Raw genomic sequence first — 144,179 nt, 5'->3', positions numbered from 1 at the left:
GTTTGTTTGCTATTAATGGCCTTGTTTGGGGCAGTAACTACTCGCCCCACACGCTAATTGGCTCGTTGGAGAAGCTCGTTACGTCTCGCTGCTTCAGAGGGAAAAATGGCCTCTTATGACTTGTTTTTCTGTGAGTAATTGACTCGTTTGGATGAGCCGTATGGATGAGTCGGCTGGATGACTACAACAACTCTCCTCCTGTACAAAGAGTCATTGGTTCGATCCCAAGGCACCCCCAGTCCACCCAGCTGTAAATGGTACCTGACGTTACAGTTGAGGAAGTGAAGGTGGTTGAGTACAGTGCCGGTCAGGTTGCCTCCTCTGCTGAACACTGTAGCTTTTTCTTCCTCTCCCTCCTCCTCCATCACCTCCTCCTCTTGGTTTTCCTTTCCTTATTTTTCTTCTTTCTCCTCCTCGTCCTCTTCTTCTTATCCCTCCCTTTCTTCCTCCTCTTCCCCCTCTTCTTCTCCCTCCTCCTCTTCCCCGCTCTACGTTTTCCATTTCCTGTCTGTAACACTGTCAGGGCTGCCAATGTTTCCGACTGTCCACGTTGCCTCTGGTCCTGATAAACATGCACTGTTATAGCTACGTGGGAGGTTGGTATGACTGACTGGATGACATAGACAAGGCTACCAACGTTTCCGGTCTCTCACGCCCTGATGATGACCTGCACAGTCGTATGTAATGTTCTGTTAAGGTTGGTATGTCTGACTGGATGATGATGATACAGTGAAACCTCTATATAACGGACTATTATGGAGAAGAAAGTCCGTTATATCGAGGGTCCGTTAAATGTGAAACCTCCATTTAACGGATTATGCATAGAAGTCCGTTATATGGAGGTTCCTTTGTAGATAGCCAATGTTTCCGACTTCACACACACACACACACACACACACACACTTCCGGTAAGATTGATAGGACTGTGCACACATCATAAGACAAAACCTGTCAATGGCTTCCGACTTTCCTCCCCCCCTCATCCTCCATGCCTCCTCCACATCAGTCTCGAGTTTTCTATACGTTCTTGCATGACTTTAACCACAGCTGCCACCATTTCTTAACCCGATCCTCGGTAGCATTGGCAATTGTTGACATCATCACCAGGAATGCCAACATACTTCTCACGTTCCTTCCTTCGTTCACTTTGCAGTAAAAATCAACATTCAGGGTAATTGGCTTTTTGGGGAAACGATTGGCAGCACTTGAAGGCATACCAGGGGTGCCAACACTTAGGATTTCATGGCCGGGTTTAGATGTTGGGGGATGGTTAGGTTGGTAGCACTGTCTTTAACTCCGCCCCTCCTCAGTGTTGCCAACATTGTTAATATCCGTAGTTGAGGTTGGTGAAATTACGTGTAACTGTGTCAGTGTTGCCAACAGTGTGTGTGTGTGTGTGTGTGTGTGGTGAATCTTCTCTTCCTCTTCCTGCCTCCTTTCCTCCCTCCTCCATGCTTTCTTGTTTCTTCCTCCTCTTTCTTCCTTCCTTCCCTCATTTCTTTCTCTTCTTTCCTCTTTCCTCCTTCCTTCTCCCCTCACCATCGCCTCCTACCCCCCTCGTCACGGGCAGGATTTAGTGCCATAAATTCATATAAAGATTTATTGAGACAAACATGGCCGCTATTTTACCCGAGACTTATTAAACAGCCGCTGAGTCTCACAAGTTCCCGCCATCTTGTTTTACCTAACTTAGGGATTTTTGATCTGGTTAGGGAATTTAGGTTGGATAAGGGATTTTATATTGACCTTAAGGTAATTTTAGGGCTCTCTCTCTCTCTCTCTCTCTCTCTCTCTCTCTCTCTCTCTCTCTCTCTCTCTCTCTCTCCAGTTTCTGCAGGAGATAAAAGTTTAATATTTTTTCCTCCTCTTGACAGTGACGTGGAGGAGAGAGAGAGAAAGGATACACACACACACACACACACACACACACACACACACACACACACACACACACACACACACAGTATATATTCATGTTATGTAAAGTGGCGTAATTGTGTTGCATGTTATCAAGGCTCACCTGTTATATAACTGACCAGGTGAACACTTAATGAGCTCACTGATGCAGGTAATGAAGGTGATTTGATTTATTGTGTGTGTGTGTGTGTTTGTGTGTGTGTTTTGCAGTTGGTTAGATTAGGTTAGGGAGATAGGGAGGTCATGGTTATTAATCACTGTTGAGAGAGGGAGGGAGAGAGGGAGGAGAGAGAGAGGGAGGGAGGGGGGAGGGAGAGGGAGGGAGGAAGAAGAGGGGGAGGGTTGGAGAGGGGAGTGAGAGAGGGGAGGGGTTGGAGGGAGGGAGAGGGAGGGAGGGAGAGAGGGGGGAGGGAGAGGGGTTGGGTAGGGAGAGAGGGGAGGCTAGAAGGTGTGACAGGTGAAAGCTGTTAAGTCCTTCTTGACTGTAATATACTGACCTGATACACCGCCTCGTGTTATGACCTAACCTCTCTCTCTCTCTCTCTCTCTCTCTTCCTTCCTTCCCTCCCTCGATCTGATTGGCACATCATCACGGTTGGCAAATCCCTTTATGTTTGCTGGCCTCTGATTGGGTAAGCGGCATCTAATCTAGCCTCTGATTAGCTAAGCTTTACTTAATAACATTTGATACTGTAATGGGCGCCGTGTTGCCTTACTTGATTACTACGAGTCACTTATGTAATAATCTAAGTAATTTGTAAGTTATTTTTGAAGTGGTGTCATAAGTGTGAGGATGGTAGTGGTGGTGGTGGTGGTAGGAGCAGTATAACTGAAGACTTTCTAAGACAAACTTGAAGCTTCACCAACAACATAAACTAGTGGCCCAGATATTAAGGTGAGTTAACCAATTAAAAGATAAGATTCGGATTAAAAATAAAAGGATCTTAAGAAATAATAAAATTCCTTTTAAAATTCAGTATAAAAGTGAACCTGACTAGAGAGAGTGTAGCGTGACCAACCACACTTACAATGTGGCGGAAATGTTTATAAAATTGTGTGAATGTTGGTATTGTGGACCTACAAACATTACTGTGGGTCTGTGAACATTACTGTGGGTCTGTGAACATTACTGTGGGTCTGTGAACATTACTGTGGGTCTGTGAACATTACTGTGGGTCTGTGAACATTACTGTGGGTCTGTGAACATTACTGTGGGTCTAACATTACTGTGGGTCTGTGAACATTACTGTGGGTCTGTGAACATTACTGTGGGTCTGTGAACATTACTGTGAGTATGTGAACATTACTGTGGGTCTGTGAACATTACTGTGGGTCTGTGAACATTACTGTGGGTCTGTGAACATTACTGTGGGTCTGTGAACATTACTGTGGGTCTGTGAACATTACTGGAGTCTGTGAACATTACTGGGTCTGTGAACATTACTGTGAGTATGTGAACATTACTGCGGAGTCTGTGAACATTACGCGGGTCTGTAGACATTACTGTGAGTCTGTGAACATTACTGTGAGTCTGTGAACATTACTGTGAGTCTGAACATTACTGTGGGTCTGTGAACATTACTGTGGGTCTGAACATTTGTCTGTCATAATACTTTTTTAATACTTTGGGCATTAAAAACTTTGTTGTGTTTGTGTTAATAAAAGTATTAAATATACCATACAGGGGAGCTGTCAGGATTTTGCTCTCGTGATATTAACCATTTGTAATGCCTAATTTACATATAGATGAACATATATATACTCTGGTGGGGCATCCGTGCACACACACACACACACACCACACACACACACACACACACACACACACACACACACACCACACACACACACACACACACACACACACACACACACACACACACACACACACACACACACACACACACACACACACACACACACACACACACACACACACACACACACACACACACACACACACACACACACACACACACACACACACACACACACACACACACACACACACACACACACACACACACACACACACACACACACACACACACACACACACACACACACACACACACACACACACACACACACACACACACACACACACACACACACACACACACACACACACACACACACACACACACACACACACACACACACACACACACACACACACACACACACACACACACACACACAGTTAACAAGAGCAGTAAAAGTTTGTTGTGTGGAAAATCTCTCGTCACGCTCCGTTTTGTTCTTGTTTAAACTTTTTGTTAAAAGTTTAATGTCACGTGGCACCTGAGAGTGTCACGTGGCACTAAACGTCTGCAAACTGTACCTGTACCTATATAGGTACAGGTACACACAACTACTGCCTCTCACTGGGTACAGGTACACACAACTACTGCCTCTCACTCATACACACAATACTGCCTCTCTGGGTACAGGTACACACAACTACTGCCTCTCACTGGGTGCAGGTACACAACTACTGCCTCTAATACACACAACTACTGCCTCTCACTGGACGTACACAACACTGCCCCCAGCCGGTACATACACCTCTCACTGGGTGTTACTCTGCCTCACTGGGTACAGGTACACACAACTACTGCCTCTAATACACACAACTACTGCCTCTCACTGGGTACAGGTACACACAATTACTGCCTCTCACTGGGTTCGTACATAACTTTGCACTGTAATGGTGCCTTTTAAGTTAATTAAGTCTCCCCTCATTTCTCTCCCGAGTCTTATCGTTTTCTGTTATTGCTGCCACTGTCTAAATTATTCCATTTATTTTTTTTTTTTCTTCTTTTAGTTAATTTTCTTTCATTTTAATGATGATGAAGCAGTTAGTTTATGTTGGGTATTAGGATAATTAAGTTTCCCCCTTGTAAGAATTCTCATTTTCTGTTCTGACTTCCTCTGATTTTTATATTATTATTTTTTGTTGTTTCTTTTGCCTTTTTATTCTTCTTTGTTTAAATGAGGTTTTATTTTTTATTTGCCTTTCATTTATTCTTTTTATTCTTCGTCTGTCTTATTACTTTTTTCCCACACACACACACACACACACACACACACACACACACACACACACACACACACACACGCGCTTGCCTCCATCACCTCCCACTCTCCCAGACTAACTTCCGAGTTGCGTTGTCGTGACTGGTTAGATAAATCCGGGTTGTGGTAATGCTTATGTTATTGCCTTGTATTTCTTTGCCTTTTAGCTGATTGGCCGTTTATTTAGCTGATTGGCCGATACTTTAACTGATTGGTCATTACTTTTATCTGAGAGGCCGTACCTTTAGCTGATTGGCCGTACCTTTAGCTGATTGGCCGTTCCTTTAGCTGATTGTCCGTTCCTTTAGCTGATTTCATTTGGGAGTTATTTAAGCTGTTGAGTGAGTTTAGTTCATCAACCCCGTGTTAAAATGTTGGTGTTTTTTAGTGGAGGAGATGAGAGTATTACACCCTCACACCTCACATTACACCCTCACACCTCACATTACACCCTCACACCTCACATTACACCCTCACACCTCACATTACACCCTCACACCTCACACTCTACCCCTCACACCTCACATCACCACGAGAGGTCTGGGGAAGCATCACTCATTATTGTCTCAATAATTCGGAGTTGTTTAATTTCGTAACTTATCATAAGTGAGCCATTTAAGATAATTACTTAAACTCGCTCACTCAGGTCAGGTCAGGTCAGGTCAGCTTCTCGGAGTACTAGGAACGCTCACTCTGCCGCTCACCTGAGAACGCACGCAGGTTAATTGACACAGACTAATTAACAGGTATTGTCGGCTGATGGGGCCATTTAATTGATTATGAAGCTGCGTTAGTGAGGAGGAGGTAGGAGAAGGGGAGGTGGAGAAGGAAGGGGAGGTGGAGGAGGAAGGGGAGGTGGAGGAGGAAGGGGAGGTGGAGGAGGAAAAGAGGTATGCCTTGGAGTGCACCTTGTATGACCAGGTGACAGGTGACATCTATAGTATGACAGGTGACAGCTGTGACACGTATGACAGCTGGCAGATATAACAGGTGTAACAGGTATGACCAGGTGACACGTATAACAGGTATAACCAGGTGACACGTATGACAGGTATGACCAGGCGACACGTATGACAGGTATGACCAGGAGACACGTATGACAGGTATGACCAGGTGACAGGTGACATCTATAGTATGACAGGTGACAGCTGTGACACGTATGACAGCTGGGTGTGACAGGTAAGGTGTATAATTAAGATAATTTATGAGTCAACTTATACACAAACATGCATACTGATTCACATACACATTTCAGACACAAACATACAATTATTATGTCAGGAGAGGCAGTGAGTGTGTCAGGAGAGGCAGTGAGTGTGTCAGGAGAGGCAGTGAGTGTGTCAGGAGAGGCAGTGAGTGTGTCAGGAGAGGCAGTGAGTGTGTCAGGAGAGGAAACACACTGGTAGTCTCGCCCATTAAAGCTGCAACACTGGTACTCACTCCGGCCAGTGTCCAGCAGCTGTCCCCATGTCTCTCTCTCATCCCCTGACACTGTCCCCATGTCTCTCTCTCATCCCCTGACACTGTCCCCATGTCTCTCTCTCATCCCCTGACACTGTCCCCATGTCTCTCTCTCATCCCCTGACACTGTCCCCATGTCTCTCTCTCATCCCCCTGACCTGTCCCCATGTCTCTCTCATCCCCTGACCTGTCCCCATGTCTCTCTCTCTCATCCCCTGACACTGTCCCCATGTCTCTCTCTCATCCCCTGACACTGTCCCCATGTCTCTCTCTCATCCCTGACACTGTCCCCATGTCTCTCTCTCATCCCCTGACACTGTCCCCATGTCCTAACAGTTGTGTAAGTCACATCACCTCATACAGTCATGCCCTAATACCCTCACCTCATACACCCACACCCTCACTACCTCATACACCCACACCCTCATACCTCATACACCCCACACCCCCCTCCCCTTACCTCATACACCCCACCCCTCATACCTCATACACCCCACACGCCTCCTCATACAGTCATGCCCCTAATACCCCTACACCTCCTTACCCTCATACCTCATACACCCACCCTTACTCCTCACAGTCATGCCCTAATACTACACCTCACCCACACACACCCTCCATACCTCCTTACACACCCATACTCCTCATACAGTCATGCCTAATACCCCTACACCTCATACACCCACACCCTCATACCTCCTTACCCCACACCCTTACTCCTCATACAGTCATGCCCTAATACCCCTACACCTCATACCCACACCCTCATACCTCATACACCCACACCCTTACTCCTCAAACAGTCATGCCCTAATACCCCTACACACCTCATACACCCCACACCCTCATACCTCATACACCCCACCCTACTCCTCATACAGTCATGCCCCTAATACCCTACACACCCAACCCTCATACCTCCATACACCCACACCCTTACTCCTCAAACAGTCATGCCCTAATACCCCTACACCTCATACACACACCCTCCTACCTCATACACCCACCTACTCCTCATCAGTCATGCCCTAATACCCCTACACCTCATACACACACACCCTCATACCTCATACACCCACACCCTTACTCCTCATACAGTCATGCCCTAATACCCCTACACCTCATACACTCACACCTCATAACCTCACACCTCATACCTCATGCCTCATACCCTCACACTTGCAGTCTGACCAACACCAGTACTGATGAACCCCAGTCAATTGTTTGGTTAGGTTAGGATCAATTAGGCCAGGAGCCTATTACTGGGGCCTATTAGGACTGGAGCACATTAATACAGGGGCCCATTAGCAAACTGACCTGCTCTGTGTGTGTGTGTGTGTGTGTGTGTGTGTGTGTGTGTGTGTGAGTGTTGTCAGCACACTTACACAGCGAAACAGCCAGACTATATGCAAATGTTACCACTGTGAACAGCACTCTGATACCCATAAGACCACAGCTGTCAGATAAAACAGCAGATCTCACCACCCGACAGCTGACAGATGGTGATGATGTGTCCGGAAGGTTTGGTGAGCTCTGAGAGATAAATATAGAGCTCAAAGACATAATGAGGAATAGAGCTCTTACATTAGTACAAGTCTTTCAATAGAGCTCCAATAAATGTAAGGAACACAGCTCTTAAATGACAAATGGCTCTATGTACTGTAGCTCTTAGGGAGATATTAAGACTAGAGCTCTCAGTGTTTAGAGGTACTAGGAGATAGAGCTGTGAGTAAGGCCACAACAGAGAGGTCAGGAGACTGGAGATAGAGCCGTCAGCTGTCAGCCACTCCACACAGTCCAGGTGTAGAGACGGGGAGACATAATTACTGTGAGGTACGGTGATGGCCCACTACTACCACTACTGCCACTACTACTACTACTACTACTACTACTACTACTACTACTACTACTACTACTACTACTAAATAATAATGGTTGCCCCTCGTGTAACGAGGATGGCCGGCCCAGGGGCCACCTTGGCGTGAATTTGTTTAAGGTGTAGAAGCTGTCGCCAACACAACAACCACACCCTTGGTTAACTCAGTGTCAAGGAATAGTCCGAGAAGACCGGACAACTCGCCAACTGCACTGACTAACCATTACCCTGGAATACGATCCGCTAATCAATTAACATCCAGGTTCCCAATTACTGCTGGGTAGACAGAGGCAAATAGCGGAAAGAAACTTGCCCATAGTTTCACCCTGCCCGGGGATCGAACCCGGGTTCACTCACTTGCGAGGCGAGCATGCTGACCATTACAACACACACACACACACACACACACACACACACACAGACACACACACACACATCACTAGGCCGGGACACCGTGGTATGTGATGGTGGGAGGGGCGATTCAATGGCTCAATGGTGATGGACATGATGGTAGGGAGGGAAGTGTTCCTCCCTCCCTCCACCGAGTTATTGGCTCACCTGTTGCTACCTGGGACGACACAGAGAGAGGGAACCAAGGTAGAATCTCTCTCTCTCTCTCTCTCTCTCTCTCTCTCTCTCTCTCTCTCTCTCTCTCTCTCGTCTCTAAAAAATCCTATTTCAGTACAGCATTATTAAGAGGAAGAGTTGGAATTTGCATAATGTAATTCACACAACGCGCGCACACACACACACACACACACACACATGAAGTAATAATCATGAGTAAATACAAAGGAGAAGAGAATAGGGGAAATAAATGATTGGAGAGACTGTGAGAAAGAGGGGAAGAAATAGAAGATAGAGAGAAGGGAGAAGGAACGAGAAATGGATGAAGAAGTTGAGTGAGAGAGAGAGAATAAAATAGAGAGAGACAACGAAGAGAGAGAAGGAGAAAAAAAAGAGAGAGAAAGAGATAAAGTGTTCTCACTGGCGCCGAGAGAAGGTTGTGAGATAGTAGCGTGTGTTACAGACGACCTCTCCCTCACACAATAATGAACTTTATTATTGGTGAGGAAATAAAAGTGATGAAATGGTGTGTAAAGTCAGTCTCTCTCTCTCTCTCTCTCTCTCTCTCTCTTGTGATGAAATGGTGTGATTAATAATAATATTAAGAAACAGACAGAGAGAGATAGAGAGATACTCACATCACCTGTTAGGATGAAAATAAAAGGGGGAAATAGAGCCCCCCAAAATACATTAATACCGTGTCGTGTTCGGGTGTGTGTTGACGCGGGTTTACGAGGCCACTAAGATCCACAACAACGTTTTTTGGTGAGTTTTTATTGGCTGGCTGTGGACGGGGAAGGTCAGACCGTGGTGGTAACGTGTGATCGATATTTGTTGTGATTCCTTTAGGTTTTTGTGACGTCACGCGAGGTAGACGGATAAGGTTGAATATTTATGTTGCCTTTTTGTTGAGGGCGTCTCTCTCTCTCTCTCTCTCTCTCTCTCTCTCTCTCTCTCTCTCTCTCTCTCTCTCTCTCTCTCTCTCTCGTTACTTGTAAATGAAAAAAGTTTATTTGACTGTAATAAGTACCAAAAAATCCCCAAATACATTATTGAAGTAAATTGTAAAAAAAATAGTCAATGTATTTTTTGCTCTACAATTAATTAGTTTTTTCTACAATTAATTACAACACTACAACTTTATTCGGATGTAGTTGATTTAAATTTTGACTGAGAGTAAAATAAACTTTGTGGTGAATTCGATTTAAATATTTTGCTTAATTAAGTGGTTTTACGTGTGTGTGTGTGTGTGTGTGTGCATGTATGTGTGTAAGTGTGTGTGTGTGTGTGTGTGTACATAAAAAGCCTACACTAACTCCTCTCCGGCGCTGGCAGTGAGGTGAGTGAACAACCCGCAGTCAAACACCTAACTACACTTCAGTTGACAAAGTTATGTAAATGACGCGACAAATTTTGATATTTTTCTTTGTCACATCTAAGTGCTCGTTAGCCTCAACCACCGGTGGTCTGATTCTCGCCAAACTTGAGGTGCGGAAGGCGGTCCTGTCTGAGCAAGAAGTGTGAAGCTTTTTATCCAGCGTCAGAGTATGCAAATTAGGCATCCATTTGCATATTTTTAACCTTCATCTTCGTCCACTGTCATAATATGTATATTTATACTGTTAGTCTGAGCTTATTGAGAAACCTGTCTCTTAGGGAGGACTCTCTCTGTGCATGGTAAGGGGGTGACCTCTGACAGCCCCCCGGTGTGCATGGTAGAGGCTGACCTCAGGTTCCATCACACTTCACCTGAGACGACCCAAGTTTTAATGTTCATTAACCTGACTTAACAAAATTACCTCGAGTTATGATCTTCACTTCCTTAGTCTTCTTCTTTCTTCTGGCATTTTTCTATACTACTCTCTCTCTCTCTCTCTCTCTCTCTCTCTCTCTCTCTCTCTCTCTCTCTCTCTCTCTCTCTCTCTCTCTCTGAAACCATCAAGTAAGAACTAAGGAAAGCCACTCTCCTCCCCTTTTCCCCCACCCCTCTTCACCCTCCCTCTCCCTCTCTCACATCTCCCTCCTCTCCTCACTCTTCTCCTCTTCCCCTACTTCCCCTCTCCCACACCTCCTCTCCCCCTCCTCCCCGCTCCTCCCCTCCCCCTCCCACATCCTCCTGCTCTCTTTCAATATGTAAATTCGTCGTTTACAGTTTAATTCAAGTTTCTACGGATCATATCAGTAAAAAGTAACCAACCCGACCTTTCCCGACCTTACCCGACCATCACCCGACCTTACCCGACCATCACCCGACCTTCCCCGTGGGCTGCCACAGTTAACCTAGTCTTCCCTTGTAAAGAAAACGGGATGAGAAAATAATAATGATATATATAAGAATAATTACTGTACTGAAGACGATGGAGTTAGGTTAGGTTAGGGTATTTATTTATTTATTTTGAAAGGGATTGTGTGGGGGAGAGGGGTGAGGAGGAGGGGTGTGTGTGGGGGGTGAGGAGGAGGGGTGTGTGTGTGAGAAGTCGTGGGGGGGTGAGGAGGAGGGGTGTGTGTGGGGGGTGAAAGGGGGTGTGTGTGTGTGGGGGTGAGGAGGGTGTGTGGGGGTGAGGAGGAGGGTGTGTGTGGGGGTGAGGAGGGGGTGTGTCTGGGGGTGAGGAGAGTGTGTGTGGGGGGTGAGGGGAGGGAGGGGTGTGGGGGGGGTGAGGAGGAGGGGTGTGTGGGGGGTGAGGAGGAGGGTGTGTGTGGGGGGGGTGTGGGGTGAGGGAGGGGGTGTGTTTGGGGGTGTGGGGGTGGGAGGAGGTGTGTGTGTGGGGTGGGGAGGGGGACTGTGTGGGGGTGGGGAGGGGAGGGGTGTGTGGGGGTGAGGAGGGGGTGTGTCTGGGGGGTGAGGAGGGGTGTGTGTGAGGGGGTGAGGGAGGAGGGGGGTGTGTGTGGGGGGGTGAGGAGGAGGGGTGTGTGGGGGGGGGTTGTGTCCGGGAGAGAAGCAATTATGTAGATTAATGTATAATATCTTGCACGGCGGACTCCATTCTTTTAACCTTCCCCTTCCTCACCCTCCTTCCCCCTCTCTCACCCTCCCTACCTCTCCATCACCCTCCTTCCCTCCCTCCCACCCTTCTTCCCCTTCCTCACCCTCCTTCCCCTCTCTCACCCTCCCTACCTCTCCACTCCACCCCTCTTCCCTCACCCCCTCTATCCCCCCCTCCCTCTTACCCTGGCGTGTGTCTTAAGTAATAATAAAATATAATTATAACGTTGAAAACATTAAAATTACGCAAAAGTAAAATAAATACAAAACCTAAAAGTTGTTGAGAATTTAAACTTTGTAATTAATGGAAAATATAATAAACTTTTTTAGTCTAGAGATTTTTAGAGAGAGAGATAGTGAGAGAGTGAGAGATAGATAGTGAGAGAGAGATAGTGAGAGAGTGAGAGAGAGATAGTGAGAGAGTGAGAGATAGATAGTGAGAGAGAGATAGTGAGAGAGTGAGAGATAGATAGTGAGATAGATAGTGAGAGAGAGATAGTGAGAGAGTGAGAGATAGATAGTGAGAGAGAGATAGTGAGAGAGTGAGAGATAGATAGTGAGAGATAGATAGTGAGAGAGAGATAGAGAGAAAGAGAGAGTATTAATTTATTTTGTAATTTAATAATCTTAAAATAATTCATGTACTTAACGTTATTCTAAAGTCAAATAATCTTTTTAAAATTCTTAATTATATGGTCAGATTATATTACTGTACTGTCTATGGCTATAATTTATATGTTTTTTAAGTTGAATTATTATATTATGTGTGATAATTATTTGCAGAAGTTATCATATTACAGTACTGCCATGTTATCTGTTAGTATAATTATTTTCAGGGAAGTAGTCTTTTAAATATGATAATTGGCAGGAATTATAGAGTATACAATAATTTCAATAAAATCTTTAAATTTGTTTCATCAATTATTATTGTAAAAAAATTATACGTAGGAATTTTTAATGCAGCGTTTATCATATGCAAATTAGTTGGTTTACAGCGTGGAGATGATTCAGCTGTTCTCGCCACTAATTTTATCTCGACTTAAATAACCTAATTTTAATATATTTTTCATGTAAATTTTTGGGGCATAAATTTTGATGTAGAACTTTAGAATCTGTGTATGTCTGTGTGTAAGGTTGTGTGTATGTCTGTGTATGTCTGTGTGTAAGGTTGTGTGTATGTCTGTGTATGTCTGTGTGTAAGGTTGTGTGTATGTCTGTGTATGTCTGTGTGTAAGGTTGTGTGTTTGTACTTGTGTATGTCTGTGTATGTCTGTGTGTAAGGTTGTGTGTATGTCTGTGTATGTCTGTGTGTAAGGTTGTGTGTTTGTACTTGTGTATGTCTGTGTATGAGGTGTGTTAGCATGATTGTGTTTTTGTTTGTAGGAAGAACAACATAAGCGTGGGAAAAATAACATAAGCGTGGGAAAAACAACAAGCGTGGGAAAACAACATAAGCGTGGGAAAAACATCATAAGCGTGGGAAAAACAACATAAGCGTGGGAAAAACATCATAAGCGTGGGAAAAACATCATAAGCGTGGGAAAAACAACATAAGCGTCGGAAAAACAACATAAGCGTGGGAAAAATTAAAGTAATTTGTTTGTGGAGGCTAAAGCAGAGAATATGTGTGGGAAAAAATAGAGAGCAATATGTACAGGGGTGGGGTGAGGTGGGTGAGGTTAGGTGGGGGTGGGGAGGGGTGAGGTTAGGTGAGGTGGGGAGGGATGAGGTGGGGTGGGGAGGGGTGAGGTTAGGTGGGGTGGGGTTAGGTGGGGGTGGGGTGGGGAGGGTGAGGTGGGTTGGGGAGGGGTGAGGTTAGGGTGGGTGGGGTTAGGTGGGGGTGGGGTGGGGAGGTGGGGTGGGGAGGGGTGAGGTTAGGCGGGGTTGGGTGATGAGGGGTGAGGTTAGGTGGGGGTGGGGTGGGGTTAGGCGAGGCTGGACGGGGTGCCCCAAAAAGGTTTTGTCCCCCCCTTACTTGTTGAGGAAAATTGAATAATGGAATTTTGTTGGTGTGACGAGTGAACGTTAGGCTGAGAGAGAGAGAGAGATAAAAAGAGGAAAAGGAGAGAGGGAGTGTTAGGATATAAAAGAGAGAGAGAGAGAGAGCAAAGAGAAAAATGCCGAACCTCTCTCTCTCTCTCTCTCTCTCTCTCTCGTGACTTAAGACAGACGAGGACTATTGTTGAGAAATGTTTATGGTGTTGATTGAAGATGACGGTTGTGAGTTATAGCGACTCTATTATTGTCTTCTCTTGTTTGGGGCGCCCAATATTTATATCCTTCTTTTTGTTGTTGTTCTTGTTCTTCCTCTTGTTCTTGTTCCACTTGTTGTTGTTGTTGTTGTTGTTTTGTTGTTGTTGTTCTTCTTCCTGTTGTTGTTCTTGTTCTTCCTCTTGTTCTTCTTCCTCTTGTTGTTGTTGTTGTTATTATCACGCAAACTACTCAGTGAAGTAATTAACAATATTGGATGAAACAAAAAGGGTCATCAAATAATAATGACTCTTAATTACAATGTAATTCACCTCGTAATTGACCTATTTCCATTAGCTTTTAAATACCTGTTTATATCATACTTTTGTTAGTAACTAATTAACCTGTTATCACCTGTTTGCCTTAAGTCATGTTTCAATATATAAGTTAATGATGTGTAGAAGTATGTGTGTTTGTAATAACGTGTGAGTTTGTACGTAATACTATGTGTGTTTGTAATTATTCAGGTCTTTACGCTTAATTAAGGTTAATGAAGGATAATTACTATACAGGTGAGTAAATGAGACAAAGGTACGAACATTAACTAGGAAAATTATTAGTTAATTATCAGCAGGTAGTCTTAGGGTTATTAGTGGTGGCCTATAGTGAGTGTGTTGAAGTGTACAGTGTGGGTGGTGGGTGTGTGGGTGGTGGGTGTGGGTGGTGGGTGGTGGTGGGTGGTGGGGGTGTGTGGGGGTGTGGGTGGTGGGGTGGTGGGTGTGTGGGGTGTGGGTGGTGGGTGTGTGGATGGTTGGTGTGTGGGTTGCAGGTGTGTGGATAGTGGGTGTGTGTGTGGTGAGTGTGTTGTTTGTCAAGGTATATAAGTATTCTTGTATGTATAATGCACATGTGTATACTGCGTGTGTATGTATGATCTCACACACACACACACACACACACATACACACACACACTTATACTTGTGTGAAATATATTTATTAAACTGTTGCCGCCGCTGACTGACTTATAACCTTCAACAGTTAACAACAGTCAACCTGCATAATCAACGCTTGAATCAAATGGGGGAAAAAATCCTACAACACACTAAAAAATCCGTCGTGTACCGGAGGCATTATTGACGTGGTGATGGCGTTCGTCCTGGGAATAACACAACCCTAATGTAAACACAAACATGGCGGAAGCCTTTTAAAAACATGTATTCAGTCTCTTATTGGAGGTTTTTTTATACGCATTCCCGGTGTTTTTTGTGTGAGTAATTTTGTTGTTTGTTAATATTGTTCGTGTTATTGTAAGTTTTAATGAGATAAATTGAGACTTACTTTATCAATGGATATTTTTATTGGTATATTCTGGTGATGTTATTAGAGACAATTTGTTGTGTTTACTAAAAATACTCGAACATTTGATGATAAATTTTCAGTTTTTAGCGTAAATTAAAAATAAATATCTTACCTTCATGAAATGTTTTTAAGATTATTTATTATTATAATTATTGTTGTTATTATTATTATTATTATTATTATTATTATTATTATTATTATTATTATTATTATTATTATTATTACTATTATTATTATTGTTTTATATTATTATCACAACCTTACAATAAAATACATAACACTGATAGAATACTCGTTTATGCTGTTACCTTTCTATTTACGTTATGCTCCTCAAATTTGTCAAATAAAACCGGTTTACGATAGTTTAATATGACAGTTCGTTGTAAGATATGATAGGGCGTTTATTCGCGGTATGTTTCTGTTGTTATTTATGCGTTAAATATGTTACTTGTGAGTGCTGTGAGTGAATGCTCTCTATTTACGTTTGTGATCCGGCAGCGTCGCGTGACAGTCTTCGAGAGGTACGATAGTTTGGGCAGTTTACTCTTGTTTCTTGTTTGTCCGTGTGTGTGTGTGTGTGGTTTAATGGTAGTGTTTATTGCTTGTGTTGATATTTTTTGTAATGTGTTGCCCGGGGTGCAGCATATGTTGTTTTTCTTAATCTTGAACTTGTGCGTTGTGAGTATGTTGTGTGGTGTTTTTTACCAGTCTTGTGTTACCATGAGTCCGTGTTATGTAATTGTGGGTTATGATGTGTTGCTAGTCAGTGTTGTGTTGCCATAACTCAGCATTATTATTGCCATAAGTAGGAATTCTGTTGCCATATCTAGAAATTGTGTTGCCGTGAGTCAGTGTTGTGTTGTCTTGAGTCAGTATTGTGTTGCCGTGAGTCAGTATTGTGTTGCCGTGAGTCAGTGTTGTGTTGCCGTGAGTCAGTGTTGTGTTGCCGTGAGTCAGTGTTGTGTTGCCGTGAGTCAGTGTTGCAGTATAAGTCTTAATGTAGGTCAGTGCGGCAGTAGATGTGTCTCTAGCAGGTGATGTTGACCCAAAATAACAACAAACACGCAACACTCACCTTGTCTCGACACCTGACTGACTGACTCCCAACCTCACCCCCTGCATAGAAAATAAATTAGCAACTTTTATTGTTTTTACACTAAACTTCTCTCAATACACTAAATATATAAGCTACTATTCGTAATTTAGTTAGAAAGTTTGTATGAGATCGCGAAGATGTTATTAAAAAATCAATGGTTATATGATTTATTATGAAGCCTGAGTCGGTGTGAATGGTATCGAACGCGGCGGTGTTTTGTTGACACGTTACCATGACAACGCAGATAAGTGACTGGAATCCCCTTATTATGTAAGATGGCGAAAGTGAAGAAATCTCATATTATTTTTTATTATTAGTATTGATATTAGTATTACTATTATCTTATTAATGCTTAATTTTTATTATCACTCTTAACCCTTTTACTGCGGTCGCCACTTTTAATATTTTTATTTGACTAAAATCAGACTATTTCATTGAGCTCAGAGAAAGGATTAATGATCTCTCGGTTATTGTCGTGTAAAGAGACTAAATAAAGAATAATATAAAATATAGAGAGAAGAAATGGAAGGAAAAGAACAATTAAAGAACATAACAGCACTATCCTACGTCACCAAGGGGGTAGGGGCAGGAGAGGGGGTAGGGGAGGTGAGGGCGGTATGGGGAGGTGAGGTGAGGGTATAATTACTTGGAAAAATGACATCTCAAAAATTTTAATTACTTTTCTAAGGTTAATTACTCGCCGCCAATGGTTTTCCAAGGTCACTTTTTGGTGTTTGTGTTATTCTGGATATACTGAAGTAATTAGAGGGGAGGGCAGTAGAAGGGAAAGGGATGGAAGAGGAGGGTACGGAAGAGGTTGGGAAGGGAGTGGAAGGGGGGGAAGGGAAGAGAGGAGAGGGTAGGGGAGGGAGAGGGAGTAGAGGAGAGGGTAGGGGAGGGAGAGGGAGTAGAGGAGAGGGTAGGGGAGGGAGAGGGAGTAGAGGAGAGGGTAGGGGAGGGAGAGGGAGTAGAGGAGAGGGTAGGGTGGGGGGAGGAGAGGGAGTGAGGGAGAGGGTAGGATAGGAAGGTAAATAATAAAGGTACAAAATTTATTACTACAATTATAAAAGGTTGGAATCATTACCCGGTAAGTGGTGTGTGGTAGTGGTCGAGGTGCCATTACCTTCCATGTTACCTGGCCAGCGAGGTCACCTGTGGAGGCCGGCGAGGTCACCTGTGGAGGCCAGTGAAGGAACGTAAGGTTGTCTGCAGGTTAACCTGACCGCTGGAAGATCTCTCTCCAACACACCCACACACTTTAGCATACAAACTACGCACTTTATTGCTCCCAATAATGTGACTTTACTGCCTCCTATTATTTCATCCATAATTAAACTCAGCTCAATCAAAACATTTTCTCAATATTTGTTCTGACTTTTGTATTAAACTTTCTCTCTTCTCTTAATTATTAAACTTTATTATCTTTATTATTAAACTTATTGTATATTTTCTTATCAATATTTTATTATATAGTAAATAATATATATATATATATATATATATATATATATATATATATATATATATATATATATATATATATATATATATATATATATATAAGTTAGGTAATAAATTTGTAGATACGAAAGTTTTATTTTATTTTCCTGTGCTATAAAAGGTAATTTATTTCTCTCTTTATTGCGTAAATAAAATAATCTCGCCATTGCATTAAAATAAAAGTTTCTTTATTACAGTTAAAATATTTTTATTCAATCCTAAAACCATTTCAAAATATTACGACCTTTTTTTAATGGTGTATTTTATTACGGTATTTTATTAAACAAGTTGAAAATAAAAACCATCTCTTGACATACACACACACACACACACACACACACACACACACACACACACACAACACACACACACACACACACACACACACACACACACACTACCATCTCTCCATCACGTCTCTCCCATTCCTCACGCACTGAATTTTTAGGAGAAAGTCAACATGTGCATACTGAGTGCCACACACACACACACGTTCACGTAGACACATACATACATATGTACATTCACAGACACACACATACACACTGTGGCTTAGTTTATATTACTATAAGTTATAGTTGAGGGAAATAATGTTAATAGAGGAACGCCACAGAAAAGTTATCACATAAGAGAAAAAAATTGGATTTGTCATGAGGTAATAGTGTGTGGTGCCTGTAGTGTGGTGCCTGTAGTGTGGTGCCTGTAGTGTGGTGCCTGTAGTGAGGACCTACCGTGTGGTGCCTGTAGTGTGGTGCCTGTAGTGTGGTGCCTGTAGTGTGGTGCCTGTAGTGGTGCCTGTAGTGTGGTGCCCAGTGTGGTGCCTGTAGTGTGGTGCCCAGCGTGTGGTGCCTGTAGTGTGGTGCCTGTAGTGTGGTGCCTGTAGTGTGGTGCCCGTAGTGTGGTGCCTGTAGTGGTGCCCAGCGTGTGGTGCCTGGTGTGGTGCCTAGCGTGTGGTGCCTGTGTAGTGTGGTGCCCAGCGTGGTGCCTGTAGTGGTGCCCAGCGTGTGGTGCCTGTAGTGTGGTGCCTGTAGTGTGGTGCCTGTAGTGTGGTGCCTGTAGTGTGGTGCCTGTAGTGTGGTGCCTAGCGTGTGGTGCCCAGTGTGGTGCCCAGGTGTGGTGCCTGTAGTGTGGTGCCCAGCGGTGGTGCCTGTAGTGTGGTGCCCAGTGTGGTGCCTGTAGTGTGGTGCCCAGTGTGGTGCCCCACCTGTGTGGTGTGCCCAGTGTGGTGCCCACCGTGTGGTGCCCACCGTGTGGTGCCTGTAGTGGTGCCTAGCGTGTGGTGCCTGTAGTGGTGCCCAGCGTGTGGTGCCTGTAGTGTGTGCCCATGTGTGGTGCCCTGTAGTGTGGTGCCCAGCGTGTGGTGCCTGTAGTGTGGTGCCTAGCGTTGCCTGTAGTGTGTGCCTGTAGTGTGGTGCCCAGCGTGTGGTGCCCAGCGTGTGGTGCCCACCGTGGTGCCTGTGTGTGTGCCTGCGTGTGGTGCCTGTAGTGTGGTGCCCAGCGTGGTGCTTGTAGGTGCCCAGCGTGTGGTGCTTGTAGTGTGGTGTCTGTAGTGTGGTGCCCAGCGTGTGGTGCCTGTAGTGTGTGGCGCCCAGCGTGTGGTGTTTGTAGTGTGGTGCCCAGCGTGTGGTGCTTGTAGTGTGGTGCCCAGCGTGTGGTGCTTGTAGTGGTGTCTGTAGTGTGGCGGCCTAGCGTGGTGCCCAGTTCAGTGTGGTGCCTGTAGTGTGGTGCCCAGTGTGGTGCCTGTAGTGTGGTGCCTAGCGTGTGGTGCCTGTAGTGTGGTGCCTAGTGTGTTTATGAAGAATTAATGAGTATTGTTCCACCTGACTGGAAGTTGTAGTGTAGTGGTAGTTAGCTGTGGGAGTGTTAGTGTGATCAGCTGTTGTTCTTCACACACACTCACACACACACACACACACACACACACACACACACACACACACACTCACACACACACACACACACACACACACACACACACACACACACACACACACTCACACACACACACACACACACACACACACACACACACACTCACCACACACACACACACACACACACACACACACACACACACACACACACACACTCACACACACACACACACACACATACACAACACACACTCACACACACACACACACACACACACACACACACACACACACTCACTCACTCACACACACATTCCCTCACACACCCTCACTCTCGACAATGAACTCGACGTAGAAAGCAAATTTGCATCTGAACATTTAGCGCCGTAACAACTACTACTACCAACTCTCAGGAGCCATTTTGTCCCAGATTACATATTCCCAGCGAGTCGTAAGATGAATTTTTTACCCTTAACTGGAGATGTAAGGCTCTTCCTCTTTCCTCCCTTCTTTCCCTCCCTCCCTCCCCTTCCTCCCTATCTTCCTTTCCTCCCCCTCTGCAGATATTCCTCCCTTCCCTCCCTCCCTCAGACACGACACAAAGGTAATTCTCAGAAGGTCTTGGAGGGCACATTTGAGCTGTGATATAATGGTGGTGTTTCAGTCAATACCAACTTGCAGGAAGGATGTCTATCTATCTATCTATCTATCTATCTATCTGTCTATCTATATATATGTCTATCTATCTATCTATCTATCTAAGTAGAAGGAAAATAAGCCGATGTAATTTGGGTACTGTGGACACAATTGCTTCAGGTAAACTGTGAATAGATTGTACTCTCTCTCTCTCTCTCTCTCTCTCTCTCACGAAACGCCTTAGTAAGCTCCACTGACCCGGATCATCACACGATTGTAACCATGAGATAATATTTGTCTTGCTGCTGTAGTGTGCGTGTGTGTGTGTGTGTCTGTCGTGTACACAAATTAGAGTTCGTGATGTGGTTGTCCTTTCTTCGTAACATAACTGGTGCGTCACTAAAGGATTGGGGGGAATGGGGCAAGGGGGTACTACTACTACTACTACTACTACTACTACTACTTTTATTATTTTTATAACCAACGTTACCTCTGACGTGCGTGGCCAAAGACTGTATTATTGGATCTTACGTGACATTGTGAGGGGTGAGGGAGAAGGGGGAGGTAAAAGGCTGATTGGAGGGTAGTCGAAGGGAGAGAGAGAGGGGTAAGGGGAAGGCAGGAGAGTTATGAGGGAGGGTAGGACGGGAAAGGAAGTGATGGTGGCGCCACATGACCACTGGCGGCAGACACAGACACTGCGTCACCATCTGTCTGTATCTTTGTCGTCCGCTGTTATCGTCTGTGACTGTAGTTTGTATGTATGTATGTATGTTCTTTGGGGGAGGGGGTCACTTTAAATGCCCTCCCCCTGCCCACACACACACACAGAAAGACCATCACACTGACGCCAGAGTCCAGGGGATCGACCCAGGTGCTGTCAGGTTGCGTGTTGAGTCCACTGTCTCATGTCTCCACTCACGCCAGGGGGGGAGGGGTGGTGGTGGTGGTGGTGGTGGTGGTGGTGGTGGTGGTGGTGGTGGTGGTAGTAGTTAAAGAGTGGGGTTGGTGAAGGAAAAGATGGAGTAAGAGGAAGAATAAAAAGATAAGGAGGAGGAAGGAGAAGTGGGAAATGAGGAAGATTAAGAAGAGGGAAGGAGGGTAAGGAGAGGAAGAATAAGGAAGAGGAAGGAGTAGGAGGAAGGGACGGAAATAAACGTAGGGGAATCGACCCGGGGCGGTGTGTGTGTGTGTGTTTAAACTGGCTGCATGACGTACACAGTTGGACTACCCTCCTACACACACACACACACTTGTTCATTCCCCAGATTCTGTCGCAGTTATTCTCAGTCTTCAAGACATTCTCTGAGTGTTTGTTTTCTTAAGACAAAGTTTGATCGACTGTCAGTGGTAAGTAAGAGGTCTCTCTCTCTCTCTCTCTCTCTTTGGAACTACCATAGCGTGAGGGAGTAATCCACTATCCATCATCTCACATAATCTCTCTGAGGGAGGAAGGGGGTGAGATGAGAGAGAGGGAGGGTGAGGGAGAGGGAATTGAGAGGGATAGTGGGAGGAAGGGAAGAAGGGTCGCGTGTTCTCAAATCTCATGATAATTTTCTTAATGTCACCCCAGACTTCAATGTTCACTTTCTCAATTACGTAAATCGTTTTTTTTTTCTGTATATAAGTTGGAATTAAAAAACAATTATTTAGGGTAGAGTATCAGCTCAATATGGTCGCAATTTTGCCTACCATCTCTTGTGATTGGTTAAGTGAATCGATTATTAATGCGTTGTTACGTCACCAATTAAGAGAAAATTTTAACATAAGAACTTTTAATAATCCATCTTTGTATCGAAACTTGAGTGTGGTATGTGGTAATAACTTAAAAACAAAGATGGCTGACAAATATCTCCGAACCCACACTTAAATCCGAAAATTTACTGGAAAAATTCGTATATAAATAAAAATATCTATTCTCAGAACCCTTTGAGGATGTCGGCCAAGACTGTGCATTACTGGAGGAACACTGTTGACAACCTTTTAGAAAACTGTTGTGTGGTGGTAACGTAAAAAAACATGGCTGACAAATAGCTCCGAGACTCAACTTAGGACAGAAAACTGGATAAATTTGGATTAAACGAAATATATTTACCGTAAGAAGCTTCTGAGAATCTAAACTCTGGCTGTATATTACTGGAACACTGTTGACAACCTTTTAGAAGATTGTTGTGGGGAGTTAGAGTAAAAAACAGGGAGTTGAGAGCTGCTGTGAAGGACGCTGGCTTTACTGCATATTAAGTGAAGAAGTTTATGCTGTGCATCGTCAACTTAATATCCAACATGTCGCCTGAAGTGTGTAGAGACTTGAGCTTGATGCTATGTGTGTTTATTATGTGAGACGATAAATATTGCGACATATTGTGATAGATAATATTTTGTGGAAGTTGTGTTGCGTGTGTTCACCCACCACTAACCTAACCTAACCTAGCTTAACTTAGCCTAATCTAACCTAACCTAACCTAACCTAACCTAACCTAACCTAACCTAACCTAACCTAACCTAGCTTAATTTAGCCTAACTACTAACTAAACCTAACTTCTAACCTAACATCTAACTTAATCTAACCAAACCTAACTTAAAAACAAAATACCACGACTTTTGCTAAATTATAAAGTCATTGTTGTCTCCAAATGTTAGGTCAGGAGAATTAAATGTTTAAACAAAGGTTAATGTTGCTGAGTGTGTGTGTGTGTTGTATGGGGGGGAGGGGGGATAATGTTTGTGTGGTAATGACTGAGTTTGTTGTGTTTGGCTGGGACAAGGGCTTATTGTTACTGCTGTGTGTGTGTACGGTGCTGTTAATAGTGGGGAAGTATATTTCTCTCCCTCCTTCTGTTTTCCTCTCTCTCCCTCAACCCCCTCCCCCCCCCCTCCCCCCAACACACTCCGACTTTGTGGCGCTGAGACCCGTGTTAGTGGCGCTGATATTAAAGGTTTAGAATAGTACAGTTATTCAACACTGGCTGGCTCTCGGGTCAACCAGCTCTGTCATTCTCAATAGGACTTTGTAAATGTTAACTTCTTGTGGTGTTTTTTGAGTTGAGTTGTGTAGGTGTTTGTTCTCTCTCGCTGTGGGTTAGTCAGAAACGGGAGTGAATGATATAGGTACACACAGACAGACTCTACACACATACATTAATACATGAACATAAATCTTCAAAACAAAAAATAATGTTGAATAAAAATCAGTGTTGTGTGTTTTGATGTAAGGAAAAGTGTTGATGTACTGTGTAGGGTAATGTAGTGTGTGTGTGTGTGAGGTTAGATGAGGATATGTTAGGTTAATTTAGGTTAGGTTAGGTTGGATTCGGTAATGTTAGGTAGGATTAATTTGGTAGTATTAATCCATAGTGAGGAAAGATTAATATAGTCGTGTTATATTTACCCAAATTACCTCACACCCAAGATTAGTTAAAAAGACAGATTAAATAATTAAGAAATAAATCAAAACACAGGTATTGAAAACGCCATTCACTTAACTAATCCTTAAGGTAAATTAATTAAGAAAATATTAATTAGACTTGCTAATTAATTGTTATGTTGATAATTATGTAGATATACGAGTATATTGCTTTATAATGTAGATGTATGAAGTAGATAAATTATGTTAAGAGTGTGATATAAAATGACTTTGTAGTTTGTTAAAGAACATGCGGAAGAAAAAAAAATAATTAAAACTAGATCACACATACACACACACACACGCACACACACACACACACACACACACACACACACACACACACACACACACACACACACACACACACACACACTCACACACACACACACACACACACACACACACACACACACACACACACACACACACACACACACACACACACACACGCCTGTTATGTTAAGTATTAAGTTAGTTTAAGAGTTAATATTAGAAAACAAAGTTGATGTTTAATACATGAGTGTGAAATTAACTAACTGGCAACCTCTCTTCTTATAAGCCCTTCTTCCGTGTAGAGAACATTTTATTTCTTTTCTGGGTGTGTTAATAAGTGGAGGTCTTATGAGAGAAGTTTGTTATTGGTGAGGTCTCTCTCTCTCTCTCTCTCTCTCTCTCTCTCTCTCTCTCTCTCTCTCTCTCTCTCTCTCTCTCTCTCTCTCTCTCTCTCTCTCTCTCCATCTCCATCTCTCTCTCTCTCGTTCACTCCTTCACATATCCACTAAATCACCTTCTCTCACTCTCACCAATAACTCTCTCTCTCTCTCTCTCTCACTCTCTTACCACTACTTACACACACTCTCTCTCTCTCTCTCTCTCTCTCTCTCTCTCTCTCTCTCTCTCTCTCTCTCTCTCTCTCTCCTCTCTCTCACATATCACTCAATCTCACCTTCTCTCACTCTCACACCACTAACTCTCTCTCACTCTCACACCACTAACTCTCTCGCTCACTCTCTCACACCACTAACTCTCACTCTCTCTCTCACTCCCAGGGTTGTGTGACAACATCCAGTTATGTGAGCAGTTGTGTTACAATCTCCATGATGGGACCTTTGAGTGTACCTGCCAGCAAGGTTACTCCCTCGAGCCTGACGGATACAGCTGTACCAGTAAGTATCTGTCCACTGTACCGGGACCTGGAGGGGTCTCACTGTACCGGGACCTGGAGGGGTCTCACTGTACTGTACCGGGACCTGGAGGGGTCTCACTGTACCGGGACCTAGAGATACGGCTGTATCGGCACCTAGAGGGTCTGGCTGTACCGGGACCTGGAGGTCTCACTGTACCGGGACCTGGAGGGGTCTTACTGTACCACTTCCAGGACCTAGGGGTCTCACAATACCGGGACCTAAGAGGGGTCTCACTGTGTACCAAAGGTAAGGGGAGTCTCACTGTACCGGGACCTGGGGGTCTCACTGTACCGGGACCTAGAGTCTGACTGTATCGGCACCTAGAGGGGTCTGACTATACCGGGACCTGGAGGGGTCTCCTGTACTGGGACTGGAGGAGTCTCACTGTACCGGGACCTGTGGTGAGTGCTCACTGTACCGGGACCTAGAGGAGTCTCACTACTGGGACCTGGTGGGGTCCTGCATGCCAGGACCTGGTGGGATCTCACTGTACCGGGACCTGGTGGGATCTCACTGTACCGGGACTTGGTGGGGTCTCACTGTGCCGGGACCTGGTGGGGTCTCATTGTACCGGGACCTGGAGGGGTCTCACCGTACCGGGACCTAGGGGGTCTCACTTGCCCAAGGACCTGGAGGGGGGGTCTTGCTGTACCGGGACCTAGAGTCTCCTGTACCAGGACCTGAGTGGGGTCTCACTGCACCAGGACCTGGAGGGGTCTCACTGTACAGGGACATAGAGAGGTTTCACTGGCCACCCGGGACCTGGATGGGTTTCACTGTACCCGGGACCTAGAGGGGGTCTGACTGTACCGGGACCTGGTGGGGTCTCACTGTACCGGGCTTGGTGGGGATCTCACTGTACCAGGGACCTGGTTGGGTCTCACTGTACCGGGACCTGGAGGGTCTCACTGTACCGGGACCTGGAGGTCTCATATACCGGGACATAGGGGGTTTCTTGGGACCTGGAGAGTCTCCACTGTACCGGGACCTGGAGGGGTCTCACGCATGCCGGGACCTAGAGGAGATCTCACTGTGCCGGGACCTAGAGGGGTCTCATTGTACAGGGACCCTAGAGTCTCTCACTGTACCGGAGTTAGAGGGGTCTGACTGTACCTGGAGTACATTAGTATTAGTACCTGTCCACTGTACCGGGGTTAGAGGGGTCTGTCTGTACCGGGGTTAGAGGGGTCTGTGTACCGGGGTTAGAGGGGTCTGACTGTACCTGGAGTACATTAGTATTAGTACCTGTCCACTGTACCGGCGTTAGAGGGACCTTATTTTTTACCTTCACACAAAAATTTATTCAATCACAACCCAGCTGAGAGAGAGAGAGAGAGAGAGAGAGAGAGAGAGAGAGAGAGAGAGAGAGAGAGAGTATGTGGATCAGGCAGGTTAATAATAATCAAGGTTAAATAAATCATAAGTATCATGGTGGCCAAAGGTAATAAATGATATAAATTAATTCTTACTTATTAAACAATAAATTATAAAAATTAATTTCGACTTAATATACCATACAGTTAATATACCTTTAAAACGTTAATAATATAGACGTTTAAATTATTACAGGCAGGCGTCTTGTTCATGAGGAAACAGTTAATTTGTGTCCGTGTTAATGTTACCGAGGAGTTTGATGTGGAGGGTTGAAGGGGGGGTGGCGGGGTGAGTGGCAGGGGAGGGTGGGGGTGAGTGGCAGGGAGGGTGGCAGGGGTGAGTGGCAGGGAGGGTGGCAGGGTGGGTGGCTGGGTGTTTTTTTTTTTTTAGAGAAAGGAGGGTGAAGAAGATGAGAGGTGGGAGAAGGAAGTTATAGTTCAGAAATTGAAGAAGTTTAGGAGGAGGTAAGAGAGGGCGGGCTGACCGCCTAGCTAAGCTAATAGTGTGTTGGGGTTGTGTCATGGGTTATTTATTGTCTGTCGGTACAGGGACTAGACATCCATCCATGGGTGTTTTAAAGGGCCTTATTTCATATTCCCGCCGACCCTACTGGCGGATGTTGGTCTAGGAAGGTTGTCATTGCCTGGCCGTGTATGGTTGTATGGTTGTTGTCGTTATCTGGTGGGAGTCTTTGAAGGAGTTCTTGCTCTGATCGTTCTATCTTTTGCCAGACTCTGTTGGCCAGGGTGTGCAGCTGCTGGTTGATGGGTTTCATTCTCAGGTCTCTATGTATGGCGGGGTGGGTGGCCGGGAGGGTGGCGGGGTGGGTGGCCGGAAGGGTAGCGGGGCGGGTGGCAGGGAGGGTGGCGGGGTGGGTGGCAGGGAAATTCACGAGTTGAGGGTCTGACTCAGTTGACGACACACTAATTACATATGCATAGTGGGCGTGGGAAAAATGGGCGGCGGTGCGTAAACTGTTTTGTTGTTGCCGCTGTTAATTAAGAGATAGTTTTAACGAGTCTCTCTCTCTCTCTCTCTCTCTCTCTCTCTCTCTCTCTCTCTCCATGACAATTTCTAATACATTTTACTGTTTAATTAACGTCTATCATCCTAATGAGGTAACTGTCATGGTTACTATCATTTACCTGTCTCTGAGGGTTGGCGACCACAGCCCTCCACCACTGACCTGTCTTCACCAATCCTCCCAGATGTTGGGGACCACAACTTTTTATTTTATTCTCAAGCTCAATCTCTACCTTGCTTTGACTTTCCTGCCCTCAGTAATACCCATTATCATCTCTACCATTATCCCCTACGCCAAATTTGACCTATTAATATCTACCATTATCCCTTTGCCCTTCATTTTACCCATTAATATCGCTATGATTGGTGCCCAAGTCCCCAGGGAGCTCTATGATTGGTTTACAACTCCCAATAAGCGCTGTGATTGGTGCACAAGGCCCCAGGGATTAAGAGTGACAGGAGGGGCTGTCAATCTTTTCACTCACCAAATTGGCTAATCCACCCTCGTGATGTGCGGCCAATCTGTGGCTGTCAGTGAGTCCTGGTGTAAAGGTGTTCATTTAATACCTGTGTGTGTGTGTGTGTACATAGTTGACCAATATGTATCTAGGGTACTGTACATATTTTACCTACATATAGTGTTCATTCGGTTGTTATTGTTATTTGGTGTGTAATATCGTGTACTCCACCGGTCATGTACACCACGTTTGGAGTACATGTACACGCTTGAAACAGAAGCTGGCGACCTCTGTAATGTGAAGGTCCTCGCGTCAACACAACCCGCCATTACCTGGGCACACACACACACGAACATATACCATGTGTCTTGTGCAGTACATATACAACCCACTTCCGCTTTTTAGTACAACATCTCAATACATGTACAACAGCCATGATGCAGCCCTTGATAGTCTGGAAGAGAGAGAGAGAGAGTATAAACTAGGCATGTCAATGAACGCTGGCCAACATGACTTAACTAAAGGGAATAGCCTACACTGCCCCGGGGTCGAGTGTGACCTACCTCACCCTCGACCACACACACTACCTCACCCTCGACCACACACACACACTACCTCACCTTCGACCACACACACACACACCCTCGACCCACACACACACACACACACTACCTCACCCTCACACCACACACACACACTACCTCACCTCAGCTACACACACACACACTACCTCACCTACCACACTCACCCTCTCTCCTCCTCTCATCACCCCCCGCCTCTCTCCCTCCCTCCCTACCTCCCTCCTCTCTCCCCTCCCTCTCATCCCCCACTCCTCTCTCCTCCCTCTCCCCCCACTCCTCTCTCCCTCCCTCTCATCACCCCCCTCCTCTCTCACTCCCTCTCATCACTCTCCCACTCCCCCTCTCATCACCCCCACTCCTCTCTCCCTCCCTCTCCTCTCCTTGTCCCCTCCTCTCCTCCTATTCTCCCTATCTCTCTATCCCTCCCTCCGCCATCATACATTCCCACAGGCTATAATCACCATAAATCATGATACTCGTCCGATAAACACACACACACACACACACACACACACACACACACACACACACACACACACACACACACACACACTACACTAACGACACAAAACTGCACAAAAGTTTACCCCACTACTCTAATGCTCTCCCTCAGTCAAAGTGGGACCCCAGCCTCCAGGTACACGAGTCTCAGTCAGGTGCAGTGAGGTACCCCACCCCCCAGCCCTTTAACCCCACCCCCGGCCCCCCACTACCCCCACCATCCCTCGCCCTCCTGTATTCAGTTCATTCCTACCAAGACGCAACTCTCACTGTCTGACTGCACCACCACACCACACTACCACACCACTATCCCAACACCACATCACCAAGGAGTGTAGGGGTGAGGGGAAGGAGGAAGGGCGTCATCAGGTCTGGCTGAAACTAACAATGGGACACCAAGATTGAATATGTGAATAACTCCAGTCACAATGCTGGCCCTCTCTCTCTCTCTGTGTTGTACAGTATCTTTAGTGATTGAAGATGCATAGTGGCACCTCAGGAGGTGTAGTGGCACCTCCAGAGGGGTAGTGGCACCTCAGGGGTAGTGGCACCTCAGGGGGTGGCACCTCAGGGGACCTAGTGGCACCTCAGGTAGTGGCACCTCAGGGGGAGTAGTGGCACCTCGGGGGGGTAGTGGCATCTCGGGGTAGTGGCACCTCAGAGGGTGTGGCAGAGAATGGTGGCACCTCAGGGAGTAGTGGCACCTCAGAGGGAGTGAGTGGCACCTCAGGGGGTAGTGGCTCAGAGGGTAGTGGTGCCTCAGAGGTGATGTGGCACCTCAGAGGGGTAGTGGCACCTCAGAGGGAGTAGTGGCACCTCAGAGGGTAGTGGCACCTCAGGGGTAGTGGCACCTCAGAGGGTAGTGGCACCTCAGAGGAGGGTAGTGGCACCTCAGAGGGTAGTGGCACCTCATGGGGTAGTGGCACCTCAGGGGGTAGTGGCACCTCAGAGGAATACAGTGGCACCTCAGGGGGTAGTGGCACCTCAGCAGGTTCTCTAGGGATCATTAAATGGATGTTTGTTTGTGTGTTCACATCGTATTTCACCTGCGTCAGTCTCTCTATGTATGCTATGTCTAACTGACTGACTGACTGACTCGAGTGTTTAAGTGTTATGTATTATAATATTTATAACTAATAACTACAAGAATAAGAAAAAATATAATACCGTTTGTAATAATACCAATAATAATAATAATAGATGTTGATGATGATGATGGTAACATTTCACCCTCCACAGGGCTGAACTACACCAAGCTCGACTCGTCAATATTGTATGAAAAAGAGGCGTCCTTCGTGGCTGTACTGGACGACAACGACTACCAATCGGATTCTGCCGGGTCGTATCAGCTTGGCGAATCCGAGGTCGGTGGTCCACACGCTGCCAGGTACCAATCTGGCCCCAATCAAGTGTATAACCAAGAGATTGACTATAACCAGTTGATTGACAGAGCTGATATATTAAACTATGACAAGTGAGTCTCTCTCTCTCTCTCTCTCTCTCTCTAACTACTAATTAAGAAAATAAAATATAACACACCATTGAAATATTTCTTTACAACGCGTTAAATACATAACTAATAACAAACAAACATTTAACTACCACGACAATAGCTTTACCTAACCCTATATTGATCTCCACAGATACAAGACGGAGCGAGAGACCCTGCTGGAGAACCTAGGAGCTGAGGAGGAGACCGGCCCGGAGACCTTCTTGGAGATAGACTCAAGAGATCCATTCCACCCCCACACTTCTCCTGGGCCCAACCTGGAGCAGAAGGTCCCGTCTGAAGTACCTAACCTGCAGGCCACTGAGAGTCTCACCTCCCTGGTAGGTCTCTGTCTCACCTTCTCTCTGGTAAGGTAATAACAGTTATAATAATAATAACAATGGTAATAACACTAATAATAATAATAATTATTATTATTATTATTATTATTATAATTATTATTATCATTATTATTATTATTATTAATATTATTATTATTATTATTGTTGTTATTACTAATATTATAACGGGACAGATGACGTCATCAGCAGGACAGGTCGTGACACACTGTAATAATGATGTCTCATCCCCTTTCTTAATTTTACAGCGCAAGTAATATAAATTCTCGTGACGTTGTTGTTACAGTGCCAACTGGAGTGTGGCTCTGGGAGGTGCCAAGTAGACGTCCAGGCTGGAGTGCCACGATGTATGTGCCCTCTGGGGCGAGCTGGAAGGTACTGCCACCCAGGTAGGTCATAGGGGTCACTCACTCACAGAAGACTGTGTTATAATACTTGATGCTGTTCCCTGATATAAAGAAAACAAAATTATATACTCGTATACAGTAGTTTCTGCTATTTTCTTAAACTTTTCAAGGCAAAATAATTTTTTTAATTGTAATTTGATGAAGGAGGTCATTAATTATGGTGAGTGCTTGTAACCTGACCTGAACTACAGAGCAAGGATCACACACACACACACAATAACCAACACCACCATCTGTCACCCTCACAAGTCACACATCCCAACAGTGCCTTCTCCTCCTCCCCTCACAGCTGATAAATATTGCTGGTGACTTTCATTTCGTTGTTCGTAGGTCATCTGTTAGCCTTCAGTTGGGAGGTGGGGAAGCCTTTAATGGTAAGGTGGGGAAGACTTGAGTTGGGAGATGGGGAAGCCTTAGGACCCACCCACACCTGTCCTCTCCCACAGGTTCACAGATAGAGACGGCCCGTTTCCATGGGTCGTCCTGGGTCGGGTTTGCACCGCTCCGAGAGGCATACAGGGATGTACAGCTGACACTAGAGTTCAAGCCAGAGACTGCTGACGGCGTTCTGCTGGTGTCAGGAGAGAATGATGACCTGACGGGTGACTTCATGGCCGCTGTGCTCGTTGGCAGCTATGTGGAGTTCAGGTAAAGTGTTCCTTCACCCTACCTGCTGTACCTTGGCCTATGGTGGTAGTAGCGGTAGTAGTAGTTGTTGTAGCAGTATAGTAGTAGTAGTTGTTGTAGTAATCGTAGTAGTAGTTGTTGTAGTACAGCAGTAGTAGTCGTAGTATTGATACACTGTATTAGAAGAATAGCAGTAGTAGTAATAATTATATCCCCACTAACTACCTAAATTCATATATCAGTTTTTCGAGATGTTAACGAGAATTTACAAGCTAAAGAATAAGGTAAATTTAATAGGGAGATAGAGCAAAAAAAAAATCGGTAATGTTGGGAATGTGTATTTTTGGAAGTTTTTATTTTTTCTTTATATTTCGAATTCACTATAAAAGGATGCAATTTTGATCAAACAAAGTGGGCCAAGCTTTGAAATAGAGGGAAATTGTGGGGTAAGCCACTGACAAAAATAAACTATACCTAACCTAACCTAATTATTACAGGAAAGTCAATATTTAATAACAGGTGCTAGGGTTAAAGAGTGTACAGTAGTTAGGAAACTTTTCAATAGAAGAAAAGTTTTCAGTTTATCAAGGACATCCCAAAAATGGTGGAGGAAATAAATATTTGCCAACCCCCCAAAGTAATCAAGTATTTAATCTAACGACTCAAGTGTCAGTACAATATTCATTTTTAACCTAGCCTAACCTAACCAGAGAAACCAGAAGGACCTGACCTAACCTCTATAGCCCCTTGGATCTCCGTGTGTAAACTCAACCTAACCCAACAGGACAGAACAAAAAATAAAATAACAAAAATAGAGGAACCTAAAGAACCAAGCCTGAAAATGAAATTCAGAAAAACCCGAAAAATATACAAGTTTCCGACAAAAATGGTAAACTGTATAGTAAAGTAATTATATTTTTTATGCTCTGTCTTCTCATATATACATGAACACTGTATAGAGTTCTGAACCTTAACTCATTTCTCCCTCAGCGATCACACAGCCTCTATATGACACCACTAACACTCTATGTCTAATGTTTATAAAGGTGGGATTATCTCTTGATATTTATTGTAACTCTTCTCTCCAGATGGGACTGTGGGTCAGGGGCCGGGTCAGTCAGGTCACCAGAAGAGGTTCATATGGGCGAGTGGAACCGTCTGACTGTCTACCGTCACCGCTGGGACGTGTGGCTTCAGCTCAATGATGGTCACCACATCCAGGGTCGCTCAGAGGTCAGTAGCGGGGTGGGATCTCGTGAAGATTAAGAATCCTCGATTATTTCAACTGATACAGATAGTTAAACACCCTGATGGTGAAGTGGCTGGACCTTTAGTCATTTCAAATTGAGGCTTTCTTACTTTTTTATTTGTTTTTATTTTATTGATTTTATTTTTTTTTGTAATTACCTGTATTCATTTTAACACACCCTCGAATTTTTTCACGCGATGTTTGATTTCTGATGTATTTTTATCAGATCTGACCTTCGTTTCCATGGGAAATGCATCTGTTTTTTTTTTTAAAGAAGCAAGTCATCCTTGATCAAAAATGGATATTTTCTATCAAAAACGAAGGTGAGATCTGAACAAAATACGTCCAGATACTGTACAGTACAATACATCAGAAGCCAAGTTTCTAGACCCCTAGCTTTCACTAAATTAACCTACCTTAACCTAACCTCGCCTAACCCCAGCAGGGTAGAAAACGCGGGTGGAGATTTATTGATCTAATTTCTTAGGCGTTCCTCACCTGTGCGATTTTTCTGAAAGAAAAACGTTTCCAAGAGGCTTCAAGGGTTGAGGAATGTATATATGAGGCAAAAATTGAATAAAAGTAAGTGCTTCTGTTTGATTTGAATATGTGCTTAACCGAATAATAACCAATTTTTTTAAAATTTGGGACCTAACAAATATAGTCAGCCATGAGGACAATGTAGGTAGGGTGGGAGGGCATGGGGTACAGGCAGTCCCCCACCAGGAGTTACAGGTGGAACCTTGAAACTGGTTAAGTTGTGAACTCTTGGAATAACCCGCCAGAGTGTGTTGTGACGGCACCAAGTGTGAGCTCATTTAAGGACAGACTCGACCAACATTAACACACGTTCTGGTGCATTTTAGAGCCTGTACATGTCCAGTACTTGCCATCAGTGTGTAACATAGACATGACTAACCATCCAAGTGGCTAACAGGCCTATCAGTGGTGAAGAGGATTTGGTATAGTATAATGTACACAATGGAGACATAGAGTACATTAATGAGGAACTATATGGGTAGGAGGGCCAGGGAAGGTAAACATTAAGTCACTTTGATCAAGGAGAGCCTCTTGCCCACACATGTACTGGATATTTTACACAACAGATGTTTATATTAATGTTCTTTATGTAGTGAGTTTAATGTGTGCTAACAAAATCATTGATATTCTTGTTGATATCTACATCACATACAGTATTTATTTATCTGTATTCTTTATATATTTTATTGATTTATTCTAATTCGTTAAGTCATCCCGACTCCTCATGAGGTCCTTGCTTAAATCAACTGAACTTTTTACCATCAATTGTATACCTACACTGTCTATGTATGGGGTTTGTATACCTACACTGTCTATGTATGGGGTTTGTATACCTACACTGTCTATGTATGGGGTTTGTATACCTACACTGTCTATGTATGGGGTTTGTATACCTACACTGTCTATGTATGGGGTTTGTACACCTACACTGTCTATGTATGGGGTTTGTACACCTCCACTGTCTATGTACTTTTTTGTATGTCTACACTGTCTATGTATCCTACCAAACATGGCAGGTTTTCTCTGGTACCTTACTCCAACTTTGTACTGTACTGTACTAACACTGGATAATGAAGGTCATAACAGAACAGACCAACCACCTGAATGGCAAGTAAACTGACAAGTGGTGAAAATTATAAATTGCAAATTAAAAATACTGATTAGTTTTATTCTCTATTTGTGTTTTTAATCATTACATACTTTCAGGGTTTGTTCTCCCGCATCACCTTCCGTGAGCCACTCTACGTGGGCGGCTCCAACAACCTGACGTCCCTCGCTCCAAGACTCGGGGTAACCACCGGCCTTCAAGGGTGTGTGAGGCGACTTCAGGTCAATGACCACGTCTACCGTTTTCGAAAAAGTGATCCTCTTAGGGAACCAAACTTGCCGTCAGACTACGCCGCCCTGGATGGCTGGGGCCTAAGTGAGTTGTGAGGTTGAATAAAGAAATGACAAACATTTTGATAAATTATTCACAGACAAAACTGTACACTGTGAAGTGCTTCACCAACTTAAACACAGTTTTATACAGTCATGGTTGATTAAATTGAAGTAATTTAGTGATAATTTTTATTGTATTATTTAAGTAAGATCTGTGGGCTGTTAGAATATATTATTTTCTGTGTGATTTTCCATTAACTGCCTATTAGACAGTCCTGGTAAACTGTTGAAATTAAGTTATGATGGTTATTGTCTTATCTTGACTGTATGTAAGCTGCAATAAAAGTGCCTTTTAAGGTCATTTTAAAAAGTATTCTTAACTAACATACAGTGTAACTAAATTATAAGCTGATATTTACTTGTATTTTAAGTTAATAGAGTTGACAGAGTTCATCCAAGCTGTTAGCGACTTTCCAGGTCATGAGCAAGTGTGCATTATCACTTTATTAACAGACTTCAGTACTTCTCCTTTAGTGTCCCTCAGCATATTTCTTCATCTCACCTCACAGTATACAAAAAAATATTATCACATATCCTATGTAAAAATTGAAGAAATATAATGAGTGAGAGATTTATCAGGGAGTTACAAGCTGCTTCTGTTGCACTTGACAATTCTTCAAGACATACAAATGAGTAAATTGGTTTCCATTTCTTTATACTTTGCTTCTATAAGCCATCTTCCACTGCACTGTACTGTATGGTGACAATTATGATTCTCCCTCACACTGTTCCTCCCCCCCTCAAGCTGCCTCACACTGTTACTCCCTCCCTCAAGCTGCCTCAAACTGTTACTCCCTCCCTCAAGCTGCCTCACACTGTTACTCCCTCCCTCAAGCTGCCTCACACTGTTACTCCCTCAAGCTGCCTCACACTGTTACTCCCTCCCTCAAGCTGCCTCACACTGTTACTCCCACCCCCAAACTGCCTCAAACTGTTCCTCCCTCAAGCTGCCTCACTGTTCCTCCGTCAAGCTGCCTCACCACATATGTCCTGCTGTAATGTTCTCACATAACACTGTCCTATATTTTCCTCCTCTCATGTTTTAAAGTCTTATAAGAATTTCACACCAAGTAAGCTCGTAAATACGTATACAGTATAATGTAGGTAATCAAGGTTTATATTAAGGACACTTTCACTAAACATTCTTTACCATATTGCTTTTAAGAACATAACTGATCCTTCTGTTATTATTATAGTTTATTATTTAATGCATAACTGAATCCTTCCTTACCAATCAGCTGAGTGTATTGGTGATGCATGTAGTGAGGTAGAGTGTCAGCATGGAGGGAAGTGTGTGGCCTCTACCCAAGACACCAAGAACCTCTCAGCGGTGACTACAACCCCAACTCCTCCCCCGTTCTTTGCCCCGCCACCACCTGTCCCCGTCTGCCTCTGTCCATTAGGCTATGCTGGAGACTTCTGTGAAAAGCAACTCAACCTTGAGGTAAGTTATTGGTGAAAATTTTGCTAATAATTTTTTAAAACATGGAAACAAAAAATTAAACTTGTGAAACTTGAGGATCTTGGAATATATTTTAGTTAAGTTAGTTGTGGTTGTAAATGGGAATAGATATGATAGGGTTTACTTGTTTTGATTTTTTTTTTTTTTTCATTTTATCATCAGGTTCCTTCCTTTAATGGGTCGTCACACCTTATGTTCCCTGCACTGGGAGGTTCTGTGTTGTCATGGCTGGAGCTGGAGTTGGTGTTCCGTGCAGCGTCAACTGATGGAGTCCTCCTGTACGAGAGCCACCGGTCTGATGGCACGGGGGACTTCATAGCCCTCACGCTGTCCCAGGCTCATGTCCTCTTTACCATTGATCTTGGTTCTGGTATTTTGACTCTCAGGTAAGTGAGAACCAGACAAACTTTTTAATCTTATTACCTCAAGACTGTGTGAAAATTGGCATCGTTTTGAGTTTATAAGTACTGTTGTCCACTTAATGTTTAACTTATCTCAATCTCATCAAAATGTCTCATTCAGGTCAGTGTACCCAATCCGTCCCGGTATCTGGCACTCGGCACGAGTGTCACGAACAGGTCGCTGGGCATGGCTGTATGTGGACGACCAACCTGTAGTGAGTGGACTGACTCCTGGTGGCTTCACCATGTTGTCTCTCTCTCATCCACTCTACCTCGGAGGTATCCCGCCCACATCCACCTCACAGCCCATCCTGCCAGCATCACAGTCATTTACTGGCTGTATACAGAAGGTCAGATCATTATGTTTGGTGATATTATTTGTTCAAGTTCTATTTTATTTTGACTGTTATAACCCAAAGTCATTCAGCATCATATAAGAATCAGAGTACAGTACAGTACCATACAGTATTACATAAAATTAGATATGCAACAACTCTCAAAAAAAGCAAATGTTCAGCTCTTTGATTACTGCACACCCAAAGGAGGCAACAGTTATAGACCATCAGTACCAGAGCCAAGTACTGTACAGTATTTCACTAACATGTTGTTGTGTCCGTCACAGTTAGCGCTCAATGGTCGACCAATTCACCTGGTCTCCGGGGCCGTCTCAGGAAGCAACGTAGATTCCTGCAGTCACCCGTGCTCTCAGCGTCCCTGTGACAATGGAGGCATCTGTGAGCCTCACGGACCAACGTACACCTGCCGCTGTCCTCTTGGCTTCAAGGACGAGCATTGCAGGAGTCGAGTAGTGACGCAAGCTGCAACTCCAAGCTTCAGTGGGCGGTCATTCCTCAAGTATGCTGACACAGAGATCATGAAACGGTGAGTACCAGTATGAAATCCTAGGACGATCTATGATTCACTTTTACTGTCTTATGCAACTGTCACTTCACAAAGACTATAATAACTTTAGGTATTTTTGAAAGAGGAAATTGTAAACTGTTCCTGACAATGTCTGTGTACTGTACATACTATTGTTGTGAGATTGTTATACGGTATTTGTACTTTAGTTTTTGTCCATCAATGCACAGTCTAACAAATTTTTATTTTATCCATTACTTGTGCTTCAGTGTCTCCAGATGAATTTATTCCTTTTTAAACAATGTAAACTTTACTCTCATCCTTTTTCAACACATATTTCTATCATTCTCTTTATTTTCATTCATTGAGGAAAGCTAAAGCAAATACTGTCTTTTTCAGAGTGTCTGGTGATAAGCTACACCTGTGGCTGCGGTTCCGAGCCTTGACCCCAGATGGCCTCCTGGTGTGGGCCGGGGAGGAGGACGATGGTGGCGACAACAGGGACATCCTCGGGCCACCTCTGGGAGACTCGCTCAGCCTGGAGTTACAAAATGGACGCCTCATACTCCGCTACAACTTGGGGTCAGGGTTTGCCCAGTTGATTTATAACAGTAGTGGTCGTCTGGATGATGGCCAGTGGCACACAGTCAGGATCTACAGGTCAGTACAGGTTGTGTGTGATCTATAAAGGATGATGGTAGAGAGACACAGACAGAACGATAAACAGATAGATACAGATAGACACACACACACACACACACACACACATACAGAGGAGAGACAGACAGAGAGGAGAGAGAGATATTGATTGAGATCTTTTGCAAATGGTGAAGAGTATTATCAGTGTTTGGTTTGGAGGATAGAGGAGCTTAAGTTTGGAGGAATGAAGAAGAGGGAAGGCTTGCAGGGCAGGAGTCAGAATGTTTGGAGAATAAAGGGAGAGAAAGTTTGGAGGGTAAGGGAGAGAATTTAAATGTGTAAAGAGTCTGAAACAATATGACGCAACAGACGAAGAATTTTGACTAACCTACCAAGACAGGAGTAGTGGTATTCATTTTGAGTTTCATCAGACCTCTCTGTTAAGATACTATTTGGAGTGAGTGCACACCTATATTTACAACATCAATAATTCACTAAACATTAATATGAAGGTTTAGAAGTTTATTCAGTATAGCAAGAAAATTATATTAATTTACCATTACTATATAACTTACACAGCACCATGATATAAGAGTAAATAATCTTGTCTCACAGGTACGAGAGGGAAGGACGCTTGTCTGTGGATGATGGAGAGGAGAGTGTGGTTGTGTCGCCTGGGGACTTGGTGCAGCTAAACGTTGACACCTCCCTATATATTGGTAAGCTTAATGTAGTGTTGTGGTAAGAGGATGTTCGTTTCATCAACTAAAATTATTTACATTATTATAATATGTTATTATGCTCCTAAAATTGAAGAGAATGTTATGTAATGCTGTTCCACTTTGCATTTATATCACACTGTATGCATGTGTGTGTGAGTGTTGGGGGAGGACAGGCAGGAGTGAAGGAATCATATAATCATTGTTTAGAATTGTTGTTAGCCTCAAGCACATGTCACTTAAACTGTGTATCTCTTATAGATAATTAGTTGTGATGAGTTGTATCTGTCTCATCACTTTAGTGTACAGCATCTTATGAACAACATGAATTCAGTATAGTACAGCATAAGCTAACGTATACCTCTTGCCAACATGTAAAGGGTTGGAGTCCTGTTTGGTCCAGACACACGTGAGAAGGGTGTTATCCAGTGTGACCCTCACTACCAAACATCACAGCCTTTCCGGATTCCAGTTTCCTCTTGTACTAACACTAGATAGACCAACCACCCGAACGGCTAGTAAGCTGATGATGATGAAATGATAATAATTACTCGTATTATCTTCCCCAGGTGGGCGGGAAACTTTCCATGGACCTCATAATGAGTACAGGTCCCCTGGACTGACTGGCTGTGTGGCTGACCTGACCCTGGCAACAGACTACCATGTTGACCTCATAACTCAGGCAACAGCAGGGCAGAACATCGACTACTGCTGACCGGACAGTGGGTAGGACGGATGGGAGGAAGGGTAGAGAAAGATGAAAGACAAAGCGGATTATTGAAGAAATGATTTTATGATGAGATAAAGGAAGAAATTAAAGAGAACATTTTACCAATGAAAACCATTTCCTCTTATTGTATATGTCAAGAGTTAGAGCAAAGGAATGTATTTAGTTCTGAGATGTTGCTGATGTAGGTTTCAAGGCCATTGTGTGTTAAGTTACATCTTTAGATAATATGTTACCACTAGCTGAATATATCACAAGACGCAGGTTATATTAAGCTAGAAAAATCACTGTAAACTACAAAGATTATTAAATGAGAAAAAATAAGGATTAATTACTTGAGTCAGAGGTGATAGATGCAAGTCACCACCATTTAGTTTTAATGATATGGATTAAAGTGCCGTAGAAATTTAGTTGTTTACAGAGATTTCACGTAAATATTGAATGAGATGCATGAGTGTTGATGAAACTTAACCACCACCTCAGTAGTTAAGAATACCTTATATAGAGTGAATGCAAAATATCACCTTTATTCCTTATCCCACCTAAGGTTCATAATCACTCATCACATTCAAGACAAAAAAAAAAAGATAATCTGTTGTACAGATTTGTTGAGAATGATTAGGCAGTGTGCTGACCTGAAGCATCTTAGAAGTGATTCATTCCTTTCATTATGTAGTGTGTGTGTGTGTGTGTGTGTGCATGTGTGTGCGTACGTGAAGGAGGGTGGCCGTACCTGTATGTTCTGCACACGTCAACATTGTGTTTACTTTGGTTATATGTAGAATCACCATCATAAAGGATAAGTGATGACTATGTGACCAAGTTGTCCATTATGAATACCACACTCATGTAAGCTTTTTTCATATGTAGCTCCACACAGTCACAGTGAAGATGTATAGTGTGTGTGAGGCTATGTATAAATGTATGTATGTATATGTCTGTAAAACTCATAATATACAGATAACTCTAAATTAGGGTGATGTTGTTCACTATTATGCTGATATTCAAGGTGTTTCTTTAACAATGGAGATGGCCTAATTTAAATCTCTCAGGGGTTTCGACTTGAACTGGTCATCAGTCACATCAACAGATAACTGAGCCAGCTCACATTGTTCCTCCAACAAAAACTTAATTTCTTTGGCAATAGAAAGAACCAGTGACTCGACCTTAGTTATTATATAAAACATATCTGTAAACAGTGATATCTCCATTAGCCAGAACAATTGGTGTACGGCACTCCCGGGAACGAGAGATTTCCAGGTAATGAGACGACTCTCTCAAAGCCGGAAAAAATCCCTCATCACTGGAATTTTCCCAAATTTTCTGGGTAACGGAAAAATATTCTCGAAAGTTCCAGAAATTGTGCGTTACATTGTCTCTCGAACCCAGAAACATATCCCCCATCCCCTGAATTTTCCAGTTACCGGGAAAATTTTCTCAGAATTTTCCAGAAAATGTGCCCTTTGGAAAGTCGTTCCCAAAGCCGGATTATCCATAATATTCTGGCTTTGGGAACAATTTTCCAAGAAAATTTCAGTTTCGGCTATCAGAGAGTTCCGGGTTTGAGGGATTCCAGCTAACGGAGATATTACTATTAATTTTCATCGTGCCGAGTTGCTGCAGTTAAGACTTTTTGGTTAATGACTTGCAGTATACTACATAAGTTAGGTGTCATCATGTCCCCCAGTTGGTCGTCTCTCTTAACTTTGTAGCGAAAACCCTGGTCTCCATTGAGCTGCTTGTGAGTATAAAATCATAATTGAGTTTGTTCATTTTTTTTATATGTCTGCCATGACTGTGTGTATGGCTGTCATGGCTGTGTATATATACCTGCCATGGCTGTGTATATACAGTATACCTACCATGGCTGTGTGTATGGCTGTCATGGCTGTGTATATATACCTGCCATGGCTGTGTATACCTACCATGGCTTTGTGTATGGCTATGTATATATACCTACCATGGCTTTGTGTATGGCTATGTATATATACCTACCATGGCTGTGTGTATGGTTGCCATGGCAGTGTGTATGACTGATTATGTACATGCAGTGCTTGACTCCACCAGTTGAAGAAGAAATAGTCCATGCCATTTGTTGTATAAGTGATAATGTTTCAGTGAAAGCTATAAACCTACATATAATTTCAAGTATTATTCATGTTACCTAAATCATTACAAATGTTTTTATTTGTGTACATAATGAATTTATAGCACCTTTCATAATGGCTTAACTGAATGTAAGTGTTCATTTTGGGATATGTATTTCAGTTTGTGTTCCATCTGTTCATTATAGTTTTGCCAGAATATTGTGAATCAGCTGAACAGTCATTATCGTGTGTTCATTTTTTGTACCACAGTGATGACAGATATGAGTAGCCTCCTCCAAGTTGCTGAAACCCATAGCTTAAACGGTCGATGCTGTACTCAGTGATGTATATTTGGTCTTGTCGTATGTGTATGTCGTATACCTGTACTAATATTGATGACGGTAAGTTCAACTGTTGTCCTTGAAAACTACGATAAACTAAGATACGGAGAGTTAAAGTTTAAGCTATTCTGTTTTGAGTAACAGTGACTGATTGTGAGGTAACTTATAACACTGAAACTAATAATTATAATTTCCCACAACTTTAAAACTACTAGAGTTAAATAACCAATGATGGTTATGGCATTAATAGCAGTTGATAATAATACTCATCCTTCACAAAGACAGCATTAGTGACAGCATTATTTAAGATATAAATTAATTCTTGTAAGATGTAAGTTGGGGCTCAAGCAGCTCCTACAATATTTGTTACCAAGACCCAAGATGTGTGACAGGACTCGGCAGCAGTAATACTGTACGTGGCTTGGAGGAGGTGTACCACGGCCCTGAGTGTGGATACAACACTATGGTTTTATCATTAGAATTAAGGAAACAATTTGCCTTTGATTTGATAAAAGTGTGTGTACTATTATCATATGGTTATACAAGTTACTAATTTCATAACTATGTAAGCTTTACTTCAAAACCTTAACAGAAATTGGCAGTCAGTACACACTGTAATATGATCCTATAGGCATATTCTACATATCATTTTGTAATGTAATAATAGTAAGTTAATCAAGAAGATAGTGCCTACATATTTGTGTTACTTAAGTCATTCTCAGAATGAGCGTTCTTAGTATCATCTAGTCAATGTATGTTCATGTAAACCAGTCAAGAGCTTACACACCACCGACCAGAGGATGGGAGGGTATGATACTAGCATTATGATCCTGGGCAACTAAAGCATTACTACAGATAACATTGTTCCATTGGATGTGTATAGAGTGTTACCAAGTTATGGTCCTAATGTACTAGATAGTTTTTCAAATTCATATTCATTCATGAGCTAAATGTAATGGTACCTGTGTAAATATAATTTACAGTATCCAGTAGTCCTCAGTCGATATGGTATAAATTCCTACCTTAATCCTTTTACAGATAAGATGAGTCCATGTTGCTATTATATATATTCCAGTTTACATTCTCCAAAACCAATTATATACATATACTATATCAGAATTATACATATTCTATGAGTTTTCTCATGCCAGTATTGACCCCCAAAAAAGAATAAAGTTTTTATGAATACTATATATATATTTCAAAATGTATATACATGTCTATTACCAGAGACCCAGTACAGTACAGTACTTTGATGCTTTATGACTCAGTACTGCCACTTATAAATGTGTCACTATTAATTTATTAATATTATGGTCAGTTTCTGGCATCAGTAAATTTTAGCCATTAAAAAATACTTTCTCAGATAATGATAAAATTTGTGTCGTCGTCAACGCTGCATAATCAAGATTGGGGTCAGCTGCAACTTGGATCATCCGGGTATCAGTGAAGTACCAGATACATACCGGGGCAGATGGATTATCATACCCTTTCTATTTTGGATAACATGCAAGAACAAAGGTCACAGCCTAACACTAGTAATTTGAGCCTGCTGTGTGGTACTGTTGTAATCAATTGAATATTCATCATCAGAGGAGGAGTCATAAATGTATTGGGTTCAGATGCCCATTTGCTGATATCAAAGACACTTCTGTTAGCATGTGAATATTTAGGTACAGGTGTGGGGTCCCTTGTATGGTGTTACCCCATTCCAGAAAGACCCAAACACTGTGAAGGTAACTGAACAGTGAATAAAATAATGTACATTAAAGTTAACTGGAAGAGTAACTTAACCTTTGATATAAAGCAAAATAAATCCTCATTACATTTAGGTAAAGTTCTGGATCTGAAAACCTCATACTGTGGAAAAACTAAATCAGTCTCCAATTTGATTTAACCTAACATTTTCACCTGCAGTTTTCAAAGATTATGATAACTGTGTAGGAAAAATTGTTTAAAATAATTTCTGGGACTAAACTGTAACATTATGGTGTCTGTACAGTATGGTAAGTAATGTAATCCATATTTAAGTATTATCCACATTTTAAAAGAAATAAGTAATTTTGTAAGATCTGTAGGTCCCCAGAACACCTTATTAATTTGCCACACTGCAGGTAAGAATGTGTAATGTGGCATATTAATAAGTCTCAAGAGATGTGAAGTGGTTGCACACTATTGTTATATTACATTGATTATATTCACAGAATTTATCATGTATATCAAGAACTTTACTAAAACTCATTATAATTAAATGGTTTTGAACTGTTGCCACCACAGGGTCAAGATTCCAGCACTTGGTGTGACCTCTAGGACTCAGAAGCATCAACACAGTTCATGTACAGCAACTAAGGAGTAAATCTTGTGCCATTTTACACTTGTGTTTTTTTTTTTATACCTTGAAACTTTGTGAATACTGTACCTAGATGGTCCGACCCTCATGAGGCTCTTCACTGGTGTGTTCTCCCCACTTGGAGTACTGTACCATCTTCCTGTTTGGTCCATGGAATATACTTAAGACTGCCAGCTGATGGAGAATGTCCAAAAAGAGGGCATTTAATATACCAAGAGATGTTAGAACACCTTCAACTGCCTACAGAAGTTTATACTATAGACAGGCAAGTGGTGATTTAATGTAAGTTTATAAGCACCTCAAAGGACATTCTACAGTAAGGTAGCAGGCAACTGTCAAACAGGGAGATACTACTGCATGGGAAGATATTGGAAGCATAATGTGTTGTCCACTGGGAGACAGTGCTGCCATATGGCATCACAAAAATTGTGACCAAGTCCCAGGTTTCTGATGTGACTGACTTTCTGCCTCATTTACACACTGTAGTGGACGTCTCCCCTACAACTGCTTACAACTGCGTAGCCACAGCCACCACCTGTTACCGCATTCCGACGCGCTGGCGTCTCCTAGCAACCAAGCGAGAGCTGAAACCAGATGTTACCGTTGCTTAGCAACGAAACTAGTCACCGGCAACTTTCTGGGTTTTCCCAACATGATTCATAGAGGACTGGCGGCTGCTGCTGGGTATATAAGCTCTGTCTCTCCATTGAGATTCATTCTGCCCATCTTCCTGAACAAGCAACACCTCCTCCAGCAAGCTCCACGCTGTTAACATTTATTTCAACCAGGAGGCCAGCAACAGGCAACATCTTCTCTAACGAAGCTCCTGCACATCTACCTCCTTCAACACGCTACTCACCGAACGTCTTCTACTGAGCAGCTCCCCACCACACGGCATCTCCAGCACCAGACTGTCTATCATATAACTTAAATATTATACAAGAAAACCACATTAGAGTTTCCTTCCATCCTGAGTGCTAGACAACATTGATATCTCGATACCCCTACAATGGTGACTCCCGGAGATTAGCACTCACACAGGATGGAGGAGACACTGATCACGCTCCCAGTCTTCAAGCAGACACCGGCTCCTCTTCCTGCCCCACGCACCACATCCTGACGACCCCAGGACACCCGTCATGCCTCAGACGCCGACCCCGGCCCAGCAATAACCCCTGACGCGGCCTCTCTTCCTGAATCCCGACCCACACACCCCTCTTTTCTCCCTCAGGTACTCCCTGCTAATGTCCTGCACCCTGCTGCTGTCGTGGACCCAGCTGCTGTCACGAGCCCTAATCCGCTTCTGCTGACGCAGCCCCTGCTCCTGACCCAGGCCCACACACACCCCAGCAGGCGCATCTGACGACCCTGTACCTGTCATGAGGGAAGCACACCAATCATCGCCTCCACACACCCTTTTTCTCCCTTCTCCCACAGATAGTGTGTATCTAGACAGTTGTATTTCAGCGATCGGCTCATCACGCCATCGCCGTTGTCTCACATGAGGCATGCACCGCCCGGTCTGCCTCACATGTGCTAAGCAACTCTACAAACAACAAGTCTCCTACACCGCCTGGAGGGAAGAGGGAGTATTGTAGTGGACGTCTCCCCTACAACTGCCTACAACTGCGTAGCCACAGCCACCAGCTGCTACCGTCTTCCCTAGCAACCAAGCGTATCCGCATTCCAATGCCGCCGTATCCTAGCAACCGAGCCAAAAGACCGGCGACTTCTCGGGTTTTCCCAACATGACTCATGGCGGCTGCTGGGTATATAAGCTCTGTCTCTCCATTGAGATTCATTCTGACCATTCTTCTTGAATTAGCAACACCCCCTCCTCCGCCGCTGCCTGGCTGCCTTAGCTCCTCCTCGCCTGCCTGGCGGTCCTCGCTCCTGCCAGCGAGCATGGCGACCCACCAGCTGTCCTTCTCTGAGCTTCCTCACCAACCAACTCTCATTCTGGCCCATCTTCCTGAACACGCAACACCTCCTCCCAGCAAGCTCCTAGCTGTCCAGCATTCATTCAACCAGGAGGCCAGCAACAGGCAACATCTTCTCTAACGAAGCTCCTGCATATCTACCTCCTTCAACACGCTACTCACCGAACGTCTTCTACTGAGCAGCTCCCCACCACACGGCATCTCCAGCACCAGACTGTCTATCATATAACTTATATATTATACAAGAAAACCACATTAGAGTTTCCTTCCATCCTGAGTGCTAGACAACATTAATATCTCGATACCCCTACAACACAATTGCATGGCCCCAATTGTGTCTCTTACTTTGACAACATATACATATTTTTATCTCGCTCTTGAGCTGTTTTATTTGTTCCTTTTTTCCATATACCGTATTTATTGTCTAATTTATTTTTCTTTGTTTTTTTTCCCCACCCAGGACCTGATGTGGGTCAGTGACTTGTACACTACTCAGGTAATTAAGGAAATCATAATGTCCTTAGACTGGTACAGTACATATGATACTTTTAGTACAATATTATATATTATATATTTCTTTTATACATTCACATAATGTTTCATTAAACCTTTTTTCTTTAACAGTAATATCCCATTACATCTAGGTTGGCATATTTTTTATGTATTGTATTTAGGAAATTAGTATTAATTATTTGCATATGCAAAACATGAATATACGTAACAATACAGTGTATGGTTATAAAAATATCGATAATGTCATTATCCTCAAGAATCAGCTCGTCCTGCTAGCTAGATAGTACAGCATTACCTATACAAGTATACATACTGTATATACATGCTGAATCATTTGTAAACTTGTATGACAATTTTACTGCACACACAGTATATATATATATATATATATATATATATATATATATATATATATATATATATATATATATATATATATATATATATATATTTCATGTAAATCCACAATGAAAACGTGGATAAGATAAATCTTGATAAAATCACGCGGGAAAATGGAAACAACGGAGCACCTTAGCTCCGTGTGATTTTATCAAGATATATATATATATATATATATATATATATATATATATATATATATATATATAATCTGAAAAGAAGAAAACACGAAGTTCCCAAGCGCTTTCGTGTCACCCCGCCTGGTCCCCGAGATATGCTAGGGACTGTCAGTTGGTTGAAAATGTTCAAAGGAGGGCCACCAGACTGGTGCCTGCACTTCGGCATCTCAGCTTCCCTGAGAGATAAGAGCGCCTGAACTTGCCTAGCTTATACTACAGACGAGCAAGGGGTGACCTAGTTGAGGTGTATAAGCATCTCGGGGCACTACTCAGTTGAGTGTCCTTACTTGGAGCTGGCAGACGCTCGCCCCACAAGGGGTCACAGCTCAAGATTGAAGAAGCCGCAAGTCCAGAAAACCGTGAGGGCAAACTTTTTCGGAGTGAGGGTTGTAAACTCTTGGAATAATCTACCAGAGAGTGTTGTGACGGCACCGAGTGTGAGCTCTTTCAAGACAAGACTTGACCAACACTGGAGCAGGTTCAGGTACATTCAGGAGCCGGTGCATGCCCAGTACTTGCCAACAGTGCGTGACAGAGACGTGACCAATCGCCCGGACGGCTAACGGGCCGATCAGGGAAGAGGATAAAAGTAAAAGTAAAAAAATTCACATCTTCAGGGGTGAGTACAAACTAAAGAGAGAAATACAAATCAAGGTGTATATATACAGAGGAGGGTGAGACCAGGTCCACAATGGTCAGGTATTAGGTAATGACCCTACTAATCTTTAAAAAGCACCTAATACCTGACCATTGTGGACCTGGTCTCACCCATCTCTGTATATATACACCTTGATTTGTATTTCTCTCTCTAGTCTGTACTCATCCCTGAAGATGTGAATTACACGAAAGCGCTTGAGAACTTAGTGTTTTCTTCTTTCCTTGTGGTTATCATCATATACCTAGATCACGCGCACCTACAGTGATTTACTTGCATATATATAAATATATGGACGTCATGGACACCCAACGATATGGTAAGTTTTGATTTTCTCCGTAAATGTACTATGCTTCCCTCAGCTTCTTGAACTTCCCGGATGTTCTGATAACATCTCCCCCCATCTCATCAATAGGATTTCCTTTCTCCAAGCACGACAAACATTAAAATATAACACCAAATTCTTTGTTCAGGCGAATATTTGGAAACAAATATTTTCGGAATCACATAGTTTGGATACCCACACCTGTTTCACCTAATGATGAAACATATTCATATACAGTACAGTAGTTGTATCGACTGATGATAAGATAACGATAACCTCACTGGGGAAACAATGGAAATGTATGATGTAACACTCTATGACCATTTTATTCAGATTTTTTCTGTTATATTTAACTGAAGTTATGCACTACATTAATTTAAATTGAAAATTAAATTCAAGCGTTATGGCCGTGTGGTCATGGAAGTTATGGAATAAAATGTTCCGCCATTTAGGAATAATTGATTAATTGAGACAAGTAAAAAAAATACCAGAGAGGTGTAATGTGTAAAATGAAAAATTGGAGTAATATCTACAGTATACTGTATATAAAACACACACACAAGACTTGAACCCTAATCCTAAAGAAGGTTTAGTGACAAAAGAGAATCGAGAAGTGTAAATAGCATTAGAGGCCACTAGGGAGTAATGTTATCTATACTCCACTTGTAGTGTTTGTTTACAGTGGTGAAGCTGAGTGAGGATGTGACAGCTGAGGGATGGTGTCTTATTATTGGCCAAAATGGATAAACTAACGATAATATCCGGGGCTCTGTTCCTTGCAGCAGACATTTTCGCTGTGGTGAGCCTCGCCATGCCTGACTGGATCGTGTCTGACATAGGAGGTGAGGAGATCTTGGTAGTCTATTGTGTCGTGTTATTTGAACTTATTTTATTTCATTTATTATGAATTTATCACGTGTACGGTAAAGACTAGTCCTGCATTTTGATTTTCAAAGTTATTTCTAGATGTCTAAATTATTTCAGTTATCCTGACACAACAATATTTTCAGTTTACAAGACCCATTACAGTACAGTACATGCTCTTGAAGGTTATTCTAGCAAATAAGTTTAGCTTATATATATATATATATATATATATATATATATATATATATATATATATATATATATATATATATATATATATATATTTTGTATACTGTCATACATCCGCATTTCTGCTCTTTTTTTTATGTTAGGGTATTTGGTACCGGGTACATCAAGACCAAATTTGACCAACACTGGCATCGGTACAGATACATTCTGGAGCCAGTACAGTACTTGCCCACGGTGCATAACAGAGATGTGACCTCCTGCCCAAGCGGTTAACACGCCGACCAGTGGTGAAGACGATGAAGTAAAGTCAGATAATTATTCCCATCATATCTGAACTTTTACTTTTACCCTCTTCACCACTGATCGGCTTTTTTAGCCGCTTGGGCGGTCTGTCACGTCTCTGTTATGCACTTTTGGCAAGTACTGGGTATGCACTGGCTCCTGAATGTATCTGAACCTGCTCCAGTGCTTGTCAAGTCTGGTATTGAAAACCATTAAGTTCACCAAGATGTTGAACTGAATAAGACAATTTGGCAAATATAGTATAATGAAAACTCAAAGTCCTTGACCGAGCAATGAGACATTATTTTTGTAGAGGAATTTTATGCTCTTGCACTAGCAAACTGTTTCTTGTGGAAATGGTTTGTTTGTTTTTGAGTCATGGCCTATTTCTCCACCTTTAGTATTAATACCCCATAAAGATTAATGTCATATGAATATGAGGAGAAATTTGTAATTAAAAAATGTATAACATGGTACTGTATTCTAAAGGTTAGATTAAGTTTTTAGGCTAGGTTAGGCTTGGTCAGGCTAGATTGGGTTGGGTTAGGGTTGGTTAAGTTGGGTTTGGCCAAGCTAGGTTAGGTTAGACTACATTTTGTCACTGCTGCAATTTGCCGAGACCAGTAAAAAGATTCACTTTTACCCTAAAAATGGATATAATGTAAAATACTGTACTATAGTTTACTTGTTTTAACCACAGATTTTCCCTAGTTTTGAAAGCCCAGTCTAATTTATGAGGTATTAATACTGAAGTAGGAGAAATGGACCGTAACTAGCACAAACAGTTATCACCCCAATGAAACCTAAGCTTCAGGAGATCATCATCATCTTATTTCTTTGCCATTTTTTGACTGAGGTTTCGATATTATATTAGTTACGTACAACCATCTCATTCGGGGATTTTGACATTTACAATCTATAGATTTAATAATTCTATGACTCTTTTCTTCAAAACATTTACCTTGTAAATGTCAAATAACGGAGATATTGGATGTGTTTTATTCTCTTGTTACTATCATACGGGAACACCTGTTACCTGCTCACACTGTTTACAACCAACCCACTATCCGAGCATACTCACGTCCACAGAAAACATAAAATTACACCATGACGCTTCAACAAAGTTGCTTTTATTGGTACCAGATATTAAAGTAAGTACTTTCTCTTTAATATGGCAGAGGGTTAGCCCCCCGTCTAGGAAGTTAGGTAAGGTTAGGTAGGTTTCTTTGGTTGGTTAGGTCAGGTTATATTAGGTTCATTATTATTCACTTGCGATGCAAGTGTAGAGAATGAAAGTTAATCAAAATGATGAGATGTATCTATTGCATGTGTTACAAATCCCAGATTCTATGGTTGTACGAAACTAAAGGTTTACCACTGTGCAGTACTTGTTATGGCTTACTATTTAAAATGTAAATCTGGTGGAGAATTAAGGGAAAAACAAAGTGGGCTACTGAAATTTTTTTTTTATTCTCCTAAGAAATGGTCACAGTCACATCAACAATACAGTACAGAGCCTGTGGAGCTAACTAAAGCAAACCTAAATTGAGATATGAAATAGAATTTGGATTCTGCTGCAACCCCTAATTTTTAAGGGCATATACAATACAGTATATAAATTAGAAAAATAGGGACCTTTCTTGTGTTTACAAACTTTTTCATGTGGGAACCGTAACATCAATAAAAAATAAATAATGACATGTTTTGTGAATCATGGAAGATAAATAAAGTACATAGAAATAATGTATGTTTTGAAGATTATAGGTAATGGTCAGAATGTTTTAGTGATGTGATTATTATTGCAGGTGACACCCGCCTTGGGCTACTGTGGACATGTGAGACCCTCTACAACAGGTCTCAGGTAAAGTAGTGCACCAAATATGTATCAAATGGATATTTTTGAAGGTTATAGGCTTAAAAGAAAAATTCCAGTAATGAGATGAAAAAAAAAATGGTAGGTAGGTTGGATTTCCCTCACCAGAGTCACCACCACCATTATGGGTCCAGATAGGTTGACATTCATGTATTTTCCTGTGTTAATATAGTTATCTTATTTTACATGACCTGAGGATAGATCATTAAAACAAAGTTCTTTTTGGAAAGATAAAGATGTGTTTGAAATATAAAATTAGCAGTAAAGTATTAGGATCAGCTGCAATTTTTAGATACTGTACTGTAGAGTATAAATGTGGAGGGGAGAAGAGCTAGGACCAGGTCAACAATGACATGGGGAGAGGTTGTAAGAAGTGACATTAGAGTTAAGAACCTGATGAGAGAAGCTGCAAGATACTACAGTGTAAAAACCTGTTTTCTGGCTGCCCTCCATTTCAGAGCAGGTGTACTGTTTATTGCTTTAATATGAAACAATACTGTATACTCATATATTGCTAACTAGAATAACTGGGGTTTGATAATTTCTGAATCGTCTCTTCACGGCAGGTATGCTATGCTCCGTCTTTGGGAGGAGCATGGCTGGTGACACTTGGTTGTGTATTACTGGGCTGTGTGTGTGTCACAGCCACCATTGTACTCCTAGCACTCTCACATTGTCGCCTCAGTGTGCACGTCATGACATACGCCCGCTGGGTTGGCTTTACAGCTAGTAAGTACTACCCTACTTTTGTTAATTAATTATTTTTGGGGACGAGTTAATGCTCAAAAACTTTTGTGTTATCCACAATATCTTGTGTCATTATTGCCATCATGGGTTTTGTGCACATATCTGTATTATTATTTTTTCTTCTGGTACTGTATTGTAAAGGTAATTACAGTACTTGTTTGTTCATTGTGTGGATGTCATAAGCCACAGTGGCAATGTTAGTGATAGATGGGAATGAACCTCCCCCCCCCCCTCACTCTTTGTACCCCGCCATTAGTATTTGTCCTAATTTTCTAGTACTGTACTGTACTGTACTTTACATAAGCTGCACAAATACACTTCTTTTACTTATTGATATACTGTACTACACCGTACTTTTTTCTCCATTTATTGTATATTGAAGCACAAGTTTGTCCAAATTTTTTAAAATTAGATTAGATCAACAGTTTCATGTTTTCTGTGGTATAAAATAATTTCTTTAATGTTTTGTATTTGGTATTTATGAAGCAATGTATTCTCAGTGGTGCTGTTCTGCCTGGCTGCAGTTGTGTTTCCAATGGGCTTTTACGTAGAGGAGATTGGTGGTGAACCATATCAGCTGCCAAATAGCTTCCAGGTATGTCAAGCTTAGTAACTGGTAGACAGTATTCAAATTAATGGGAAAGGTTAAATTACACAGTAGTGAATGGCTATACTGTACATCATAAAATGTAGGTTTAATGAGGTATCCAGCACAATGGGGATAAAGGAGACAGAACTAGACCTGACTTGATCTAACGATATGTCATAAATTGGCTTGTACGTACACCAGCACTATGACTGTTTTGTTTCTTCCTTTGTTCTTGCACTGCAGTAATGTACATTTTATCCATGTCTCTCAGTTGTATCAAATATTTATAAAATTGGGAGATTTCACTAGTGATGTCAATGGTATAGCAAGAACATGACTGTAAGGTGCTGCTTAGCAGGGCATGTTCAACTTATAGGTTTATTTCATTATCTACAAGTTTAGCATTACCTGTGATATCTCATTGGCTGTTTCAGCAAAACTGTGTTGAAGACATTTTCAGTTTTCTGGAAGACACCTCTAGTTTTTCTGGTGAATTAATTGTAGATAATGTAGTAAATAAAAGTAATACTTAGATAACATTTCTTTATAGAAATGCAAAACAAAATGTCTCCCGGCTGGTACCCATAAGACCATTTGCTTAGTGCTCATACAATCTCACTTGGGCTATTCTTGCTCATCATAGTTACTCTGTCTTAACACAGATTCTAAAAGCCAAGCTACAATGTATTCAAAACAAGATTGTTAGGTTTATTATTCACATTAATGTAAGAGATCACATTAGTCACAAAATCCTGCAGTCACTGGACTTCCTAAATATAACAAGTAGAGTGAAGCAGTTGAGGCTGAATCACACTTTTAGGATTTTCAACAGACTGTGCCCAAAGTACAGAATCAGAGATATGAACCTGTAGGGTAGGGCGCTTGAGGAAATGAACACAGTTTTATGGTACCCAGTATCTGCTGTCAAGCAAAAAGCACTTTCTTCTTTACACATATGTCTTGCAAACACATTTATTAGTTTAATTTTTGGGGGCTGGACAATGGAGTGGAGTCTTTAGAATGAGTGACCGAAAATTTCCGCTCTCTCTCTCCTAATGCTCTTGAGTGCATGTGTGTTTTGGTTGGAGAGTGAAGTGTTAGAGCGACTGTTCAGGTATTTGGATATCTGTTGTGTGCTATATAAGTTACAGATGATTTAGTAACTAACCATATTTTGTTTTTCCAGGTCGGATACTCGTACATATTCTTCGTCCTGGCACTGTGGATGACAGTAGTGTCGGAGCTGTTTGCTGGAAAGGTTTGCCTGCCTCATTTTTAACTTGTGTAAAAAAAATTAACTGTAATCTTGTCTTTTTACTGAAGCTCTTGTATATTGTAGCTAGGATCTAACACCTTCATATGTATAATAAAGAACTCTAATTGCTTTTGTAATTTATAGAAGATTATGTAGAAATTATATTTTTTTATGCACCTGCTAATGATTATCACAGGCACCTTGGGTACTTCACCAGTGTTACACAATTTAGAGTTAAGTAGATATAGCTGTACTTAGACAATTACAGCACTGTACATGAGTATTTTTTAAGGTAGCTAAGTTATAAATTCAGTGACAAAACTGTATTGCTTATTGTAATTTATTCTTCCCATGACTTTGTTAAAGAATATTTATCTCAATAATTTCTCTACGATTATTGTCTGGAAGAACTTAAATTCAGTGTTTTTCTCGTACAGTACAGTATTTTTACTTCCTTCCCTCGCTCTTTAATATCAGGTGTGAGAAGTTTATGGTCTTGGATGGGTTTCTGTCTCTTATGCTACCCTGGGCCACTAATGAGATTTGCATGAATACAAAGAGAAAATTGAGGGAATAGGAGGCTTTAGTCACATATTGAGAGAAAATCATGTGAAAACAGTCATATACAGGGTATACTATTTATAAAGGTATCGGAGTGCTGGCATTTTGGACCTTCTTCCTCAACCCATATGTAACCAAGTTTTTGATTGGCTGGTTTTTGGTTCATTTACCCAATTGGCTGTCAGGTTTTGTTTAGTGATTTAAAATGTTTAGGACTGTCGATATCAAATCCAAGGCCTGAGTATTAGGCGAGTCAAGTGGTATTAAAATTTTGAGAAAAAGGGGGGGGGGGAATAACAGAGGAGAGTGATGCGAGACAGATATAGAAAATAACAAGCTTACCTACACAAACTTACAGTATGTAAAGCAAGTGCTGTGCTGTACAGTATTTAGCCTCCACTGTTTGTGCTTGTCAGTTATCTAGTGTCATGAATATTTTTGATGGTCATAGTATCTTAATTTTTTCTGCCATTTTCAAGGCTGGTTTTTAAAAATGCTGTACTTGAAGTTAAGGCTTGACGTTGGATGTGGTGAAGATATGTTTTAAATAGTTTTAATCTTTTTTTTGTCTGTCACAACTGTTCTACATATTAACTTGGTATATGTAGCTATTTGCTAGTACAGTACTGTATTTCAAGTACTATAGACTGTTTGAGTACCAGACTTAACTTAGTATCTGTAGCTATTTGCTAGTAAAGTATAGTACAGTATTACTAGTAAGGACTATGTAGATATGTATCAGATATAACGTAGTATCTGTAGCTATTTGCTAGTAAAGTACAGTACAGTATTACTATTAAGGACATAAAAGTAGTACTGGGCTGATGTCTCATGCAATGTACTGTACTGGTCTTGATATGCTGTTTGTGCTTAATATTATTGTGTTACATTGAGGCAAATCTGAGGGAAGAGTTGGTAGTGCAATTTTATATGTGGCTACAATTCATTTTTTAGTTTCTTTGCAATGGAGCCTTGATACCTATAGAGTTCGCATGTCTTATTAATACAGTGCTGGTAATGATGGTAGTAGAAGTGAAAAGTCATATATGGAAAACTTACAGATGGACAACAAACCTATACAAGTACATGTACTGTATACATTTATATAAAAGGTTATTTTCAGTGGACACGTTCACTTGGGAATGTATTATTGTTTTTAATAGAAGAGACATTTCTCTTAGACATGTAGTGAAGACATTTGTGATAAAGATTCAGTGGCATCATAACAGGGCTCAGGTTCTAGGAGGTTTAGGAGTTAAATGATTTTCTAAATGGTGACGTGAGAAAGTTTTTAACCAGATCACTAAACTTAAACTTGAAATATTAGCAACCAATAGGGAATCCACATTGTGCTTAGATTCTGACATACCTACATGTATTCTGTTGTTAGTTACATGGAAACTTGTGAGGAATTAGACACAGATAAGAGTGCGGTACTGTACCCAAAACCCTTAGTGCCTGGAGGAGTACCCAAGGTGTTCCTGTTGACTGTCTTATCATTTTTATAATCTCCACTTTGATTCTGTATTTATGTAAGTACAGGAACTTTTTTCATCCTCATTTGTGTGTATGGCAAATATTTACAAAAGATTAATGATTAGAAATTATCTGTTGTAGCAGATTGTAAATTTTATTATTGTTTACACTGTTTAAGGTCTAATAAGTATGTAAATAATTAGTTCTACTTTACAGTTTCATTAAAAGTTAAGTGTATAAGGATATTATAATGTACAGTACTATGTTATCTTTTAGTTGACAAAAAATATACCTTGAGTATTGCATATTTTACTAGGATGTGCAAAGATTTTTTTTAATTCCAGTGTACTGAGGTTAATGTGTAAATAACACCACTGTTTTGAGATGTTGCATCACTCATAACACAGTATTTATTGTGCATTATTTATAATTTTGTGTTTCCATTAAATTAGTGAAAGTAGTTATGATCCCTCACGTGATATTGTTTGGTGGCTTTAATGAATGGTATTATACCCCCTGATGTTTTACTAACTTATGTGTATTCATGTAATGTTGGTGGTTCAGCGGTAACGCATGTATCTCTCACTAATATATCAAGGGTTTGAATCCTGCTTGGCCCGGACACACGTGAGAAGGGTGTCATCCAGTGTGACCCTCACTACCAAATATCACAGGTTTCCCAGCCTCTGGTTTCCTCCTTTACTAACACTGGATAGACCAACCGCCCAAATGGCTAGTAAGCTTATCAATGTTAATAATGCTAATAACAGCTTCTCAAAAGACTGTTGTTATTTCTGTGTATTTATTAAAAGAAATAAAATTTGAGCAATGTATTCATCATCATGGAAGATCCTCTCTACCATCTGTAAAATGTATAGATGTCAAACAGTTGTGACTGCTGGTCATTAAAGGGTTATTGGATTTTTATAATGTAGAAATGTTACATTTTAATTTTAATCTTTTTATACAGTACAGTACGTACATAGTATGTAGTGTAATGAAACATGCACGAGATACTTTTACAAGAGTAGTGAATGTCTTGGAAAAGTGATGTTTTGAGTCTAAATTCTTCAAGCCATCGACATGAACTATGTTTATTGATCTCACTTACACAATAATAATGTGCTGTTGTTACATCCCATTATGTTAAGGATGATGGCGGAGTTACGGTATATTGATTATAGTTGAGTAAGAACCAAGTTTAATGCTGAAAGTAAAAGATTTAGGTGTATTAATGTATCATGTAGTTAGGTTAGGTAATTAGGTTAAATTAGGCTGGGTTTGGTGTTGAGTCTGGTAAAGTAAAGTTAATGTGGATCATCATTACAGGTGTCTTTAAAAAAAAAAAAAAATTAAGGCTAAATGTACCTACAACACCTCTACCATTACTGAGAGGAGAGACAGAGTTATGTCTTGTATGACAGGATCTCTCTCAGTTTAACTACATCCCTTATGAATAGAGGGTATGGAAGCTCTGATGAACTTTTTGTCTGAAGGCCAAGAGGTGTGAATATGCAGTGGTTTCTTGGGATAGCTGGATGATCTCTGCATGATTGGACAATGTGGCACCTGGGAACTTGTGGTGCTCTTTGCCCTGGTTCCTGAGGTAAAGGGTACAGGTCACTATTGCTTGAAGTAATGACAGTACCTCCTTCCTGATTGTACAGTACTAGCTGGCTTGAGCATACAGTACACTGGTTATGAATGAAAGATTGATTCTGACATTCTATATATAATTAGCCTAGATTGATCGGGTGACTCAGATCCCTCCCTCGTACCTAGGGAGGTTGACGATCTGGGAACTGAAGCTTTGTATATTCTGAGCCTTGTTTTATAGCCAGCTTGGGTTATAGAACACATGTACTATGGTGGGGTGGCATAGACTCACAGCCCACATCCTTTGGGCATTTGGATTATTGGAGGTATTCTCTAATTATAAGAGCTGCAGTTATACTGGGAAAGATCCTATAGTTAAGTCCATAAACTTATTACATTAGTACAAGATTTGTCTGATGCATGCTCGTTATAAAATGTGATTTCAGAATCACTTCTTTATATTTGAAGAGGACAGTATCTCTATGATCATCCTTTCATGTTTTCTTTAAATTTGTTGTCGTATGTAGATCTCTTGTATAAACTTTATAAATTGCAATTCAGTGCACTTTCAACATTTTGGCAATTGTGTTATGCACACAGTACTCTACTCATGAGCACAAGTGATACAGAATTAATTCACTTAGGAAGACATTTTCTTGATGAGTTTTGTTGTACGATATTTGCACACTAACCCATTCCTTACAGCTTGTACCGTACTAATGGTTCTATTTAACATTTACTGCTACTGCCATTTTTAGATATGCTTTTTGAGACATGTGGTATGGAGGGGTTTGGTGGTTTGTATATGGGCACAGTGATGTAGAGTACTGTACTGTACTGTACTGTACTGGTAATAACCTGAAGGTAATATGATGCCTGAAATCCAAGTTTTAATTAAATTTGTCATACCAAAGGTAATGATTATTTACATATATGTTTCATTGATACTAGGGATTTTGTGTAATGAGAGGAGATATATGTTGATGTATTTGTTCCTGGAAATGTTCAAAGTTTAAAGATGCACAATCAAGGTGCTGTATGTACTATACAGTATTGTATTTTTATTTTGACCAGCAAAAACAACTGCTTAAAGGTACTCAATAGGTAAATATTATTCTATTGTACTTCATTGCTACTATTATTTTATCTTAATTAGTTATTTATTTTCAAATGCAGGATATAGTTATGCATTTCTTTCTGCTTCATTAGTGACATCTGTACTCATGCTCAATAATTAATTAGTCTCAGACCAAATAGAGTATAATTTTATATGGTATGGACATGAACGTTTGTATTGGAAAAAAGTTTTCCCCGCTACAGAAATTGATAAGTACAGTGGGGTATGCTATAACGAACGGATCCTACTACGAATATTCCTATAACGAACGGTTTTACCTATAAAATTGAGAATGCTATAACGAACGAAACTCCTACAATGAACATTATTTAATTTTTTTTTTTCTAATTTATTGTTTTTTTATTACAAATATTAATGATATTCTTTATTTCAGGGGTTTAGATGCATATTTATGCACTTTTTTACAATTTTTACAATTTAGATTATATTTTTCAGTGTTAAGTGGTTGTATTTGGGGGCCTGGAATGGATTAATCCTATAACGAACGAATGCTATAACGAACAAGGTTCTAGAACCAATTAGATTCGTTATAGCATACCCCATTGTAACTTGGTTATAATAATATATATATATATATATATATATATATATATATATATATATATATATATATATATATATATATATATATATATATATATATATATATATATATATATATATATATATATATATATATATATATATATATATATATATATATATATATATATATATATATATATATATATATATATATATATATTACACAGAATACTACAGTATATATTGGTAATGTAACCCTCACTTTCCCATTAACTTCACTACAAAAATACAAGAATTGAACTGCTACACAAAATGATCCCACCTACACCTCCTAACACAACTGTCCACAAAAACAACAATCTAGTAACCTCCTCCATCTAAAGGCCATAACCAAACAGCATAATGAACATCCACATCTCGGAAACAATGCTCCCTGGGGAGATAAAGTTCAATACACCAGAATTTTGTTTTGTTCAACATCCTTCCCTAAAATAAACACACAATGCAGTAATACCTCGCCAGCTGTGGTTTTTATTTAATATATCCAAAGTTTATATTTTGTTCACTGTTTTGCCGAGTGTGGTACTGTATCCAGTTTTAAATATCCGTAGTTTCGACAAGGATTTTAGTCCAGCACGGCTGGAATGTTTACAAGATCAGGTCTGTCAATTGGTTGTCTTGTTCACTTCGGAGTACAGTACAGTATATATTTTTTCCTCAATTTATTATCACTTACCACGCCGAGATCCTTTCCTTCTTTAAATAAATTAGCTTTTTTTTTTTTTTTATATTTTGTGTTATAAGCCATATGGGTTTACACTGTCCTGGCAATATTCATCACTGTACTGTACTTGATTTTAACATTGAGCTGTACATTATTGAAGTTTAGGTATGTATATTGCTCAGGGATCACTTTCCTAAACCCGATATTTCCCATTGACCCGTCATTTACCAACAGCGGGAGAATTCTAGCATGTAATACCCACAGTTGGCGAGGAATTACTGTACCCAACTCATTCAGAATCCATACTGTTCACAATGCAACGTTGACCCGCCGCACACCTCACCTCGTCGTCCTGCGTGACATTTACCCGACACAAACAATCTTTCATCATAAATATATCTGGGAGTGACCAGAAGCAGAGTGATTTAGCCTTTCAAGTACATAATGCTGGTGTTTATGTACAGTACTTATACTTAGCCCTTTACAGTACATATCATTACAAAGTGTAGTTACATAATTTGTATGATTGAGTATATTTTGCTCTTATCTGATTCATTATTTGTAAAAAAAATATATGTATATATATTTATATATACAGACAGGAGAAAAAATTGTGATATTAAGTTAGACTTCATATTTCTTCCATTCCACTAACTCGGAGATTTGTTTGTCGAAGTTCTTTAAATAAACCTGTGATTCCAGTAGGTGGTAAAAATAAGTTGGCACAAAGTGGTTGAAATATATGGCTAATGATCCATATTAAGGCACATTTGAGTTTTTATTGAAAAAAGTTGCATTATATTAATGATTTTTGAGCCACATGTTCTGAGTTCCTGTTTGAAGATGTCGTCTTTTGTTGACGAAAGAAAAGGTGAAGGCGGCATTTCTTACGCCATTCCCACAATTTTGTAGGGTGGTAACTCCATGAGGTTTAATGTGATTTTTTAATTCTTCTAGTCCTTATTGTAAAGGCCTCATAAGATCTTAACTTCAGGATTTGGTGTTTTTTTGTATTTATGGAAATGTTCAGTTCCTAAACCTATGAATTTCTGAGGATCATTTGCACTACATGGCTCTTTCAGTGGGTCATGAAACTATAAGGTGGTATTCTGTCACCTTCCCTGTTTTTGCTGGACAACTGCAGAGTCTGATAAACTATTTCCTTACACCTGTCTAGAGTGTGCACAATGTGCATGACATATCCCTATTGCAAGAAAGTCAATATGGCAACATTTTGTGATTGAGGAGGTCGTGGGATGGATTCAGCCCTCCATTTTCTCATCTGCAAGTGTTCATCAAATAATTTCCTGAATGGAACATTGTCATTAGATGAACTTGGTGAAGAGAAAGAGAATCACAAGTTTATTTTTAGGGTTTCTTTGACATTGATTACTCTCATGTACAGTATACTAAAGGGATAAATATATTAATGGTTTCTAATCCCGGATATTTTTGTATTATTTTCATCCTTTGTATTCTTAAGAATGTTAAATTGTTCATTAATGGGGCTTTTTGATAAACCTCCATAAAGACACAGGAAGTATATGAGTTATCAAAAAGGAGGAGAGAAAAATGCAAAATATGTTTGGTTGTGTGGATGTAATAAATATGATATGAAGAGTGATTTTAAGTTATGATAAAAGTATGTAGCCTGGATCATATACAGTGTATCATGTTTTTATATAAAAAATGTATACTGTACGGAGAGAAGATTATCTGGAGACTAATGTGTGAACTCATTTAAGATCAGATTTAACTAATGCTGTTGAAGGTACAGACACATTTTAGAGTCAGTACTTCAGTGTACAACAAATGTGTGACCAATCGCCCTAGCAGCTAACAGGTCGATCAGTGACATTGAGAGTAAATTAAAGTATAATATAGAGGTTATGTGTGGACATGTATCTGTATTGACTGTGTTTCAGTTGGAATCCTGGCCAAGGATAGATGTGAAAACGCTGTTATCCAGTGTGACGCTACCAAGCATGGCAGGTATCCTCCGGGTACTGTAGTTACCTACTGCACTAACACTGGACAATAAAGTTCAAAACAAAGAACAGGCCAACTGCCCAAACTGCTAGTAAGCTGATGAGTGTGAAATGGTAAATTATATGTAATGATCTCCTAGTTGTCTTGGGTGCTGTTTTTATTTAGCTATCAAATAACTTACTGAACTTTATGATTTTCAGGGTAGGTTAGGTTAGGCCATTTCATGCTCCTTGTTTCCTCCATCATGCTGTTGTGATATATGAGCCTTGGCTAGCTCTTGTCATGTATACTAGGTAACAGCTAATTCTGAAGGACATCATCACATGATGGCTAGTGCCAATGAGAGCTGAATGTTCCAACTTGGCCACCATACTCTCCTCATTAGTTATGATGAGATCCAGTGGTATGGGTGTTTGTTTACCTCTTTAATGAGTTGGATCGTTAGCATGTTGGAATAGGAAATTGTTTCAAGAGTTCCTCCCCCCAAAAAAGGAGAAGAGTTGAATCTGTCTTGAGAATCGCTAATACCCATGATTATACTGTCACCTTGTACTATGTGCTGTTAAGGTTTAGTTTTCCTTTCAATGGCAGAAAACTGCTACCACCACACATTTTCTTGTGGTGCAGTAATTTAAAATTGTACTTTATCATTTCACCACAAATCAGCAGTTTCTGTACAGTACTTTATTATGACTTTTAGTGTTTAGTAGTGTCAGTATAGGAAGAAACTTAAGTTCCCAGAGAAAACTTGCCGTGTTTGTTGGTAAATTGAATAAAATTGAAATTTGACTGAAAAATATTATCTGTAATTATCTTCATTAAATTCCAAACATTAATTTAGTATTCAACAAACCTTTCTATAATTAATTGGTTTTAATGTACTGTACAGGTTTACTAATCTAATTTTGAACAACATTGACTGAGGTGTGAAACAAAGATTCTTATTTACATAATGTTCTCTGATATTTTCAAAAATTTTTATTACTGTACAATACAAGATGAAAAATGCAACCAAGTATTGTAACTGTGAGAGAGAGAAGGGAGAGAGTGTGTGATTAAGACAGTTCATCTCATCTTGACTGTCACTTACGCATTATCTTACCAGGCATACCGTACTACATGATCATCCTTGCCAACAAGAAAAACAAGACAAAGAAGTAGACAAATGAAACAAGAAGATCAATAGAGAGAAGAAAGCAAATCTATTGTCATGGTGTGGTAATACTGTACTGTCATAGTGTGGTAATACTGTCATGGTGTGGTAATACTGTACTATCATAGTGTGGTAATACTGTCATGGTGTGGTAATACTGTACTATCATAGTGTGGTAATACTGTCATGGTGTGGTAATACTGTACTGTCATAGTGTGGTAATACTGTCATGGTGTGGTAATACTGTACTGTTATAGTGTGGTAATACTGTCAAAGTGTGGTAATACTGTACTGTCATAGTGTGGTAATACTGTCATGGTGTGGTAATACTGTACTGTCATAGTGTGGTAATACTGTCATGGTGTGGTAATACTGTACTGTCATAGTGTGGTAATACTGTCATGGTGTGGTAATATACTGTCATAGTGTGGTAATACTGTCATGTGGTGTGGTGTGGTAATACTGTCAAAGTGTGGTAATACTGTACTGTCATAGTGCATGGTGTGGTAATACTGTACTGTCATAGTGTGGTAATACTGTCATGGTGTGGTAATACTGTACTGTCATAGTGTGGTAATACTGTCAGTGTGGTAATACTGTACTGTCATAGTGTGGTAATACTGTCATGGTGTGGTAATACTGTACTGTCATGGTGTGGTAATACTGTCATGGTGTGGTAATACTGTCATGTGTGGTAATACTGTCATGGTGTGGTAATACTGTACTGTCATAGTGTGGTAATACTGTCATGGTGTGGTAATACTGTACTGTCAAAGTGTGGTAATACTGTCATGGTGTGGTAATACTGTACTGTCATAGTGTGGTAATACTGTCATGGTGTGGTAATACTGTACTGTCATAGTGTGGTAATACTGTCATGGTGTGGTAATACTGTACTGTCATAGTGTGGTAATACTGTCATGGTGTGGTAATACTGTACTGTCATAGTGTGGTAATAATTTACTGTCATAGTGTGGTAAGTACTCTATAGTATTATTGAGACACACTGTACTGTAGTTTGTGTAATATTCACTGTAGATGTAGATATTAAAACTTCGGTAGAGTACTAAGAAAAGACTAACACTTAAATTATGAGTGAGTGGGTTTGAGTGAGGGTTTGAGTGAGTGTTTATTAGTGAGTTAAGTGTTTATTAAGTCTTGTTGAACATTTAAGTGATAGTGTAGCTGCTGCAATTAGTGTTAACTTTATGTAAGTGGCTAGTGATGATGGTCACTGTAGGGAATAGTTTCTTCATTTATATAATTTGGGAAATATTCCATGTCTATTATGTGCTCGCGTCGTATATTACTGTTACAAGATGCTAGGAAAGAGCGGCCATTTCTTGGAAGTCGTAGGATATTTCACCTGTTGTGTTGTAAAAGTTTCTTAAAAGCGATTTCTCGGAATGCCTGAAGAATCAATAACATGTTGCAGTGGCTGAGTTAAAATGAATTTCCAAGAGGATGACAAAAATGACGTCACGCTGAGTTACGCTGAGGCACCTTGGCTGCACACTTTCATTCATCACCAGTTAGAGAGTAAATTTAAAGGTGCTGTACAGCAGGACTTTAATTTTACCTCTAAACTGGTGCTAAGTGAACGTGTCTATAGCGCGTTTTTTCCCAGCTGAGAAAAGATGCCCTGCCCCCTCCTCAAGAGTTACAGCCGATTGGCTGTTGCAAACCTGTCCGATTTTGCCCTGAGTAATGATGTATTTCTAAATAAGTTTTTCATAATGACCTTTTCTGACGAGAAAGATATTTAACTAAATTATATAAAGATATATGCCTTCATTATTTCAAACATAAGCACGTAGGAAGTTTATCAGAAGTATTATATGTGAATTAACTGATAATCTCGGGAGTAAATTCATGCTTTCAGATGATGCATTTAATATATACTTATTTTTACCCACAATAAGGCATACCAAGACAAATTACATTTCAGTAATACTACATTATGCAAAAACAACATTTTAAGAGATCAGAATCACATTGAAATATTACATGACCGTCAGCAGAGGCTGTAACTCTTGAGGAGGGGGCGGGGCATTTTTTCTCAGCTGAAAAAACGCACGATAGTTAAGTCTCGATGTAATTACTCTTGAGGAGGGGGTGGGGCATTTTTTCTCAGCTGAAAAAACGCACGATAGTTAAGTCTCGATGTAATTACTCTTGAGGACGGGGCGGGGCATTTTTTCTCAGCTGAAAAAACGCATGATAGTTAAGTCTCGATGTAATTATCCTGTTGTTATTTTCTGTTATAATAATTTTTACCTTTCTTACATCTTTAAATACGTAGTATACCAGGAATATTATACGAGTGACCATTTGTGAATGTCGGGTCCTGTGGTGGGAAATTTGGGGAAAATAAAAACGACAATGTAATATACTTCAATATACACTTTATTTGTAAAGTATAATAAATGTCATAGTATACTTTCATACACATAATATATAATAATAAATATCCAACAATAGAGATACAGTAGTTTATAGTACATGCATCTCTGAATAAATAAGTTACAAACAAATGAAAAAAGAAAACATTGCTAGTTCTAATATCATCTAGCGATTTTAATCTACGTCTTCGGCAGCCAGGAAGCGAAGATTTCTCTCTGGTGTAAATCATCAGAGAGGTTTGGGCATTTATTTTTCTCTTTCCTCTATATAAATAATACTTCAATGTTCTTAAAGGTTATGTACTGTATAAGTTTACTTACCATAGAGAGAGAGAGAGAGAGATTTTATAAGTTGTGATAAATTTAAGAAGTTTAATGAACGATGTTCATTTGCTTTAGTTTAGCATTAAGTATAAAGGGTTCAAGTTGCTGTTTATATTGAGAGAGAAATAAAGATATAAGATAAAGGTAACAAATAACTCATCATTGAACTACGAGGTAACTTATGACTTCGCCACCAGAAATAATGCTGTTTGTTATTTATTACGGTTGGTTAGGTCTCCATCATCACCCCCAGTGCACCCAGACTAGTTCCCGCCTCGTTTTAAGGTCAACTGAATTATTGTAGAGTAATTTTGTTTACTTTTGAAATAGGTTTCATAGTAAGTAGAAATGGATATGATTTTTATCACAAATTTGCCTCTTTAACCAAAGTAACTCCTAAATTTAAATTTGTATGTACAGGTATTACCATTTTACCATTAAGTCAGGAGTGAACGATGACTTTTTTATGATTTATCCAAAAAATTTGTGTTGCACCTGTACAGGGAATCGTGGTGGTGGAGGGTGTGGGCGGTGGGCGTTGAAGGACACTGGTGGACCCCCTGCCAGGTTGGTCTTGGCGTTAGCGTGGATGGCAATGTCTGCACAGTTCCGGAACATTATCTCCTGTGGCTTGAATTGTTCTGTAGGGGGAAATGATTATTATATAAAAGTCTAAATGTTTATTGTTAAAATCTTTGTGATATTATTATTCTCATGTGGAAAAGTTGGACGAAAATTTTCAAAAGTTAGTCAACATTTGATCCTCACGAAACAAACTTACAGAAAAGTGGTTAGAAACCTCCATCCTTTGGTCACCACTGGTTATATGACATATTAGACACAAATCACCAAAATATAGCAACTGAGTGTAAAAAATGAGTCATCAGGTAAATAAAATGCCCACTATAATTTCAAGTTTAATCCCGTTTGTATCGGTGGGCGTTCGTAATTTGGGGACCCCCTGTATCTTAGAGCTACAGGAAACAACACCTATTTATTACTGTCACCAGAAAGTATACGTAATGTTTGTATAAGAATTCGACTAAAATATTCATAGTAATGCTACGATTCAACTGCGTTCAATCAATCAACGTGGCATCCTTAGGTCTGAGGAATGGCGACTACTGCCCACCAATCGATATATTTTTTAGGTTATAATCGTCGCTTATTTTTTGTATCCGAGGCTCAGCTTAATACAGTATTTCATTCATCCATCCACATTGACCTCTGACCTTACCTGCAGTGTTGGACATCTGGAGGACACACTGGTCGCAGGTGACGCCGGAAGGTAGCCTGAGCTTGAAATTGAGTTGTTCTTTCTTATCGTAGGTGGCACTGATCTTGACTTCATGTGAACTCCGACCTGACCTGCTCACAACCTCCAGTGGGTGCCTGCAGTAAGGAGGGGGGAGGAGAGAATGTAGACCTGGGAGAATAAAGGCAGTGAAGCTTTGGAGAAGGGATAGAGAAATAGAAGACGGGGAGATAGGAATTGAGATTCAAAGGCGGGAATAAATGCTAAAAGGAACATGAGTGTAAAAAAAATATATAAAACATAAGACTAAATGAAGAATGTGAGAGTTGGAACAAAACTAATGATGGAAAATAACGTTTGGGTAGTATAGAAAACGTGACACTGAACACACACAGTTGTGGTACTCACAGGTCGAGGCACCTCTGAGAGACTGGCTTGTTAGCGTTGTTGTGAGGACACAGTTTGAACACGATGGAACCTCCGTGACTGCGGGTGACGTTCACGTGCACATCCACCTCCTGCAGGACAGAGGCGTGTGTTATTGAAGGCCAGGGGTGGAGGTGGAGAAGAGGGGTAAGGGAAAGGAAAGTGAGATGGGGTACAGGAGAGTTATAGGAAACGGGAGAGGTGAGGGAAAAAGATAATTAGAAAGAGTAGAAGGAAGAGAGAGATGTGGAGGGGTAGAGTGGTTGGGTCAATTGAGGAGAGACAGGAAGGGGAGGAGGGCATGACTCACCTGACCTATGGTGTAGTGTCTGGAGATGATGCCAGTCGCCCACTGGCCCCCTCCCTCGTGTGGGTGGGGCGAGGGGGTGTCAGCACTGTCGCCGCAGGGGGGACAGTGACCCTTTCCGGGTTGTTCGTGGCAGATGAGGTAGTCGTCGTCATCGTGGCGAGGGAGGTTGTATCCCATCCTCCACATGACATTCCTGGCCGGCGGCTCCTGTAGTGACAAGTGGGCCGTCGCCTGTCAGAGAGAGAGAGATAAGACTTGGTTAAATTTGTACCTTTACTTACACTGAGTATCACATCTGCAGGAGTAATACTGTACATGTGCCAGTTTTACTTTGTTTTGATATTGACCTGTTGATATCTATTATTATTTCGAAATTTACATAATAGTTTTATGTATAAAACAACAGGTGTAAGAGAATTTTTGTTTTGTTTTTTGTCAAGTTTAATTATAATACTGTAGACGACGAATCTAAGGTGATATAACCACACAGTCGCCTCAAACACTGACATTTATCTTGGGATTGTTGGTGTTCGGTAACTTTCGAAACTGTTATAAACAATGTGTGACATAAACACACATCATGAAGGTCTCGCTCGTGACCATAAAACCAGGGGAAAAACAGAAGAACATCGGGTTAGTAATTGGCGGGAAATATGAATCAAGGATAAATACAAACTCCTTGATCTATATGAGATGGTTTGTACACTATACCTGTCCTGGGATGTCTCACGGCTCTGGTACACCTATCAAAGGATGTCTCACGGCTCTGGTGCACATAAAACCCATCCAAGGTTCACAAATCGTAATTAAGCCGAAACAGTGAGGGGGGAAGAGGTATAGTGAAGCGCAGGAATTAGTCGTCATGGAGGTCGAGTTCACGGCCTCACTGGTCCACCATCTGGGCCTCGGGGGGTGATGGGGAAGATGATGGTTCGTTGTCATGGTAATGGGGGTGTTATGGTTGTCATTATGATGGGGGTGTATTGGTTGTCATGGTAATGGAGGTGTTATAGTGGAGGTAGTGGTGTCGACAGTGGTGGTTGTGGGATGATGACAGGAAATTAGTAGTAAGTGGTAGAGGAGTAGTATAGTGGTAGTGGTGGTGGTGGGAGTCAAGGGGGATTGTTGGAGGAGGGAGGTAAGGGGGGTGAGGAGGAGGGAGGGAGGGTGGTAAGGTAAGTAGGTCAAGGATAATAGGTAGCAAAAGAATAATGACAACAATAACAGTATCGGAATGGTGTCAGCGGGGATGTCAGAGAGGTTTTGTCAGTGGTGATATCAGAAAGGTGTTGTCAGCGGTGATGTCAGAAAGAGGTTTTGTCTGGTGATATCAGAAAGGTGTTGTCAGCGGTGATGTCAGAAAGGGGCGTTGTCATCTCATTACTCTTGTAGCTGTACAGAATTTCATTTATTTATTAACATTCTTGGTAGTCATTCCTCTCTGCTGGCCTCCAGGTAAATAATATACCTTGTCAACTAATGAACTTTGGACCACTGGTTTGCGAGGCGAGCGTGCCGACTATAACACCACACACAGATCGCTATGAAACACTACAGGTCCCCCACCATCTGATGTTTGTTTACAAGTCCAAGTGTTGGCGTAAATATGCTCGCTGGGTGACAGTAATGTCAACAATATCCTTCAGGGAGGGAAACAAATACTGGTATGTAGTATATTGACTGTTTATGTATAAGAATTAATGTCTGGAGGGAGAGGTAATGAAGAAGGGTGAGAGTGAGAGTGGGTAATAGAATGGTCAAGGTTAATAAATATTAACTTCCCGACGTGTGTACTCTCACCCCTCTGTCACACCTCACACCTATCACATCTCTCATACACCTGCCTCACCTCTCACACACCTGTCTCACCTCACATATGTCTCACATGTCATGCACTTGTCATCTCTCTCTCGGCACGGGGGCAACGCACTCATCATTCTGGTGACGAATATATACAGCCAATGTAATGTTGTTGTATTATTAATCCGTGTTAAGTGAGGAAAGAGAGAGGGAGTAAAGTGAGGAAACTTTATGAGGGAGTGAGAGAAAGAGGTAAATAGGGAGACAGAGATAGACAGACACATAAAGTAAGAAGAGTGAGATAAGTAGGAGAGAGAGAGAAAAAAGTGAGAAAAATAAAAAATGATATAATAGATGAGAGAAAGAGAGAAGTAAAAGTAAGAAAAATGAATTAAAAAGTAAGATACAGATAGAAATAACAGAGAGAGAGAGTGAGTTACGACATTTCACTGGAGGGCAGTAACGTCCTATATACAGTACAGGGCAGATATAACAGGTTCTCCCTTCCCCCCCCTCCCTGCTCCTCCTCCTCTGTGCCTTCGTCATTATCAGAGTGACGCATCAAAAAGCACACACCCCGGCGTCAGAGATTCATACCTTGATTTATTCTTTTACGTGCAAAGGAGAGAATCAGATAGGTTAAATCTCGAGTCGTATTAAAGTCATATTATTTGGTGTGTTATTTTGATCGCGGTTTATAGCTTTATATTACGGGTTCCAAGTTCTTAAGGTGTTGTGTGTGTGTAGGAAACGTTTATTGCGTGTCTGGACCTACAAATCGGTGTTTATGTCTGTCCTGATTCTCTGAACTTGTATGTTGGGGAGAAATATTTATATCTGGTCAACGTGATGACACACACAGTATATAATAACATCAAGGTGAAGAAGATTGGGTTAGGTTAGGGCTCCCTGTTAAACACTCCCTACCTGAACACCAAATAAATGTGTATCTTAATCATCAAAACTAAGAGCCATTTAGAGCCACAGTAGTGTCTAACTTGGGGCCTATCAGGACCGGGGCGCATTTGACTATTATTCTACAGTAAATTAAACGTAAACAGTAGGGCAGGTGTTGTGGTAGCTGGCTGATAGCGAGGCGTCGGTGTGTTTTGTCAAGGAAGGGAAGGGATGGGAAAGGGTGAGATGGATAGATGAGACAGAAATAATAAACTCCCCTCTTGATACTTTCTCCTCCAAGTTTTTATTTATATGTATTTTAAAATCATTGGCAATCCAGTTTTTGTTAAGTTATGTTTAAGTTCCTCTGGCACAAACACTTCACCAGGAATAATCTCAGACAGTGGGACGCTCAGCATTCACAAAGTCATGCAGTTTCTTTTGTCGCTCATCAACTTCGCTCACTTTTCCTGTCAATTATCCAGCTCGTCAGCGTTCACTTTTGTTGGGACATCTTCTTAGGTGGAATATAAATACATCTTTTGATACTTGGCTTCAAGATACAATTAGTAACGTTATAATATTTGTACGAAAAAATCTTTCTAGTTTTTTATCGTTTGTGCAGTAACAATGTATGCCTGAGAACTTTTTAATATTTTACGTTACATATTATTATTTATAACTCAAGTAATTTAACAATACATAGTTATACAGTATTATATAAAGAAGGCAATGTAAGATCGCTTGTACTTCTCCAGATAACAAATTAACAAATACTGGAAAGGACTTGCAAAACATCAGAAGTATTGCTTAACAAATCCAGATTTTTTTCCTCCGAGTTTTTAAAGATTTTTTTTTCAATCTTTGTGTTGTGTTCTTAAGGTTTGTCTTCCTGTGTCATCTTGCCGAGTATAACAAATTATTATTATTATTATCAGAGATGGTGATGGAAGATTTAACACGTTACTTTGGTTAAGTAGTAACGATGAAAGGGAAATTTTGGCAAAGCGGCGAGAATGAATTGACACAACGTGAAAGTATTGTGTGTGGAGAGTGTAAAGTGGCGACAACAACATTTAGGCTAAACTAGGTTTTATGGGCCTGGTGAATTGTCAGTAATAAGAGGTTAAATGTGGTAGATAGTGGTAGAGGTGGCAGACAGTGGTAGAGTTGGCAAATGGTGGCAGACAGTGGTAGAGGCGGCAGACAACTGGTGGTGGCGGGGAGGGAGGGAGGCAAGACAGGCTGCAGGACTGGTCACGAAGAGGAAATATCTCAAGTGCAAGTGGTGCCGGAGGTGTAGTGGAAGGTACTTATTAGTCTGCGAGTTTCTTTCTATTTTTAGAGAAAATTATACACTTATGGATAACGAAAGTTTACAATATATACCATCTGATATAACTGAATTAACACTGATAAAGAAATAAGGGTGATACGGATAACCGTTATACCTTTTAAGAGACGAGTGCGGTTTGCAGGTTACTAAGCTCCCAAATCGCTTTTTTTGTTTTGTGTGGAGTCCTCGACATGTCAGTTGTCTTACCACTGTGATTTTAACTTTATCTAAAGTGGCGACGTAATTTTTTCCCCTTTTCAGCTTGGAAATCGCTTCTCAAAATTATAGCTCGTCCAATACTTGGCCCAACACTCGCTGCTCTCGCTGTTATACCCTTATAGCATTTAACCAAAGTATGCCACGTCGTCATCACTAAGACAGGCATAAAATGTTTTAAGATTAGTCTTGACAAATAAAATAATCTATAAGCTTATTAGAGTTGATTTCCTTGAGTAAGTAACGCACCATGTTGACAAGAGTAGCAGCTGTAGATAAATTTTGGTTTGTTCGTCAAAAATGGAGTCATTACTTTACGCCCACTGCCTCTACATACAGTATACTTGACGTGTGTTGACTAAGGTGGCGGAGCTCCTTGTGCAGTGTTTCGTGGATATGGTTCATTATTTCTACGTTCCCACACACACAGAGTATGTACGAGTATATATAACTTATGAATCATGTGTAGTTGTGTTAATTTTATCAAACAAATTCAGTTCACTCGGTCAAGCAGGTATGTAAAAATATAAAAACTGTTTCTTCAAGGATAATGGTGTGGTTAATGGAGCCAAGACAGTTATGTGACTTAACTGTCTTGGCTCTCAACTTATGTGGCTTACCAAACTGTCCTTGAAATTTTCTGCTCCTCATCTTTCCCGCAAAACCGAGTGGCATATCAATAACACTCAATGTATAAGAGACGCCTACTTACCATCGTTCCATATAATAAAGGACTATAAACACTAATCACCAGCAGCGTCAACACCACCACTATCATCACCATTATTACCAAACATCATCATGGTCATCAGGACACTTACTATCATCATTTTTATCATTATTAAAATTTTCTTCCATTACCAAGCCAATTAGATTTTTTTTCCGGAGAAGTGGTCAGTGATTGTGTGAAATGTTTATTAAAATATATCTCTAAGTTAAGGAACGCGGTATGTGGTGGAGTTCTTCTAGATAATTCAAAGTGACAGTTGGCGGCGTTTATTGCATTTTTTGTGGTTGGTGTAAATGTTGAGTTTATCTTGAGTGTGTTTAAGTTCTCTTTAACGGGGCCTTTACTGGTGTGTTTGTTTTAATGCACTCACTGCAGTCCTTGGGGGGAGCTAGAGTTGATTGGTTCGTGTCGTACGTTGTTTATTGTTCCACATTGCATTTGATTCCCGTGCAATAAATAATTAAAATAAACATATTACTCTTCCGTTTACAAGTGAGAAGAGATAAAGTCAAATTAAAGTGGACTTTTAACATCAATCTAGCTTGTCACTCCCCGCCTTAATTATGAAAGGCCAAGTTTATTCATGAGTGAGATTCTGTAAGCTGTCTTTTATCACTAGAACACGAGACGTTAGGTACATTCTGGGTATAATAAACATTTAAAATATCCTTAAGCAGTGTTTTATGATGCGTCTTATGTTGGACAAAAAACAGGGTAGGGGTGTGAGAGTGAGACTTGTGGGTAGGCAACACCAGGCAGGCACACCACGATGCCTTTCATCCAGCACTAGACAGGTCAGGGGCGACAGCCAGTCTGGGCCGGCCTTAAAACTACCTCTACTGTACTTGTACCTCCCTCCCGCCCGCCTCGCACCTCGACAACACACTATTTTTAGCACCAATGAATGACCCGAGTGCAGAGGGAGGGTGGAGTGGACAGCTCATCCCTCTGTTGATTTATAATAGGTTTGTTTTGAGCAGTGATTCTCCTGTTGTATCAAGGTCTAATTACACACACAGCTACATTTTAGCACTAAGTCAGCTGAAAGTAAAACAATAAATAAATAAAATATATTTTTAAAACTAAAGTCAAAGTCCCAGAAGGTGTGACAATAAATGTTTTCCTCGGTGGGAACAAGAAAGTGTCAAGTTACGGTAGCGTCTCACAGTATCGTCTCCATCAGTTTTAGTTATCTTTCCTTTGTACACAAGAACATAAGAATGGAAGAAACTGCAGCAGGCCTATTGACCCATACTCAGCAGTCCCATTTACGCTCATATATCCATCTAACCTATATTTGAAGCTATCTAGCGTATGCGAGTTAATGATGTTTGGTAACTTGTTCCACTCATCCACTACTTCACACCAATGTTTACCGCGCCTAAATCTAAATTTGTCTAATTGAAAAAGCAATGCTACGAGTTCGTTCCTGGCTGGATAATTGAAGTATCTTTGTTATATCACCTTTATTTAACCCCGACTTCCATTAATACACCTTGTAACTTAAGTGAACCGTTTAAGCCAGTGTGAGGGGGAAAATGATGACTTAAGCTCCGAGAATAAGGCCTTGACTGCAGTGCTGTGAGGGTTATAAACAGTTTTCCAATAGTCTGTATGCAAAGTGGATCTGACCTGGCCGCCTGGACTTGAATGTTTATACACACACACACACTAACACTTCATCATTTTACTGCTCAAGTTATGAAAAAATAAAAATCTTTACGTCTATTGAGGATCGCTCTCTGAAAGTAACTTGGCGTTGAAATCACACAACTCACCTGAGAGACGAAGACCAGCGCGAGGACGAGAGGAACAATCATAGTCATAAAATATAAGATTCCACAAGACACACTAGAGCTAGAGCTGGACAGGAGTGATGGTAGTGAGTTGTTGAGTTGAGTAGCGGCGGCACTGTGAGTATCCTGCCAAGGCGACCACACTCTTACCCCTGTGCAATCGGTAGCGACTCTGAGGGCCGTGTGAGCTCTCCTCTTGCCTCCACCGCCCAGGTTATATCTCGCTGCTCACGTCATCACCGCTACGTCATAGACAAACGTTTGCGGGGTTCGGGGGGCGGCTAGGAGGGTATCTTAGTGATTGGGTTTAATGGTTGAGTGGTGACGCGATGTTGGGGTTCCTGGAGGCGATTTCGCAGGTGGTGGTATAAGGGGAGGTGAGAGAGTGATGATATATGGTGATCTAGGTGGGGTGTGGTGCGACCTGCATAATGATGATGGTGGTGGTAGGAATTGTTGTTAGTGAATAGTGGTAATTGTGTTTGTTGTTTATGTTGGTGGCGATGTTGTTGTTCTTGTTGATTCTGTTAGTGGTATAGTGATAGAGGCACCGGACGGATCCTAGCTACCATTGCCACCACCGATAGTGATACTGCCAACACTTCCACCATTAACACCACGATCACCGTCACTAACACTACCACCCCTACCAAATGACATTACCACCACAACCACCCCTATAATCCTACCACCATCCCTCCACCACAGTCACCACAATTACCACCATCTCTTCATCCTTCTTCACCACTTCTTTCTCCATCACGACGACCACCACACATTATCACCATCATCACCACCACTATTACACACACACCATATCCCTGGTATATAATTCAACACCACTTACACCCTTTACCTGGCTTCTATATTTACCACTGACTCATGTCTTGATGGGGAAGGGAAAGGGGGAGGGGGCTCCATGGTGGGGGAGGGAGGGGAGGGGAGGGGAGGGAGCTGTAGGTGATGGAGGGGAGGTTGTATTGTGGTGTTGGAGGGAAAGACGGAGGGGGTTGTGTAGTGGTTGAGGAGGAGGAGGAGGTGTAGTGGGAGAGTGTGAATAGTGGGCGTGGTGTGGGTAGTGAGTCACGCCCACTACAGATCTAAGAAGCTATAGGTGTGATTGATTGGTCGTCGCCTCATCTTGGTCGCCCCTCCCTCCCTCCCTCCCTCACTGAGACCTTGATGGAGGAGGATTGGTGTTGTGTTGTGGTCCTGTTAGTGAGGTGTGTCTGTCTCTATCAGTCTCTCACATTCTCTCTGTCAATACCTGTCTCTTCCACACACACTCTCTCTCTCTCTCTCTCTCTCTCTCTCTCTCTCTCTCTCTCTCTCTCTCTCTCACACATTGGATGAAGCAGCAAAGGTTTTCATAAGACATTAAGTCAGCCTTGTTATTACGAGTCTCGGGGATTCAGAAGAGCAATACTGGACATATACTGTTGTGGTCAGCTGTTGTGAGGTTCCAGGCGGTGCAAAGCAAGTGGGTGAGGCAGAGAAAATGATTAGATTGTCAGCACTTCCAGCTTTCCCATGAGAGAGAGAGAGAGGGGATTTTCTTGAGGTTAATAGTTGTATTGTTCCAGACGAGAGAGAAAGAGATTATTATATATGTATTCATGTAAACGATTTACAGTTCGACAACAAAAGGCTCTAGTAGAATTATTTGTCATTAATACAGCCTTGGGTTGAGGGCGGTGTAGGTGGGGGGTAATGATGATGGTGGGAGGTGATAGTGGTAGTGGTGATGGTGGAAGGTGATGAGGGTGATGGTGATAATTAATTTGTTTTATTAAATATAAACAGTTTTGTCATTGGCAAGTTCAAAATCTTTCTCCAAACTCAAATTTCTTCACATTCTTTCAAAACCCATTTCCCAGGTTATAGGGCAAGCCAATGGGACCCCCATCCCCCCTCTCCTGCTAAAACTCTTGTTGAATACTGTCTCACCATAACGATATCCTCTATAAATGACAAACGTGACGTACACATATCACGGTATGCGTAAACTAGGTTACGCATCCGTAGAAATACACTCGGGGGAACTAGTTTACATGCTGGCGGAGGTGTTCCCACTAGTATACCTCCATGGATGTACCCCGTAAATGACTATACATGAACGGTCGTGAGGTGCTAAAACAACAAGCGGTGACCCAGTAAATTAATTCCTTCACTACGAGGACGCCACGATTTTATTCACAAGTGGTTAATACACCGGGAAGAACCAAGACTTGAAAATTAAATAAGAAAAGCTTGACGCCAGACCTTGTCAACGGTGGGAGAACTATCAAGGGCAGCGAAATGAGACTCGCCAAAGGTGTCAAAGAGCACAGCCAAGGTTACGGGTGAAGTGAACGAGCGGGTGACTGTGGCGCTCATACATGGCATGAATACCCTCCCCCCCCCCCCGGTGGAGGAGCCTAGAGGTGCTCCACTACACAAGCCTTGGTCCCATGATATCAGTTTTGGAAAAATAAGTCGGAAAAAATTATGAAAATCTTAGAATTCCAAAATGCGTAACATAAGTTTGGTGAGTCAAGACGTCTGTTGGTTTGTTTGTTCTCGGAAGGTGACGTGACATGAGACAATAATGATGGTGATAGTTGTAGGTGAGAGTGGATGTGGGCGGATGGGTGGGTGAGTGGTGTAGTAGTCAGCGGACCCGGGTTGGGGGGGGGGTGAAACTATGGGCAAGTTTCTTTACACCATTTGCCTCTGTCTACCCAGCAGTAATTGGGGACCTGAATGTTAATCAATCTGCGGATCGTGCTCCTGGGTACTGGTTAGCCAGCGGAGTTGTCGAGTTGTCCGGTCTTCTCGGACTAGTCCTTGACACTGGGTCATGCAACTCGTTAACCTGGGGTGTGGCGACAGCTTCTACACTACACCTTAAACAAACTCACGCCTAGGTGGCCCTTAGGCCGGCCATCCTCGTTACACGAGGGGCAACCATCATTTTAATTAAGAGTAGTACGTGCGCTTGTGTATGTGTGTTTTCACACGGAAGTGTAAACTATTGAGGCCGCCACGTCACGACTGTTAGTGCTGGGTGTGGGTGTAAGTTCTTGGTAGTGCAGCCAGTACAGGGAAACACAGTCACGGTGAGACCTTAAAAACAATTTTATTTTTGAGTGATGGCTGTTTACCAGTGTTTGTATACACGCAATATCTATTTATATTGTTTGTATACCCGCACCTTGCGTCTTTGTAAACTCGCTATCACAGTGTCTGGTGCGTTTTGTTAGATGTGGCAACTGTGGAATGTTTATCTAGCATCCTTAGTCTGGCTACTATTGTGAGGATCCTTAGGGCCATTCTGAGAGTTTCAACACCATGTAAACAAACACACAGTTGCCACATATCATTAGTGTTATGATGAGTATAGGTGACACAACCAACACAGTGATTTATCTTTGTTACAGACACAAGTGGATGGAATTGTTTAGGGAGCCGTGTATTCATAAAGACTATCAGGCAGTGATGAGGAATTTCCGGTAAGTGACAAGCATCTTCACTCTCTGGTATGTTCTCCTTGGCGTGTGGTAAAGAAGCACCTGACACCATCACCCGCACCACAAGAGTCATCCATCACCTCCTGACACCATCACCCGCACCACAAGAGTCATCCATCACCTCCTGACACCATCACCCGCACCACAAGAGTCATCCATCACCTCCTGACACCATCACCCGCACCACAAGTCATCCATCACCTCCTAACACCATCACCCGCACCACAAGAGTCATCCATCACCTCCTGACACCATCACCCGCACCACAAGAGTCATCCATCACCTCCTGACACCATCACCCGCACCACAAGAGTCATCCATCACCTCCTGACACCATCACCCGCACCACAAGAGTCATCCATCACCTCCTGACACCATCACACCATCACCCGCACCACAAGAGTCATCCATCACCTCCCTAACACCATCACCCAACCACAAGAGTCATCCATCACCTCCTGACACCATCACCCACCACAAGTCATCCATCACCTCCTGACACCATCACCCTGCACCCACAAGAGTCATCCATCACCTCCCTAACACCATCACCCGCACCACAAGAGTCATCCATCACCTCCCTAACACCATCACCCACCATCAAGTCATCCATCACCTCCTGACACCATCACCCACTCCTGACACCATCACCCATCACAAGCATCCATCACAAACACCACTGGCCCGCACCACAAGAGTCATCCATCACCTCCCAACACCATCACCCGCACCACAAGAAGTCATCCATCACCTAACACCATCAACACCATCACCCGCACCCATCACCCGAGTCACCCATCACCTCCTAACACCATCACCCACCACCAAGAGCTGGTCCATCACCTCCCTAACACCATCACCCGCACCACAAGAGTCATCCATCACCTAACACCATCACCCGCACCACAAGAGTCATCCATCACCTCCTGACACCATCACCCGCACCACAAGAGTCATCCATCACCTCCCCTGACACCATCACCCCGCACCAAGTCATCCATCACCTGACACCATCACCCGCACCACAAGAGTCATCCATCGCCTCCTGACACCATCACCCGCACCACAAGAGTCATCCATCACCTAACACATCACCCGCACCACAAATCATCCACCCCTGACACCATCACCCGCACCACAAGTCATCCATCACCTCCTGACACCATCACCCGCATCACAAGAGTCACCATCACCTCCTAACACCATCACCCGCATCACCCGCACCACAAGAGTCATCCATCACCTAACACCATCACCCGCACCACAAGAGTCATCCATCACCTCCTAACACCATCACCCGCACCACAAGAGTCATCCATCACCCCTGACACCATCACCCGCACCACAAGTCATCCATCACCTCCTAACACCATCACCCGCACCACAAGCATCCATCACCTCCTAACACCACACCCGCACCACAGTCATCCATCACCTCCCAACACCATCACCCGCACCACAAGAGTCATCCATCACCTCCTAACACCATCACCGCACCACAAGAGTCATCCATCACCTAACACCATCACCCGCACCACAAGAGTCATCCATCACCTCCTAACACCATCACCCGCACCACAAGAGTCATCCATCACCTCCTGACACCATCACCCGCACCACAAGAGTCATCCATCACCTCCTAACACCATCACCCGCACCACAAGAGTCATCCATCACCTCCTAACACCATCACCCGCACCACCACTTACTTAAGGATGTTTGCATGTTTATCATATCTATTTACTTTTCGTCATCATTAAGGGCGGCGCCAGAGACCGCTAGTATATTATTGACTTTAGTTTTCGTCACAATTATTTCCTTTTAAATGAAACAACATAAATTTGACATACTTTTGAAAATATATATAACTTCAGTATTGACTCAAAGTATATGTTAATTTATATGAAAGTTTAATTGTCAATAGTTGAGAGTAATAAGGGTGTGTGGTCGTGAAATAAGCTGGGGTGTTTAATCTTTAGGGGAAATAAGCTGGCGTGTTTAATCTTTAGGGGAAATAAGCTGGCGTGTTTAATCTTTAGGGGAAATAAGCTGGCGTGTTTAATCTTTAGGGGAAATAAGCTGGCTTGTTTAATCTTTAGGGGAAATAAGCTGGCGTGTTTAATCTTTAGGGGAAATAAGCTGGCGTGTTTAATCTTTAGGGGAAATAAGCTGGCGTGTTTAATCTTTAGGTGGAATAAGCTGGGGTGTGTAATCTTCGGGTGTATTAAGCTGGAGTGACTAATCTAAAGGGGAAATAAGCTGGCGTGTTTAATCTCTAGGTGGAATAAGCTGGGGTGTGTAATCTTCGGGTGTATTAAGCTGGAGTGACTAATCTAAAGGGGAAATAAGCTGGCGTGTTTAATCTTTAGGTGGAATAAGCTGGGGTGTGTAATCTTCGGGTGTATTAAGCTGGAGTGACTAATCTAAAGGGGAAATAAGCTGGCGAGTTTAATCTTTAGGTGGAATAAGCTGGGGTGTGTAATCTTCGGGTGATCCTTTCATTCGTGACTGGTTTTGGACGTCATCAGTTGATAGGGACAGTGAAGTAAGAGGGAGGGCCACTCCTCACCTGCGACAACCAGTTCTCAGGTATTTCCAGGTACTTCTTCACACAGGTATTTTTCGCCACTCCCGATCACTTAATTATCCGAGATTTCCTGATATCCCCTGATTGGTCCTTGCTTATCGTACTGTGCTCTGATTGGTCCTTGTTTACCATAACCTGGATCACTGTACTTCACCCCCACCTGAGCCTCTCTTAAAATGTCAAGAGAGAGAGAGAGAGTGTGTGTGTATGTGTGTGTGTGTGTGTGTGTGTGTGTGTGTGTGTGTGTGTGTGTGTGTGTGTGTGTGTGTGTGTGTGTGTGTGTGTGTGTGTGTGTGTGTGTGTGTGTGTGTGTGTGTGTGTGTGTATGTGTGTGTGTGTGTGTGTGTGTGTGTGTGTGTGTGTGTGTGTAATAAAAGGTAACCAACATAATAACTTTACTTGAACACTAAGGCAAGGTAGAGTAAGAGGTGAGATAGTATGGGCGGTGGTGTGGTACTGTACTGTACACTACCTAATGACTCCACTACCTCCTTCCCTCCACACCTTCACACCCTTCCTCCCTTCTCATCCTCCCTCCCCTTACACCCTCCCTCCCTCCACACCCCCCTCACACTCCCTCCACACGATCAACATGGTGCAAGATAATGATGCCATGAAGAAGCATGTACTATATTGAGGCCACACACCTGAGGTCACGGCTAACACACACACACACATGAGATATCACAACTTCTTCACTATTGCACGTATGGAACACCTTACCTCAGACAAGTTGACCTTTGAGAGTAGACTGGACTCGTGAGAGAGAAAGGGGGGGGGGGGTCATTTTACTCTAAACACTGAAATTCTCTCTAAAAAAAAAGCAATTCCTATCTTAGAGAGAAATAAATGTCAAATGAACTTGTGGTCTAATTTAAGAGAAAAAACTCTTGGACTGAGAGAAGGTGAAAGTACTGTACATCAAATAGGTTAGGTTGGGTTACGGTCTGTACAGTGTTCTCTCCCTTGAAATAGATTATTTTTTGTCCTTTACTTTTTATATACTTTTACGATGTATATTTTCCAGTAGGTGTTCAAGTGGTGGGGGTGATTATATACTTTGGGTCTTGTATCGTGCGGGATTCGTTTCGTGGGGTTGAAGCTTCGAATATATAGTATAGTGTGATGGATTGATTTCTCACTTGTGGTCGTGTGTGTGTGTGTGGTAAGGAGTGAGAGAGGGAGGGCCTAGGGGGTGTGGATGATCATAGGTAACAATAGGTATAGTGTAAAGCAAGACTGGTAGTGATGCAAGTTGTCTCACCCACCACCCATACCACCACTACCATCACCTCTACTACCACCACCACTACATTACCACCACCAACTACCTCGACGCCTCCTAGCAAGGTCAGGAACTCTCCCCCACACACACAACCTTTACACACACACACACACTCACGCACCACTTGACAGATAGAAACCTGCCATTGACCTAACTTATACATGAAAGACGAATGAATTAGTTTCTATTATGGTCCAACCAACCCCCTCCCCTCCTCCCCCTCCCCTCTTCCCTCTCCTCCTTCCCCTCCTCCATTCCATCGTCAGGTGTCGGATGAAGGGGTTTGTTTGTTTGTTTTCATAGTGGTCGACAGACATCTAGGGACTGTGAGTTAGGAAGCTGAAATTTTGACACATTAATAATCAAGTGTTTTGGCTGGATTTGTTCCTTATATTCTGTTCATGGCATGGTCTGGGGAGGGGTGTTCACTGTTCATGGCATGGTCTGGGGGAGGGTGTTCACTGTTCATGGCATGGTCTGGGGGAGGTGTTCACTGTTCATGGCATGGTCTGGGGGGGTGTTCAGGCATGGTCTGGGGGTGTTCACTGTTCATGGCATGGTCTGGGGGAGGGTGTTCACTGTTCATGGCATGGTCTGGGGGAGGGGTGTTCACTGTTCATGGCTGGTCTGGGGGGGGTGTCACTGTTCATGGCATGGTCTGGGGGAGGGGTGTTCACTGTTCATGGCATGGTCTGTGGAGGGAGGGGTGTTCACTGTTCATGGCATGGTCTGAGGTGTTCACTGTTCATGGCATGGTCTGGGGGAGGGTGTTCACTGTTCATGGCATGGTCTGGGGGGGTGTTCTGTTCATGGCATGGTCTGGGGGGGGTGTTCACTGTTCATGGCATGGTCTGGGGGGAGGGGTGTTCACTGTTCATGGCATGGTCTGTGGGGAGGGTGTTCACTGTTCATGGCATGGTCTGTGGAGGGAGGGGGTGTTCACTGTTCATGGCATGGTCTGTGGAGGGAAGGGGTGTTCACTGTTCATGGCATGGTCTGTGGGGAGGGGGTGTTCACTGTTCATGGCATGGTCTGTGGAGGGAGGGGATGTTCACTGTTCATGGCATGGTCTGTGGAGGGAGGGGGTGTTCACTGTTCATGGCATGGTCTGGGGGAGGGTGTTCACTGTTCATGGCATGGTCTGTGGAGGGAGGGATGTTCACTGTTCATGGCATGGTCTGGGGGAGGGTTCACTGTTCATGGCATGGTCTGGGGGAGGGGTGTTCACTGTTCATGGCATGGTCTGTGGAGGGAGGGGGTGTTCACTGTTCATGGCATGGTCTGGGGGAGGGGGTGTTCACTGTTCATGGCATGGTCTGTGGAGGGGTGTTCACTGTTCATGGCATGGTCTGGGGAGGGATGTTCACTGTTCATGGCATGGTCTGTGGGGAGGGGTGTTCTGTTCATGGCTGTCTGAGGAGGGTGTTCACTGTTCATGGCATGGTCTGTGGAGGGAGGGGTGTTCTGTTCATGGCATGGTCTGTGGAGGGATGTTCTGTTCATGGCATGGTCTGGGGGAGGTGTTCACTGTTCATGGCATGGTCTGTGGAGGGTGTTCACTGTTCATGGCATGGTCTGTGGAGGGAGGGGTGTTCACTGTTCATGGCATGGTCTGGGGGGGGGTGTTCACTGTTCATGGCATGGTCTGTGGAGGGGATGTTCACTGTTCATGGCATGGTCTGGGGGGGGGTGTTCACTGTTCATGGCATGGTCTGGGGGAGGGTGTTCACTGTTCATGGCATGGTCTGTGGAGGGAGGGTGTTCACTGTTCATGGCATGGTCTGGGGAGGGTGTTCACTGTTCATGGCATGGTCTGGGGGGTGTTCACTGTTCATGGCATGGTCTGGGGAGGGGTGTTCACTGTTCATGGCATGGTCTGGGGAGGGGGTGTTCACTGTTCATGGCATGGTCTGTGGAGGGAGGGGTGTTCACTGTTCATGGTCTGGGGGGGGATGTTCACTGTTCATGGCATGGTCTGGGGGGGAGGGGGTGTTCACTGTTCATGGCATGGTCTGGGGGGGAGGGGGGTGTACAGTCACGGTCAAAACCCCTGTCATCTCCCCTGCAGCATTGCGAGCCCAGAGATTCATACTCGTGAATCCGAAGCATCCGTGGACAGAATAGTGCATCAGCATCTGCTTCGAGTTCACGAGTCTGAATCTCTGGGTTGGTGATGCTGCAAGGGAAGCGACAGGACTTTTGACCGTGTGTATTACGAGTCATTAATTAACAGATAAAGTTAGCAACGAATTTCCCTCTGGAGACGTCATGTTTACTTTCAGCCAATGGCAACCACGTTTGTAAAATTTAATCCATGAAACTTGTATGTGTCTTTATTACGTAGAAATATGTAATTCCGCTCAGGCAGAACGCAAATAGGTATGAGTCATTTTCCTCTTAACTTGTACTTTAAATAAGGCAGTTAGACACCGCCTCATATCGAGTCCTTGAAGATTATGTATTGTGATATAATTTTTCTTTCCCACCTGGTAAAGTAACAAGGAAATCTACTTCTCTTACTTCATCCATTAGACAAGAATGACATCGAAATTACAGTGAGACTTACCATAAAAGACGTGTTTTTCTTTGTGTATGTGTCGCTGGTGCCGCCGAGGGGGAAGTGAGTTTTTTGTCTCGTCCTTCAAGTGTACTTTTTTTTTACCCGGTGTTCACTGTGCAGGGTCGACGGGTTGTGTGAGTGTTGGCCTAATACGGTTGAGTGAGTCGATCTTTATACACGCTCTCACTCTCCCTCTCTGTAGTGGGGGGTTAGAGGAGGGAGGGGGAGAGGAAGGGTTTTAGAGGAGGGGGGGGAGGAAGGGTATTAGAGGAGGGAAGGGGAGAGGAAGGAGGGAGAAAGGGTTTATAGGAGTGAGGGGGTGTGGAAGGGTTTTAGAGGAGGGAGAGGGGAAAGGTTTTGAGGAAGGGGTCGGATGCGAGTAGGGTATCGTCCGGCGTGACCCAACCCAACCTGACCTGCCCTAACCCAAGTCATAGGTGTTTCCTCTCGTACTATGTCAATGAAGTGCTAAGTGACTAAGCAGCATGATTCACCAGGTATATACTGTACAGGTGTAAATGGTGAGGTTCACTTGGGCTACCTGACACAATTCACTTCATTTCTGGGTTAGGACGCCTTACCTTACCTGTCATTATGTCAACACAGGTGGGCAGAGTGAGTCGGTGAGGTGGTGGATGAGAGAGTGGGTGAGGTGGTGGATAAGTGAGTGGGTGAGGTGGTGGATGAGAGAGTGGGTGAGGTGGTGGATGAGTGAGTGGGTGAGGTGGTGGATGAGAGAGTGAGGTAACATCAACGTCTTTCTTTCCGAGCCAGTGAGTGAGACAAGTGAGGGAAGTTCTTCAGTGAGTTAGGGAAAGTTCTTCAGTGAATGAAGGAAGTTCTTCGAAAAATGAAACAAGTTCTTCAATGAATGGGATGAGGAATAACAGGTTTCTCAGTTGGGTGAGACAGACACACAGACAGGTTTCTCTCAGCTTCCTTCCTGTCCCTCAAGACGTGTTACTCATGCCCCCCCCCCCTTACACACACACACACCTTTGTTATCAAGTACAACTATACAGTACAAATTGTATGATCTTGTATGCTGAATGTGTATTGTGTAGGTTAGTGTATGTTTGTGTGCGTATGACCTTAAGTTTACGTGTGTGTGTATTTGTATGTAACTAAGATGTGCGTTTTCGGTACACAAATAGGCAGTGTACTCGACCTCCTTCACTTAATCAGCTGTAAAGTTAGCAGCCCATTCATAACTGGGTGAGTAAGCTAGTGTGTATTATGTGGTTGTAAGTTAGTGTATATTTGTTTGTATAAGTTGAAGTAAGTATAAACAGCAGCCACACACTGCCCGTCATCCTCACAAACACTGAAGCCGTTTGTCAATATGTGAGTGGACGAAACTTGATCCTCAGTGGAAGAAATGTATATAAAATGTCACAACAAGGTTAAGTTAGGGTAGGTTATGATAGGATAGGTAAGGTTAGATTAGGTTAGGTGAAAGGGACGTTGATTTTAGGAATAGATAATTATTGTGTGTACATTATGACCGATGGACTCCACTGTTGTGTATATATCAATTAATGTTGCTTACTATCATGTGCATCTTTGTGAGTGCAGTGCCAATAAACAAAGTTGGTCCCGTAGGTAGTGTGGATATAGCGCACTGTAGAGTAACCTGTCTTTTGGGTATTTCGGCAGTGCACTCGATTGCCTTTATTTACTCATCTGTAAAGTGGTACCCATTCATAACTGGGTGAATTAGTGGTGTACCGGGGGCTCGAACCAGTGACGCCTTAGATGTAAATATGATGGTTTAGGTTTTAGGCAGACGTGAATAATTATAAAGGTTTAATATCTTGGTTTAGTGTGTGTGTTTGGGACGCTTGTTACGGTCATGCTGTGAGAAGTGTGTGTGTGTGTGTGTGTGTGTGTGGTGGCCAGCGAGTGTCTGTCTGTCTGTGTCTCACTCTCACTGTCCTAAACTTCCCCCTGTACTCCTAACCACTCTCTCCTCATTAGCATCCTCCTAACCCCTTAAACTCTCTCCTTCCCCCCCCTCCCTGACCACCCATAGAGCGTATCGGGACCCGTCTAGGTGACCTCGCCAGGGCCCCTCACCCTGACCTCTACCGCTCACCTCTCTCCCTCTTCCTGTGCAACCAGTCCCCTACTTCCTGCCCTACCTCCTCCTCCTCTCTCTACCCCTACCTTCTACCTCTCCTACCTCCTCCTCCTCCTCCTCCCTCCTCCCCCCCCTTCCTCCTACCTCCTCTGCCTCCCTATCCCTCTTCTTCCAACCTCCTCTGCCTCTTACCTCCTGTGCCTCCTGCCTCCCTCTGCCTCCTACCTCCTCTTCCTCCCTCCTCCTCCCTGCCTCCTCTTACTCTCCCCTTCTCCCTCCTCCTACCCCCGTCCCTTCCCCCCATCATTCATTCATTCATTCTTCTTTCGTCTCCTCTGTGACATTTGTTATTGAGGCATCGTAGTGAGATCCTTGACTTATGAAATGTTAAGAAAAAAACAAAAACAATACAGTTACGTCAGAAAGATCGATATTCATTTCATTCATAGCACATCTTAAACATACACCTGTCATCTCGCACACACACACACACACACACACACACACACGCGCACACACACACACACACACACACACACACACAGCGTTAAGTCTCCACCACCACAAGCCACGGCCCACACGTAAGGTGAAAGTAGTGCGCATTCGTCATAATTTCTGGCGGGAAATTCCGAAGCATTATGGTTGAGACTAATAGACCTGTGTGATGATTTATTGCCCGCAGGTTATAACTACTTTACAGGTGATACTACAGCGTGAGGTACACAGGATATTTACGTTAGGTAAAGTTTGGTTTGGTTATCGTTCTCAAGGGGTTTAAGTTATCGTCCTCACGGGGGTTAAGTTATCGTCCTCAAGGGGTTAATTTATCGTACTCGAGGGTTTAAGTTATCGTATTCAGGGGATTAAGTTATCGTACTCGAGGGTTTACGTTATCGTACTCAGGTCAAGAGGGGGTCCCTTCAGTACGGCGCCAAACACACGTGGACGGTGGGTGTGTGTGTGTGTTTGAATAAGATGCTTAAAACCCTTGAATATAATGACTTTACCTTCTTGAGTATGATGATTTAATCCTTTGAGTGTGGTGACTGAGAGGGAGAGAGTGTGTGTGTGTGAGGGAGGGTGAGAGAGAGACTGTGTGGGGCTGAGAGAGAGAGAGAGAGACTGGGGGAGAAAGAGACAGAGAGTGTGTGTGGGGTTGAAACAGGTGGGTGGTCCCTGCCCTTCCCTCGCCTCGCCTCTCAGTCAAGGTTGACACGGACGAACAAGCCAGGTAGTCAGTCATCGAGGGCATCACCACCCACCTCCTCCTGCGTCTCTTACTCTCCCTGGCCAGACCTCACCAATGACAGCACCAACAACAAGTACTCTAGTACTGTCTTATATAACAGCATCAACCAGGAAGTACAGATGCAACGACAGGAAGAAGAAGCACCTGAAGGTGGACATTACCGTGTTGTATATGAGCACCTGGAGTCATTGTGTCTTAGGTGTGTGATCGTGTTGGGTCGCCCGACAACAACCGCTTCTTGTCCTCCAGTTGGGCTCTCCAACTTTCATTGACCGTGAAATCAGGGGTGACCTTTAAAGCCTCGGCATCCATGTGGTGTGGAGGAGGAGGAGGAAGGGGTCATATGTTTGCCTACATCAAGGACGAGGTAATTGTTGGTGGAAAAACATACAGACGTCAAGGCCCGTGGGTTATAATTCTCAAATGACTTGGGAATTAGTTCTCAAGTTTATTTCACCTTAAGAGTAACCAACCTAAAGCTAACCCAACCCCAGATATCGTTAAGTGTTTAATTAATCTTCAGGTGAAATAAGATTCGGGGCTAATTTGCATATGCTGAATAAAAATAACAATGTGTATACGGAAATGTCTCTTTAAGATGTGGTTGGAATTGGTGCTACAGGGAGTCGTAATAAAATCCATCCTAGCGTCCAGGAATGATTCAACGGCGCGATATTTTGAGATTCAGGGCGTAGGTGACACCTTGACCTCTGCAGTCACCCGGTAGCTCGACCCTGGTTGTTGAAGTGACTTTCATAACTCTTGATTAACGTAGTGTTGGTGTAGCTGGTGTAAGTGTCGGTGCAGATGCTGGTGTGGTGTATTATTATTGCTTGGTGGTGTTTTTTGGTCACCACAACACCTACTACTACCACCACCACCACCACCACCACCATCACTACCGTCATCACTGTCATCATTACATTATCATCACCAATCCACCTCTACATCATACTATCATTACCACCACCATTATAATCGTGTGTGTGTGTGTGTGTGTGTGTGATCTTATAACACACACACACACCGGCGCTACATGATCAGGCTATTATGTTTACTACCCTCAGACGCACGCCATACTGTGAGTCTTACGTCATAACACTGCTTCTCGTCCCATCAGTGAGGTTTAGTGACGTTGGCTCTGGTTAGTTCTTATTGTATGGGGACACTAGATGCTGTTGGTGGAAGGGCCCTATACTGGATGGTTCAGATGACAGCAACGGGCGTTCCGATTAGCTCTTTGGGAGAGTTCAAGTGTCAGGATGAGATTCGGAACGTTTCAATAGTCAGTTCAGAATGGTTCGAATGACAGTTGTCAGTAGTTCAGTTGACGATTCACAAGGGTTCAGTAACCAATTCCAGAGGGTTGAAACGACAAGAAGCATCAGAGGGTCATGATGAAGGTAGTAGTAGTAGTATGGATGAACAGAATCTTCCTGGAACGAGAAAGGAGCCTTGACACTTCTTGGACAACTTACTTCATCCATGTAATTTTGCCCAACAATACATGCTAATGACTAAACCACCTGTCCCCCTGACCCACTTGTACTACACTGCTACCCTGCGATACACTTCCTCAAGGCACCTTACACCCAGGTACACTACACCATGATATAGACACTGGTACACCAAGGTAAACTGAAGTACACCACGCCATAGTACACTACACTATGCTACATCCCAGTACGCGCCAGAGGGATGAGTACACTTGGTTACACCCTCGTAGTGTTTCCCCCTCAAGGGTGTCAAGGCTGGGCTATCTCACCCTGACTGACTCATACCTATTGTCTGTCGTCTTAGGGTGAGCTGCCTACACCCTAGCTGTCTGTGGCTTCACCCTACTGCCCGTTACTAGTGTGTGTGTGTTTTCCGGGGCTAGGGTGAATGATACTTTCACCCTACACAGACAGCCAGACAGACAGAAAGTGATAGAGAGACAGACACACAAACAGCCAGATAGACAGAGGTATAGATAGACTGACACACAGACAGCCAGACAGACAGACAGAGAAAGATATAGACTGTCTTAAGTTTGTTACCTCGACAGAATGGGCGATTTGTCACGATATACTGAGGTATCATGAGTGGGTTGGATCTGGGTGATTGTATGTCTGTATCGGCCTGGATGTGTTTACTGTTTCATATTGTTTGAATCTTCACAGCGATGAGGCACCCACCAAGGGGGACCGGACTCGATGAAGGTTTTGTTTTGCTCGCGCGCCACCACTACTACTACACCCTGGCCTCTTGAGTTCTCCGTGGTGTGAATAGTGTTACCGTGGGTAAGAAGTGGAAGAGAGAGAGGGGCGGTGAAATAAAGAGGTAAGAGGAGAGGGACAGCAGCTGTGAGCCACAGTAAACAGTAATGACTGGTAAAACTTCTAGTTTTGCAACATTGTTTAACATCTCTTTGGTTTATATTACCAAAATAATTTATAATTTATAATAATTTTCCTGTTGACTGGGGGCTGTTGCTTGGTATTTTTTGCCAAGTGTCACTTCTGTTGAAGGTTGCGATCGCCGAGTGTATACATCACTCACTGTCTCGTCATCGGTGCCCCACCCCAGGTATACCCAGCTGTGAATGGGTACCTAACTTTATAGTTAATGAAGTGAAAACGATCAGGTGGAGTGTCGGCTACGTGGTGCTGTCTTCACAGTTCACACTGACCTCACTTACCTGTCAGGCCTATGGGACCCACTTTCACTTCAACACAACACCTGAATGAACCATGAGAAAGTGTACATCACAAGACATCGTTTTAGTGCTGTTTGACCTTTGAAATATATGTTGCAGATTAAATCATAAATAATAATAATTAATGGAAGAAAATAGAAGATTGCTTCTGGCCTTACTGGACCAAGACATGTACAGTACAGTACTGCACAGTACAGTACAGTACAGTCATGGTCTACACCAAGGCTCAACACGACCAACCAACCAATGATGGGCGGCCTGTACAGTAGCTGTGACTGTTGCACACAACAGATGGAAACAAACAGTCATTACAAAAGGTGTCAACTCACTTAGTATGGAGGCCGCTTGTGTCGGTGTAAGCTGAGCATGGTGAAGACTGTTCCCACTCAACTGTGCATGCTAAGGCGTCCGTAAAGGTGTCACATAATGACCACATCAAACACATATTTTTTTTGCCTAATGAATAAACACAAGAGATAGATGACCAACAAATGCTACAAATCTACTCACAGAGGCGACCCTTAATCAAAGACTGGAGATATATCAAGTAAGATTATCTGAACTGATGGGGGTTATACATGGTGTGTGGCGGGCAGGGTGTTTATGATGGAGGAAGAACACTGTGTGGCGGGGAATTCCACATAGTGTTAATCTAGGACACGAATGAATTACAGTAGGAGTGGTTATTATATATTGGAATGTTAACTAATGAGTCATGGGTGCTCTTAAATGCTGCCGTGTAAATTAGTCTTGGTGTGGTGAAAGGCAGGAGTCAGGTGTGTGTTTACCTGGTCTCACACACACACACACAGGTATGATAATGGTGACCACCAGGTATATTGTTCTCCTGAAATATAATCAACGTCAATAGCTTTTGCAGATTTTTTATAGAATTTTAATTCAAGAAAAACAATTGCTTATACTATGTAGACGAACCTTCACTTTTCCCTTTCTCTTCGCCACACACACACACACACACTACCCTGGAATGATATACAGACCGAACTCCTCCCATATTCGCCATCCGTACTAACCATCGCTGTCCCCTTGATTACGGATACAGTACCTGAGTGAGGCGCGCCGCTACAGGTGTAAACTCCCTACTCCCTATTCGTTGAGGAATATTGTGGTCGTCACACCTGTACACCTCATCCATGTATAACAACACCTGTATACCTCATCCATGTATAACAACACCTGTATACCTCATCCATGTATAACAACACCTGTATACCTCATCCATGTATAACAAAATATTTTAAGTATTATTATTGACTACTTCAACACGCTACACTCACTACGCTTCCTATGTATGGTAATCTGAATGATGTATAATTCTAACTGGATAAACTGGGGACGATGTATAATGTATGAGTGTGGCTTATGATGTATGATTTTAACTTACGATGTATATGAGTGTGGCTTGGGTTTTTGCGCCTTTTAAGCTTCAGTAATGACTATGATCGTTAGGTGGGGAAGTAGATCACCGGCAGTTGCTACTTTCTACTGTCGATGGTGTACTGTATGTAGGTCAGGTGGTGGTGTCAGAGCTAGTGTTTTATGTTGTATAGTGAGTGTGTGGTGTGGTACTTCCTGGCCATCACCTGTACACACATACACACACACGCATACACAAACAGTCTCACTCCATTTCCAAGTGACTGAGTGGATTTACAGTTCATGATAGACTGTGATTGCCATAAAAGTGTAAACTGACTTAGCAGACTGGTAGTGACTGGTGTCCATGTGTCAGCGGCATGAAGGTAGAGAAAACTAAACCTCTAGTAAGATTTATGAGCCAGAACAGGTTTAGCCCTTCAGTTGGTAACAATGTCGTTGGTGAACTTTCGCCTCAAAAAAATAAACCCAAACTGTCCCCTAGAGATGTTCAAAGGAGTGATAGTTTACCTTGGTTTACCTAGGAAACTTCACCATTCATTTACTAGTCTGTCTGGGGAAACATTCAGGTAAGACTGGAAACAGGAGAGTACAACAGGGAGATGTGTGATGATCCTGCCAGACTAGTGAGTCCCCCCCCCCCCTAACATGTAGTGATCACATGTCTGGCTTGGCTTGGTTTAGTCAGGTCAGGTGATGTTGTTCACTTAGTCATGTCCAGAGGCCGGTTGTTATATTGTGTGATGACGTTGATGGAAGTCTGGTATTGGTGTGTGTGTTCTCCGACTCTGTCTCTCGTTATTTTTTGTAGTGAGAACCTTCATTCCCTAGGAAGACGAAGAGTGCGGGGAGATATGATAGAAGTATTTAAGTGGGTGAAAGGAATCAATAAAGGGGATATAGATAAAGTTCTTATAATATCCGAGCAGGATAGGACTCGGAGCAACGGATTCAAGTTGGATAAGTTTAGGTTTAGGAGGGAGGTAGGAAGAAAGTGGTTCACAAATAGGGTGGTGGACGAGTGGAACAAGCTTAGCAACTTTGTAGTATGTGCTGGAAAGTTTCAAAAGAAGGCTAGATAGATTCATGGATGATAGAGAGTGGTAGTAAGTCTCGACAGGAGCTGCCATGCACAGGCCAACCGGCCTATTGCAGACTCATTATTTTCTTATGTTCTCCGATTTACTTTTTTCTCTCTTCTTGTTCCCCTTGTTCTTGTTCTCCTTGTTCATACTGTTAACACTGTTGTCTGATAACACTGAAGGACAAAGTGGTTTTCGTTTTACCACGCCAGGCAGCAACACACGGGCCAGCATTTATAAAAAACAGAAACAAAAACTTCCCCAACTCAACATAAACAGACGCTGGAAGATGAAAGCTGATTGTTCGTCGGCGAAACTTGCCAACACCTGCAGAAGATGTACCAGCAGGAGGCACATGATGGTGGAGGAGGACAAGACAGTGTGAGTGTGTCGAGAATAGTCGTGTCTTGTAACGCCTGGTGACTGACGGTGAAGGAGTAGATGAAGAAGTCTTAGACGCTGACGGAGAGAAGGCTGTAATGTTTTGTCTTTGTGCAGTACAATAGGTCACCTCACCTCACCTGCCCGCTAGTGTTAAGGCTGCCGGAGGTGACCATAATACCACACACTATCTTGATAATCTCCAGCTGTAAGAGACACTGTCCACACCATCAACCACACCCGAGCTACACTACAGTACACAACACTGCCTCCACATTACACTACAGTACACTACACTACCTCCACATTACACTACAGTACACTACACTACAGTACACAACACTACCTCCACATTACACTACAGTACACTACACTACCTCCACATTACACTTAAGTACACTACAGTACACTACACTACCCCCACATTACACTACACTACACTACCCCCACATTACACTACACAAGAGTAAAACAGAACATTTGCCAAAGAAGACAAATGGATTTGATGGGTGGAGGGAAACACTGGGTCGAGCAGGGAAATATACCTGAAAGATATTTGTGTGTTAATTTTCACATATATTTCAGTCTTGTAGTTTTATAATTGTAGTTCAGTTCATTACATAATCCACTCTAAGAACTAAAAGAATGTAGATATATTACCTCTCCAGATAAAATATATTGTATTAAAAGTCAAGAGAAAAAATGGGTTTGAATTCGTTGATGTGGTGGCGTGACTTGCTATATAACCAGCAACCAATCATTATGTGCCGTGGTTACTGAGGACGCTGACAGTGGGCGGAGCTAAGTCGATAGTTCAATTCCATAATGATATGTTATCTAAGTTAAGCCTGTCAGGGGAAGCGTTGTTGTATAATCCGAGCAAGAGGACTTAAAGTACGGTTTAATCCGTAACTTCCCACAATCTCAGGTCTTCCTCCTCCAATCTTAGGCCCCCTCCACAACCTCAGGTAACCTCAGGTCACCCCCCACGATCTCAGGTCTCCTCCCCCCCCCAATCTTAGGTTCCCTCTCCACAACCTCAGGTCACCCCACGATCTCAGGTCTCCCCCCAATCTTGGTTCCTCTCCACAACCTCAGGTCACCCCCACGATCTCAGGTCTCCCCCAATCTTGGGTTCCCTCTCCACAACCTCAGGTCACCCCACGATCTGGGTCTCCCCCCAATCTTAGGTTCCCTCTCCACAACCTCAGGTCACCCCCAACGAGGTCTCCCCCAATCTTAGGTCAGGTCACCCCCACGATCTCAGGGTCACCCCCAACCTCAGGTCTCCTCCACAACCTCAAGTCCCCGTCCACAACCTCAGGTCAGCCCCACAACTTCAGCTCACCCCGCGATCTCAAGCCACCCCACACGCCCTCAGGTCATCCCCACAACCCCAGGTCTCCCCTCCACAACCTCAAGTCCCCCTCCACAACCCCAGGTCTCCCCTCCACAACCTCAGGTCTCCCCTCCACAACCTCAGGTCATCCCCACAACCTCAGGTCACCGCACACAACCTCAGGTCATCCCCACAACCTCAGGTCATCCCCACAACCTCAGCTCATCCTCTGTGTTACTGAAATCAACCCATCTACAGAACCAGTCAGTACCAGACGCTCACCTCACCACCTGAAGTATTATCTCTCTCTGTTTATATCCTGTGTTGGTCTTCTTTGGTCGGTCACCCACTACAAAAACCCGCCCAAGATGTGAGAGTGTGTGTGTGTAACCTTAACTCAGTACTCCACAAGAACAGATTACCACTGGAGAAAATACCGACACTCAAAATAATTAGGTGACCAAAAAAAATAATCACATCAAGGTTCTTCCAAGTCTAAGTTATCGAGTATAAGGTTAGGTGTTAGGTGAATGAGATGGGGGTTCGAGTATAAGGTTAGGTGAATTAGGTGGGGGTTTATTGTCATGACCGTAATGACGGCTTCCCTGTTAAACTAATGATCCATATTACGCTTACACGTCCACAAAACCTTCTGATTCCCCCAGTGGAAATGTCCTTCGTTCTCTCTGTTTCTTTGATGACGTCATCGAGATGTCGTATGTTTGTTGACCGACGTTGTAAACTCTTTCTGCTACCGAGACCCTGTAAACCTTTTTTTTCCACCTATGAACATCAGAGACTGATAATCATGGTGAAATTGTGGTAGGGAGGTTAACTGAGGAATTAGTTAATAGTCTGAAGGGAACCTTTTGAAATCCTCGAGTTTGTAGCAAGGTGCTGCATGTTGGGACCTGTTGCCATCCATCCTTTTGTGATCAATTTAATTCTTGCTTTGGGAGATGTCTGAGGTCCAGTGGAGTCGGGTGTCCCCTTGAACCTCGACCGTCAGAAGCTACACTACCACCCATGGGCCCCATAGAGGGCCAGTATTCCCCTAACGTCATGCCCCCGTGGTGAACCCGGATCGTCAAGCCCCCAATCAACTGCCAGCCCCATCATTGGTGGACGAGTACAGTACATAACTCGGTGGGGATGTTGGTGTGGTGGTGTTAGTCCGGAATTACCGGAGTTTGTTGGAAGGTGTCACTTGGTGATGAGACTCTCTTGGCGGCCCCTGGGGTATTGAGTGTTGTACTGGCAGGTGCCTCTGGTTTTATGGTGCTAAGGTGCTGTGAGAGTTATGTGTGTTTTGGTGTGTGTACACCCGGTAGTGGTGCAAGTAAATTGAGCCTGAGGGCATGGTACCAGGAGTTCCTATTTTTGGGTGCATACGTCTTTTCTGTAACCATTTTTGTGTTTCAATAAACAGTGTTTTTGTATGTGGGTCTATGATTCACCTATAGTATTCACCGTTGTTCTTTCCCTAATACTCGATACTATATTTACATGTACCCATGGGCCTTCCTCTCACGTCACGCTACCAGGGCAGAGTATCAACGTAAGTTGTAAGAGTGCCAAGCCCTTACAGGGTGGCAGTTTGTGTTGCGCGCTCCTACAAATGGTGGCCTCTGTGGTCCAGCAGTAAGGAGTAGCAGCCCGCGCTCTTGCATTATCTCTATACAATTCATCATGCCTTTCCTCCTTCCCTCATCCCTCTTCCTTTTCCCCCTTCCACTCTCTCCCCTCCCCTCCGTTCCCCTGACTATTTCTCATATTGTCGATGGCGGTAATGAATAAATGTATAAATAACCAAGAGAAAGTATGTACTAGGCGTTGGCTGTGTACCTTTATCGCAAAAAAAAAAATCTCCCCAGGCGTTGTAAATTCCGTTCGATGCTCTGCTGGTATTTAGAGAGTTCTTTTGGTCTGTATTAGCTGTGGGTTTCTATGCAAGAAAGACACGAGAATATTCAGCAAACTTATATTGCACTTTAAAGTCATCTTGGCAGCGTGTTCCCCAAGAGCCAGGCGACCAGAATTAAATTTCATGCACGTTTTCCCGAGCAACTTGTCCAGGCATGAAGGTCGTCCAGGCAGGGAAAGTGGTGCTCATCAGTTGACTCACGTAAACACAGCTGACACTTGTAAACACGGCTGACACTCGTGAACACAGCTGACACTCGTGAACACAGCTGGCACACGCAAACAGTGACACATGTAAATACAGCTGACACGTACTACATGGCAACTGAGCGTCACGACCACGGTCACCCTGTACAGTGAGGAGGATGTTTGTGTGTTTATACTGGTGTACAGTCACCCAAAAAAGTCCTGTCGCGACCCATGAACCCCGAGATTCAGACTCTTGAATCCGAAGCATTTATGGACAGAATAATGTATCAGTGTCTACTCCTTGGGGTTCACGAGTCTCAATCCCGGGGTTCGTGGGTCGCGACAAGACTTCTTTGGGTGACTCATGATCACCAATAGAGTTAATTTTACTTGTTGATCTCTATACGCTATTAACACCTTTCTTGGACTACCCTTGCATCATCTACTTATAATTTACCATTTTTCGTGTGTCTAGACTCCTAGACTGTCTATTTACATAAGAAAATGGAATATTTATTGAATAAATCTTTAAATATTTATCTACTTTGGTCTATACGGCGAAATGGTTTGAAGTCCTGCGTGTAATTGGTCAGTTTTCAGCAGAAAATGTCAGGTAAGTCACTGATTTGTCTCTGACGATATTAATCCATGTAAGCTGGCATGTGGTTGGTCAGTTTTCAGCTGGTAGTACAAGATGGCCTGTGATTGGCCGATGAGTACCTCCTTCCTCAAATTTGGAGAGGTGTCATGGAGGAAGTGAAACACCAGTGTGTCTGCTGCATAATGGACGCTTTTGGGTGTTTAAATGAAAACTAAGTTAAATTTTATCATAGTTTTTAGAAGTTTATAGGTCGCGACAGGACTTTTTTGGGTGACTACATGTCCATGTTTATGTGTGCAAGTTTCATGTTAAATAATGTTTATATTAACATGATGGCATTGTACGTCAGCAAGTTGCCTCCTCATGATGTCTCTCTATCAACACACAACGCAATATAACACCTTGATTAAATCCTCTTCATTTATTTCAGATCATGGTCAAGAAAATATTCCACATCACCTGGACCTGGAGCCTCCAGAGTCGAGTATCCAGACAGCAAACAGCATCTGTGAAGGACTAACATGACTACATCTCCTAAGATAGCTCATGATCTGTGTCGAGGAATCTATAGGGACGGCTTAGTGCCAGTGGTAAGTAAGAGACTTTTTTTAGTCGATCGTGACCCTTATGTGATGTATTTTTGGTCACTGCCGTGTGTGACCCTCGTGGTTCATCTAACAGATACACGGGGTGGCGGTGGACGGTAATAGCTCCTTTTATATGACACTAGAAGAAACAGGCCGACGAGTACAGTGCTCTCTCAGTTATCTTCAGCTGACACAACACAGTATCCCCTTCACCCATTGATCAGTCTCCATTTTCTTTCACGCCGCCAGTTTATTAATAAGTTGATGGCGTTAAGTGTCAGTGTTGAAAGTAGCGCCGGGCGAGGACCTCACTTGCCTCACTCCTTCACTATCTTCCTGGTTCGTGGGGTCAAGATAACTTATCTAGATACAGTCCAAGCCACTTATAAACCACAAACTGGCGGCCTTCAATTAAAAAATATATATTTTTTTTTAAATTTCTAGGGAATGGAGCTCTCTGATTGGTCCAGGGAATTAAAAAAAAATCGTTCACTATGGGAGAGAGCGAAGGGTGGGTGACGAAGCCTTGGCATTATCTCCGACTCACTACGACTCTTAATTAAGTCACCATAAATCACATTAAATTAACTGATCTAATATCCTTCAGAAACGCTAGTACGACATTGAATAAAATGACGTCGAAATTCCCCCAGCCTCGAGCCCACAGTATATTAACGTGTTTGTTTATCCACCTTCAGGAGAAAATATATCCTGTAGGGACTTGGGAGATGACCGAAGGCAGGTTAAATTATGTATCTTTATCGCCAGGATATAAGAGATACGTTTTTACCTCGTGTTTTTATTTACAAGTTATGGAAAACAGTTGTAATAGGCTTGGTGACTGACTGACAAGGACTGTTAACTGTTGATAGACTGGAGGTCAACTTTCTGTTTCCTTGTTGGGGTGACTGACTTGACCCCGTCCCGTCATGCAGGTGAGGGCAACAGGACGACGGCTGAAGCAGGTCAAGGAACGAGGTCAGGTTCAGCAAGGTCAGGGGAGCCAGTGTGAGGCCATGCTCTGGATTGTGAAATATTTGTGTTTGTAAATGAAACCCGAAATTATTTATTGATACTCTGTCAAAGAAGAAATGATTCACAACAACCTGAATATTGAAAAAGGTGAAAGTGGGTCAACTGGTGCGGATAGAACACACTGAATACTAAGTCTTTGATGCACAAGGAAAGAATATGGTCGGCACTGGTCCTGACCGTCTTTACTTCCTCAACTGTAAGGTTAGGTACCCACACACAACTGGAACTGAGGGGTTCCTCCAGGCGAGAACCAGCGACCTTTAGGACCGGACACAAGCACTGTTTCCACTCATCATCCTGTGACTTTACTATAGGTTTAATGATAACTCCAGAAGAACAATGCTTTTCCGGTTGGCACACCTACAGTTCCATATCCGTTGTCCATTGACTTACCACCATACCATTCTGAAACATACTTAACACAGTAGAATACCTGTATCTAATTATAGAATATGAACTCAGGGCAGGTGTGTAAAATGCCCGGGTGCTTGATGAAGTCACACGAGGCACTGCTGCTCGAGACCTTGATGGAGGATCTATAATACACTTCCTCGTGTTAGTCTGTTGGCTTGGGTCGTGAACACTGTTTGATTTGTTAATACTGTACGTGTCTGTTTGAGCCCTCAATGACCGGGAACACAAGCCGCCCTTCGTAATAAACTCCACACACGATGCTGTACTGTACCTAGGATATTTAATAATGTAAAAACCAAATGATGAAGAAAGTAAAGGTTATTAATAGAATGAGTCACTGAAAGTAGTAATTTTATATATACGTTTATCACAATGTTTGACAAGTGTTAGCTACTCATAACATATTTAAACCTGTTATAACGCATTACTGAATATAATAGTGGTTTAGCTTGGGTACAGGTCATGAAATTTGTCTTTGAAGTGATAAATTAAAATGAAATTAATGACGACGATAAAGTGATACAGCCAACATTTGATCATAGTTTGTGTTAAATTGACCCGTCCGTCCTTCCGTCTGTCTACTAAATTTGTCACGTTTTTGGCATTTCATAAATCTCTCCCTGAAATACACTGGAAATATCCTACTGTTACGTTCCTTGGTTGGTCCCCTTGAGAGCTGTGACCTGCGGCATGTTCCCTGATCACGACCCCAGATGAAGGGTTAGGTCTAGGGGGAGGGGGGCTCTCTCAATACGTCACTGCTTACGTCACTTTATACGTCACACTTGAGCACATCACGTGACACCCAGTTGTTATTATTTTCCCGTAAGAAAATACACGATAATTCTTGAGATTACGACAATTACGAAAGTAGAAAAATCCTCGTAAATGTCATTCTTGTATTTACTTTTACGAGAAATTAATGGAAGGCAATAAATTGTGGAATGGACCTTATCCGTCACACACACACACACACACACACACACACACACACACACCGCCCTGTATTCCTTGACTCTGGTTTTTGCTTCAGGTGTAATTTTTCTCAGCTTAAATTGGCATTATTATCATTGTTCTTCCTCCCCTTCAGTTGTCCTTGCAGTGTCATCTTCCTCTTTTTTTCTCTTAGTTTCGCGGTTTTTTTGTAACTTGATTATCGTCTGTCTTTTTTCCTTTGTTCTTTTTCTTTTTATATTTTTTTTGTAGGTTCAGTTATTGTCATCTCTCTCTCTCTCTCACATGAGGAGGTTGTAGAATTTTTCAAATGGTGGGTCATAAGGCCAGTCCGTCACCTCCTACGAACTTGACACACACACACACACACACACACACACACACACAACTTCAAGTATCTCTATATATACACACACACACAAGGACTCGTTTTTTACACGTCCCACTTGAGGTCACATCTTGTTCCTGCGTCACCACACGATCAGGCCCCATTGGTAGTTTCCGCACCCGAAACCTGACCTTATTTTTGGTATTTTAAGGCAGCGGCTTTGGTTGTGTGGGTCAGGTTGTGATGATGTATGTTAGGGTAGGTTAGGTTAGGTTAAGGGGTTATATCTTAGCAAGGTTATATGTATTAAACATTTCAATAGGAACATGAATCAGACATATCCTTAAATATCAACGGAACAGCCTGAATAAAACTCACTTCATAAAACACCCAACAAAAACATTGAGTAATGAATCGACGCAAACTCACGATGGAGTCTGGATCGCCACGCCGCCCACCAGACCTACTGCTGTAGTATGAACTTGACACCGACTTTCTCCTCCTGAAGACAATACCAGCTCTAGACGCTAATTGTTACTATTATTGGCGTGTTTTTGTGAGGCTACAAGTGCCAGGGTTATTAGGTAACACTCGACACCCGCCATAATTATGTGTGGAGAATAAAAACCGCGGGAACATTGGCTGAGGCGCTGCTTCACAACCCCTGACGCCTTGACGGATAGTTCAAGGTTACCTGGTGGAGAGAGTCGGCCTTGTGTTGTGGTTGTGTGTTGTTGCTCCACTCTGGTATTCTTGTGGTGCACTGCGGTATTCTTGTGGTGCACTGGTATTCTTGTGGTGCACTGTGGTATCCTTGTGGTGCACTGTGGTATTCCTGTGGTAGTCCTGTGGTGCACTGTAACATGTGTTGTGGTGCGCTGTAACATGTGCTGTGCCACACCATACATTTTTTCAAAAACCCATAAATTCAACCTCAACCTCACAAGACCTCGAAGCTTACGTACGGCGTCACTCTCTCTATCAGGCGGAGAGGAAATGCGTAAGACTTTTTTCAGTGAAGGGGCGCATCTAGTTTGTGACGTCATAGCTCGAAAGTTGTGGCTCCTCTCGTGGCTAAGCATTTCCTTTCGCTTTGTGTGTGTGTGACGGGGGGTAGTGTTTGTGTTTTGTGTTTGTGTTTGCGGGTTTGTGTGTGTGTGTGTGTTCATGTCGCACCAAACTATTATCTGTATCTAATTTGTGTACAAGAGACGTCAATAGTGTGTTTACTGAACCAAAATAATCATTGGTGTCATGGAAGCTGTGTGTGTCCTGAAGATGACCCATAAATAGTATACAATAATTCACCCGACTTAAGTTAGATGCGTAGTGACCCAACTTAGGGAATTTCTGTCCATGATTGGGATATAATTTGTGATTTTTCCTTCCCGTAAATACACTATTGACGTCTACTGTGCAATTCGGACCAACGGGGAAATTCCTTTTAGTTTATCAAATTATCTCTCAGAAAGAAAGTATATTTTGGGTAATAGATAATCTGACTCTGGTGATAATTCTTAATGATGGCAAATATCCAAATCATCAATGTTGTTTGGGAATATTTGTTTATCTTGGAGTGTATGTTTATTATCATGGGTGTTATTACAAAACAGGAGTTATCTTTCTCACCACCACTAACACCGAGAGCATGACCTTATGTGGGGGTAGGAGGGGGTGGGGGGAGGGTGATGCTTGGTGATGATGACAGTTGGCGTTCACATCACCATCGGCTCACACACCTAACCTTGGCCTTCCCTTCACCGCACACACCACCTAATCACCACCCCCTTCTTGTGCTCTCTCTCAGCGCATCAAATTACGGTAGAGTGTCAGTGTGCTTTCGATGCCTGTATTTCCTGAGCTGTGTACCTTAGTTTTCAGTATTACTCCCCAGATGTGTTCGCTCGATAAGACAAAATCCAACGTAGGAGTTTTTGAGGATACAGGATTTGGTCACTGTACGTCTCTTAGGTGAACAGTGTCGCAGGTGAGGTGTTTTATAAAGGTGTGACGGTGTTATAGGTTGTGATCTTCTCTGAGAGGCTCCCGAGTCTACACCAGCGAGAGAGAAAGAGAGCACCTTACATACATACAAATATTTAATAAAGTCATCATTAAGTTACCTGTATCGTGATCAGAAAATTTACATTATAAACCAGAAAATAGTAAACACACACATGGAGGTATAGCGTGTGTGACAGGAGCAGTTTGTGGTTGAAGCAGCGGGTGTGATGACCAGACGACCTGCTCCTTCAAGAACTCTTACATAGAATAAATCTCCACCAACTAGACACACAACGACCTTGTCTAATGGATTCACTTAAACTCCCAATCAAAGATGGATACTCAGAGATTCTTATGTTAAATTTCCTCAGTAACGGGGCTATGAGAATGCGGAGTCTCAGGCCACTTCCGACGCCATTAGTCGAACATTTTGTGACAGGTGAGACAGACAGATATATTAAACCTTTGTGGTCTATACTTGAACTCTTTAGTCTTCAAAGGGTTAAGTTCACCTGTTAGACGTGTGCTCACCTCTCCAGTAGGCTGACCACACTGTGTCGTGTGAGGCATGTTACACTCCACTAGTTGTAGTTGTACCTCTCTCAATGACAGTCATTTGCCAGCCGTTACTTGTCCACTCTTTTTTATGCGCAACGAACGTAGTTATTTTTATTTTATTTTTTTTATTTGACAACAATGGAACGTGTGTGTGTGTGTGTATGATTCTTTCTTGTGTTAGCTTGTGTTTGCTGTGAGTTTGTGGTCTATTGTTACGTAAGTTGTTTAATGTTCAGTAGTGGACCAGGTAGAGAGGAGGGCCAGTGTCACCTAAGGCAACGGGGAATTACTGTCTGACACGTAACAGTCACAATAACAGTAACAGTCACGGTAAGTCACATTAGTTAAAAAGGAAAGGAACATTGAATCATTATTTTTACTGTCTGTAAGTCATGACAAATAGCAACCATAAAAATTATCTTAGCTGCGTTAGTGAGTAGTTGAGGTGAGGTATTACGGGGTGCAGTTAACAGTCATAGCATGATCGGGCTGAGGGCACACACTTTCTCTCTAGTAAGGCGGCCGAGAGATAAGGACACATACAGATCATTCAGAGTGAGTGTGTGTCAGCTGGCGAGACAAGTGAGCAACCTAACCTAACCTCACTTCAACACCATTGGGATTATTGCCAGGTCTTCATGGGTCCAAACTCTACCGGACTTATTTGATTCTAATGGTTAGGTTAGGTTAGCCTGGTACCCATCAGGACGTGGGGGCACCTGCCCTGCCCAGGCCGTGACTGAGAGGCGTGAACCTCCCTCTCACCACATTGTTTATTTTCTCCGCCTCTAACTAATGACCCCCGAGACGCGTATTTAAACACACACTCCCGCGGCCTCAAGGTTGTAGGAGAAACTCACTACTGTACACGGCCACTCAGGATCCTCTTATGCTGCTTCTGAAAACACTGCCACTGCAGGCACGAGAGACGAACGCTCGTCCGGCGTACGTTCCACAGTCACTTTAGCTTCAAGAAACATTCCCGCAGCGTGAACATAACGTGAGAACCTCCTTGTCGCGGCCACTGAGGAACCCTCTTGTGCCAATATCATTAAAGGAAGGCGGGCGAACGTTCGTCAAGCGTCTTTCATAAGCGGGTGATTTTGCCCGCCTGAGTCACACTCCCGCAGCGTGAAGGTTGTAAGAGAAACTGTATATTGGCCCTGAAGGAGACTCCTGTTAGGCCCACCCAGCGCCAGCACGGGCGACCAGTAGCGTCTAACACTCACCTCCACGTGCCTCACAATTACACGTTTATATCAGACTGCCTGTACTGACCCGACGTCTTGGACTAAACACAATGACATATCAATTTTTTTTCTGGAACGGATTTAGTTCTCGTGGTAGCCAGAAGGTTGTACAGAAGAGGAGTGTTGTCCCAGAGTCCCTGTTGAGGTCTGAGAGAAGACCCACTTGACTCTGTGTCCCGGGACCCCTTACCTCACCACCTGCTGCCAAACATTCCCCATAAAATCTCCCCTTGACAGGCAGTTAATTATTCAGTCTTATCTAGTATTTGCCATTTTACCTGTAAGGAAGGTTGGACTTATTTCAGTTCACAATCACGTTTCTAGTCCTGTTAGTGAACGTACTATGGCGGACAAAAGTTCCTTCCCTCAGCCAGCCACAATCTGACTGAATCATGTGAGATTCGAATAACGAAGCAACTGAAGGAAGTGCTGTAATCGTCCAACAGATGGCGCACTGTGTACTTCATATGACGGGATGGGGACCAAAAGGGGACGGGGGCCAAAATATCAGAGAGAAAGAGAGGTAGGGCTGAAGGAAGGGACTCTTGCCCACCATAGTACACCAGGCAGACGGTCACCGCTTTACCTGTAGTTGTGTTGTTTCTGAATTCATTAACTCTACGGGTCTGACGAGGAAGCTTTGGATATAGAATGCGTTAGTTCATAGTGTGGCCTCTGTGACTGGTGGCGCTGGAGACCGACTCATATGTGATAGGAATGTTTTTGAATCGTCCATATTCTTAAAGATTCGTACGATAAATTCTTCCCAACTTACGGGATGAGAATGTATCGAAATGTCTTACTTAAGCTGAAGCACGAACACGGCACTAGGTGGTCCAAAATGGCTTCGGTGTTGCGTTGTTTTTTATTATTATTATTATATGTACAGTAGATGCGGTTTTATATCCAGTTGGGGGGAGGGGGGATACCAGACTACTTCATTATGTATTGCAAATGTCCTTTTTATTATCCCCGAGTCAGGAAGCTTAAATATCATCATTACTGTACTTTTAGGTGTATGTTAAATTAGTCTACGTATTAACCAACTTCTGCTAATGATTGTTGTTATACGACCACTAGAAAAGGACTATAGTATTTATAAACTGTGTGTGTTCCGTCAACTTAGTCCAGCCCGCAACACAACCTCTTATTCCCATATATTGATGAAACAACATATGGAACAATCATCGTACTAAATAAACTGCACAACACCAAAGTAACTTAGTCTTGAAGTTTAAGGTCACTGCTGAAGGTCAAAGGTCAAAGTGGCAATAGTCGTATAAGATGTAAACATGATACACTCGTTGGCTGTATCGTGTTATTTGTTTACAATCTTAAACTGTTTTGTTGTCAGTGAGGATTACATGCATTACCCAAACTCCTTTTTATAATTTTCTGTGCATGTATTAACAGTCGTTAGTGTGTATTGTATTATCGTTGTTGGTCGGGTAAGTCGGTTGTTGTTTGAGCATCATTCGTGGAGAATAAATCTAAGGTTTTTTTCTGTACGGTATGGAACGCGGTAGTTCCCCCACCGGCCGTTGGTGAAGGGCGGTGCTGCAGTAGGGTCCAGCAGCTGCGTGTTGGTATAAAGGTTTACTTAACGAGCTACAACGGGTCTGTATAGAAGCTAAATCTACCCTCGTATGAACCTCGTGAAGCGTATAAATAAAGTAGATGGCGGGAAGGGCTCAGTAAATAGCCAAGATGAAAAATGAACACAAACTTGAAAGATATATATATCAGTTCCCAACACCGTGATCGATGCTGTAATGTTGAACTTCTGTCGGTGTAATTCTGAAATATCTGTACCGTAACTTCTGAAAATGTATCTCTGCTTGTCTTCTTAATTATTAACAAGGAAATAAAAAAATTACAAATAAAAAAAAATACATAAACATTGCTGGCATGTCGAAGACCTCAAAATATGATGGATCAGTGGGATAAGATTGTCAATAGCGCGTCTATACTTAGTCCAGCCTCTTGCCCTCCTCGTAACTAGAGACGTGAGTGAAATATGAAACTGGTTCACTTAAAATACGGGATAGATGTAGTGGCCAGTGTTGTTGTCTGACGTAGATAGAGACGTTTTAATGTGTTCATAAAGGGGGTAAAATAGGTTAATATCTTAAGACGACTGACTCAGGTGTGTTATTAATTACCTGGGAACTCTTTAGGGCTGTGTATTTTAGTGTGTTGTTATTGTTGAGTTTGTTGTTACTGCTGCTATCACTGAAGGAAAGGTAGAGGGGGGGGGAGTAGAGAGTTAGTTGGGAGGGGGGTGACGTAACGCAACACGATGAATGACGCAGTGTTACGTGACAACATACATATACTGAGGATGATTTTATTCCACAGTATTTATTTATTATTTTTGTTTCTTCACACTCGGGAGTTACCTCTCTGGTCAACTGTGGCGCCAGGCCGGTTATAGCATCCCCTGCAAGTTTGCATTTGTCAAGTGTTCAGTGTTTGTTCAGTTCCCGGTGTTCCTACAGTGTACGGTCAATCATTTATTTGTATTGCGGGAACACATCGGACACACAAACATACAGGGTACACACATACATACAGGGTGCACACATATATACAGGGCACACACACACATACAGGGTACATACATACTTACAGGGCACACACACACATACAGGGTACATACATACTTACAGGGTACACACATACTTACAGGGTACACACATACATACAAGGTACATACATACATACAGGGTACATACATACATACAGGGTACATACATACATACATACAGGGTACATACATACATTCCACGGTCACTTGTCTTTAGTCATACATAATTCCTTCATTTGTCCATAGTAGTTGTTACTGTCTTAACACAATATTTCCGGGACTGGTGAGAGGTGAGGCGAGGCAAGCGTCGACCATCACCAGCTAAACCAAACTATAATCTTGTCCGAAATATAATCCCAAATTTCCATTTATATTCTGTGTTATCAGTCGAGGCAGCGGACAGTGACAGCTGAAAGAGGCGTGTGGGCAAGACGCAAAGAACCATGGGAATACCAGGGGGAACTTTTGGCTGGGTGATGGAGCAGTGAGGAGGAGGGGAAGGAGGAGGGGAAGAGGGTGTTAGGAGTGTGACAAAGAAGCGTGAGAGAAATGGGTACAAACTTGCATAAAGGGACGTTAAATTGTATTACACAGGGGACTGGAGCGCTGGTGAGATGGATTGTTGGTGACAGGGGGTAGGGGGCCGTAACATCCTGGATGTGAAAATTGGGTACGAATTTCTTCTGGTTGTGCGTGCCGTGTGAAAGGTACAGATACGAACTTCCGCGTATGTGCTTGGGCGTGTGACTGAAAGGTAGATACGAAGTTCTGCTGTGTGTGTGTGTGTGCGCGCATTAGTTACGGGTGCACCCTCTAAATGTAACCCAACTTAATCTAACCTAACCTCAACTTATAGCGTTTCATCAGGACTTATAAAACCCACAACGGGCTTCTATGTAACCCAGTAAATTACTACATCATTGTCGGTAAATCATGTGTGTGTGTGTGTGGCCAGGTTTTACAAGGGTTTCTGTTGACGCACACAGCCATATACGGTACCTGCTGAATCTTTGCCACAACTGTTGGTATGGCGGGATTACACCTTTTGAGAACATCATAACGGGGTTCGCCTGTGACCTTCAACATATGTGTGCTGTGACTCAAGTATTTTGGGGTCATCACTTACTTGTTAATGAGGACCTAACCTAACCCAAATTTATCTAACTTTTGCAGTGAATTCCAGTCCTAATAAGGTCCATCCCTAATCCTAGTGACCCCCCCCGCCCCTTAGTCTTAATGTTGGATTAGGTTAGGTTAGGTTAGATGAGGTTAGATTAGGTTAAGTGGGCTAATTTTCAGGTGATCCTGTACCTGTACCAAATACGTGGTTTTATGAATAGATAAAATGAATTTAAACTCATATATCTGGCCACTTACACAAACCAAACCATCACAGGGAAACATTTCACCTGAATATATAATTAACAGTGATATGGCCAGGTAGGTATGGTGTTGACGAGCGTGAGAACCATCCAGGAACACTCGCCATACTCCACACACCACAAGCAAGTGCAACTCGATAGGAAATAAGCCGGGCAAAACCTGCCTGTACTGGGATGCCGATTAGTGTTTCCGAGTTCGGGAAGGAAGGGTGACCAGCTACATGCTTGACCATTCCCTGCTGTAGGTCCACGTGGGTTAGTGGTTGTGCCGGGTGCTGGACTGTCTTGGTGAAGTAGGTATATGTTGTGTGTTATTTTATCGTGATGGTGTTGTGGAGAGTGTAGTGATTAGGGGTTGTGGTGATATTCATTGTGTGTTGTTGCATTAGTGTGTTAGTGAGTGTGTTAGTGAGTGTGTTAGTGTGTGTGTTAGTGTGTGTGTGTGTGTGTGTGTGTGTGTGTGTGTGTGTGTGTGTTAGTGTGTGTGTGTGTGTGTGTGTGTGAGTTATGAGGTACATAGACCACATTAACTCAGGTTATAAGACACTCACAGTTGAGGACATAGTGTAAGAGGGATCTACAGTGACTGGAACTAAATGTGGCCACGAGAGTAACTGGATCTTACCACTTAGTTCATCCTGATTCGATACAGTCACACTCAACCTTAACAGCTGTTTACCCTTAGTCACCACCAGTCAACACCAGTCTTAGCTCTTTCCCGTTTGACACACTATGTACAGTCTAGTGTCACATCATCATCTACCTGTACAGTCTAGTGTCACATCATCATCTACAGTCTAGTGCCACATCATCATCTACCTGTACAGTCTAGTGCCACATCATCATCTACAGTCTAGTGTCACACCAGTCTTAGCTCTTTCCTACAGTCTAGTGTCACATCATCATCTACCTGTACAGTCTAGTGTCACATCATCATCTACAGTCTAGTGCCACATCATCATCTACCTGTACAGTCTAGTGCCACATCATCATCTACAGTCTAGTGTCACATCATCATCTACAGTCTAGTGCCACATCATCATCTACAGTCTAGTGTCACATCATCCACTTGAAAGCCTCAGGGAAATCTTCCACACAATAGACGTTAGGTTGGTCACTATCTAGATGGAATAACCTACAATAAAGGTTAATCTTCACGGTATTCTATTTAGGCTATTATTGTATCGTGAAGGTCTCTCCTGCTCCCCACACCACCGGATATGTAGCAACGTGAGGATAGTCGAGAACATGACGTAATTGACGGTTCTTGCTGGAATTCCCAATTATACGTGTTTACCATTGTTGTTTACCTCCTGTCCAGCAGCGTGAGGGAACGACGTCAAGCTTCCGAGCAGCTACATCACGTTATATGAGTTTCCTTGGCGTACAAAATATCACCTGTGGACTGAGGATACAGAGACTGGTGCACTGATTACCTTCATACGTGAAATTTACACCACTTTTGGTTTATGTTAATTAGCGTACACCCTATTGTGTTTCTGGTGGTTTAATTTGCTTCCTCATGCTCAAGAACATGGGTAAGGAAACCAGAAACACCTTTATATCGTATACAATAACCAAGATATGATAGATTATGTGTGTAGTATAACGCCTCTCATCCATGACAGCGGCCATCTGGAAAAAAAATAATTGTCACAGCCGAAACTCCTCGGGACTTTAAAGCATTGGACTCTGTGGACATCCGGGTAACTTTCCCCTATTTTTTCCGGGTTGGTGTTACATCTGTTTTAATGCACTTGCACTACTTGTCTCTGCTGCTTCTGACTGGCACGTAATTTCCTTTTCCACTCTTCACATAAACTCCTCCCTTCTTCTGATTTAAGTTCTCCATTTCACCGAGTTTCTTGTTTACTCCTGCCATTTTTCACTTTCTGTTAGTTGGTTGGCTCCTGAGAAACACGCCGTCTTCATTCTGAATCATGTTAAGGGCGTCTTTGTGGACAATGTCAAATAACATTTCAATTTCATCGGTGACTTTTTTCTTCACGGGTCGTTAAAGCACAATCTCTCATTTTTCGATTCTTCGGTTTCTTGTACTTCTTGCCTATGCCCAAACCTCCTGACAGTTCTCTTAACTACAATTCTTTTGCTTCCTTTTTATTTCCAGTGTTGTGAAAACAAAAATCTTTATCACATCTCGAGTGCCTGGTGGGGTTGATTCTTCCTCCTGAAGTGTGGAGCAGCCTCACATGTGGGGTACACATGAGTAGCAAGTCTCGTAGTTCTGGTTGTCGCCTTCTCTCTTCACTGGTAATGCAGGTCATTTGTACACACAGTTTAAAGGTAGCTTAAATGTGACATTGTATCAAAAACATTAGATATACCAATAGACACAATATGTTAACCATGCAATATTGTCATCGCCCAACATCAGTACTGTACATCCATATACCTCTTCAGTTTACCAGACACTCACATGGTATCTATGCAACTTCAGCCGCAATCATTTGACGTCAGGTTTTTGCCATAGTAACAAGATTACTGGAGGAGTGTCTGAGCAGATTGCGGGTGGGGCCATTCGCGCCGTGGCCTGATTATCTCTGACCTATAGGGGCACCAAAATCATGCTGGGGGGGGGGGCCTCCAAAATTGATAATTAAGGGGAACTTACAAGGACAGTAATTCTATGTTGAAGGAGTTTAAAATTTTAACTTCCTGCTCTAAAGACTCCTTTAATTTCCCACGTGCTTGCACTAAGACTACTAACACTAAGCATAAATGATGTGCAACGTGTCTGAGTCACAGTGTATCTGTTGTTTGAGAAAATTCAAAATGCAGTTGGAATTGATGTGAAAAGTATGTAAATGCTTTATACGGTCAGATAAAGTACCCAAGAACTTGCTTTGGATACTTTGGTCAGTAGATATCTTTACAGTACTTGTTTTTGTGAAACACTGGACAAAACTTCTCTTGTACTGATTTTGATTAAAAAAATCGTTCAGATGCTTCTGGACTTATTGTAGTTATCCAGAGTTTCTTAATTAGAAGTTAAGTGTATATATAGTATAAGCAAGGTGCTGCACATTCATGTTTGGGCGACCTACACTCAGCGAGACCATGTGATGGATGGATGTTGGTAGTCCCTAGCTCAATATACAGTATATCCGCTATGATATTGTTTTGTTTGTCCAGATCTATACACAATTTATTGTTGTATGACCATTAATAAGCTAATCATACCTAATGTATATTTGCACGTACCTTATCAATTCAATTTTTTCAATTTCAATTGTTTATTCCTTGATAGAGGAAGCGGGATCCTAGTGCTGTCACTAGGTACCCCTGTACAATGACACCAGAAGCATCTGGCGAGTGCGACAAGTATATACAGTATAAATATTATAAAGGGGCTTACTAAAGCCTAAGGAAGGAAGGATATTCCTTTAACATATAATCAATGTTATTTACATAATACGTAACTTATCTTAGAACAAGTTGCGCATAGCAAGTCCAGGGTTTACACCTCAGTGAGGACAAGTTTCATCCAGCACACTGACGACTATTTTTGTGCCGTAACATAATTCACCCAATTTGATGCATTCTCACACGTCCATTTCGGGGAAGAATTTAACGTGCGAACCCTTGAGAATCTGCTGAACCACCTCCCCCGAGGGTGTAACATTGACGTATCATATTCCCGCCAAAATGTTTATATGTTTGCAATCTTACATGTTATTAGTCGTGTAAAGGGATTAATTGATACCAGTGATGAGATGCATTACTTGCTAATTAGAATAGTTGAAGTAAGAACACTCATTACCCAGAAGTGAAAAAATTATTATTTGAAATAAGAAAATAAATCCTTACACATGCGCGAGGCAATGAATGGGTTACGTGCGCCGAGGACGTGATTTCAGGAGTTTTCATTGTTCTTCACTATCGTAAAAATGGAAGATTAGTTTGCCTATATTTTGTCTCGGGTTTAATTTGAAATATTATATACAGATAAAAGGCATTGTCATATTCTGCTTTCATATATAAGAATCAAAATATAACATATCTAAGTTTGCGTGCTGACTTGTTATTTAATACTTGGGTTGTATACGTATACAACTTAAATGAATGTATAAAAAATTCAACTTGAACCATTTAGCTTTATTTCCTGTATATAAATTCATCTTATATTATATTAAGTGTTGGAGGCGGACCAAGTCTTTGTGTAACTTAATGATGGTACAAACTCGACACATTTCAACATACTTAACTTGATAAATGATAGCTCAGTATATGTGTGCCTTATACCAGGGGGAACACCAGCGACTAAGTAATATTACACGAGTTTGACAAGTACAGTAACCAGTGCGATAATTTAACGGTGTTTGTTTTTGTTACTCTCATTGTTATATATACGGTACAGTAAGTTATGCTTTATCAGAACATATTACTGCCACAGCTGATATAATACTGTTGTGGGTATAATTTAATTGATAATACTCTTTGTACAGTCTTGGCCAGTTTATTGCAGGATCCCTGGTGTGTCATTTTCTGTAGTTATTTCTGTATTATTTAATCACGGCGACGAATATACAGACGTTGTAAAGAAAACAAGAATTATAAAAGGCCTTCTATGATTTAGTGAGGTGTCCCCGATACTGTACAGGTGTATATTGATCACGTTCAGTCTCGCATGAAGGGAATGGAATATTTAGCCCTATATTTATCTCGTATTTTTTACCGATACACAGATTGTCATCACTAATACCGCATAGTGTTTAATAAAGCAAATTTAGATCTAACAATTGAGTCAATGTAGTACAGTGTTTACTCTTACAGAAGGCAGTAATTTCAATAAAAGAAAGTCGGACTCAAGTGTTGCATGACATATTTTGTACTTCGATGTTCTTAAGTGCGGAGGAATACATCAAAACAATCAGGTATATTGAGTAAGAAGTTATTCACCAATAACGTGTCTAAGGCAGAAAGCACACCCACATAAACCAGAACTAATTTAGATTCAGATGACAAGGAAAGGTAAGGTAATCGGAGGAGTGTAGACTTGGCACTAGGCTCTGCGGAAGGGTACTGTCTGGCAGGGTGGTAGTGCGGCCCAAACATGTCGCCCCCTGATGAGTTGTAGAGGCGGTCAGCTGGTGAGCGTGGCACCCTGCTAGCTTCGTGGCACTCCTCTTATTTTGTGACACTGATCGGCTCCCCTGGTGCTGTGGTGGAGACCAGGCAGCGGCGGCCGTGTAGGTCTCGCTGAAAATGTCTATGTTGCCTTTTACACCGCCCGTAGTAAAGAGACTGCTGAGTTTTAAGAAGGGCGAAGGGGAGGACAAATGGAGTGAGAAGGCGGTGAAGAGCCTAGTGAAGAAACTGAAAAAGTCAGGTGGTCTGGAAGAGCTGGAGACAGCCGTGACCACCGAGGACGCCAACACCCGCTGCATCACCATCCCCAGGTACACCCTCGCCCTTGGCACTGACTGGCACTCGCTCCACACCTCACACATGCTACCTCTCAACCTACCACACTACCACAACTATTAATAGTAAGCTTATCCACACCACTCCATCAGGTTAATTCATTAACCTTTGACAAACAACACTTAGTTTGGTCGTTCGTGTACCTGGGTAGCTCGAAGGGTTGTTTGTACCACCTTGTTAGAGTTTAGTAGACAAAGGACACTCAAGGTAGGATGGTGTGGTCTATTGACAATATTACTTGTATGACTGTCACTCTGGCCCACTCTACCCTAGTGAGTGTCAGTGCTGTTATGTTTACATTTATCACAAACTTATGTATTGCAATCCATAAATTAGCAATGCTTAGTTGTCTGGGATTCTTGTATTGGTTGACCTATCGTTAAAAAAAATGTATCGTCACGATCTATGCTACAGAAAATGGTTAAACGCGAGCAATAATGAAGACTGTCGTAGATATTACGGTACTGTTGGTATACTGTTGTTGTCGTCACCTTATTTAGCGATGGTATAGTAGGCGGTAATGTCTTGAGGTTATCGGTGCCGCCTTAATAATTGGTTTGTAAACAATTTAGTCACCTCAAGTGTGTTATTCACAGTTAACAGTAAATACATCGAAAACACCCGCCCCTCCACCCAGTAACGAGCCACGGTGTTTACAGAGGTGTTTTATTTCTCTATGCACTGGTGATGACTGTATTGGATAATGGTGGAGGAGACAGTTAGAGCCCAAAGGAGTTTATAGATGTTATTTTATTTATTTACAGGGAACAGCACGATACTAAACAAGAACATGGAAACGACAACGCACGTCTTTTGTGGATGTTGGAGTATGATCTGTTGATGCACTTGAACACATTTTGGTTCACTGTCGCCTCTCTGCTGCATTTTGAACACTTGCATGTCGTCCCACCTTTATGAATCTCATCCTTTATACATAGAATAGGTAAAAAAACTATACGTGCAAGACAAGAAAAGTAAAGACATTTGCTCAGACCATAAACAAGAAAACCAGGAAACTAAAGCTTATAAGATTTTAAAACAAAAGACGATCCCCGATGTGAGGCTCTGTCATTACTTGTAAATGTTTACAAAGAACAGATTCACAGAATTTTAATTTAAGAGCCGACGACTACAAACATTGCCATGGGAAAATGTCAGCGGAATTTTTAGGGTATTAAAAAAATTTAATTCTTTGCGTACAAATCACAGAGAGACATGAAATTACTGGCTTATGATCTGCTTTACCCTGTAATGATTTCCCTCTTCCATGCCCTGCCCATAGATAGAGATAAACGGAAGGGGAAAGAATATTAAAGGAACAACACCTGTGGAAAATATGACAAAATTCTATAAACTCCTTCAGGAGCCGACCCTCTCCTCCACTATTACCTTCTTGTGCAGATGACTCATATTTTAGTCATGGCCTACTTCTCCTTCAATATCACCTGCTTGTATATATGGGATTCCATCTGTGCTGAAAAAAATTGTCTGGCGTTATCCAAATAAAATATTAAAAGCTGTGTACTCGTAGTGAAGAGCTTAATACCCCACAAAGTGGACAGAGCATTGAAGAGAGAAATTGCTGGGTTAAAACACATAAAACATAATATTTTACCTTATTTTTATAAATTTATATGGTTAAAGTGTTTTTTCACTTCTCGGCTGCTGATTACAATGTTTCAAACGTCCGATCCCTACACAAAAAAATTGCAGTAGTGTTACAAGTACTAACCTAACCTCCACATTTTCCCTCTTCTTTAACACCCTGTCCATGGTATGGGGTATTAATATTGAAGGGGGGAGAAATGGGCTATACTGTATGTAAATACTGTAATGAATGTTTGCACAAGAAATGGTTGTCACCAGTGGGTAGAGCCATAGAACGTAAAAAACTCCTTCATGTCTTATTGTGAAGTTGAGTAGCTGTTGTTTTCTATGGTAGCCAAGTTTACAGACTGAATCTGGAGCCTCCCACTGCATAGTTACTTTTTCTATTAATTCCCACACCAGTGATGAACCACTGAGCACTGCTGAACTTGTATTTATTACTCAGTGGTCTGAGATAAAAATCAAGAGCTTGGTCTGTGAAGGTTTCCTTAAATTTGTCTAAGCACTGATGGTGGATATGCAGTGGTGTAATAAAAAGAAAAATACTGTAATTACTGTACTATACAGTATGCATTGGAAGATTATAGATTTGTGAAATACTTGTAAAAAATAAGTTGTGAAAAAATTGTGGTTCTGAATTTATTATGGTGCCAATGCTAAACTTGGAAATTTTTTACCCTCTAGGCATTGTGAGTAATGTTTTGTTATGAATGGAATTGTTACATTCTCAGTAGAGTCCAGTCAGCATAAGATTAAATAAACAAGAAACATAATGACGACTGCATTGTATACAATGCAAATAAGCATTATATATTCTTTGTGGTGTCTGCTGTAAATGTTTGTCTGTATGTTTTTATTGTATGAATCTTTTAAATAAATTCAAACCTAATCAAATAAGTTGTTCAGAAGTGCCTCAGGAGTTGAAATATCTCACTGGCAGCAAAATCGAGTGAAAATGAATTATCATCTGCTTTCAACCTACATTTCTGCCGATGCACATTTGCTGATTTTAGCGAAAAAAAATTTGTAGATGTCATTTGTTGCTCTGTCCTTTTCTTTGTCGTTTTTTCTTTCTCTTTTCTACATGTTTTTCATTCTCTTTAGTGATTTCTCATATCGTCTCTTTACATTCTCTTTCTCATATCCTTTCAGTTTCATTTTCCAGTTCAACTTTTTCCTCTTTTTCATTCTGGCACTTTTTCTCTCTTTCTCTTTCACATTTCATCATATCTCTCTAGTTTAGCATGTTAGTCTCCATAACTGAAACATATTTTGCACATAGATCTTGTTTCGCTTTTCAGTCTTTGACAATTTAAATTTCTGCGGGAATTATTTGTAAGAGGATTTCTTTTAATATCGATGTATTTATACAGGTAATTTATTAAGAACATGGAAATTGATTGAAGGTCTTCTCAATGTCAAGACAACCGCTTAACATGCATTGAGACTTTGATAAGGCAATGATAGTGATTATCTTGTACTGTTCAGTACAGACAGTAAAGGTATCAGTAATAGGATAACTCAGAAACATATACCACAACATTGATAAGAAACAGATGCAGATTATTGTACAGTATGTCTTACAATGTTTCTTGGAGTTGGAAAAGTACAGTTCATCTGCTGTTTCAGAATGTGTGCCAGTTTATGTCAACAATTGTGATTGTGAGTGAAAATGAAAGTGAGAGAGAGAGAGAGAGAGAGAGAGTGAGTGTGAGAGAGAGAGAGAGAGAGAGAGAGAGAGTGAGAGTGAGAGAGAGAGTACACTCACCTCAAAAGTGTTTGGTCTTGGATTTAATCCCAGAGCAAGGTGGAACTATTGGCAATTTTTTTTTTTTTCCCAGACTCTGTACATACCATTTGGCTCTTGTTACCCTGCATCATTAATACAGAGTACATTACTGTAATAAATAAGAACATAAACAGTAGTTATAACATTGTGCACTATTTCAGGTCCTTGGATGGGCGGCTGCAGGTCTCTCACAAAAAAGGACTGCCGCATGTTATCTATTGCCGACTGTGGCGCTGGCCTGAATTACAGAGCCACCACGAACTCCGTGCACTCGACCACTGCCAGTACGCTTTCAACCTCAAAAAGGAGGAAGTTTGTGTCAACCCTTACCACTACACCAAAATAGAGGCTCCAGGTTAGTATAAACAGTACTGTAGTACTTAAATGAATGAGTTAGGAATGTTTGCATATGTTGGATTACTGCTAAATAGTGTATAATGGGAAGTGTTAATGGTGTAACATGGGTATGTAAATGGTATTTTTGCATAGTTATTGGTACTACTGTATGTAAGAATTTGTTAGAAGCTAATTAGCATTATGTTGAATCATCTCATAGCTAACGTAGTTTTACTTAGGATTTCCAGTTTGATCGAGAGGGCAGTAGATTTCATAAGAATTCTGATATTTTGCATTTAGTGTAAAAATTTTAAATTTTGCCTTCCACACTTTTAGGGATAGACTGCATTTTTATCCTTATTTGGACCAAGGTCTTAGTTGCAGCAGGTCACTTTGGACTTCGTTATCTTGGGGATTATTGCCATTTAACTTAATATACTTTATTTCATTCCTTTTAACCGTTTCACTGCAGATTGTAAATGTTTCTAAATATTCCCCATTCACTGCAGATTGGAAATACTGTTCAGTACTGTATAATTTTTATATTTTTTACCCTTTCACTGCAGTAGGTAGATATAAATGTTTATTGCTTTCAAAATTACTGCCCAAGTGTTAGATTGTATACAGTACTGTACAGTACATATATTGTTATTAGTGTTGTCCATTGACCTATCACTGTGTTTGGCATGGGTTTACAAGGCCCCCCCCGTTTCCACCTTCTTTGCATCACGTTTGTTCAGGATGTTGGAGAATCCTGTATGTGAGCTCAGCACTGATGCAGAAGGAAAGAAATAATTCAAGTAATGAGAGATTTATTGGACAGCATTAACAACAATTAACTGGGTAATGTGTTGACACAAACCCTGATGCTTGTACTGTACAGTATATGTATACTAAACATAGGGCTAGTTAAATTTGTTGATTTCTATTGCAGTTTTCAATTACAAGATATTAATTTTTTATTACAGTACAATTAAAATTATGTAATCCCAGTAAGAGTGGGTATTATGCATAATGATGAGCATACAATTATATTTTACTACAATTACAAATATCGTTTCATTTTTTTTAGTTTCAGTATTTTTTTACTGTTGGCCTTATCCATTTGTAGTTCTATTATGTACTGTATAATCAGAGAGATGATCTCTACTATTTTATACTGTATTTCCTTTTTGTTTTATACTGTACTGCTGCTTTATCTCTATCATTGTACAGTACAGTTCCCTACACACTGTCCACTTTTCTGTCACATATTCTGCCTCAAACAGGATCTTATTATCTTTAGTTTTTTCAGCAAGCTTTTTTATGTTCCTTCCTTCCTTCCTTTATTATCCCTGCTGTTTTTTTTTTTCTCCTTTTGAATCCAGCTCCAGGCTTCAGTATAAATCTCCAGCAATTACTTGTATTTTCCAAGTTATTTACCCAATTTCTAGAGGTGTCAGGAAAGTGAGCAGTAAGTGATATTAACAGCACCAATCCTCCCTGTAAGTGACCCCACAAAGCCATCACTTAAATATCAAATTGAAGGTGATATACTCATTGAGGCGGTGAAAGACAATGGCTGTAATTAAGTTGTGTTGCAAAATTTTGTTTTATATTGTGTTAGAGAGAGAGAGAGGGACTGTGTAATTTACAATAAGGTTTTAGAAATGAAGCGAAATGCATCTGTAATTACTTTAAAAAGATTTTGTAAGCTCATTAGGATAAGATAGATTTGTGTTGGTTGATTCATTTTGTGAGTGGTCAAAAAAGGTTTGTGTTGTCCTTGTTTGTAATACCAAGGCCACTTTATGTGCCTGTTTTCAACTTGTGTATGTTTGTACCATCTCTATGTGATAAACAAGTTCTGCTTAATAGTTGTGTACCACTGAACCGAACCATAATGTGGTTTCAAGGAGGGGATGGAGGAGGCCTTGGTCATAAACAAATTCATTAATCTCAACATCTTGATATCTTATGTTGTACTGTACAGTACTAGGTGGAGTAAAAGTGAAGTAGATATGAATAGAAGTCTTTCATAGTTCTTAAGCATATTAAAAGACATATTAAGAATGGAGAAACTGTTATAACAATACCCAGTAATAATGACACTGAAATCCCAATCTGTTGTTTGTAAAACTAAAATTAAGACTGAAATGTGTTTACATGACAGGAGGAAGGGGCAAGGGAAATGAGGTGAGATTAGTATAAATTGGGGGAAGTAAAGACTAGGCAAAAAGTATAGCAGGAAATTGGACTAGTGCTAATCCCCTAATACTTCGACTTGTGGGTTACTTCACTCACATGGTATGATGCTAACTAACTAATCCACCAAAGCTTTGTTCCACCATGGCTAGTGTACCCATTAGTGTGTTCATTTTATTGTTAAGTGCACAAGGGTTATTTTAACTACTCTACATATATGAGGATAAATCAGCCTTTCAATTTGTAAGTACTGTACTGTACATATCAGCTTTGATCACTTTTACCTCATTATGGAAGTTTTGTCATTACTCTTAACCTACATATATTATGTGTTGGCCTTTTGGTGCAATACATAATTATGTTCTTGCCATTGTCAATGTTTTGTAACATCATCATTATGGTAGTACTTTCCATTCCTATTAAACAAAATTACTCGGCCTTTTCATTGTCTAGCGCAGGGGTGGGCAATTATTTTTGATGGAGGGCCACTTCATGAATGGTGGCACACTTTGCGGGCCACACACTTAATGTGTATTGCTGCTATGTCCACCCAACTTCCAAAATTTTCCTTTCTGTAATTAATAAGAATTTTTTTTCTAATTGCCAAATGCAGTGGCGGGCCACAGAAATAAATTGGCGGGCCAAATGTGGCCCGCGGGCCGTACTTTGCCCACCCCTGGTCTAGCGGCTGATGCCAAAGTTGCCATTTACTGCAAAGCTGACCTGATCTATTTTTCAGTTTGGTCTGAAGCAAAGACAGGATGCAAGAGGAAGGAGCATAATAAAAGTAACAGAACTTGTGTGCTTAAGAATAAAATGGGAATTAGTGGGATGCAAAGAATAGAAAATACACAGTGTCAAGGAGAGAATGAATTATGTACTGATGAGGTGGTATGAACATGTTGAATGAAGGGGAACTGAAAAATTGCTAAGAAGTTGGAGTAATTCAGAGGTTTGTGTGTGTGGTAGGAAGGAGAAGGGAAGATCGGGAAGGATATGGAGGGATGGGTTTAAGGGAACTTGAAATGAAGATGGACAATTGGAGAGCAGTGATCCTCGTGTGGATGATTTTTGAGGATTGGCTCACTGCTAAAGCGTGATGCAAGGTTGTGCGAAGGGACCAGAGAGATATATGGGACCTTATTTTGTAAGAGGAATGTCTGCAGAAAACGAAGGATTAAAAATGAATGTATGATAAGAGAACCACTGAAGGAAAAGTGTGTGTGTACTGTACTCCTGATTCTGGCCATTCTGTATTATAGTTGCAGTTGGCTTGATAGTGAAAACATTAGGTAATAATACATGATAAATAGTTCTTACATGCATTTGTTATTACAAATTTTATCTACACAGTTAATGTTTGCTTTATAAAAGGAAAAGCCTTAGCCCATTTCTGTACCACATCAATTTTATGTTTGTGACTCCTGCTGCGGAGAACACTGAAAACCTCTCCCTGCCCTTGGGTATTTGCTTTCTAATTTACTTTGAAGATGATTGATGAAGCTCCTCAAACTGTCATTATATCTTCAGATTTTGTTTGTAAAGCCCATGTTCACCTATCAGATTACTCTTGTGAATTTTTATACAGTACTGTATGTGTCTCAGATGTACAATTACTCTAATGAATTATTATGCATCAATTTTTCTCACTGGATGTACGACTTGAAGATGGATTGTGTAAGTATTTAGATGATTTAACTGAAGACACTGAAAAACACAGCATTTTACAGTTCTTGTATTTGATTTCAGCTCTGCCAGCAATCCTGGTACCTCGGGGGAGTAGCACCAGCAGTAGTAGTAGTGGTGGTGGTAGTGGAGGTGTGGGAGGCTCGGGCTCTGACCCCGGCTCGGCTGAGGACCTGGGTTCCCTCGCTGACCTCACAGCAGACAGTGTTAGCGACTCTGCCTCCCTTACCTCAGTAGCTCCCACGCTAGAGCCACAACCCACTTTCCCCGCCACCGAATCCCCACCGCCGGGCTACATGAGCGAGGACGGTGACAGTCATGACCTACCCGACATAACAGATTACTCAGGTGTGTACACATCTTTTTCACGTGTCCAAGTGTATACATTATTAGACAGTAAATGGGAACTCTGTTCATGTTCATTAAATTTTGGCTTCATTTTATTAACCTTTTTCAGCTTTAGCAGATTGTTTTATTAGGTTTATGGAGTGCAAGATTCTATTGAAATTCAGTATTCAGTTTAGTGTTTCAGAATTTGTTAATTATTGTGGGTTATATGGTACCATATTTCTCAATCATTATCAGATAGATTGCAGCCATGTTTCAAAAAGATCTTCATTTGTAATATGCTGGTAGCTACATGTACGTCAAGTAGCAGCAGAGGCCCTCACTGGAGGGATAATAGTCTCTCATTGCCTAGTTCTTTACTTTTAAAAGATATGATGTTCTTTGTTAAGTTCTTTTGGATCAGTAGGACTTGTAAGGAAATAAAAAAACAGTATGGAATAAAGAGTTTTTGATGAATAATAAAAAAATCAGTACATTATTGAACATTTTACAAACATCAGTAGTTAGCATTTGTTTGGCTTCTGGCAACTTGCTTAGTAGAGTGAGGGGCCCCAAGTGAAAGGGAGAACACCAACAATGGCTAGTTTTATAATTTAGACACAATTTTTATTTATTTTTATCCTGCCTTGTAGTAAATATAATGTGGGATAAGTAAGTTAAGAAATAAAATGGCAAGAAATTATTATTTATCTTCCTATAGCATCAGTGCTTAAGGGTTATAAGAACCAATATGTAGGACAAAGTTATGAGTACAGTATGCTTGTTCATTCCAACAGTAACAAGATATAAGTGGTAAGACCTGATGCTCTTTCCAATACTGTACAGTACTGTATGTACTGCTCATATTTTATAAATAGTATATCTGAAATTAATTTTATATTGACTCTTATTATAATATGGAAAATATGCTCTTAAGAGATGTTAGGACATTAACCATGGGAACTGATCACATTCTCATGGCCAACTTGGGTGTAATGGTTGAACTCCTGTTCTAATGCTCTCATTCCTGTACATTATCATGTTGGTAATGGATTTCATTCAGGCTTTAATTTATTCTCACTCAACGGGACCTATTGTGTGACAGTCTCAACCCCATAAAACCCATGTTATATACAGTACTGAGATGTACTCGAGCCCAAAGAATTTCAACTCCAAAACCTAACCTAACAGGAGTAAGTTCAAGGGTTGATATGGCAGTGGAAACTATATAGTACAGTATATACAGTGTGTAGCGTAGTCATCAAAATGGAAGATTTATGCTGCTTGTGTTTGACTTGATATTTTTGGCCTAGAAGACAGATCTGTAAGTGCATTAGATGGGTGCCTCTTCCCACTGATTAAACATGACAGTCACCTGCCTCCAAACTGCTGATTCCTCCGCCATGCACTAAAGATATTGTATGTTTACAATAAACATAATGTAGTTTAGTATTCCTCACTACTGATAGATTTCAGTAATGTTTGGTTTGATATACTGTACTATCATGGCACTGTAGATAAAACGTTGAATAAATTATCGCAGTGATGTTCTCTTACACCATCTAACACTACTGCTTTTTACAAGTAGTAGTTTACTGACAAAAGTATAAATACATGGTAAATATATACAAAGAATTCAAAATATATTTTTCCAACAAAATACTTTAAATCAAAACATAACATGTAAGGGGCAATTTCAAACTTATCTATAGATTCCTAGTACCTCATGTACATAAATACAACATCCAGTTGTTGTTAATTTAGTTGTGTTTATATGTCAGGTACCTTGAGTCAGTTTATGTACTGTATTTCAAGATATTGTTCGAGTTCTTATGCTACCCAGCTGTAGTTGTATTCTGACATGTTGTGGAGACTCCCAGTTATAATGTTTGTTGGGTCTGGTCTTCCAGTTATATACTAGGAATATGGTGATTCGGTGGTTATTGGGATTGCCATCTGTTCTGTGGATGTTGGTGATTATATTAGATATATAATTATTAGCTCTTTTTGTATCTTTTATGACTTTTGCAATAGAATACTAAGCAATTTCCTGGAACATTTAGTCATTGACTAATGATTACAGTGATCATCAACCCAGGATCTCACTCTTTCATGTCCTTGTCTATTTGGTAGTGTAGGTTAGTTACCTTGTATTAGGTCTTTGGTTGTGGCCTGCATGGTACTGGCTGACCAACCTGTGAATGGAGGACTGCTTCTGTCTAGTTATTCACAGTTTACTTTTCCCCAGAGGTTTCAGGATAACACTGAAGGAGAACTGTTTGGTTAGAGAGAAATATGGAGTTTGGTGCTCTCCCAGCTCTTATACAGTAAAACCTCGATAAATTGGACTTCTTTATATTGGAATTCGGTTTTTTTGGGACTCAGAGGTGACCAGAAATATTAAGAAAAAAGGGGGTGAAAAATCCAGCATCAGTCTGGACGGGTTGTGTATTTGTACATGGGGCTGAACATTGTGTGTGGATGTCATGCGGCACGTGTACGTATCACTCCGAGTCCTGCCCTCATATATACGTACTTGTATAGTATCAGTGTCTTGCACCTCGCTACCTACACTCATGTACGTGAACTTTTTTTGTAGGGTACGTAGTATCTTTAATGGGAATACTAAAGGGTTTTAAGAAATAGGTTAAAGTTATGTAAGTAAATATATTTTAAGAAATGGGTAAAATTAAAAAAAAAAATCTTAAGAAAAGAACAGCACTTGCTCACTGAATACTGTAAAATGATCTATTCAGATTTACAGTAGGCTTAATGAGAGCCAAGACACTGCATATGTAAGCAAGCTGGAGTTTTGGGGGTTATCGGGCGTTGCCGAATGAGTCGGGTTTATTTATTGATTTGGTATTATATTTTCATATGATCAGCCTCTTCCGGTGTATGGTTCATTATGATTAATATAAAAGCTTCAATAATAGAGAAAAAATGTAATATTTAATTTGTAATTTGATTTGAAAATAATAGGATAGGCTGTATTGGAAGTTATTCACTCAGGATGCATTGGTATGAGAGCTAATCAGCTTACATCACTGTACAGTACAGTGTTTAATATGAAGATACCCTGTACCTGTTTAATGAATAAACTAGGCTACTATGTGCAAATGCATAATACTGTACACTACAATGTTACTTATTAAGTGCTCATAAATACACTGCAATATTATTTATTAAGTGATGATAAATACACTGCAGTACTGTACTAATATCCAGTGTGCTGAAGACATGTTGTAGTAAGCATTAGTGGTGAAGAAGCTAAGCTGATCAACTGTTTGCCCTTCGTAAACAAATGACTCATGGTGTTAAGTGTGGGATTCTTTTTTTTTTCTTTTTTCTTTTCAGGAAACTTGATTCTTTTATGATAATATTTTATCAGCCTGGTACCAAAGGAACCTAAATGATATGAGAATTATGGTGAAATTGCATAAAGACGTGTTAAAGGAATCTTGGGGGAGGGAGCCCCCCGCCCCTGTCTGTTGCTCCCAGATCACTCTCATCTCCCACACACAGTATACCTCTACCCTTTTATTTTTTATCTTTATATTACTGTAATGTACAGGTATATGGTTTTCTCTTTATTCATAAGACAAATAATGTGGATACTTACAAATAACACTTTACAGTACGTAACATTCATCTCGGTGAAAACAGTTGTCGACAACCAGACTTATATCTGATTTTCAACCCAGAGATTTCTGTTTCATATTTTTTATTGTTGATATAATAATGTTTTAATAGCCTTGTTATGCACTCAAAGACCTTAGTTGTTGAAGTGCAGTAATAACACAGTAACAACTCACAATTTTCTTTAAACAGTCCAGTTAAGGCCCCCATCCCCCAGATTTACTTTATTCGGACTTTCACATTTTTCAGACTGGGGTTTGCTCCAACTGGTCCGATTTATCGAGGCTCTACTGAAATTTCAAAATTACACAAAAGCACCAAAATCGCACCGCACAAACCCATAGTTGGCGAGTAAATAGCATTGAAAAAGTCATTAAAATCTTCCAACTATCATTATGATCACTAATTACCCTTCAATCGAATCATGGACCATAGATTTGGAATTCAGGAATCCTGGATGGTGTGAGTGAGCTCATTAAGATGATGTGGCTCAAAATAAGACCCCCTGCCTCCAGAGAGTGTGTCTTACCCCTCATCTCCACTGTTAAGGGATGATGGGTTTTATGGGAAGGTAATTGATACAGGAGTGCTCTGTACTATATATCTAAATTCATTAACAAATCAATTCTGGCTGACATAATGGGGAGGTTATCTTAGGATACAGAACCCTCAATAAGCAGCCCATATCACAAGTCACCTGGGTGTGACCTCTGCTGGAGTATAGGATTACAGGACTAATTCCACATTGATGGAGCAACTCATACTTGTTGTCCCACTCGTTATACAAACCAAAGGGCAAAAGCCGGTCATATTTTCTTACCCTGAGTAAGATTAAGTTGCTGCATTACGAAATCTCTTGAGAATGGATGTTCTGTTCAGGAATAATTATATAGTCCAGTGATGTCTGTCTTGAGTGACAACACACATTTCCTTTTAAAACTTTTTTCTTTTACAAGTGGAGAGTCTTACTAAGTGGTGGAAGGGTCAACTTTTGTATTTTCTATCTCCTTTATTCAAGACATGACATGGTGGTCATCATAGACCTAATGAGGGTAATAACCATTATAGGACCAATGCTGATACTTTTAATTTTGATGTTAGCTAATGTGCTTTCTCTTTCCTTTCCAGGTATGTGTCTTGTATAGTGTTAAATTTCACCAAATATTGAAATAAGGTAAATATTGAAATAAGGTAAATTCAGGTGTTTGTATTTTTTTGTACATACTAAATACTGCATTGCCTTGTTGACATAAATATATTCAAACGAGTTATCAAGAATTATCTGGATGAAGTTGTAAGATGTGGCTATCACCTGTTTGTGTGGAAAGTGTTGTAAGTGCCCAGGAGTTAGTAACTTAGAAAAGGTTGAAACCATTGTAGCAAAGTAGAGTCAACAGTGCGTGGGTTAATTAATCCCTAGGGTACGGAGGTCACTGTGCTGAATAATATCGTCGGACATTCGTCAAATAAAATGTTAAAGTTGTCATCCTGTAGTGAATGGGTTAATAATATTCATCTCGATTAACTTTCCCTTGTTGCTGTTGTTATGTGGGGTGGATCAGGGGCAGGTGCAGAAGTTAACAGGAAAGGCCTGAAATAGCAAGTAAAAATAATACCTCTTGGCTCCAACTTTTAAATGAAGTTGACCAAGAAACTCCAGAAAGCATAAGGACAGAAGTCATAAATAAAGCCAGCGGTATTTGTGGGACTAATACAGTTCACTGAATTACCACTTGGAAGCATTACACTTGTTTCATGTCTCGGTACAGTGGCCGAAAAACCATAGGTGGCGAGTAATTAGCGTTAGAAAAGTAATTAAAAATTTTGTGATGTCATTTGGACAAGTAATTGTACAGATATTAAATTGCGGACAAGAGATCCTTAATCAGCATGTTCAGGAATACATATACTGTAATAAGCTTTTGAACATAGCCTGAAAACAGATGAACATTTTGGTTTTAGAGCTGACCAAAGAAGAACTGGTGCGTGAAGACTGGGTAAATACACTATCCAGTACTCTTCTCCTATACTGTGGGTTGCTGGTTCTACCCTAAGGCACCCCCAGTTCACCCCTCTGTGAATGTGTACCTAAATTACCTGGTGGGGAAGTGAAAGCAGTCAAGTACAGTGCTGACCACATTGTTTCCTGAAGGCTTGGTATTTAGTGTACTGTATCAACACTGGTCTAAATGGCCTGTCAGGATTATGGCACCACTGTCAAGGAAGATCATAAAGTACTGTATCTAGTTTTAAAGAATATAGTTTAGAGGTCAAAGTCAGGTGTTGTGGAGGTTTGGTCTGTGATGGATATCTAATTTTAGTTTGATATATCCTGTTGTGCATTGAATAAAGCTGACTACAAAAAAGACAGGTTTTTGGCCATTCTGGATGGAAGTAGCTCGTGGATGGGTGATAAAGGCCATCTCCGTGTTAAGGGTAACACTTACTTAGGTATTTGCCCTGCGGCTTAATCATTTTATAGTGGTGGATTGTGGGTATGTTAAGCTGCTGCTCATTTCTGAGTGATGATATAAGTGCAGCTGTATTGTTCTAAAGTGGGTGTAATCACAGTGAGGGCAACACATCACGGACAATGTAGGCGACACTAAGAGCTCCTTCAAGAGCCTTGTACAAGAGGTGTTCTATTCTTGTAGCACAAGATAAAAAAGAAAATTCCAGAATCTCCTATTTATTGATGTTCTTCTCTTGTGTTCTGTGCTTCTGAGTGTTGCCTTTCTTTCTTTTTTACTCTTACTTATGCATTAATCTTTAATTTTTCCTTTCCTTGCTGAAGTGATTCAGTTTTTGAAGAGTAAAATTAGTTTACTACTTGTCTGTTAAGGTATTTATACACTTGAATGGAAGTTTGTCTCTAAGTAAATATTTTAAATGTCTCAAGGAAAATCAAGCAGTAATTTTTTGGGGGATGCTTCTGAAATGTGAGACTTAGGTACCTAGCCAGAAGACCTTGGCTGGAATCATGTTGAACCACAACTTCCCACACGTGGTTGAATTATGGCTATTTTTAGTCTGTGTTTTTGTTGGTTGCCGTAGAGGCATCAAGTCCTGCCTACCAACAGTGTCCCATTGTATATTATTGTTACCTCCTCCATGGAGCATGGAACATTTTCTTCTTTACTTGTTGAGTCAGCTCTCCGCTTGAAATATTTACAGCCAATAATGATAAATTGCAGTCTTAAGATTGATGATGATCAGACAAGACCATTTGCACCTAGTGAATTAACAGCTGTTATAGTGCCAAGACATATAGACAGCCATAGCTTCACTTCTTTCTTTCCCCTGCATTGCCAGCCTCAGGTGAGGGAGCTGCAGGAATCTCATTGGAGGTTTGGCTGCCCAATCAGCACACTCCACACCAAGACAACCATTCCATCAGGAAATCAGAGTGAATCTGGATTCAGCTCAACAGTTTTCTCTTCTGATCCTAGATTATGTGATTGGTCATGCTTGATCCACTCTGCCCTGGTTTGCTTTTACTGTAGAAAAACAAGTCACAGTTCCATTATTGATAATAATGAACTGTTAGCCTTCTTAATACTGTACAGGCTAGTAAGGTGAACATTTGTCTTATATTATTTATAAGAATGTTTACAGTTTATCAGTGGTTTGGGTCCATGTTGGCAGAGTGAGCTGGAATATTGACTGGTCTTAATGCGCAGGTTTGTTGATCTTTCTGTCAGACACAGTCTCTGAAGTTCCATTATTTGTAGTTCTATGATTGCTGGGTCAGGCCTGGCCTCGGGTGAGTTCCTTTTACTGTAGTCCAACCGGGACATGTGTACAGCACAGAAGGTTCACGTGCTGGACAGTTGTTTTGTAATAACCCATACATACAGTACTGGGAGTTGTCTTATATGTACAATATGTTGCATCCACTCTCCCTTCAGGGGGCCAGTGTGGTGTCCTACCCTCGTGTCTGCTGTTCCAAGGCATCCACCACCCATTTGTGTATTAGTTAAATAAAATAATACAATTTTATCTTTTTTATCCATATTGTACTGGATAAACCAAACTTGAATATACAGTATGCCTTTATTAGCTATATGGCCTTCAGGGGACACTCCTGTCATTATTACTGCACCTCCCTTCATTGATTCAAACCTGCTGTCTCAAGCGATCCCTGTGCTGTGATGTCCTTATGCAGCAACTGACCCCTCCCATTCTCTTCCCCTTCCCTCCCCCCAGTCACTTGTTCTACCTACCCCCACTACTTAACCATATCTCACCATTCTTATTACCTTGAGTACCTCATTGTATCCAGTTGTCCTTATATATTGGCTCCTGTTTTCCAATCTCCCTCCATTCAAAGCTGAGGTACTAGCTATTGTTGTCCATATACAGATCTGGTGTCTAGAGTATGCAGCAGGTGTTTGGGTTTTTCTTCTTCTTCTTTCTTTCTTGTTGTCCTCCTCCTCATGCTACCTAGTATGTAGTTTTTACAGGTTTCCTTTTACTGTACTTACTCCCTGTCTATAGTGTTTTCTCCAGCATGATTACGAGATTATGGCCGGGATGTTGGTGACCACGAGTCGTTAATGTGGAATACTTGACATTGTCCGATATGCCCCTTATTGATTCTCACTTGGCTATGTGTTTTAAGTGGGTCTTGCTGGTGAAGAGTCATTCTAGGTGGTGTAGATACAGGACACAGTAGACTTGGCACTTAGTCGATAAATAAGGTGGACCGCTTTCCCTGATTGTAAGGTTAGGTAGCCATTAACAGCTGGGTGTATTGGCCAAGGTGCTGGGCTGTGGGCCTTGGGTTATAGGGGTGTAGTGTTGTGGGGTGTAGTGTTGTGGGGTGTAGTGTTGTGGGGTGTAGTGTTGTGGGGTGTAGTGTTGTGGGGTGTAGTGTTGAGGGGTGCAGTGTTGTGGGGTGTAGTGTTGAGGGGTGCAGTGTTGTGGGGTGTAGTGTTGAAGGGTGTGAGGTGTAGTGTTGAAGGGTGTGGGAGTGTAGTGTTGAAGAGTGTGGGAGTGTAGTGTTGAAGAGTGTGGGGTGTAGTGTTGAAGGGGAGAAAGGGTGAAGAAAGAGGGAGTGAGGAGAAGCAGGAGGTAGAGTGAGAGGCTGGGGGATGGAGGGAGAAGCAGTGGGATTGGGGGTGAGGCGGGGGGGTGATGGAAGGGTCGTTAAGATGGATTGCTGTCACTCAGTGACCAGGAACACTGTCAACCACCTATTGAATAGCCATCATCCTCCTCACTCACGCCACCATCCAGGCGGCCCCTTTGGCCTTGCCGCAATTTAGGACCACGTCATAAAAACACCGCCTGTACTAGCCACTGACGGCGCCACTACCACCACCCAAAACTGCCACCAACAACCAACAGTTCCAACACTTCCGTTAACCACCACTGCCACCACTAGTAACCCAAAGGACTTACCAGCGACTTGAGTACCGCTCCCTCCCTTCTCAGGCCAGTGTTGGCCCGACTAGTGCCTACGGTATAGACAGTGTTGTTGTTTTTATATATACAAGAAAATCGATATTTCTTCCCTGTCTGCGTGTGTTGTGAGGTCATGGCATAGCATTGTTTTATCAATAGCTGTTTGGATGTAGAGGTGAGGAGATGGCTGTTGGGGTAACGTGTTGGGTGCATTTGGTTGTGAGTATCCTGAATGTTATTACTCGGCATCGTATACGTTCTGGCCGGTCTTTTTGTTGGATGTCGCCTAAATCACATGTCTAGTGCGGCGAGGGCGTTAACTGACAGACGCATCCAGGCTACTTACACCCCCACACTACCATCCAATGACGCACTGGCCAAAACATGTAGGGTGGTTAATGTTTTAGCGCCACCGTGTCCAGTCTTCACGTGATCCTAAGCGAAATGATTGTTAATATGTTACCCTCAACCCCCCGGACACCTTTCCCCCGACACACACCCCTTCTCCAACACCTTCCCTCCCTACCCATATACCCCCTCCCTATCCATATACCCCCTACACCCCCTTCCTACCCATATACCCCCTACACCCCCCTCCCACACACACAGTGACCATACAACACAACGGTGGTGGGGAGGCGGTACTGTACACGTGAGGGGCGGCTGTGTGGGAATGGTTGCCAGCTCAGGAGAATGGTGTATGGTCAGTTTTCTTTTCATACATCACCTGGGGAATGACCTTTATGAGTTGCGCTGTCTGTCTCTGTACTAATCCCTGACCTCTAGATGACATTGTTCAATGCGTAATTATTGATATAATGACCTAGATATCTTTAAATAGTAACCTCAAATGAATCCCCTGATACCTCCAACGCTTGGTAAACTATCTTATCTGTTAGATCTACTTGAAACTTGGCGTGAAAGTACCATGGGGTGATGTGTGGGAGTTGGTTGAGGACGAACCTTGGACGCTTTATAAGGTGAATCCTTGAATATTGTGAGGTTATGAGATGCTTGGAGGGGCACTGATTTTTCTTTCACTTGGACGCTTTTACACACACACACACACACGTCTCACTGTAATGCCATGTGTTATATCCGTGTTGTATAAAGGAGTTACAAAAGTTCTGAGTTATGTATATCGTGGAAGTACTTCAACGTCTTTGCTAAACTGTGTATAAATAAGTTACGGGGTGTTTGAGGAGCCAGTTAGTGAGGTGACACTGTGTTTACGTCTTGTTCCCATCTCCTCCCCATCATCCCACTTCCGTCCTATTGTTTTTATCCTGGTCATTCCCTTCCTCCCCTTTTTGTCGTCCTCTCCTGTTTTAGTCGTCGTCCTCCTCCTCCTCTGTTCGTGTAGTAGGCCGTGACGTTGGCCCCTGGTCCCCCTGAGCGGTAGTACCCGACTTGGTAACCTTTTTGCCCAGATAAAGATGGAGTGAGACCCGTGTCCTGGTTTTAAAAATAAGCTCAAAATTTAGTACGCCTCTAAGACCCTAAATCCAATAACAGTGTGAGATATTTCTTCGTTGAAGGTTATAATGGTTATTCGGCATTGTGTTGGGCAAATGATTTAGTGTAGGCTACGCGGTACGGTAACTGCCCGTTTTCCCTGGAGATGGCGTGGCCTCCCCCTCCAGGAAAGACCCGCAAAAAAAAAAAAAAAAAACGGCACCAGTACCACAACATTCATTTTTTGCTTCTTTACCGAGATTTTTAATTGTTTATAATACTGTATTTGTTTTATTAGGTGGCGAGTTAATGACAGCTGGTGTTTATGTTCATGAAGTAGACAGCAGTTCAGTACTGTATTGTAAAGTTATATCGTATTAAAGGTGTCGAGTACTCCCAGTGGCGGCCTCTCACTGTGTCCTGGGTTGATGCACATAAAAAGAAATAACACGTGAATGGGGTTAGGAAGTGGGTGAGAGTTATGTCGTTACCTGGGAGAATTAATGACAGTATTGTGTGAGGGACGACGCAGGTGCTGGCTACTTTTAAGGCTCTTACCTCTTAAGTTTACTGCCGGTTATGTGTCTGTAGAATTAAGGCTGTTTGAACGACAATTATTTTACCGTTACTGAAAAGAATGAGTTCGTACATCACCATTTGGGATTGATTTAGGTTGGGACGTTTTTTTAGAATGGCGCCCTAGGGAGTGATTCCCACAGGTTGGAACGATGAATATCCCTCATAACTTAGGCTGTAACAACTGGTTTATTTCAGCTATAACATAATTATAGCATCAAACACTCACTGAGAACTTGACCTTGACTAGACACATTATCACTTAACTTGTGGCCGCGAGGATAAAGGGTGAAGAATATTGAGGAAGAGGTTGTAGGTGTACTGTACAGGTGTGGGTGTACTGTACAGGTGTGGGTGTACTGTACAGGCGTGGGTGTACTGTACAGGCGTGGGTGTACTGTACAGGCAGTGTACAGGCATAGCTCAAACACTGTACACTACAGGAGACTGTACTTGACACACTGTACAGTACACTGTACACTGTGGCCGCCGTGAGGTGTGAGTACATAAGTGAATAGGTTGTAACTGTACAGGTGTGGGTGTACTGTACAGGTGTGGGTGTACTGTACAGGCGTGGGTGTACTGTACAGGTGTGGGTGTACTGTACAGGCGTGGGTGTAGTGTATAGGTTGTTATGCCGTCTCTTAATTTACTTAAATATCCAGGTTCTAGGCGTAACCAAACAAAAATGTGGAGTAAATTAAAAGGGAATAAAAATAAAGTAAACCTTTAAAAATTTAATTAATTAAATATCAACACAATATAGAGCCTCGTAGGCTGTCACAACAAATTGATTCACCATCGAAACTTTTAAGACACAAATGATACTAAACATCGAAAGAATAAAAATAAAGCATTGGATTACGTTAACACTGCATAAACATATAAAAACTAACACTGAAATTAACTAACGTGAAACAACACTGAATTACTTAAATGTAACGAAGCAAATACTGATGGACACAAACAGAGACATAAATAGGTACTCACATAGATATACCACATTGGTGGCGACAGGAACAACACAAATAAATTAAGTATAAGTAACAGGTGACGAGTGTCACTCAAAGGATGTGGACTGTATGACAAGAGGACTGAACTGACTCCATCAGTTGGTGGGTCCTATATATAAGGTCGGCTCCCGCCACGCGACCCGCCGGTGGGTCGTTTAACGATGCAGATGGTCGTTAGAGAACAAAGAATGCTGGTTACAATACAAAATGGGTTTGAACAAATAATAACAGTTAAAACCTTAACAGCACAGGGTTAAGGTGACTAGATTATATAATAGTAAATACAACACATCATTACAGGAATAATATGGAACATGGAAGCATGTTATATAAAAAAAAATAGAAAAATACGACACGGTCGTAACAAGGTGTATAGTAGGTGTGCTGTGTAGGTGTACTATACCTTAGAGAGACTCGGACCCCAGGTGTATAAATAACCCAGAAATACTGTGGGGGAGCATCACCCTAGATATATATTACATCTCCTTGTGTAGAGGAACCCACCTGGCGACCATACAGCCCTCACAGGTTATTTTTCATCACAAACTTATTTAAATATTCAGTAAAATTTATTAGTATCTGAGAGAAAGAGAGAGAGAAGGCGAGATAAAGAAAGAGAGAGAGAGATTAAAGACCAGATCAATACACAATAACACATTACATAATATCTTTCCAACTAGAGCACGTGGTCAGACTTGGCGTGGAGGGGTAAGGTGAGGGCACATGTGATCATAACGTGTAGAACTCCTTATTGACGACTGGATACCTCGATCACCCGACTACAGAATGAGGTAATGGCTGTTAAAAGTTCGACTCCTCCTCCGTGGAATATGAAGCGAAGGTTTTTCAAGATGCGATTACAACAGGTAGTAAACACGTGGGGGGAAGTTTTTGTGGCTTCTTTTTCCCTGGAAGTATTATGACGAGTAAAGCATCTGTCTGGAACGAGTCTCGGGCTAGTATAGACTTGTTTTGACTGTGGGGGTAGTTATTAGGCCCGTAAGTTATAGTGAGGGTAATGTTAGTTAGTTTGGTGAGTTAGTGTTTCTCTCACACACACACACACACAATCCTTTGAAGATGTCCAGTTATCCTTTCTCAGTTGCTCGAAAATGTGTGTAGATCAGCACACAAAATAAATGCAAATTACATATTTGAAGCTGTGAGGAATAAATAAATATTATTAGCATTATCGCGGAGGCCGTGACCCCGGACCCGCGCTATTCCACACTATTCTTCCCTTTTTTCTTCTTCAGAATTATTATTAGTGTTCTTCTATACCCTCTCCCTTTTTTTATTATCCTCCTTGCTCCTTATACACTCAGGGAAGAAGGGGAAGGGATAGGAAAAGGAGTAGGGGAGGGAGAGGAAGAGGAGGAGGAGCAGGAAGAAGAGGAGCAGAAAGAGGAGGAACAGGAAGAAGAGGAGCAGAAAGAGGAGGAACAGGAAGAAGAGGAGGAGAAGGAACAGGAAGAAGAGGAGGAGGAACAGGAAGTAAGGGAGGAGGAATAGGAAGAAGAGGAGGAGGAGCAGGAAGAAGAGGAGAAACAGGAAGAAGAGGAGAAGGAGCAGGAAGAAGAGGAGGAGGAGCAGGAAGAAGAGGAGGAGGAACAGGAAGTAAGGGAGGAGGAATAGGAAGAAAGGGAGGAGGAAGAGGAAGAAGAGGAGGAGGAACAGGAAGAAGAGGAGGAGTAACAGGAAGAAGAGGAGGGGCAGGAAGAAGAAGAGGAGGAGCAGGAAGAAGAGAAGGAGGAACAGGAAGAAGAGGAGAAGCAGGGGGCAGAGGTATGGAATCCTTGTGTTTTTATTTCCACACATGAAGGTAATACAGTATGGTAGTGAAGGGGTTTTGTGTGTGTCTGTTTTTAGTCGTTTTTGTCTGTGAACGATGAAGTCTGTGGCGCAGGTATAGGTGTCTAAGTGGTGTGTGTGTGTGTGTGTGTACGTAGTTATAAGGCCAGTAATCCCGGGGTACAGAGTGGGAATGTTCTTGTAGGAAAGTTTTCTTAATGGGGTAGTATTTGTGTGGCCATGGTCTTGTGTGACCTTCAGAGGGTGGTGACGTTTGTGTGGCCATGGTCTTGTGTGACCTTCAGAGGGTGGTGACGTTTGTGTGGCCATGGTCTTGTGTGACCTTCAGAGGGTGGTGACGTTTGTGTGGCCTTCAGAGAGTGTGGAAGGTTACTCCTCGTGGTTTTTTTCATCAATAGATAGCTGAATATTTCGTCGTCCTTTTAATAACAGGTGGGTTTCACTCTGGTGATTTTTGGACACCCTTGACGGCCTTGACCTAACCCACAGCTCAAGTATATCACCAGGCAACCCATTACCACAAACAACAGTACTCATAATTCTTAATGATAAAACACTGTACCTTCTGGCTCAGTAATAAAACAGTTTTATATCGCGTCATCTGGCACACGGTAAAGTAAAGGCTTAAATTACTAATGGTTATTAAGTGCCATTGAACACTTTATAATATAGGGTAAAATACTATAAGTTGATTTTAAAAGTCATCTCAAGAATAGCTTTACATGAATCAATTATCATTTAGTTAATATAACGATAAGGTAAAAAAAAATCTCTTAAAATGGAAATCAAAATCACCTGTAGTTGATATTGCGATAATATAAATCAATTGTAGTTTGTAGTGGTGTAGGAGGCGTGCCTCAGCTGGTAGACTCACCATCATGTGAGACTATACACTACTGAGGGGGGGGATAAGGATAAAGTTATTTTTTCCTCCCTGGTCACTAATGCATTTTATCCCCTGCCTCCATAGATGATTTATATACCTGTATTATATAACGTAAACAATGAGGATTAGAGCGAAGTAAGTGTGCTAGTGAAGTGTTTTGTGTTAACAGCCTATAATACTGATGGGGCAGTGTGAGGGAGAGTCAGGGTGTAGCTGTGATGATGAGGGAGGGTCAGGGTGTAGCCGTGATGATGAGAGGGGGTCAGGGTGTAGCCGTGATGATGAGAGAGGGTCAGGGTGTAGCCGTGATGATGAGAGAGGGTCAGGGTGTAGCTGTGATGATGAGGGAGGGTCAGTCAGGGTGTAGCCGTGATGATGAGAGGGGGTCAGGGGTCAGTGTAGTGATGATGAGAGGGTCAGGTGTATGATGATGAGAGAGGGGGGGTGATGATGAGAGAGGGTCAGGGAGCCGTGATGAGAGGGTCAGGGTGTAGCGTGATGATGAGAGAGGGTCAGGGTGTGATGATGATGAGAGGTCAGGTGTAGCCGTGATGATGAGGAGGGTCAGGGTGTAGCCGTGATGATGAGAGGGTCAGTGTAGCCGTGATGATGAGAGGGGGTCAGGGTGTAGCGGTGATGAGAGGGTGTGATGATGAGAGAGGGTCAGGGTGTAGCGATGATGAGAGAGGGTCAGGTGTAGCCGTGATGATGAGAGAGGTCAGGGTGTAGCCGCCGTGATGATGAGAGAGGTCAGGGTGTAGCCGATGAGAGAGGTCATGATGATGAGAGAGGGTCAGGGGTGTAGCCGTGATGATGAGAGAGTCAGGGTGTAGCCGTGATGATGAGGGAGGTCAGGTTGTAGCCGTGATGATGAGGGAGGGTCAGGGTGTAGCCGTGATGATGAGAGAGGGTCAGGGTGTAGCCGTGATGATGAGAGAGGGTCAGGGTGTAGCCGTGATGATGAGAGAGGGTCAGGGTGTAGCCGTGATGATGAGAGAGGGTCAGGGTGTAGCCGTGATGATGAGGGAGGGTCAGGGTGTAGCCGTGATGATGAGGGAGGGTCAGGGTGTAGCTGTGATGATGAGGGAGGGTGCTCCGTGATGGTGGCGGCCACATTTTTATGAGATGCCAGGCTGTGATAAGGGGAATGTGATCCCTTGGTTACAGTCGACCATCTCCCCGCCTCTCCACCTGCTGACTGAGTCGGGTTTCCTACATTCTGGATCAAGTATTCACGCCTGTATAACCCGGCTTTATATGTCTCCCTCTGGTGGTCACTCTACGAGACTACCATGTGTATCCAAGACTTGAGTTCACGGTTCATATCCTGACACGCCCATTGCTTGACCAGTCTTTTCTCGGAAGACTTGACCACCTGTTTATGTAAGCTGTTCCACAGTGCTCAGGAAGTCATTGTGTATCAGCTTAATTATGTTGACCAGTTGAGAAAAAACTGTGAAGCTTTGCACCGTCGTCAATAGTGGGCAGCGTGCTGTTGACATATACTACTGCCAATCTGTAAATATAACAACAGCCATCTCGTGTGTAGTCTACAATACGGGTGAAAGATCATCTGATTCACCTTTCAGCCGCACCCCTTTAAGCCTATGTGATGCCTAAACGCCCGTACTGAACATGTAACTCGATACTTTCCACCACAGCGTATCTTATAGCCCTTTGAAATTTAATAGTGTTAAAAATTTTTATTTATATCCTCTAGCCGAGAGTTAACTGAAATCTCGTAAATTTATACATTATATTTCAATCCATTGTATAGTGTTGCCCGTGTGTGTGTGTAACGTGAATGGCAAAACACTGAACGATATTGTGACTCACATCCTGTATGTGTAAAGGCCTTGAAAGAGTTGTTCTCAACCGTCTCATGTTTCAAGTCAAAGACAAACTGACCCCTAATCTGTATGGGTTCATGCCCAGGCACAGCACACAGACATGCTTCGCAGAATATCTTGTTCACTCAAAAGATAAGACTCAAACAGCCTTCATAGACCTTAAATCAGCCTTTGATGTAGCTAATAGAGACATTATACTTGAGCAACTAGCTAATTTTGGCATCCAAGGTAACCTCCTGACATGGATAAAGGGTTATCGCTCGGGATTCATGAAAGTGTTGCTGATCTCTTGAAACTTAATGTCCCAATCACCCCAGACGAACCCATTAATGCCATTCCTCCTTGGCTGGATATATCATTTCCTATTAATTACACTCCTGTTGGTAGTAAGCACAAGTTAAACACCGATGTGATGAAATGTGTCACACTAGAAACTATTAACAGACACAGAGAGAGTATTAAATCAAGTGAATGTTATGCTTTTACTGATGGATCTGTGCAGACAAACACAGGTAGAATAGGCTGTGCAATTGTAATATATAAAGAAAATGGAGGTGGGATGATATTGTGTGACTCTCAAAATGCTTTGAAATCAATGGACAGCCCTTCAGGTTCGATGTCTAAAGTTGTATGTGATATTAAAAGAAATATGATAACTGCCAATGAGAACAACTCTCGCATCGAATTTGTGTGGATTCCGCCCCATGTCGGAATTTGGTATCATGACCATGCTGATAGACTGGTCAATGAGGCATGTAAGAAAGAAAATGTTGACCGTGACCTTGGCCTGTCCAATGCTGAACTTAAAAACATTCAGGTCAGAATCATGAACTCTGATCTAGAAGAACTGAGAAATGCAGAGACCTGGCAGTTGTAGCATTAGTAAATATGACAAATTTTGTGACGAGAGGTACCGGTATGGCCAGCATAAGGACAGAACCAGACAATGTGATGTAGTCGTGACCAGAATTCGGCTGGGATACAGACACATCTTGGCAAGTTAGTGACGCTGGACCCATACCGGAACACCCAGCATGTAAACTTTGTGATAAACCTTTAAAGCATACACTTGAACAATATATTATTGAATGTGACACTGTCAAAGACTTCAGGCCACCTGGCTTATTGTATCGTGAACTTTGTAATTACTACATTGATTTGGGGGTGCTTGGAGACATTCTTGCTGTTTATCCCAAATTTGCGAGCCCACACTGATTAGTCTTCAATTAGAATATGACGTCCAATGTATATGAACCACTGTCTTGCATGACAGTGAACAATGACATTACCCACATGACTCTGATCTCTATATACTGTTAATAAATATGATGTATTTCTTTCTGTATGAACCTCTGTCCTGCGTGACAGTGAACAGTGACATCACCCACATGAATCTGACTTATATATACTGTTAATGAATAAGATCTATTTCTTTGTGTACGAACCTCTGTCCTGCGTGGCAGTGAGAAGTGATCCCACCCACAGTGTCAAGACCTGACTGAATTACTCAGAATAGGCAAACTGTACTCCAAGCTTTGTCAATAAATCTGTTAAACTAAAAAAAAAAATAACTCGAAGCAGCAGTAGAGGAAGACTACGGTGTTTTCTTTAGGTTTATTCGAGGATAATCTTGTTGATGTATTAGATGGTGGAATGGGTCGTAATTATTGTGCTTTATATATCACTAACACCTGCTGTGAGGCTATTGTACACAGGTGTGGGTGTAGTATACAGGTGTGGGGGTATTATACAGGTTTTGGTGTTTTAAGAATGTTGTAATTGGTATACTGGGCCAGATTTCAACAATATCCTCAGTTCTTACTCTTGATGCCCACTTTTGTAAGGGGACGGGCACGTTTGTCGACAGGAAGTTATTGTGGGTCATATTTGGTCCCTCACCTATGTGTAAACAAAGGCTCATGAGGAAAAAATTTACAAAATCTGGGGACCCATAGGTTAACGTAGGGCACATAGGGGGTGAATACAATGAAGATCTTATCCAACGCCACTTAGGTTAGGTTTATTACCCCGAGGAGAAGCGTAGGGTGACACACAATCTCTCCGGGGGGGTGTATAGGTCTTCGTAGGTATATTAGGAAAGAGCTTTAACAGTCTTGACCAAATGCGAAGATATTTAGCATGAAGCCTCCCTGTAGCAGCGAGCATACGTAATGTACTGTACTGCTGTATTGTTATGCTGGTGAGCGATACAGGCAGGCCCCTTAGGCTTCTTGTTTTGAAATTTCTCACCGCCCCTGGGAGTGAAAGAGCGTGTGTGTGTGTGTGTGTGTGTCTCTCTCCCTCCCTCCCTCCCTCCTCCCGGACAGGTCAACGCAAGTCAGGCCATTAGTGATGATTTTAACCTTGTCTTTTATATACCCATGGTCGCCAGTTTCCAGAGGTAGATCTCACATCAGTATTTTGCGCTCACTACCACCCACAGCTGGACTAAGCAACGGCGCGACGGGGGATCTTGTCCACCTCAAATGGCCACCACCGGTCGTTATTATTTAACCCTGGTAACAGTGGGTTTTAATCTCTTGAATAGGTGTTGATGGCGTTATATTTCACCCGGGTGTTCCTTTGTTATATCAGTTGGCATGGTAACAGCGGGGGTTATAACATTGAATGGATGTTGACTCGGGTTTGTTTATATCGTTATGGGAGGGATGACCCATTGACCTGCCGCGCCATAGTTTACTGCTGCAGTCAACAAGAGTACCACGGCAGATAAGTCACCGGGTATTACTATTCACACACTATTGTATACGAGCTGTTAATTATCGGTATCGCTCGTAAACCATCAAATGAGCTGCTAATTGTCAGTGGGTGTAATCAACAAAACAAGATCCATTACCCAATCCTCATAATAACTAGCGCACCGAGTCGTAAATTCTGACGCGCTGCCACACGCCTCGACTGTTAAGTGTCTCTCTCTCACACAACTTGATCATTAGCTCTCTCTCTCTCTCTCTCTCTCTCTCTCTCTCTTCTATTTTCGGGTGTTTTTACCCCGTTCCCTCTACCGCCTAAGCTATGAGTGAGTCTCTTCCCCACTCTGCACAGACTCTTCAATATACCAGATCGCTTTAATCCCCAAAACGTAAATAAGATGAAGTTAATTTGTTTCCCTTCCTACGTCTTCCTGTAAATTAGTTCGTCTTAATATATGATCAATTAGGACTGTTTTAAGACGTCGTTTACTATAATAACTATACCTAAATTGTGTTGAAATATGTTACTTGTACAGAATGTGTTGCTGTGACCTTAAAACATCTCGGTAACATTAAAACTAAACCTAAAACATCCAGAACTTTATCATCGACTTAAAAAATAAACCCGCTGGGATTTTTTTTTTGGGGGGGGGACGTCAAAGAATCCCGTTACTAATTACTATAAACATATTATTCCATTCCATTTACGAGGAGGTTTAGGTTAGGTGTGGCTGGTGATCTTCCTCGGGTTTAGGTTAGGTGTGGCTGGTGATCTTCCTCGGGTTAAGTTAGGGGTGTGGCTGGTGATCTTCCTCGGGTTAAGTTAGGTGTGGCTGGTGATCTTCCTCGGGTTAAGTTAGGTGTGGCTGGTGATCTTCCTCGGGTTAAGTTAGAGGTGTGGCTGGTGTCTTCCTCGGGTTAGGTGTGGCTGGTGATCTTCCTCGGGTTTAGGTTAGGTGTGGCTGGTGATCTTCCTCGGGTTAAGTTAGGGGTGTGGCTGGTGATCTTCCTCGGGTTAAGTTAGGTGTGGCTGGTGATCTTCCTCGGGTTAAGTTAGGTGTGGCTGGTGATCTTCCTCAGGTTAAGTTGGGTGTGGCTGGTGATCTTCCTCATGATCTTCCTCAGGTTAGGCTGGTGCTTCCTGGTTAGAGATTATGGCTGGTGATCTTCTCAGGTTAAGTTAGTGTGGCTGGTGATCTTCCTCGGGTTGGTTAGGTGTGGCTGGTGATCTTCCTCAGTTAAGTTAAGTGTGTGATGATCTTCCTCTAGTTGATCTTCCTCCAGGTTAAGTTAGGTGTGGCTGGTGATCTTCCTCAGGTTAGGTTAGGTGTGGCTGGTGATCTTCCTCGTGGTGGTGAAGTTGTTAGGTGTGGCTGGTGATCTTCCTCGGGTTAAGTTAGTGTGGCTGGTGTCCTCTGGGTGATCTTCCTCGGGTTAAGTTAGGTGTGGCTGGTGATCTTCCTCAGGTTAAGTTAGGTGTGGCTGGTGATCTTCCTCGGGTTAAGTTAGGGGTGTGGCTGGTGATCTTCCTCGGGTTAAGTTAGGGGTGTGGCTGGTGATCTTCCTCGGGTTAAGTTAGGTGTGGCTGGTGATCTTCCTCGGGTTAAGTTAGGTGTGGCTGGTGATCTTCCTCTTCAGTTATCACTTGGTGCTACTCAATGTCCAGTAACTCGTTATTGGGGGAGAAATGCGAGTCGTGGTCGTTTGGGGGTCCTACTTGGTGTAAATATTAGGGTTTGGGTCATGTTCCTAATAGATCGGTGTCCCAATAGATCCCTCCCGTAATAGATGACTGGCTAAATAGATCCTTGTCTTAATTGATCCTAGTTCTTAAAAGGCCCCTGTAATGGGTCCTAGTTCTAATAGATCCCTACCCTATGAGATGACTAGCCATTAAGATATCTGTATTAATAGATCCTTGCCCTAATAGCTTCCAATTCTTAAAAGACTTGTAATGGGCCCCAGTCCTTATAGATTCCTGTCCCATTATATCCCTGCCCTAATTGATCCCACTACTACCGCTGGTGTCCGCTATGGTCCAGAAAGGGATGTGAGTTCCCTGTCATTCAAACTCTATGGAAATCGCTGTGTTCAATCCTCGCTTCACTTAACTGGGGCCCACTATACACACACACACACACACATACACACTTACACATTAATATGTATATCAATTAGATATGAGAACAAGGACACAGTTCATTAATTTGACCTAAGCTAATTAGTAATAATAGTCTGT

General features: G+C 42.1%; 4 protein-coding genes across 6 annotated transcripts; 3 read left to right on the top strand and 1 right to left on the bottom strand.

The window, feature by feature from the left end:
- Window positions 1–24,975: 24,975 nt before the first annotated feature.
- On the top strand, window positions 24,976–44,789 carry LOC121862106 (pikachurin-like; the record flags this gene model as incomplete). The annotated part of the gene is made up of 14 exons (XM_042360091.1): window positions 24,976–25,111; window positions 30,309–30,543; window positions 30,713–30,899; window positions 31,204–31,306; window positions 31,771–31,972; window positions 33,040–33,184; window positions 34,947–35,163; window positions 36,419–36,624; window positions 36,805–37,028; window positions 37,165–37,393; window positions 37,666–37,925; window positions 38,304–38,564; window positions 39,159–39,262; window positions 39,832–44,789. Coding segments are annotated over 14 exons (2,655 nt in total), but the record flags the coding sequence as incomplete, so codon positions are not given.
- A 4,630-nt stretch (window positions 44,790–49,419) lies between these two features.
- Window positions 49,420–63,425, top strand: LOC121862105 (modulator of smoothened protein-like). Of its 2 annotated transcripts, XM_042360089.1 has the most exons (6): window positions 49,420–49,620; window positions 51,922–51,977; window positions 52,556–52,718; window positions 53,237–53,331; window positions 54,512–54,583; window positions 62,526–63,425. In XM_042360089.1, the coding sequence occupies exons 1-6, from the start codon at window positions 49,518–49,520 to the stop codon at window positions 62,610–62,612; spliced, it is 576 nt and encodes a 191-aa protein (XP_042216023.1). In that variant the 5' UTR covers window positions 49,420–49,517; the 3' UTR covers window positions 62,613–63,425. The 2 variants fall into 2 exon arrangements, with proteins under 2 accessions (XP_042216023.1, XP_042216024.1); XM_042360090.1 differs by lacking the exon at window positions 62,526–63,425 and having other exon boundaries at window positions 49,425–49,620; window positions 54,512–59,027.
- Window positions 63,426–66,127: 2,702 nt separating this feature from the next.
- Window positions 66,128–75,427, bottom strand: LOC121862103. The gene is made up of 5 exons (XM_042360088.1): window positions 75,217–75,427; window positions 68,460–68,690; window positions 68,132–68,241; window positions 67,706–67,860; window positions 66,128–67,109 (listed from the first exon to the last, which is right to left on the bottom strand). Exons 1-5 carry the CDS (start codon window positions 75,262–75,264, stop codon window positions 66,940–66,942), a joined length of 714 nt encoding a protein of 237 aa, XP_042216022.1. The 5' UTR covers window positions 75,265–75,427; the 3' UTR covers window positions 66,128–66,939.
- Window positions 75,428–114,260: 38,833 nt separating this feature from the next.
- On the top strand, window positions 114,261–128,970 carry LOC121862101 (mothers against decapentaplegic homolog 3-like). 2 transcript variants are annotated; one of them, XM_042360085.1, is made up of 4 exons: window positions 114,261–114,634; window positions 118,218–118,411; window positions 122,326–122,610; window positions 126,478–126,607. In XM_042360085.1, exons 1-4 carry the CDS (start codon window positions 114,441–114,443, stop codon window positions 126,570–126,572), a joined length of 768 nt encoding a protein of 255 aa, XP_042216019.1. In that variant the 5' UTR covers window positions 114,261–114,440; the 3' UTR covers window positions 126,573–126,607. The 2 variants fall into 2 exon arrangements, with proteins under 2 accessions (XP_042216019.1, XP_042216020.1); XM_042360086.1 differs by lacking the exon at window positions 126,478–126,607 and adding an exon at window positions 127,357–128,970 and having other exon boundaries at window positions 114,263–114,634.
- Window positions 128,971–144,179: the final 15,209 nt, after the last annotated feature.

This window comes from Homarus americanus, unplaced genomic scaffold (assembly GCF_018991925.1).
Source record: "Homarus americanus isolate GMGI-L3 unplaced genomic scaffold, GMGI_Hamer_2.0 scaffold25013, whole genome shotgun sequence".
NCBI lineage: Eukaryota > Metazoa > Arthropoda > Malacostraca > Decapoda > Nephropidae > Homarus > Homarus americanus.
This window is presented reverse-complemented; position numbering and strand designations above follow the sequence as displayed.

Bases quoted from the DNA above. Each gene is read 5' to 3' on its own strand.
- LOC121862105 (XM_042360089.1), top strand. From the start codon at position 49,518: ATGGATAAACTAACGATAATATCCGGGGCTCTGTTCCTTGCAGCAGAC. The intron at 53,332-54,511 runs GTATGTCAAGCT...TTGTTTTTCCAG, and splicing joins AGCTGCCAAATAGCTTCCAG to GTCGGATACTCGTACATATT. The intron at 54,584-62,525 runs GTTTGCCTGCCT...ACTGTGTTTCAG, and splicing joins CGGAGCTGTTTGCTGGAAAG to TTGGAATCCTGGCCAAGGAT.
- LOC121862103 (XM_042360088.1), bottom strand. From the start codon at position 75,264: ATGACTATGATTGTTCCTCTCGTCCTCGCGCTGGTCTTCGTCTCTCAG. The intron at 68,691-75,216 runs GTGAGTTGTGTG...TCTCTCTGACAG, and splicing joins CGCTGGTCTTCGTCTCTCAG to GCGACGGCCCACTTGTCACT. The intron at 68,242-68,459 runs GTGAGTCATGCC...TCTGTCCTGCAG, and splicing joins GACACTACACCATAGGTCAG to GAGGTGGATGTGCACGTGAA.
- LOC121862101 (XM_042360085.1), top strand. From the start codon at position 114,441: ATGTCTATGTTGCCTTTTACACCGCCCGTAGTAAAGAGACTGCTGAGT. The intron at 114,635-118,217 runs GTACACCCTCGC...GCACTATTTCAG, and splicing joins CGCTGCATCACCATCCCCAG to GTCCTTGGATGGGCGGCTGC. The intron at 118,412-122,325 runs GTTAGTATAAAC...ATTTGATTTCAG, and splicing joins CACCAAAATAGAGGCTCCAG to CTCTGCCAGCAATCCTGGTA.